The sequence below is a fragment of the Brienomyrus brachyistius genome, chromosome 1, assembly GCF_023856365.1.
Source record: "Brienomyrus brachyistius isolate T26 chromosome 1, BBRACH_0.4, whole genome shotgun sequence".
NCBI lineage: Eukaryota > Metazoa > Chordata > Actinopteri > Osteoglossiformes > Mormyridae > Brienomyrus > Brienomyrus brachyistius.
The window spans coordinates 33,739,525-33,883,703 of NC_064533.1; the positions used below are offsets into that span (position 1 = coordinate 33,739,525).

The 144,179-nt window shown below is 37.8% G+C and overlaps 6 protein-coding genes across 8 annotated transcripts; 3 read left to right on the plus strand and 3 right to left on the minus strand.

Moving 5' to 3' along the window:
- Positions 1-13,721: 13,721 nt before the first annotated feature.
- Positions 13,722-23,640, minus strand: LOC125733185 (G-protein coupled receptor 39-like). Its single transcript, XM_049006024.1, has 2 exons — positions 20,550-23,640; positions 13,722-14,553 (listed from the first exon to the last, which is right to left on the minus strand). Exons 1-2 carry the CDS (start codon positions 21,403-21,405, stop codon positions 14,090-14,092), a joined length of 1,320 nt encoding a protein of 439 aa, XP_048861981.1. The 5' UTR covers positions 21,406-23,640; the 3' UTR covers positions 13,722-14,089.
- A 153-nt stretch (positions 23,641-23,793) lies between these two features.
- Positions 23,794-41,194, minus strand: LOC125733123 (solute carrier family 35 member F5-like). 2 transcript variants are annotated; one of them, XM_049006020.1, is made up of 16 exons: positions 41,098-41,194; positions 40,882-40,970; positions 39,167-39,311; positions 38,577-38,726; positions 37,973-38,035; positions 35,573-35,654; positions 35,157-35,347; positions 34,873-34,954; positions 34,216-34,303; positions 33,431-33,495; positions 29,448-29,552; positions 28,234-28,393; positions 27,498-27,588; positions 27,270-27,424; positions 26,567-26,660; positions 23,794-24,204 (listed from the first exon to the last, which is right to left on the minus strand). In XM_049006020.1, the coding sequence occupies exons 3-15, from the start codon at positions 39,302-39,304 to the stop codon at positions 26,567-26,569; spliced, it is 1,464 nt and encodes a 487-aa protein (XP_048861977.1). In that variant the 5' UTR covers positions 39,305-39,311; positions 40,882-40,970; positions 41,098-41,194; the 3' UTR covers positions 23,794-24,204. The 2 variants fall into 2 exon arrangements, with proteins under 2 accessions (XP_048861977.1, XP_048861976.1); XM_049006019.1 differs by lacking the exon at positions 41,098-41,194 and having other exon boundaries at positions 40,882-41,089.
- A 957-nt stretch (positions 41,195-42,151) lies between these two features.
- On the plus strand, positions 42,152-53,712 carry LOC125733217 (actin-related protein 3-like). Its single transcript, XM_049006026.1, has 12 exons — positions 42,152-42,361; positions 44,144-44,199; positions 45,391-45,515; positions 46,181-46,291; positions 48,765-48,860; positions 49,078-49,185; positions 50,312-50,455; positions 50,993-51,166; positions 51,462-51,554; positions 51,906-52,031; positions 52,210-52,293; positions 52,853-53,712. The coding sequence occupies exons 1-12, from the start codon at positions 42,318-42,320 to the stop codon at positions 52,946-52,948; spliced, it is 1,257 nt and encodes a 418-aa protein (XP_048861983.1). The 5' UTR covers positions 42,152-42,317; the 3' UTR covers positions 52,949-53,712.
- Positions 53,713-58,710: 4,998 nt separating this feature from the next.
- Positions 58,711-67,502, plus strand: ddx18 (DEAD (Asp-Glu-Ala-Asp) box polypeptide 18). The gene is made up of 14 exons (XM_049006002.1): positions 58,711-58,883; positions 59,266-59,457; positions 59,777-59,956; positions 61,226-61,361; positions 61,677-61,777; positions 62,201-62,400; positions 62,591-62,705; positions 63,229-63,368; positions 63,501-63,662; positions 63,807-63,959; positions 64,884-64,997; positions 65,142-65,198; positions 65,295-65,472; positions 66,983-67,502. The coding sequence occupies exons 1-14, from the start codon at positions 58,757-58,759 to the stop codon at positions 67,126-67,128; spliced, it is 2,001 nt and encodes a 666-aa protein (XP_048861959.1). The 5' UTR covers positions 58,711-58,756; the 3' UTR covers positions 67,129-67,502.
- An 863-nt stretch (positions 67,503-68,365) lies between these two features.
- ccdc93 (coiled-coil domain containing 93) lies at positions 68,366-83,466 on the minus strand. The gene is made up of 23 exons (XM_049006003.1): positions 83,323-83,466; positions 82,821-82,934; positions 82,484-82,578; positions 82,176-82,287; positions 80,868-80,966; positions 80,714-80,770; positions 80,258-80,358; positions 78,613-78,649; positions 78,370-78,459; positions 77,185-77,235; positions 76,671-76,757; positions 76,022-76,138; positions 75,712-75,774; positions 74,009-74,082; positions 73,460-73,541; positions 73,142-73,216; positions 72,986-73,057; positions 72,074-72,182; positions 71,641-71,723; positions 71,035-71,072; positions 70,137-70,221; positions 69,682-69,795; positions 68,366-69,210 (listed from the first exon to the last, which is right to left on the minus strand). Exons 1-23 carry the CDS (start codon positions 83,404-83,406, stop codon positions 69,154-69,156), a joined length of 1,896 nt encoding a protein of 631 aa, XP_048861960.1. The 5' UTR covers positions 83,407-83,466; the 3' UTR covers positions 68,366-69,153.
- Positions 83,467-94,572: 11,106 nt separating this feature from the next.
- On the plus strand, positions 94,573-101,197 carry insig2 (insulin induced gene 2). 2 transcript variants are annotated; one of them, XM_049006031.1, is made up of 6 exons: positions 94,573-94,708; positions 95,837-96,205; positions 97,364-97,488; positions 98,684-98,850; positions 98,957-99,056; positions 99,202-101,197. In XM_049006031.1, exons 2-6 carry the CDS (start codon positions 95,947-95,949, stop codon positions 99,241-99,243), a joined length of 693 nt encoding a protein of 230 aa, XP_048861988.1. In that variant the 5' UTR covers positions 94,573-94,708; positions 95,837-95,946; the 3' UTR covers positions 99,244-101,197. The 2 variants fall into 2 exon arrangements, with proteins under 2 accessions (XP_048861988.1, XP_048861989.1); XM_049006032.1 differs by having other exon boundaries at positions 94,606-94,697.
- Positions 101,198-144,179: the final 42,982 nt, after the last annotated feature.

The following is a 144,179-nucleotide window of genomic DNA, read 5'->3' on the forward strand; positions in this document are numbered from 1 at the left end:
TTTCCCATAATTTCTTATCCAGTAAAAGCCTGGAGTCAGCCAGGCTATGCAATATAAATCTCCCAATTCACCATTCACTTGCATGTTTTTGGACTATCGGAGGAAAGTAGAGTAACTGGAGGATGACAGACAGGGGAACACCCTGGATGAGATGCCAGTATAAAAGAAAAAATCATTATACAAGATCAAAATACCTTGAAGTGTCTACTTTTTGGAAATTCGACCTTGTGTTCTCAGCTGATAAACTGAACTATGTTACTTTTCTCAAAGAGGGATATATATTAGTCATATTCCTAGAATATTTTTTGAGTATTGATTATGGCTCATCCTCTGAAAAAGGAGTCCAAAGGACACTAGCAAATATTACTCCCTCTGTCAACGATCCATAATGTATAAAGCTTTTTAAAAATGAATGCAGCCTTTAAACTGAAAAGGAAACACTAGAGGTTCTTAGAAATTTTGCTGAGCTATTCAACAACAAATGAGCCGTAAAGAAAAATATAATATAAATGCATAATGGAATATAAACATGTTTGTCTACACCTCTGGCTGAGTAAGTGTAGCATGAATTGTGAACAGAATAGAAAACTATCAATTAATATATCAATCTAACAGACAAATGCTGGATTTTGGAAACTATCAATCATTATTTTGTTCCCTTCTCTATCCTGAAAACAGCTTCATCTCAGAATAGGAAAAATTGACGCTAGATTTTTCTTTTTTTGCAGTAAAATGGGGACAAAATTAGCTGATGATGCTATGCCTCATATTTTAGTATAGCAAGTAAACACAATTCAGCAATAGAAATAGAGAAACTGCACAAAAATGCTGGAATTTGAATTATTTATATATGTTTGAGATAAACAAAGCCCTTTGGGATTGAAATTAAAGAATGGGATTTCATTCTTTCAGTTTTTTAACCTATGCAAATGTATTTCCAATAGCCTGGCATTAAAAAGGAGTTTTAAAAGCTCCAACATATGAGTGATAAAATGTATACATGCATTTCCCCTATTCCCTGTCTTCTTTGGTCTATCAGGAAATAATGCTCATTCCAAATGCACATTGCTCAGTCCAAAGTGGGAACGTGATGAAATATTAAAGACTGGTCCATCTTCAGCTTACTATTTCAGCCTCCATAAAAGCAAGCTGCAAGCTTTTTAGATTGCAGGTGTGATAAGAAAGATGAGACAGCGAGTACAGATGGTCAAGGGAAGGGGCAATTAATTTCAAGTACAACTGGAATGTCTTGTGTTACAGGATTTTACGAAGTTAAAATGATCACTTTCAGCTGGAAAAAATATAAACTAACTTAGCATTCCGGCATTGCAAGTGCAGCTAATCAGTTTGTCAAAATCTGAATGCTAAAACATATAGAAAAGATTGCTATTGAATATAATAAAAAACTGACCTTGCTGCATTGCAAAAAAAACAAAACAAAAAAAAACAGGGGAGGTAAGACAGAGAGGGCCGAATACCCAAAAGAGGGAATGTGAGCAAGTTTGGAAGTCTGAGTGCAATATGCAGGAAATTCAGTCTGGCTGATGTAGAATTTTGATAGCAAAGCAGACCCTCATATCAGACCCTTATCCAAGCAGCATTTTTTATACATGCAAAACACTAATGAACAATACTTCATAAGTTTTAAGAGATTGTTTTCTAGGAGATCATTTGCAGGATTCTTCTTCTTTTATTTAAAGGGTTTGAATGAAATATTGTAAAACTGTAATTAGATTTGTTTTTGTATATGTTATGTTGATGATACAGAGAAAAGATATGTTGTCCCACAAGCAGCTATATTATATTATATTATATTATATTATATTATATTATATTATATTATATTATATTATATTATATTATATTATGTGAAAGTGATGAAGGACCAGGAGACAGTTTCACCACCCAAAAAAAGCAGGAGATTTGTGACATTCCTTTTAAGCGGACAAGTGGTCTGCTTAAACTCGGGCAGGAGGAAAAATAAGCCTTCAAAATGAAACCACATCTGCACTGAGTATTCTGACTAAGCAACCACTACAATCTTATTGTATTGTATTATCATCCATCCATTTTTCTATACCTGCTTGTCTTATGTATGCAGCTCAGTTAATTACTGTAACTGAATTAGTTAAATAAATTGATAAGGCATTCATTAGCTAAACACGGTAGAGAGTCAACAAATACAAGGATATGTTGGATGGTCACTGCAAATACTGAGGTGACACCTGGTACGTAGGCTAGGCCTATATAATATCAGGGTTGGGGAAGGAAAACAAAGTTGCATGTTATGCCGAAAAAGGCATTCCTGCAGTATAATGCATGCGCACCACTGTCAACAAGGACATGAAAGCTTTTTTTAAACGTGTCAAAACGAGCGTTTCTGTTTATGTAAGGTCAGAAAACGCATGTAACACATCATACGACATTGTATTTTGCTAAAATACAATATAGGCTACAAACAAATGAAACAGGTCTGAAAACGATCTGTATCCGGATACCTAGGCTATCACAAGCATGTTAATATCGACTCAGAAGTTCAAAACAGACATGAACTTGACAATATAACGCTTGTTACATTATAAGTGTGTGTCAGGTGTACAGTAACACTGTTCTTTTCACGGAATAAAAAAAACGTTCTTCAATCTTTGTAAAATGTCAGGATCTCGTTATAATCTATGGCCAGCATAGAATTGCACGACGTAGCTCAGAAGACACTTGTTTGTCTTCAAATTGTATTAAAAACGTGCTTGATGTTGGAGTCAGTGCAAATACAATGGCGAAGGGAGTGCGGGGATGTTTTTTCAGTTACTTGTTGATGGGAGTTACTGAAATGCAGAATTAAATGTGATGCCTTTTTCATCACCCGGCTGCCAGAAAAAGCGTCCCCTGTTAAATCTATAGCTACACCGGTAAGACTTGCACAGGTTAGTAAAAACACTCTCACATATTTAACTTACAAAAAGTCCTTGATGTTGGGAGCTACGGAAATCCAAAATGAAAGGGGATGCCTTTTGCTGTTTTCAGCGGTCCGTGCTCCCGAGACAATCATGCGTTGTACGGCAGGGATTCCTTTTTGGCATAACTCGTGTCCTCACAAGACTGACCCACCGGGAAAATTCCCGAACTTCCAGATGGCCAGTCCGCACCAGCTGGATACTGAATAATGATGACATCGGAAACATTGACTGAAATATTTTCCCCTGAAAAATCTATCTATCTATCTATCTATCTATCTATCTATCTATCTATCTATCTATCTATCTATCTATCTATCTATCTATCTATCTATCTATCTATCTATCTAAAATATATAAATGCCAGGCATTGCTTTTCTGTAGTCTATACAGATTATTCTGTAGTCAAATTATATTCCATCCATCCATCCATCCATCCATCCATCCATCCATCCATCCATCCATTTCCCATACCCGCTTGTCCTCTACAGGGTTGTGGGCGCCCCGGGCATATCGCGGAAGCACCGGAGGCAAGGAATCGACTAACCCAGGTCGGGGCTCCAAACCATTACAGAATGTTATTTTATATAAGCCTCATATAATTATGGAATTCAGATAATTAAGATACTACTGCAGTATATTTGTTTGAGCCAACTTAACTTTTTTCAAATAATAATAATAATAATAATAATAATAATAATAATAATAATAACCAGCAGTTTATTAGCGGCTTCACATTTTTGACTCTGGTTAAAAAAATAAGAAATAGCTAACTATTATTTTTTATATTTTAGGATGAATCAGTGATGATTTCTAATAAGGTCAGACCATTTTCACGTTAGCGTTGATGTAGGCCAATTGCTACTGAGATGTTAAAGAACTTGATGCAAATGGTTGTGTGTATATGCGGTTCTGGTCACGTGGAACAACATAAAACATATCGCCAGTGTTCGCCTTTTGACGATGCCGGAAAGTCAGGGTCAAACTCTCTGGTAGCTCAGCATTTCAGAATGCATAGCCCTTCTCTAAGCCATTAAAATGGTTTTTGTCTTTATGTTTTCCCAGGTTTGACAATTTCTCTAGAAACAAGTGGAGAATGTGCTTTCTCATATACACAACTGTCTTTGGATTTTTCCTTAAAACAGGTAGGTTGCGATGGTGGTTTTTATTAACTTGGCATTTATCACTTTATTATCTACATCATAAATTAACGATCGCTTATATTATATTTTGCATGAATCTTTATAAATGTAGATGGAGCAACAATTCTACTAAAATAAGTTTAAAATAGGCCACCCTTTTGGCTTAAATTTACCAATTTATCAGTAAGACTGGTAAAACACAGGATGTTTTCAATGGTGAGCTCACAAAATTTACACAAAAACTACAATATTACATTAAATGAATACTACACGTAAATTCAAAGTTTACAGCATGTGAATTTGATTTAACGATTAAACATAAAATGTTAACATTGTTATATTGTTCTCCGACGTGCTTTAAATGGAGTGATGCTATTTCTTAAATTATGTGATATGTCTTTGAATTTGTTTTTATTATATATACCTGTAACATTTGCAAATGTGGGAATTTCATATGATATTAAGTTGAAATCTATGCTGATACTTTTACTAAAAATTCAAGTGACAAAGATTTTAAAAGGTGCGTCAATGACATTAAAAAAGTTTTTCTTTTACTCTCTTTATCTTGCTGTCTTTGTGTGTCTTTGAGGTGTAAATATTTGTTATATAGCAGGTTTTAAATTATTTAATTGTTTTCAAAGTAATTCAACATTTTTGAGTTGATATAAAAGTGGAAATTGATCTTAAACTTTCAGTGTGTTGACCGTGTTTTAACTGCTAACTAGTTGCTTAATCATGCAATTGAAATTTAAATAGAAATTGTTTAAATACAAACCATCTATTTGAACAACAAAAAAGTTTTTGGCTTTTACAATTTCTCACAGTGTTAAACAATGATAAACAATATAGCACGTAATGGTTGCATAATCTTATGAGCATTTAACATGCAGTTTATTAGTGGGTATGGTTTCCACGGAAGCTTTAATACTCTTGTCCTTAAGTTTCTTAACATACGTGCTTAAAACATACAATTCTAGTGTACATGTATGATTACTACGTTTCTAATTAAAGGCATTATATAAGCAAGTTAATTGTTAGTCTTGATTACCGCCACTTTCAGGGCTTGCTCTGCAAATCCAGTGCTACCAGTGCGATGAGGTGAAGCAGCATGACTGCTCAGCCCCAGAATTCATTGTTAACTGCACAGTTAATGTGCAGGATATGTGCCAGAAAGAAGTCCTTGTGAAGGAGAATGGTAAGAAAGCTGTTGTTTTCTACATATTACTTGTTTTTGTGCTATGTTATGATTTTTACGGAATAAATGGTTGTAGAGACAGAAAAATAGATTTTTTATCAGATCTTTTTAATTTATTATTAATTTGATTTTAAACATAGCCGATTTGAATGGTTGTAACTGATTTTTTTTACAGCTAACTATTTAGATTTGTCACGTCAAAATATAATTCAGTAGGTTCCAAGAGGCTAGCCTTATTTTCCTTGTATTGTTTTATTTACCATTGTAAAGAATTCATGATTAATAGTATCACTGCATCATGTGGGTTGCCGAAGAAATATATTGGAACATATATAGCAATTTCTATTTTAAGATGAAAAAGAAAGTTCAGAGGGAAAGTTGCTAAGTTTTAGTTTATTTCTTTATTTCAAACCTCCCTGGCTAGTTGTACATCAAGCTGAAATATTACAGATCCCTGCGACCACGATTCACTTACATGTTGCTTTGAATAAAAGAAATTTGCTGAATGTAAAATCGTCCATCCAACCATTCGAACTATTTTTATATATTATAACCTTATTTGCTTAGCAGTGTGTAGGGCAGCCTACATTTAAAAGTTGGTATTCACCCAAAGATTGTACTTATTGTAGTTATTTTATTGTACTTGGTGCTCGCTCTTTCATGGACTTCAGTAGCCCTGTTATCCCTGAGGCATCAGGCACACCGTATACTGGATAAGTGGTTGGAAAGCAGTCAAATTTTAATTTGTAGCATTTGTACATTCATACAAATATATTACAATTTATTAAATTAAAATTTGAACAGCTGCACGTATATTACATAAAGAAAATACAGATATATTCAATGTCTTTTGAAAATTCTACTTCCAGGCATTAAAAGTTTTTCCTCCATAAAAGTCACAAATATTTAGTAAATTTTATAATTACAAAAGTTAAAGGTTTTTTTTTAACCTTCACACAAATGCTTTATCTGTGGTTTGCTATGATTAAAAACATACTTTAATCAAACACTTAAAATGTATAAAATGTATAAAATGTGTGTGCGTGTGTGTGCACGCGTGTGTGTGTGTGTGTGTGTGTGTGTGTGTGTGTGTGTGTGTGTGTGTGTGTGTGTGTGGTATTTTCCTGAGAATACTGTTGTGGAAATGTAGAATCCATAGATAACCCCAAGCCTTTCAATATGGAATAGCTCTTTACTCAGATTGAGTTAGTGGGACAGTTTAACCTTGTTTGTCCAAATTTATGTTTTAATGTGAGCAAGGGCACCTTGAAACCCAAATCCAAGACCATTAATAATTAAGCCTGGAATGTAATTCATCCACATGCATACTTCAGACAGCATACTTTATCTGAAATTTGAAACTTAGTTTCTAGCATTCGTTGCTCGATTTTTGATGTCTGACTGTGACATCAGATACTGTCTATGAGAGATAAGGAAAATGCTGGCAGTAAGACAAAGCTGATCATGAAGTTTGACTCTCTGAAGGTTATTTGCCTGTAACCATTTTCACCTATCATGTTTAACCCTTGATTTTTATAATTAACTTTGACTGAAGTAATGTTTTCAAAATAAATTAATTAGTGATGAATTTTGAACAGAATTCCATTTTGGTCAATCATTGCTGTCCCCAATGTCCCGCCAGGAAAACGAAAACCAAAAGTCAATAGATTTCTTTTTGTTGTAGGTTCCAGGTAACGTAATTGCTAGATTAGCTTAATAAAGTCATGTAAAATACATAATATTTATTACATAAAACCAAATTTTCCATAAGCTTGAGGATAATATTAATAAGCAGTAATTTGCCACATCTTCAAAAATATTTAAGGTTTGAGAAGGCGGTATCTCATACTGCCACATATGTCTTGAAATCAAGCGGATGAGCTAGAATTTTATCAGCATTATATTAGCATTGATAAGATTACACCCAACTGTAAGATATGCTTCAGTCAGGACACAGATCCATGTCACGTGGGGTGGAATGGAAAATTTATTATGTTTGACAAACAATTGCTACATTAAAAACACTACCTGCTGTGAGGCTATACTAAGATCAAGATCTGTTCTGGAACTGGTCAACAATCTAGAGCTGAAGTGGCATTGACTATCATCCACCCAGGCAGACATTGACTGATAGGCAGAAAAACAGAAACCCATTGATTTGATATGAAATGATGTAGCACTGTGGGTCGCGACTCTGTGCCCGTGATCGAAAAGTCTCTGCTTCAAATCCCATGGCTGGCAGAGTGACATCACCACTGAGTGATGCCCTTAACCCCAGTTACCCCAGGGAATAGCAGTCCCAGCTCTCTCATCTGCATTTTCACATTTTTTTTTTTTTTTTGACAAAAGTGTCTGCTGAATAAGTAAATATATCAAATTATAAACTTTTTGGAAGAGTCATCTAAATGATTAGAGAGGAAAACTGAGACTAAATATGTTCCATATTTGTTTTTGTGCACAATCCCTTTTTCAAATATTACAAATAAAAGTAAGGAAATAGTGAAAAATACTAATTGTAAAAAATTGTAAAAAATTGTGTAAAAGAGTAATGAGGTATATAAGCTAATAAATGATATTTGGTGTCTTATTGTTGAATGCTACAGTACAAATCAGTTTTGAAGGCCTAGATATACTATGGAAGATTGTGATAATTTGGACATATTATAAGGCTCTTCTTGACCTTGACCTACAGTAGTGGCCAGAACTTTGGAAACACTGAATTTTTGGCATTATGCTTAAAAAATTACTACACTTATATTGTCGGTAACCCCCGCGACCCAGTAGGATAAGCGGTTTGGAAAATGGATGGATGGATGGATATTGTCGGTAATGTTTATAAACAATCGAAGAATGTTTACAAATATACAGTGGATGATTAAATAAGTCATTGGAGTAACTGAAATAATCTTCAAAATCTGGAAGTGTTTCTACAATTTTGGCCACTAGTTATACAAAAATTTTACAAAAAAATTAAGAGATAACAGATTACTGCCCTGATGGAATCTTGCTTATAGTTTTAAAAGAGATGAGGGATATTATTAGCCAACCTTTAACTTTACTATTCCAGAAATCTTTATCTGCTGGTGTGGTACCTTCTGATTGGAAGCATGGTAATATGATGCCCATATTCAAAAAAGGGGATAGTGATCCAGCAAATTATAGGCCAATTAGTTTAACTTTCATAACTGGAAAAATTAATCGAAGCTATAATCCAAGTGTGTGCCCTGCGGTGGGCTGGCCCCCCATCCTGGGTTGTTCCCTGCCTTGTGCCCATTGCTTCTGGGATAGGCTCCGGACCCCCCGCAACCCAGTAGGATAAGCGGTTTGGAAAATGGATGGATGGATGGATGGATATAATCCAAGTGAAAATGGTAGATTACCTGGATTCAAATAACATTCTGAGGGATAGTCAACATAGATTTAGGAGAGCCAGATCTTGTTTAACTAATTTACTCGAGTTCTTTGAGGAAGCTACAAGAGAAATTGATCACAAAAAAGGCCTACGATGTGATCTACTTAGATTTCCAGAAGGCCTTTGATATTGTCCCCCACAAACGGCTCCTGCTTAAGCCTCAAGGCTGCAGGGATTTTAGGAACTTGGATCGAAAACTTGTTAACAGACAGGAAGCAGCAAGTACTTATTAGAGGCATAATGTCACAATGGGCCTGCGTTCATAGTGGGGTACTGCAGGGTTAAATTTTAGATCCACTATTGTTCCTAATTTACATTAATGATATTGACACCAATACATACAGTAAACTGGTTAAACATGCAGAAGACACCAAGCAGGGGGGCGGCATGGTGGTGCAGTGGTTAGCACTGTCGCCTCACACCTCTGGGACCCGGGTTCGAGTCTCCGCCTGGGTCACATGTGTCTGGAGTTTGCATGTTCTCCCCATGTCGTCGTGGGGTTTCCTCCGGGTACTCCGGTTTCCCCCCACAGTCCAAAAACATGCTGAGGTTAACTGGAGTAACTAAAATTGCCCGTAGGTGTGCATGTGTAAGTGAATGGTGTGTGAGTGTGTCCTGTGATGGGCTGGCCCCCCATCCTGGGTTGTTCCCTGCCTCGTGCCCATTGCTTCCGGGATAGGCTCCGGACCCCCTGTGACCCAGTAGGATAAGAGGTTTGGAAAATGGATGGATGGAAGACACCAAGATGGGTGATGTAGCAGATACTGATTTAGCAGCACAGAGGCTACGACAGGATCTTGATTTAATTAGCAACTGGGCTGATACCTGGCAGATGAAATTTAACATAGATAGTAAGATAGTAAGGTACTCCATCTAGGGAGCAGAAATATAAAGTACAGAAATTTTATGGGTTCCACTGAAATTATGAGAAAGACCTCGATGTGTATGTTGATGCTTCCTTGTCCCACTCTCACCAGTGTGGAGAAGCAATAAAAAAGGCCAATAGGATGTTGGGCTACATCTCTTGGTGTGTGGAGTTTAAGACAGGGGAGGTGATGCTACGATTATATAATTCCTTGGTAAGACCCCACCTAGAATATTGTGTGCAGGTTTGGTCACTGAATCTGTTTAGTCTCGAGCAAAGGAAACTAAGGGGGGACATAATCCAGGTATATAAGATTCTAACAGGTCCGGATGCTGTTCAGCAAAATGTGTACTAGTTTAAATACTAGAACTCGTGGCCATAAGTGGAAATTAGTTGGAGAACATTTTAAAACGAATTTGAGGAAGCACTTCTTCACAGCGTGTAGTTAGAGTATGGAATAGTCTTCCTGTTAGTGTAGCACAAGCTAAAACCCTTGGTTCCTTTAAGTCAGAGCTAGATAAGATTATAACAACTCTATTAGCTATTAGTTAAGTTCTCCCCCAAACGAGCTTGATGGGCCGAATGGCCTCCTCTCATTTGTAAATTTCAAGTAGGAGAATTGGCACCTCCAAATTTCCTGTATTTGTGCATGACTTTTGACAGACTGGCATCTTATCTATGGTGTTCCCATGCCCTGTGCTTTCTGCCATAATCTCACTGTGACATTGTACTGGATAAGCAGTTGCAAGATGGCCTTCCAATACATTTACTGCTTTTTAAATAGCTTTAAGAAATCATCTTGCTTATTATCTTACCATACGATATAAATAAGACCACAAAGCAAACAGCTTGTCTGTATTGGGTTATGTTAAGATATTGTTAAATGTCCATATAGACGGTTATTTATCCCGAATTAATAAAATATAGAAAAGTAATAGTGGGGCTTTTTTTCCAAAATCCTGTATATTTCACTGGATGTTTGAAGTACTGACAATAGTATCAGCAGTAGAAATAAATTGAAACTCAAATCATTTATTCCCAAGGAGCAATTAAGGCATGTGGCGCAGCACAGCAGTCATCCACACATATACAGAATAAAAGGATATAAATGTATAAAATGCATTCATGTTATGTGTTCTAATAAAGTTCCATTAAAAGTTCCATTACTTTAATGCCAAAGCACCGATGATGAGTTGAGGAGCTGGTCAGTCCTGGGGACAAAGGTTGCCCTTCTCCTCCGTGTCCTGCAATCTCGACAGCGAAGCCTATGCCCTGAAGGGAGCCACTCAAACACTAGGATGTACAAAATCCTGCAAACCGCTCTCACTTTCTGAGAGTGACCAATAATTTTCGAGCAGATTTTGACAGTGTTCAGCAAATGTTATGACTTTCAATGAAGGAGTAGTAGAACATTGTAAGAATGTACTTGCTGACCCCAAAAGACCTCAGATTCCCGAGCAGATATGCTCACTGCTGATATTTCCTGAGGACCTCCTCTGTGTTGGAGGAGAACTTCAGTACGTTGTCAAATACTGTAACCATGTATTTATATTCCTTGACAATCTCCACAGACATCCCCTGGATGGTGGTGGTTACTGACTCAGCCAGTTGTCGCTGTTTGCTGGAGAAGGTCACTGTTATCGCCTTTTTGTAATACTGATATGATGACATTGAATTAAAAGCAGGAGCTTTCGCACCACCTCATGAATTCCTGCAGAGCTGAACTGTGACACTGTGCGGGACCAGAAAGCAGACAGGAGGACTGTGGCATCAGTGTATTTCACCATGTGGCGGATTGATTGGTTAGACCTAAATCCTTAGTGTAAAGGATGAACAAAAGGGGGAAGAGGACAGAGCCTTGTGGGGAACCAGTTGAGGCGAAGAGGATGTCAGAGGAGATGCTATTAACCAGCACTCTCTGTGACCTGTTAGTAATAAAAGTCTGTAATCCACAGGAGTTTCTTGTCAAGGTGAAAGCAGGTCATTAGTCTCTCAGCTGGAAGCTGCAGCTTCATGGTGTTAAATGCTGAGGGGAAGTCTGCAAACAGGGATCTGTCTGTGGTGTGTGGGGTTTCCTAATGCTTGTGGATGGTGTCCAGAAAAACTTTTTCAACCCCTCTTCCAGCCTGGTATGTAAATTGAAGTGGATCCTTCAGCTGCATTTAGTTGCATTAGTTACGTGCTTTTTTTATCACTCTCTCCATCACCTTCATCACCAAAGAAGTGAGAGCCAGAAGCCTGAGGTCATTTGGGACCTTTGTGGTGCCCTTCTTTGAAATTGGAATCACTGCAGAGTGTTTCCACATTTGGGAGACTGTACTTGCTGGTCAAGGAGCTCTGGAATAGGTGCTGGAATACAGCTACTCAGCACAGCGCCTGATGGTCTAACCACAGATGTTAGCTGGCTCAGGAGCTGTATTAACTTTTGTCTTTTTGATGGATCTTACCAGATCTGGTGAAGAATGAGTTCAGGTGATTAGCGAGTGATGTCTGGCTACTGCTCTCGATCTCAATGGGCTTATAGGTGATAATCCATTTAAATAAGGATGCAGTGGCAGGGGTGGCGTGATTCTTTGTGTGTATATGCATGTTAGAGGAAATGTCAGCTCAGTCCCGTCACTTCTGTGTCTCCACAGGTGTCCATTATCGCAAGTCATGTGCCTCCTCAGGCGCCTGCCTCATTGCCTCGTCAGGATACCAGCAGTTCTGCACTGGGAGGTTGCATTCTGTTTGCATAAGCTGCTGTAACACTCCACTTTGCAATGGCCCCCGGAAGAAGACGCACCTTGTTCCCTCTACAGCACCTCCAGCCTTGATCCATATCTTCATCCTAAACTTCCACTGGATTTATTTCTTATTGTTGCTTTTGGAAACATAGAGTGCTTTAAGACTATATTTGACTGCACTGGAATATTTATTTATTGAATATTTTCTTTTCTTTTTTTTTTAAAAAAGAGTACCATGTGTATTGAAAGGTACGTTACAAAAAATAGATGCATACATTTAGTAGTACAATCCATCCATCCATCCATTTTCCAAACCGCTTACCCTACTGGGTCGCGGGGGGTCCGGAGCCTATCCCGGAAGCAATGGGCACGAGGCAGGGAACAACCCAGGATGGGGGGCCAGTCCTTCGCAGGGCACACTCACACACCATTCACACACACATGCACTCCTACGGGCAATTTTAGTAACTCCAATTAGTAGTAGTTCAATAATATGAAAAAATTGATCTAATTTTGTATACTATTAACAAATAAACACAGTTTTATAAAGAATATTTTACATGTTAAGATATGGCTAAAATGATGAGGAAAATTGGGCTGAAGAGCACTATGACTCCATCATTTAAATATACTTATATGGCTTTAGCACCTGTATTATGCATTTACAAATATTATATATAAATAATATAATGATATTGTGCTGTTACTCTTGAATTATATGGCTTTTCCATGTAGCTCCACATAATTTACTTAACACTGAAGTCATCCAATATCTATGAATACTACTGTATATATCTTGTATGAAATTGGAATATTGTTTGCTGGAAAGAAGAAATGCATTTTTAAAAAACAACTAAATTTCCTGTATATTTTTTAATTAAAAAGCCCACAAAAAAGCCTTGATTAAGCAAACAACATGGGTATGAAATGTATTCTCTTCCATTTCTCTTTGTGTGGAACACAAAAATTATTTATTGTGCTCTGCCAAGACATGTTCTGTGACCCTGATATCACTAGTACTTTAATTAAAAGCTTAGAAACCAACAAAAATAGCTTTATTGCATTTTGAATTTGAATTTTGCTTGTGTATTTGCAACAGACAACATTTAGAGCAAGATCAAAGAAACCCTGGATATATGTTTTACAGTTCAGTTTTATGGGTAAACAAGCTTTTTCTTTTGGGATGTGCTTTGTGCAATTGCAGTTTGAGCTGATTAGAGCGAAAGACCATATGGTTTATGTTCCTACAAGCCCCCTTGTGAATATACTTCTTTTACAAGAATTGATTTTTAAAGATCAGTTACTCAAGTTCTTGAGTGATTTGATTATTTTTCACCAGAGATATTGAACACCACAAACACTTTACCGGTAATGACCCACTTGCAGAAGTAGCTTTGAAAGCATATTCAGAGTATTAATTACAACGATATTATCACGTTAATTTATTTGACACCAATTACATTGCTGGTACTCACTCACACAAACACATCAAGTGGCTTGACGGGTTCTCATGTTAACAATGAAATATGGGGTGTGTAGGGTATATAATGCCCCACATTTATTCCATAGAGAATGTCAATGATTGCATTTATTATTTGGTTTGTTTGATATGAGTTTTAGTATTTAACTAAAGAACGTTACATTTTTGTTTTAAAGAATTTTAGTTTGTATCAGAAGTGAAATAATATGGCTAAACAAAGTTTTTAGTTTAGTCTAAGAAAAAATAAACTAGTATCAAACTTCTGAACTACAACGTTTATGTAAAAACCACATATTAGCTCAATATAGATCAGCATCAGACTTCACTGTCTGCACACTGACTAGTAAAGTTGATGGTGCTTGAGTCTGTCTCTGATAGAATAATCGGATTCTGTGACTGGTCATCATTGGGACTTTGGAACGTGGTGAACTTGTGGGGCTTTTCACTGATGCGAGTGGAACGTCCTTGATTGAGGAGGGCATGAGAAGAGCGGGCAGAGCTGCTGTCAGGTTGCCTTACGTGCCGTTTATTCACATGCGTGATGGTCAGTTTGCAAAGCAGCACCTGGACGAACACCCGACGGAACTGCCGGGAAGACAGGTTGTAGAGGAAGGGGTTCAACACTGAGCTGATGTAGAAGAAGGTATCAGATATTGGGTGGAGGACGACATAGCTCCTGAAGTACGGCATGGACCAGTTTGCTTTGCGCTTGACTGCAGTCATGAGACGGCGGATCTGGTTAGGCATCCAGCATCCAGCAAGAGCAGCTACAATCAGTACTGATTCATAGAAAAGAGGGTGAGATAGGGCAGAAAAGAGGGTGGGGGGTAGGTAGGCAGATAACAGAAAAAACGTTAGTATTCTTTTCAGTGTAATTGCTCGATTTTTATGCGATTCTGTTTGCTGTGCAAAGTAATTGCATGTTGTTTTCTTATTTTTGAACAGCTTGCCAAATATTTAATATATTTAAAATTATAATAATGTAACCTCATCATGTAAAACTGTCTACCCATTGTAAGCCCAAATCAAGTATTTTGACGTGTCTTTTTTCTCATGTGGTTTCCCAGAAAATTGTTCCATATGCATTTGGTGAATTCAATCAATAAAACAATGATCAGCACAAAGGGGCCCAGACAAATGAATGAAATATATAATACATACACGGCCGGGTTTAGCTGTTGACAGAATAGGCAGTTTCCATGGGCCCCTGAGTTATGCTCGTTGCAGAGGACAGAGTAAAATGATGATCAGTTTTCTGGGTGGAGGGGCTTCCCAAGTAAAGCTTTGCCTAGGGTCCCTGAAAAGGTACATTCGGTCTTGCTGGGACTCTAGCCCCTATTTCACTGGGGCCCTCGATGCTGTATCCAACACGAGACTTTAGCCCTTAACTCTTCAGGGGAGAACGACTTCCTATTCTTGAAAATATATGAATAAAATAACATTATAAATGTATATATGAATATATACACTTACTGAATATTAACACTCAAATGAAATTGCATAACTATTGAGGACAAAATGTGAGATAATCATAAATAAATTAATCAATAGTAAAATAAATGTATTTAATTTTCAATTCCAAAGACTTATAGAAAAATAAATGCATTTCATTTTTTATTCCAAATATATATTTTTATGAGAGGATGAGAAGAAATGGTTGCTGGCAGTCATATTGGTAATGTCAAGTTCACACTACACGACTTTCCATCAGATCGCTATAATGTTTATATGTATGGGTTCCATTTCTGCCAAAAACATGTCAATAGGCATATGGGGTTCCCATTTGTGTATTGATGTAAAATATTTCGATAGCTCACTGTCCATGTTGATTGAACATGCAACCAAACATTTGTCTGTGTCTATTCCATTTTGAACTGTACTTCAGTTGTGACATCTATTTTGACAATAAGATTGTCTATGTTGATTGCACACCTGACCAAACAACTTTTCAACTTTAAACTGTGCTTCTTTTGTTTTAGTACTTCCTATAGTTTGACTTGTATTGCATATCAACCAAATATGTCAACATGGCGTCATGATGTGTCATTCTCCTCATCGTTTAACTGTGTCGTTCTGCATGAACCTGGGTCCCAGAGGTGTGAGGCAACAGTGCTAACTACTGCACCACCATGGCGCCCCTGTGTGTGTGTGTGTAGGCACACACACACACACACACACACACACACACCCCGGCCACTTTATTAGGTACACCTTGCTAGACCCCCCCTTTTGCCTTCAGAACTGCCTTAATCCTTCGTAGTATAGATTCAGCAAGGTACTGGAAAAACTCCTCAGAGATATTGGTCCATATTGACATGATAGCATCACGCAGTTGCTGCTGATTTGTTGGCTGCACATCCATGATGCAAATCTCCTGTTTCACCACATCCCAAAGGTGCTCTATTGGATTGAGATCTAGTGACTGTGGAGGCCATTTGAGTGCAGTGAACTCATTGTCATGTTCAAGAAACCAGTCTGAGATGATTCGAGCTTTATGACATGGTGCATTATCCTGCTTGAAGTAGCCATCAGAAGATGGGTACACTGTGGTCATAAAGGGATGGACATGGTCAGCAACAATACTCAGGTAGGCTGTGGCGTTGCAACGATGATCAATTAGTACTAAGGGGCCCATAGTGTGCCAAGAAAATGTCCCCCACACCATTACACCACCACCACCAGCCTGAACCGTTGATACAAGGCAGGATGGATCCATGCTTTCATGTTGTTGACGTCAAATTCTGATCCTACCATCCGAATGTCGCAGCAGAAATCGAGACTCATCAGACCAGGCAACATTTTTCCAATCTTCTATTGTCCAATTTCGGTGAGCCTGTGCGAATTGTAGCCTCAGTTTCCTGTTCTTTGCTGACACGAGTGGCACCTGGTGTGGTCTTCTGCTGCTGTAGCCCATCTGCCTCAAGGTTTGACGTGTTGTGCGTTCGGAGATGCTCTTCTGCATACCTTGGTTGTAACGAGTGGTTACTTGAGTTACTGTTGGCTTTCTATCAGCTCGAACCACTCTGGCCATTCTCCTCTGACCTCTGGCATCAATAAGGCATTTTTGCCCACAGAACTGCCGCTCACTGGATGTTTTCCCTTTTTCGGACCATTCTCTGTAAACCCTAGAGATGGTTGTGTGTGACAGTCCCAGAAGATCAGCAGTTTCTGCAATACTCAGACCAGCCCGTCTGGCACCAACAACCATGCCACGTTCAAAGTCACTTAAATCACCTTTCTTCCCCATTCTGAAGCTTGGTTTGAACTGCAGCAGTTCGTCTTGACCATGTCAACATACCTAAATGCATTGAGTTGCCACCATGTGATTGGCTGATCAGTAATTCAACGTTGCTGCGTCAACGAGCAGTTGGACAGGTGTGCCTAATAAAGTGGCCGGTGAGTGTGTGTGTGTGTGTGTGTGTGTGTGTGTGTGTGTGTGTGTGTGTGTGTGTGTGTGTATATATATATATATATATATATATATATATATATATATATCTTTTAACTGAAAAGAAAAAGTTGGAAGAAGTCAAATAATCAAGCATTAAATTGCATCTTTGGCTCCTCTCTCATCTAATCGTTACATTTAGAATCATCTTTCTCCTCATTTAGCTTCTATCACTCATCAAATAATGCCTTTGAATATGAAAATTCTATCTAAACAGGAACAGCCATAAAAACAATGATTGCACAGGTGTAATCGTATCCACAAAAGAGAACAGTGGTTATTAGTCAGGCTGGGCGATATATCGAGTTTTTAAGATATATTGATATATTTTCATATGTGATATAGGATGAGACAATATTGTTTATATTGATATAATTTATGTTGCTATAAAATTATACTTGTAGGGTCCCAGTTCTGACAACTTGTCCTACCTTGTTGAATGGCCCTACCATAGCACGTTTCGACAGATACAAACATGGACAAATTTGTTGGTACCCTTCCACAAAAAACAAATCAGACTTTCCTTTAGATTATTGATTCAGTTGAATATCTGAAATAATTAAACAAATGAAAATGGCACAGACAAAAAAGATGGTACCCTTAATTTAGTATTTTGTGGTACCACTTTTTGCAGCAGTCAATGCCAATAAGCAATCTCTGTACCTCAAAATGAGATGTCTGTATTTGCCAACAGGTAGTTTGGTCCACTCTTCCAAACTGCTCAAGTGGTCTCAGGTTTGAAGGGTGGTGTCTCCACACTGCAATTTTCAGATCTTTCCATAGATATTCAATATGGATTAAGATCTGGGCTCATAGAGGGCCATTTAAGAATACCATACAATGTTTTTTTCCTCAGCCATTCTTGAGTGCTTTTAGCTGCATGTTTTGGGTCATTATCCTGTTGGAGAACCTATGACCTGCGACTGAGGCCGAGCTTTCTGACACTGGGCGGTATGTTTTGCTCCAAGATGTCTTGGTAGTCTTGAAACTTCATTATGCCCTGGACGGATTCAAGGTTCCCTGTGCCAGATGCAGCAAAGCAGCCCCAAAACAAAACCGAGTCCCTTCTGTGTTTTACAGTAGGTATGGAGTTCTTTTCTTTTAAAGCTTCACTTGTCCTTTTGTAAACATAGAGCTGATGTGACTGGACAAAAAGCTCCAGTTTTGTCATCAGTCCAAAGAACATTCTCCCAGAAACTTTTGGGCTTGTTAACATGCATCTTGGCAAATTCCATTCTGGCTTTTTTATTATTTTCTGACAGTAGTTGAGCCCTTATTCTTCCATGGAGCCCATCATTGCTCAAAATATCAGAAAGTGATGCACCTTGACCTTGGAGCTCAGCTTGAATGGTTTTGGATGGTTTTCTTGGCTCTTTTTCTACCATCTGCTGAACCTGGGCTTGCATTTCCTCTTGCGTCTTTTTGATAATATTGGCAGCTGTCGTCACAGGAACATGAAGGTGCTTGGAGATGGTCTTATAGCCTTTACCTTTAACATGGTTATCGATAATCTTCTTTCTGAGTTCCTCAGACAGCTCTCTCCTTTGCTTTCTCTGGTCCATGTTCAGTGTGGTGCACACAATGATACCAAACAACATGGTAGCATGTTCTTTGAATGGCTGATGAAAAGCTTGAAGGCACCTGTGATACTAATTAAGGTTAAACACTTAGTTTGAAACATGACTATAATGTAAGGATAAATATTCTCCTTAGGGGTACCAACAAATCTGTCCATACTATTGTAGCATATCTTTGTAAAATAAACAACAAATCATTTCTTTTCACAATTTAATTGGTTTACTCTACCTAAGGGCATGCAGGCATACATTAGAAAATAGCTTTTAATTGAATCACTGTTCAGGAGAAATAAAGCATTGTTTTAATGAGCTGTACCAACAAATTTGTCCACATCTCTATATCTGTTGATTGGTGCTACCCTACCTAAAAAATGCTACTGTCATTTTTATGGGCTGAAACTGTCAGCGGATTGTCCAAAAATAAGAAATAAGTAACTAATTAAAAAAAACACGAATTAGCGTAAACAGACATTGTGACAGTCTGAAATACCTTATCAGGCTGGATCACTAGTGCTAGAACTACAGATAGCACATCTTGATAGACAGAAATACATTATCAGCGCATCCCACCTTCATAAAATACTTGGGTATCAAATTTCGATAGACTAAAATACTTTATATAGATGTGCTGTCATAAACATGTGAGCAATACTGGCATATTATATAGCCTACAGTACAGATGTCAGGTAATTAGACATACATCTGATGGTGAAGAGTGATAAATGAATTTGATAAAATATTTAAAATGTATGAACGTTGAAAAACACACAAATAAGATTAATTACACAAGACTCGGCTGTAACTCCAGCGGAAGGTAGAGTAGATCAAAAGGTAGAGAAGAGGGGCGTGATTTCCTTGTGCGCATGTGCAGTACTCAAAGGCAGGACGTTTCGATAGGTAATATATGTCCCCGTGCATCTCTACTTTGAATATTTAAATGTTAAATACAGCCAACCATTCCCCTCCAACAGTCTCCACAAACATTAAATTGAATTATTGGGAACTATTTTTAAAATCTCTTTAAAATATCTCTGTAAAGGATAGAGCCCACTCTCCTTATGAGGCTGCTAAGAGCCAGAATGTCATCCTTGATGAGTAATACTGAAGCACTAGTACTCTCGTCTAGATTACTGTGAGGATGTATTGCAATTCTGCAATTTTGCCCCAAATTCAATCAAATGGCATAAATAACAACTGCTTGTCTGGTTAGCTTATCAGTTAATGATACCTTGAGCCAGAGGTCATTCATCAAGACTTATATTATATTTTACCTTTGGATCCCCCTGAGGAATCAACGCCAGTCAGTACTGCTGAACCACTTTTCATATTCTAATTTACTAATAAACGGTCTTCTTCATGTACTTCACTCTAGCCTTAACCATAAGTAACCAAACAACCCCAGTGGCATTTTTAATTTTTCGGTTACAGTCACAGATTTTTAGTTTCAGTTTCCCTTTGGGGGGGACCAAAAAGATGGTCCCCACAATGTCAAAATAATAGGTTTTTATCACATAATACAATATATACATGATCTACCCAAACACAATTATTTATTGTGGTAACCAGTCATGTTGGAGGCCAAAGGTTGGAAATACTGTTTTTTTCATATCTACCCATGCACCACTTAATTTATTGATAGAGCGTAAAGTGCATTTTTAGTATGGAACCTCACGTGATGTAGTTACAAATGTATGATTTCATAATTTTCGAAGAGCAGAAATTCATTAAACAAAAAGAAAAATGACATTACCTAGAAAGAGGATGGTTTGCTTTCTGGCTTCCTTGACCTTTGAACTCTCATGCTTAGGTACGAATGTCCTACTGTTAGTGTCTTGCGAGGTTGACTTCTTGAGTGTGTTCTTGTTTGTGCTTGACAGCACATGGATCATTCTTTTGCACATGACTCCCACACTCAACAAAATGATGATGTAAATAATAAAAGCCACGAAGATGCTGGACCTGTAAATCCCCCACATGGAGGTGAGGTTTGTGCAGAAGGTCAAGTTCTGTATGAGCTCCCGTTCCAGTTGATATGCGGCATCTGTGAGAGAGGAGGATTTGTTCTGGCCACTCATCAGATCCCTGGGACCCTCTGTTCCAGTAGCGAACAACAGTGGAATTGCAACTAAAACAGATGTCACCCATGCAAAAATAATAAGCTTAATTGTGTGAGATGTTGAAAATGACTTGTATTTCAGAGGATGGCAGATGGCGATATACCGCTCAAAACTAAGGGTGGCCACATTCAGGATAGTGGCATAACTACATGTCTCAAAAACAAAGTTGTAGATCTTGCAGGACACATTCCCAGATGCGGATGAAAAGGGAAACCATATGGAACTATAGAGTTCCACAGGCATGCCAATCAGAAGCACCAGGAGGTCGGAGCAGGCTAAGCTTACCATGTGGTCAGTAACATTCTTTTGAAGGTATCCATTTTTTCGCAGCACCTGGGTGACCTTGATAGTTAAACTGTTCCCCACGATTCCTATTAGCAGGATGAAAATGTAGAGTACAGTCAAAAACACCTTGACTGGGGTCACCTGCTCCAAATCTTTCCAGTCTTCTAGCTTCAACTCTTCAACGATCTCGTACTCACGATCCATAACAGAAAAATGAACAGGTAGTATTTCCAACAAGTTAATTTCCTACTTTCTATTCAGTGGATATACAGAAAAGTTCTAGATTTTTGGTACTTGATCATTTTTGAAATGTAAAGCTTGTTTTCTCAATGTAAACTTGCTGTACAGAATTATAATAATATTTTCATGAACACGGTTCGCTTAACACACACAGCATGTTTCTGACTTGAATACAGGTTATATCTACCAGGAAGCAAAACCTGTGATTTATTTGTTCTGTAGTTAAACATTAATCTAAAAGCCATAAATGGAAAAGCTGTTTCATCCATTGGTTATCTTTAGTAAAGTTTTAACTTGTTGTTTTAAGAGGAGGGTCTGCTGTGTGTTGGTTGAAACCGACCAAGTACAAACAAAGGTGGAGTTTAGCAAAATACTAGAGCAATGAAGGTATTAACTAGATGTTGTCTGAACAATAATGTTAATTTTGCATTACCCGAACACCCACCTCACTCCTCCACATCCCCCAACCTCTGTCTCTACCCCCCCACACAAGGCTTGGGCGGAATGTAGTTTTTCATACCATCGATACGTTATACTATATATACCCTGGTATATGGTTTTTTCATAAGCCATGCAATTCTGGTATCTTGGGAGGTGGTTCCCAACAATACATTTTATTGAACAAAAACACTGTACTATACTGAAACAATTACCATGATACCACCCAAGTCAACCCTACCAACTCTCCCCAGCTCTCCATCACAATCTTAATTAAAACCCAACTTTGTGTGACTTGTCTCAATGTAACTAAGTTCACTGTGTGGCGTAAATTGCAACCAACAACCACAGTGCAAATTGAGGAAGATAATTTGTCCCAAAATTAAATCATTGAAAAATGTGCATGCATATAATGTTTTGTGAAGCAGTAATAAAATTAATCAAATATTCACAAGGTCAAATGTCTGCTTTAACCCTTCCCTTTGATGCCACTAAGCCGCATTGCTTCAATTATGAGGCAATTCAAAATTTAATCAGTCCCAGTTCATCACACAATTTGTCTGCGAAGTTTGAAAAAGATCCATAAAATATTTCCATTAATCACGCTAATGACAAAGTGTCTGCAGCAGCACCGGAACAGTCCCAAAACCACATTTATTCTCCATTCTGGGAATAAAACTAAGCCTTTGTTGCATGAGTTAAATAAAGCAGCTACAACAAAAAAGCATTTCACTCCACTATGTCCACTAACAGTCTTTTTTCCTCAGCTTATGACATTACTCATTGATCTTAAATGGTATACTTTACAGTGCATACTGAATTTTGTCAGAATCCTACTACTGGACTGTTAATGTCATATGTATTGTATGTATGACAGAACGGTTTCTCTCACTGTGGTCACCATCTTGCATATTACCTGACCTGGATGTTTTCCAATTGCATATCTTGAGCCCTGCGAAAGTTAAAAATTGTTAAAAACAATTTATCAATGAACAAAATACATATTCAAGTCCGCTAATGTAAGTGGGCATTGTTTTTAACTTCAAATTTGCAGATACAGCACATCCTTCACCAGAGACAAAAAATTCTGAGCAAGCGACTTTCTTCACTGGTATAGTGGCTCGTAGCATAACGACCATTGATTTCACACTTAAGAATTATGCAGAATGTAGTACGTCATCCAGCTACCATTTACTTACCGTCTCATTTGTACTGAAGATTCAGACATACTGCTCATTCGCATACTATATTTTGCCTACTACAAACTATTACAAAGAAGTGTATGATTTCGGATGCACTCAGTACTTCACTTACAATCCTCATTAGAATGTATAAAAGACAGATTGTACTCGGGGTGTTTTCAGGCATATGAGGGGTACTGGTGTGGAGGCCTACCCTGTGTCCCCTCAGGCCTGTGAGCTTTCAGAGGGATTATTGTTTAGTGGAGCTCACCTTTTACACACAGCAGTCTTTTTGGAAACAAAGGATATATGTGTGCATGTGAGGAAAGAACTCAGAGGCACAGAACTATGCTGGAAGACATTTTAATGGTAAATGAAAGGTAAAGGGTAAGTGCAGTTTTAGGAGCATCCTGTGTGTGAGAGTGCAGGAAAGGGAATAAAGCTTTGCATTTTAGTATGCAGCTTTAGTGAACATGAGGAGTTTCAGGAACACATTAGTCGCATTGTTTCCATAAATTCAGTATACTACTCAGCCCTACTTGCAAGTAAGCAGAAGAATTTTAACGTCCATCCTCCACTTAACCAGAAACCAGTGGAGAGACATTAGAATAGGTATAATTTGGTTGTATTCAGTCATTCTAGTCACAATTCCTGCTGCATATCTTAGCACTTGGTCCAAAGTACAGTAGCTTACAAATGAGAAAAGCTTGAAGTCAGAGAACAGGGTCAGATGTGACAACACAATAACCTTACTTTATTTCATAATACATTTTTACATAGTGTACATGTGTACACCATTTACAACTGAGATGAATGCAGAGATTTCAGAATATGTTGCAAATCCAAATATTTGCAAACAGCCATTCATAATTCACATCCAGTGAAAAATGCTATTCATTCACAAGGGTTGGAATATTTTTTTTGTGATTCTCTCTACTAAAAGTGGTATGTCTAGTGCTTTGATTGTTACATTGAAAAACACTGACAGGCCAGCTATCTCTGACCAATATACTAGAAACACAGTCCATATGACAAATTGTATAATTATATATATATAAAAAAATCTCTTATCTTGCCGATGAGAAGAAACAGAGATACAAAAAATTTATTCCTTTCAGGTACTCTGAAATTGTCATGTCATCAACTGCAATAAAAAAGAGGAATAGTTAATGTTGTACAATAAAGAAAATTTCAATTTTAAACTGAACGGTACAGATTGTGAATTCTAGGACAGATTGTGAATTCTTGTTATCAATTCAAAATCCACATACATAATCACAACAGTTTTTTAGACTATACTAGATATTTAACTAAAAAGACATGTAAATTAAAGTTAATATAACTTCACCTTTAAAAATGAATTAAAATAATGCATTTTCAGAAGCAGTTACAGCAAAGAGAAGTTTGTGAACCCTTTAGAATTATCTGGATTACAGCAGGATGTCATTTGGGGCCTGTATTACGAAGCTGGATTTCTTGCTTAGCTGCATAATTTAAGGCAGTTTGAGCTAAATGTAAGTGAACAGGAATATAATATTTTGAATTTCATGATATCGCAATATAATAGATACTGTTGTGGGACTGCAATGATATTACATCGGCGTTCTATTATCTTTCCTTGTCGAAAATTGCATTCTTTTTGTTTGGGCACAATCATACTAAAACGCTGATGTTCCATTGTGAATGTGACTTGTTTTGTTTATAACATAGAGCATCTGCAATTATATAAAAAGAGGGAGCGGCATGGTGGTGGTTAGCATTGTTGTCTCACATCTCTGGGACCCGGGTTCGAGTCTCCGCCTGGGTCACATGTGTGTGGAATTTGCATGTTCTCCGCATGTTGTCGTGGGGTTTCCTCCAGGTACTCAGTTTCCCCTCCACAGTCCAAGGACATGCTGAAGCTAATTGGGGTTACTAAATTGCCCATAGGAATGCATGTGTGAGTGAATGGTGTGCAAGTGTGCCCTGCGATGGGCTGGCCCCCCATCCTGGGTTGTTCCCTGCCTCGTGCCCATTGCTTCCGGGATAGGCTCCGGACTCCCCGCGACCCAGTAGGATAAGCGGTTTGGAAGATGGATGGATGGATGGATATATAAAAAGACTGCAACTGCAAATATTGTTTTTGTTTTGAAATTTTCCACACATAGTTCAGCTCTTCATTGCCAAAGGCAATTCATGCCAAATTACTTAGGTCATAGTGACTACTTTTATTTTATTTAAGAAGGAAGGCAGAAGCAAATGCTTAGCTTGCCCCGCCCCCTAATCAAACAAAAAAAATAAATAAATCAATAATACACATTGCAATTAAAAACATTCTGACCGAAAACTACCACTAATCACATTGATACACAAGTTTACAACCATTAAAAACATTATCCAGCATAAAGTCACTCAAATAAAAGTATTAATAACATTTGTTAGCAACTCAACATGGCCGTTAGGGGAAGTGTGCGCTTCCTGTTTGTTTACATGAAAACAAGACACTCTCACCACAAAGTATGATGATCTCAGCATTTGTATCCCCTTAAGGGTCCAAAGATACAGAAGGGTCCATTATAGGCCTTTACTCTAAAAACAAGCTAAAATGTTCAAAAATAGAAAAACACTACTCTTGTAAATATGGCATCCATGACACCACCAGATTTCACCCCTGAATTTCAGCACATACACTGTGCCTGCACATGAAATACAGGATTCAACGCATAACTCTTGGCCTACGTAACAAAATGACCCAGCATACGAGCCAATCCATTTCGGCTACCCTGAATGGTGAGGCTTTCCAACCAACCACCTCCTAACATGGAGACTACTGATCCTCCCTTATGACGGACCTCTTAGCCACCCAATAACCTGCCAACATCACAAAGCAGGTACAGGAAGAAACAAACATCTGCATCTCTGTCACAATAATAACACATGCATTTTATATCTTTATGCAATTTTTTTCTCCAAAAGATTTCTCCAAAATCTTATTCTGATTGGGCCATATTACACTTAGGATACTGTTGTGAAATGCAAGTAACTATGGTTTTTTTATATAGCAGGGCAGGTCAAGTCCATATTTGAAATGTACTGGAATAACAGTCTCCAATTACCCTCTTTTCAAAATGTCATTATTACTGGTTGAATGATTTGGTAAAGATTTGGTTATGTAGAATGTTGTGTGTGTTTTTATCATTAAACAGAAGACCATATCATATTTTATTAGACATTCTGAAATCCAGAAAATTCAAAAAGGCTCAAACTTTTTTTTCCTCAAAAACTGTATTTTGTTTTTTTATTTAGAATTATATCTACAAATTGACAGAATTTTAAAATGTATTTAAAGCAATGAGAGAAAAACTAGTGACAAATATTGATGCTCTTAAATTTTGAAGTTTGACGATTTAGAAGTATAACCACAACTCATGATTAAAGCTACCAACGGACATTTCCTACATTTTGAGAAAAAAGGGATTTACTGTCAAAACTGCAGGGAACAAACAGTAAAGGGACTTTTTTCCTACCTAATGACTGGCTGTCAACTCATGAGTTCTCTCATCTTTGGAGACAGAATGTAGGGGAATTAGACTCTCACACTGTTCACTGTCCTCTGGAAGCCTGCAGGAGACATCAGCTTTTAAGGTGAGTATTATTTCCTGTTTACTGTTCCTGCCTCTCTATAGTCAATCTAAGCATGTGAAACTTAGCAAAAAAGGAGGTTTAATTTGTTTGTTATACAAAAAAAGATAAATGTTAAGTGAATTAAAGACAATAAATGAATTATGTAATTAAATACAAATAATGGGTCAGCTCTAACAGTCGCAGGGCTTTTTGTGTTTGATTCCTGTCTAGCAGTGTGTGCACTTTGCATGGTTACATGAACTGATGTCTCCAAATTGTGAGCCCTGTGATGGACTGACATCCTGTCCCTCTGCCTCATGCCCTGTATCAATGGTTTTCAAAGAGGGATGAATGGCTTTGTTGATTTCTGAATTTGTGACAAAACACCACAATATCTTGCACAGCATTAAAATCTCCTCAACAAGTTCACCATTAAAAATGGTCTCAGAATTAAACAGTCAAAAAAGAACTTTTAAAAAGTGACCAAATCTAGATGTCGGTTTTTCTAAATGTACGTCATTTTCATTATACCGTTTCAACAAAACAGAAATTCTGTAATGTAATAAGTGCACCAGAACACGGATCATATAACTTTGATTTGCTTGCCTTTGTATACGGTGTTTTCGGCAGAGGAAAGCGAACACTCTACGCAGTCCAATCATAACTGGATCCCAGTTATTGTAGTTGTTTAAAAAGGTTGCAATGAAGAATGACAGAAAGACTGGGATTGCTCCGGCAAAAAACAGCCAGGAAAATTGTACCTGGGAGAAAAAAAGTAATAAATACCCAATGACATCACATACAGAGGAGTTCCATCAATTGCAAAGCACTTACCTTCTGAATACACATATCAGCTATAACTGACAATGGTATTGTAAGGCTCAGTGCAAGGGTGCCTATCAGTGATGAGGTGAGGAAACAACCCCTATGCAAAGAAAAAAGTATAGGACATTAACCATAAAAGTACCTGGTAACAGATCATTGTGGTTCATGAGCAGAACCAGTAAAGAATATCACTCTCTAATTAAAAAGCCAATGATTTTAGAGATATTCAGTAGTGTGGGTACAAATGCAACAGTAGGGCTACACTGAGCAAAAAACAGATGAATGAAAGTGTATTTAGAGGGAAAACATTAATTAAAACAATTTTAGTTTACTACTGGTTAGCATGCATTATAAAAACCGACTAATTCCTAGGGTCAAAGATTACTACTATGAGGGAAATGCAGACCCAAAGGTCTATAAAATGGAAATATTAACAAGGTGATATATACATAATTCATAACAAAAATGTCACACATACACTGATCTACCAACAGCAACCTAGAGCCAAAAGTCTGGATACAAACATGACGTCAAATTTCAGGATACAGAAAATTAAACATTTTTTGAATGGAAAGTCCATTTACTGGAATTGGTAGACTACTCTTTGTACAGTAATATTAAACTAAGTTATTTGTATTATATTCTGGTCCAATTACAGCTCCATCCCAGAATTCATCATTATTCGAGGTGCACTCCAGTGGTTGAATCACAATAACCCAATGATTTAACAATATCTCGTACATACCACAGCCATAGAAATTCAGAGAGCACTGTTCCGATCAGTCCGTTGATGATGATATACATACACACCAGCTTGCTGGGTAACTCAAAGAGCTCAAGGCCTGCGTAGTGCAGCAAAAGGAAACCCGGCCACAGCAGGAACAGGTTGAAGAGCCCCACGAAGCCTAGGTTGAGAGCCAATGCAATGTAATGTTTATATTTTCAACAAAACAAAGCGCGTTATAGGAGGGGTGCGCATCTCTTATTTTTTCAAGTTCATAGCAAAAAAAGATGTCGATCATACATTAAACTGCATTGCACCTTGATACAAGAGGCTGGTCCACGTTGTTTGTATATTACTAATTTCCATGAGATTGTGAATCTCTAAACTGAGATTCAACATGCTATAGTTACAGACACATTCCTCGCATGTATAACAAAAAATGTTTCGTCTTTGAACTTTGACAGAAAACCAGAGTACCGGGAGGAAACTCTAGGGGTGTAAATATGCATCGATGCACTGTGATAAATTGATTATTAGGGTAGCAGTTCAACACATCAATCTGAAAACAATCAATTTTGGGGGTAAAACAAAGATACTCCTACTTCTGGGTTGTATACTTTCCCATACAGAAGGTATATGTGCATAGTTACAGTGCTGGCACGCAAATGTCTGAAACGTAGGATGGCAGGGGAAGGTTCATTAATATTAATAAAGGAATCAGTACCTGAAGATCTGAACATGTTTTTCGGAAATGCCTTAAACATGTGCATTCGCGACGTGAAGTGATATACATTGCAATTTTTTGTCTTAGAACAAATATGTACTTATTTTATTATTTAGGCTGCTTCAACAAGAAATTGCTGTGCATATGGCTTTACAGCGCAAATATGTACTTGTGTGCATGTTATGTGCATCCCTAATAATGACTGTAGTTGTTACACATTCTCAAAATTTTATTTGTAGTCTACACTGGATTTATAAATGCATAACGACACAGAATAACGCTCCTTTTCATTCATGTTATTTGATGCCTTTGGACCTTAGGAGGAAATTCAAGTACACGGGGAAAAAAAAAGTTGATAAGCATGTGCCACATAGATTAACTATGTTCTCGGGCTAATATCTAAGAATAACCAATTACAGCTGCGAAATACAGTTAATCCAACCATTTAAAGGCAAAAATTTAATCGGCACTTAAGAAAGGCAAACAATTCACCTTTTCCATGTCCACTTACCAAAGAACATGGGTATGTCCAGTCTATCCTCCCGCTCAACTTTCCGTTTGATCACCACAATATAAACAGCATAGAGGATGGCTCCTGCCAGAGACCAAATAATTCCTGGAGATAATGGGAAGTCAGTAGGCCAGAGTGTTAGTGCGAGCACAAAGCAAGGAGGAATCACCTCTAACTCAAGACAAAACACGACACTGTCCAGAACCTTCAAAATGCATGACGTATGCTCCATTCTACTACTTTATCTTGGTTTCCAGGTTCATATAAGCTGTTTTTTTTATTCTGATTTGGACAACAATCACCAAACACAGAAACCATACTCTATAGGCTCTACATTCAACATTAAATCTCTTATCTAATGTAAGGAGTAAGAAAGCTCCTTTTTAATCTTGATATAATATTTCACTGTCATTTCTTACTGATGTTCCACTTTAGCAGCTAAAGCAGTGGAATGAACAATCAAGCAGCAACATCTAGACATACTGATTATTTCCTAATTTAATTATCTACAAGCACCTGTTAAATTGGGTGCACATTGGTCAAATTATAAACAGCCTTTGCAAAATAGAAAAATATATTCAAAATGCTCCTGATTTAATGTTATCCAGCTTATATCACAGAATCAGGTCTTAAAATAACAGAACATACCCATTTAACTCTAGATCAAATATTCCAAATTACATTTGTCATTATCCATCCATCCTCTTATACAGAAGCACAAGGCATTGGTAAACTCTGAAAAGGATGCCACTCCTTTGCAGGGAATACAAACACTAACACTTAGACACAAGCATATCGTATAGGTAATTTTAGAGATGCCAATTTACCTGAGGACTGTGGAAGAAACTAAACTATATGGAGGAAATCCATGCAAAACAGAATGAAAATGCAAACGGCACCCAGACAGAATAGGGGTGAAATTCACACGTCCAAAGAGTGCGACCTGCCACTGTGCCACCCATAATGGTGAATTGCAAAGAAAAACTAATGAAAAGTCAAATAAATTACTGCTATGTTCAGCAACATGACATATAATTATCATTAACTTAGTTAATTTACTGTCTGGAATAGGTTTACTGAGATCTACCCCTCGACCAGGCCCAGGGGTGGTGTTTGCTGGAGAATGCACTTGGTGGCTGCACCACCCACATAAACTGGCTCACCACCCACAACATGAAAGTTGGGGGTCAGATGCAGGACCATTTGGGCATGAGGCATAAGTGGAAAGTGGACCAGATGGGAACAAGGAATGTTACCTCTCTGGTGAGGAAGGAGCCCAAGTTAGTGTGGGAGATATAAGAGAGTCAGCTACATACAGTTGGCCTTACCTCCATGCACAGAGTGGGCTCTGGAGCCAGACCTCAGGGGCAAGGATACTCACAAGTCCTAGGGTGAGGACTATGCAGCTGGCATTTTTCCTGCTGAACAAGAGGGTTGCCTCTATGCAGTTGCTAGTTGCAGAGAGGAAAACTGCTGTGCATATGCACCAAACAAGAGTCTGGAGTACCCAACCTTCTTAAAGGAAGTGGGTGATGTGCTCAAGGGAATAGCTGCTATGGACTCCGAGGTCCTACTAAGAAATTGTAGTGCTCAGGTGCAAAATGATGGAAGTAATGATGGAGTGTGATTGGGAATGGCCTCCCAATGCATTGTTATTGGACCTCTGTGCAAAACATGGATTGTCCACAATAAACACCTGTGGCTTTTCCATAGCACTTCAGAAAAAAGTACTTTGTGTTTGTTTTCCATGCCGTAAATACAGGTACTGTATGTAAGTTTGCAATTTTAATACTTAAAATTGCTTAAGCCCGCTTAAAACCGCTACGGCCGTCTTTCTCTGTAGTTGACCAGGCAGCCGCATTTCTGCTTAGTTGACCAGGCGGCCGCACTTTCATCTCGCCCATTCAAGGGGGCTTACTTTTACTGTACTGTAGTGGGGGGGGGGGGGGGGGGGGTAGCTTCACTAAAACATTTTTACTGTCTGTTATAGAAAACAAAGCTTTGCAATTTTAATGACTGTTCCTTTTCATGATTATACTTGAGATATGTTTTAAAAATCAGTTTAAAGCTTACTATTACTGCTTTTGCATGAGCTCAGCACTTACTCTCTGAGCCAATCACACTCATTTTTTTTTTTATCCTTGCTGGTTGTCATTCTTAGACATGTACTAGAAACTAATTTTTTGCTTTACTAATTTCCCAATATCTGTTGCAACAAAATTGTATCACCATATTTGAAATTTCTCCAATGTCATGCAGCCCTAGTACTGTATATTAGCATATTTATCTTTCAATCTGATATTCCAAATAGATTGTAATTAAATGGATATCATTGTCGCTTAAAGGTGTGTAGGGGGCTTGTTTGCCATCCCAACCACTCCCCCCCCACTTCACAATCTGGTATTACGTTTCACCTTTTAACTGCCTGCTCACATAACCCTCTGCTCAGACTCCATACTTTAATCTAAAGGCTCACATAAATGTTTTACTTTTTATAGTAACCCAGGGCACGAAGGAGGCCTAGCAGTGAAATTGATTTCTCACATTTTCAGAAAGTAATATTAGTCTAGAGACGACTGGGACCTCATACACAGCAGAGCCTCTCTGAATTGTCTGCTATAATTCCCCGGAAATATATTTCGCTGAGCTCCCTACAATGAATTTTGCCAGCTGGCTATCAGACTGCTACTGATAAAATTTTCCCAGCAGGGGTGCTGGTGATGAAAAAAATAATAAAATTTATTTTACAATATTCAGAAGATCGTCACACCCAGACTGCTGTGTTCACAAGATGGCCTCAGCAATGCTCCCTATAAACTCTCCCGGGTGCAGGCTTTTAGCTGTACATTTTCATCCTTATCATGTTTTTGAAGTGGCAATAAGATCCAGCAAAACAGAGTATAATAGAGTAATAATATCAAGCGGAGTTATCCTGTTCACAAGGCCAAACATTTTATCTAAGCCCCCCTCCCCTTTGCTGTCACTGATCTTTGCTTCAGTTTTGGTATTTAATTTTCATCCATATAATGTGTCTGCAGAGTTTGGAAAAGATCTGTGAAGTTATCAACTAAATGTGATCAAGTGTCTGAAACTGTCCCATTTTTTGCTATCGCCGTGTGCAATTTAATATTTCAATTACTTCAATTTTGGGGCAATCTGTCTCAAATTTTAATGAGCTCCAAATCATAACCCATATAATGCCTTCGTGTTGCAAAAAGTCTTTCAAATACATTTTGAGTAAACGTCTTGACAAAAAAGTGTCTGAAGTAGCAGTGGAATGGTCCCAAAACCTTATTTATTCCCTATCTGGGGAGAACAATTAATGAAAATAACACTAAATAACTAATACCGAACTCATGTAGACATATAAATGTTAAGTTCAGCCTGGATTTCAAAATTTGGCTCCTCATTTAAAAGGCATTCAAATTTAACATATACAACCTTGGTCTCACTATCAGACCAGAGGCCACATTGTAATTTACAGAAAAATTCACTTACGGCAGTAAAGTCTACAGCTGTTGAGCATTATGTCTGAATAATGACATAATCACTCATCACTCCATTCAGACATCACTCATGTCTGACAGCAGAAGGTTAGCATAGCCAGGAGACTGGGCAGCCGATTACCTTTGTATGACACATATTTAATTTCTCCAGTAACTAGAACAGGATGTTTAAAATTATTTTGCTATGTCTTCATTTGGATTAGTTTTCCTTTCAGCTTTTTATTGCTGTAATATATAAATTATGTCAAAAAATGTAAATTGAATTAAACTGAACACAGGAAGTTTTCCTCAATATGGATAAAAAAAAACAATTTTAACAATTTAGAAAAGGTCTATCATTTATCTAATATAACAAATGTTTAACTACTTTTCTTAATATTTCTAACTGTAATACATTATTCAAAACTCATAATATTTACATTTATAATGAGTAATTTAGAATTATGCAATTTGCAGAGTAGTAAAGAAGCCATTTACCTAGAGCAGCATTTCCATCAGAGCTGTCAGATGTGGAGAAGCTCACCAGAGTCACACCTCCAATGCTTATAAAGGGATGACAGAAATGTAAATGCAGCCTACAGGCTAATTGCACAGCATCAAAGTATAGAAGGTATGGTACCACTTTACAATAAGCCTACCCTCCGCCACTTATAAATGGTAGTAACTCATTAATAAGAAGAAAACTGTGGTACAACTTGTTCATAACTATCTAGTAATGATTTACACAGTGTTACAAGCTAATTAATAAGCTGCTTATAAACCATTCATAATCCCTTTATAAGGGTAGCCTTATTGTAAAGTGGCACCGAACATATGATATAAATAAGTGCATTTATGAGGTCAAATAAGCCGATCCAACCCTTATGTCTTATGTCAGAAATATGGCTTCATATTGAACCATCAGTACAAATTAACTGTGTTGATCCAAATGCTGGAAAATTACCCAGGAACATTTTTTATAAAACCATCACTTTCAATAAACCTGCTATAAATAATTATTGTCGTGTTCAGAACACATACTGTGCAATTCGGGATTATTTGTAAAATAACAGTTTTTTTTGTTGTTTTGTTGTACATACCTGCGGAATAAAAGTGTTACTTTCCAAATCATGGCCTAATGAGATAAGACTCACACAGCTTAGCAAAACATCAGTCTAATTAAACGAAATGTTTTATTTATCCAAGATTAAAATTCACACAATTTCAGGTTGAATTTAACTTCATTATTAAATTTGTATTTTACCATAAATTGGTTTACTTACCTCAGTAAAACTGCTAAAAACTTTGACAATGTAAACCTGTCACTACTGTTGCTTGGAAATATGGCAGCCAAAATCAGTGTGAAAAGACCTAGTAAAAGACAACAAAAGCAGTGACGTGACTTGGTCCTTCAATGGCCTTTTTAGCTGTAATGAACCACAATCGCCATATAGACTCAGACGTCTGGCTCAAAAGAGGACTCAGCACTGATGGAAAACTAATAATTTTCACCAACACTTTGTCAGAGTTCACTAAATCTAATCTAGGTTATTAAATATCATTATGCAATTAAACAGAAAGGCAATAATGCACAAGTCCAGTGAGTATAATATGACACTGGTGCTTTATACTTGTTAAACTACTGAAAGTGTTTTATGTGCAGAAAGTCTGCTAAATGTCATGGGGTTTCGTTTAATACAGGGTACCCTGCATTACAGACAATTGACTCAACTAATGAACCATGTAAGTACATTAGTCATGCATCACTGATTGTACAGAACACTTAATATTATATCATTGTTATATAAAAGTATATGATGTTTCTCTCAGTATTTTTATTTATTTATTTTTCCAAAGTGCAGACATTACCTTAGAGGGAAAGTTTATGGTGAACAAAATTGTACATCATCAATATAAAATTTAAGCATTTTTTTTCTTACCTGAAGTTGATGATAAAATGTTCACTATGGCCACCTGTGTATCGGATAGAGCTTCTTGGTAGGATAAGTTGGCCAGGAACCACTGTACAGGGGAAGTTTAAACACATTAGTACATAGTGTGCAATATCTGATTACTCTTTCAATTTTACCATAATATGTCTGATCATTATTAAAAAAGTCGTAAAACATGTCTTTGGGTTCTGAAAAGCGCTGTACTAATCCTACTAATCCTACACATTATTTTAAATAATAATAATAATAATAATAATAATCCAGATACTTACAACAAAGAAAAATAAAAAACTAATTTTGGCAACCTCAATCACAGTAAGCTTGTCGACCGTTTTCAGCAAGGTCTCGTGATCTTTGGCAGCTGGGTAGGACATCCGAGACAGTTTTGCTTCAAGAGCTTGTGTGGAGGGCAACTGCCGAACCTCCATGATATTGCTAAATCGAACACGGTGCTTTTTAGGGGCTGTGGAAGGGTTGAAAAATTGAAGAAATTTTATATTTCTTTATTAATTAATATTTTTAAAACTGGACACCCGATTTGACTGTTTAACAATACAATAGGCAATATTAAATACAAATTTCTACAAAATTACTAATTATTTTAATACTTCACTAGCATACAATTTTTTAAAATACTTTTTAACACTTCACAAATATCTAATTAAGATTATTCTGTACACATGCTTACATCTTTCACAGTTACCACTGGAATTGCTGCTTGGTTCTGTTGAAACATCTTGAAACTTCAGAGGAACATAGAGTGGTTCACTCTGAAAGACAACAGAATTGCCACAATACAACAACCATTTAACTTACCATAATAACCATTTAACATAACTTTGATTACTGTTGCTTACTATCAATGTTTCATACACAAGCCAATGCCAACAGACAACATGGCAAAGCATACGCAATGCATGACCATGGAAAATCAAAATAAAACGTTCTTATGTTGTCCTTATGAGACAACACTGTGCAATCTCCTAAAACAAAAAGTTGTACTATGAAACCCCCAGTAAGCCTGCAGCTGTGGAGCTATCCCTCAAATAAAATATAAGGCACATCTACAAGTCAACACATTCCTATCATCAATGATAAAGTCTCCAACAATACTTATATCGTCACTGTCTGATGAAAACCATGTATGTGCACTTTTTACAATTTATACTTTTTAAACTAATAAACTAGTGGCCAAAATTATGGAAACACTTTCAAGATTGCAGAACTTTATTCAACTATTGCTCCAGTTACTAATTTAATCATCCAATGTATGATATTTGTAACATTCTTGGATTGTTTATAAACATTGTCACCAATATTCAGGTAGTAATTCTTAAAATAAAATGCCAAAAATGTTTTTTGGACTTTCGTATAGATGGAATACACCATTCTCCTCTGTCTACTGATAGAATTTGAAATCTAAATGACTAATGAAAATATGGTTTATGAAGTAATTTAGTGGCTGCCAAAACCACTTACCTCTCACCCTGTGTTTAGAAAAGTTATGAATTGCATTTTTTTTTCCACTCAGAATCAAGATTGTGATTTTCTCTAACAATTCTTGACAAATATATTTCTCTTTCTTTATTATTATTATTATTATTGTGTACTGTGAGGATGGATCCCCTCACCCGGTTGCATTTGCCAACTACTAAAACAATGGAGATGACTGCATTGAACAATCAGCCATTTTCTGTAGTGGAGGACGAGGGATTTTGTCAGATCATTATTAAATCTGCACCGTAGATCGATATTTCGTTATCCACATAATAACCTATGGCAACCCCCCCACCCCATTCCCATTAAGTAGTGCTTCCTAATGTGTTTGATATTTTCCTGTACTGTTCAGTACTTGGCCTTTTGACAAAAGTGTAAATGAATGTTCAGAGAATCCACTTTCCTTACATTCCATTAGTATTCCATTATTCCTATAGAGTGTAATTAAATTCTCATAGTAATATTTGTGATTTTTTCACAATAATTTTTTTAATTAAAATTTAGGTCAAAATAAATCAAATAATTTATTCATCGAATCATGATAGAAATTAAATATTTCCGATGTATCGAATCTTTCCCTCGATAACTGTAATTGGATCAAATTGCCTTGGGATCAACGATTTACACCCCTAGGTTAAAACTGCATCTAGGTAAATAGGCAGGACATATATGTTAAGTTACTGGACCATTCCATTTAATTTAATTTAATTTAATTTAATTTCAACAAATTTCCAAAAAAGTTTTTGAGTCACCATTTTATTAAATTTGACATGTGAATTATATATTCCAGAAGTCAGAAACCATGGGGAACAATAAATAAGACTATTCGGTGTTTTATGTGCTGTAACTTTTTTCTATTACAGCTACAAAGCTCAACTATGTATACTTTGTTTATATTTTGCCTAAATCTAAGTTTCTAAGGACCAAGTAACCGGTTAATATTTTATGTATAAGTTTTATACATATACATTTTATAATTAAAATCTGACTTGTTACTCCAATCACGTCACTGTTTTTCAATAAACAAATGTAGTAAAAAGGAAGTTAGCAAGATGAACTTTGATCCTGACAAAAGTTTAATTTTCATTCTGTAAAGAAGTTCTCTGTCTGAAATTTCCAATGAGTAATAGGAAGAAAGTAACAGCTCATAAAAAAACATGATCATTTTTTTGTTACCCATGGTGCAGAAAGGCACTACATCTCTAAGGAAAATTTAAAAAAATTATAATAAAACATTTCTGAGCTATGGAAAGTATGAGTAATGCACATGGCAATTTCACCAGAATCAAAATCAAGGTCATTTGTTTAAATTAAATGGAATTACCCCACTACTAAGAAAATATATTTGGTATAAAATGTAATCAATGCATATCAGGAGAAAATAGATTTACTTCATCTGTACAACTGAATAACGAAAAGACAACTGAAGTTCCATTCTAGTGTATTAGGTTGTTCGAAAACATTTTCTAAATGCAATCGTTTATTTTCGTAATTTTCATTACATAAGATGGTAAAATACTGTAATAGTCAGTTAAATCACGTTACAGACACACAATGGATAATATATACTTAACAAAAAAACAGTACTTACTAAAGAATTGTTCAAACTGTGGTCTGTAGGACAAGCTGTTAGATAGGCCTCTCCATCAGCAAACTGAAATATAAAATGCATTTAAACTCAGGAGATGGAATTTTAGGATGGTCTTTTTCTTTTACAACATTTGAGCTATCCACATTTGCAAAGAATTTCTTCCCCCATCAACTGCTCTATGCATGACTGCTTTGTTTCTGATGGGCAATTCGTACCGCCCAATATGGATTGCTCTTACAAAGGAGCTGGTCTGTATAGCAATACATTGTGAAACAGTAGGCTTGTATTATTCAAATCCCGAAAACCAATTATCAATTTTACCCATGAGCAAGTCTTAATCTGTATTGCTTCTGAACACAGGTATAACTAATTATAAAATCCTATGTGCGATTCTGGACAAAAGATGCTTTGATTTACAATACTATACCAATACAGCAGTTGCTTTTATCCAACACAATGTACGATTGAAAAAAGGGCCCAACAGTCAGATCAGTCTGCCAACGACAGGATTTGAACAGGCAAGCTTCTGGTCAGGAGCACACAGTCCTAACCCACTGAACCGCACACTGCAGACACTCGTGCAAAGAAGCGGTGCAGCCCTCACAAAGGCTTTCGTCCTGCCCCGGAATCTGCCAGAGCACTGCTGCCTCCAAGGCTTCCACACCAGAAATCCCAGCAGGTACAGGATGAACATGGATGTCTTGGCAAAAGTGCTGAAGAATGGTTTGTTGTACTCCTCGTGCTTGAATATGTACTGGAAAAAAAGTGCATATATAGTACTTATTATGTCTCTGTCTATCTCTGTTTCTATCCGTCTCTCTCCATCTATCAATTAATTATTATTTAGCCACTGAGTGAAAAACTATCATAAAAAATAAGAAAAGTGACCATTGGATATATGACACAAAATTGAAATGAAGACTTAAATTATTACCTAATCACAATATTGACGCACTGCTGCTAAAATAAAGTTCAATATTCCTCAGTTTTAAAAGTTAATTGGGATAAACAAATTAACATGACATTGGTAATGATTTCATACAAATACTGCAAGTTTCCTTATTAATCCTTATTAACTTCTTGAAATATATGTATCACATACATATAAACATTTCTTCAACAGACAAAATGGCTCCAGTTACATGAATGGCAGACTGCTTGACAATGGGTCAGGGTATAACTGACATGACATACCAAGGTAAGCTCCGAGGAGGCCACCCAGATAACATCGACAAGCAGTAAAACGATGATCCCCAGAGCTGTGCGCCTTCGCTGGGCCAGCACACCACTCTGGAAGCTATTAACCCGGTTCATAACAATGCCCCACACCATCAGGAGGCTGTACGGCCAAAGAAGATGCATATCAGAGCTTTAATTACTGTATTACTTACACAGGCTGTCTGAGCATTAAAGATCCATGTTTAAGTCATTAAACAGCATTTCTTTTAAACTAGTGACTAGTGATTTTCAACTGAATCGGAGACACTGCAATTAAATACACTATGCAAATACATGGATGCAAATACTAATTATTGCAAACTGCCTTATTGGATGTTCCTTGTCCTTAAGTATCGGTGTTATAATAATAATAATACAATATAATAATTTCCTTATTTAGTTTTTATGTGGTTAGGGTTATTAGAAAAATTATGTTCCAAAACTGGCATTTAGAATAATCATTCATATACCATGTAGTTGGTAGATGGATGGCACACACACGAATATTCATGCAGAGTTCCCTTTCCCCTGTAAACTAACCTGAATAAATTTATAAAAATATATTTGAATTCAAATACATTCAACAAATTCTCTCTGAAGAAATTAATCAAACTACTGATATCCATCCATCCATTTTCCAAACCGCTTATCCTACTGGGTCGTGGGGGGTCCGGAGCCTATCCCACAATCAATGGGCACGAGGCAGTGAACAACCCAGGATGGGGGGCCAGCCCATCGCAGGTCAAACTACTGATATCACTTAAATAATTCCACTCCTACAAATACATGAAGATGAAGAGGGCATTATGTAGTGTGTACTTTTAACACATGAGCACTGTAGAGATTAAATATTTATTCTTAAATAGTTATGCGAATGTCACAGACATTTCAGAACAAAACAGCTCTCGGTATAGCTCTTCTTATGAACAACAATTTAGTATCAAATCATTAAATATTCAGGCTATTGTGAAACTTGAAGTGTTTTTATTAGTATTATTATTATTATTATTATTATTATTATTATTATTATTAATAATACTACTATTATTATATGATCTACTCACCTCCACTGGGTAGGAAACGTAAAAAAAAACAGGAAAAACTGAGAGGAAAGGTAATATTACTACTGCTGATAATTTTATATTAGTGTACTAATTAACTTCCCATTGTGAAGGGCAGTCATATAATTACAATTTTAGCTAATAATTTTTGGGGGGAGGTCAGTCGTCAAACAGCCCATGATACAGCAAAACAGAAAAAAATGAATCATGGAAATGTACCAAATAGATATTTATTAACTGAACGTAGTCACGGTCCATCAAATTAATAAATGTCTATGAAGAAAAACTGTTGAAACTACAATATGCAGTTCTTCTGAACATATGACATTTGACTGAAATGCAGCCAAAGGTCGCAATACTTGTTATGCTAACTACTACTACCACTAATAATAATAATAATAATAATAATAATAATAACCAACGTTGTGCAGTGCTAATTTGAAAACTATAAACAAACTAGTGAACTTAATATGTACCTAACCACAATCTAGCAACACCGCCTAATCTTAGCCAGTTATCTTAAACTGAGTGATACTTACACTAGCTAGTGGTCGTTGAGAATTATCAGATGAAAGATTATTTAAAAATACATGTGCAGTTAAGTACTAAAGCTCGTCGAAGAATATTTACCTGAAACACTGAAAAATAGTGCCGTCCACCACTCCTGTGTTACTGTGATTTTCTCATTTTCAGTGCTAGCCAGCCACCTAGCAAGCTAGCTAGCGAAATAACAAACATATCAAAAGTCATACAGCATTCCCTGACGTTCAAATATCTTCCCTTAAATGAAAATATTTAGATGTTTGAGTTTGGCGTTGTGATTGCGGTCTAACTGCGCAGACCCACCTATTTCTATACCGTGTGACCGGTCTCGCTTAAGTCTTTTGCCGTTGACGTCGGCTTTTCGCGCAGTTACTATTGCAGCCCTGATGGTACCAGGTAGCAGTGCTATTATTTACATACGCAGAAAACGTCACTGACCAGACGGAAACGTCAACGTGTCACATGGATAAGACTTTCTGTGATTTTTTTTACGCTAACAAAATAAAATATAAGTTAATCACAATAGCTATGGGAAAATATGATTACGGGTAAAATAAGCAGGTATAATATCATGTCAAAAATCACAATTTGTCGTCAATAGTCTTGTTTTATGAAATTCATTTAAAACGTGAAGTGCCTGTGTCAGAACAGTACAATATACAATTAATTTTCAATTTCAGCACTCTTACTTTATGAAATTGTCCTAGATGAAGATCCGGCAATTATTGGGCTAATATCGTAGGCTACGTCTGCAAATATAAAAAAATAATGCCATTCAGAAAATGATTGTGTGAACTGTAAAACAAATAATGAATGGTTGAGCGTCCTTTTCACGTAAAGAACAACAACGAGACAACAAAGAGAAATGCTGTAAAATAACCTCCTTGATAACCAAGTGCATGGTCATAAATAAGACTGTAAAAGTACATGAGGCAACTGACATATTATTCAGAAAGTTCTACACTTGAGCCATACCCTAGAAATAATCTACTGTAATATCCGGTAAAAAGACTTGAAATAATTTATTTGGCATTTACACAAATAGGAATACACTAGAATTATTTAGCTTTCGCATATCCCAGCGTACTCCCCTTAGAAAACTCAGACTTTCTAGGGTCGTTTAGCGGAAAAATGCGACTAAAAGGGAAAAATAGCGCACAAATCTCCCAAAAATATCTGGGTCTTAGAATAAATCATTACAATCTTTCCAATTAGAAGTTACTTAATGGGTGTATGTCCTTCGGTATGAAGAGAAAAGGAAGGGACTTTTTTCAAAAAAATACATTCAACCGTGACTTAATTGTTGACTGCCTCCTGTCATCCATATTGCTTTTCGTTGAGCCTATGAAAATGAATGCGGAAGTAGAAACTTCACTGTGCGGGTTCAAGGTTCCGCCTTTACGTTCTCCATAGTTTGTCTACAGCAGTGAGCATAGTATATGCATATTTTTTATATATATCTATAGTTTTTTTTTAACCAGGGATCAATAAACAGGTATATTATTTTAACTGAAACGTGAGATATGGCTGGACGGTTACCTGCTTGCGTTGTCGATTGTGGCACAGGGTAAGTTAAAGTACATTTCTTTGCACACAAAGGGGCGGGTATACAGATGTTTGCTTTTCAGAGTAGGGTATATATTTTAGTAAAGTAGATTAAAATCACGCCGTGAGTTCTGTTACTTGTTTGTAGCATGCAGATTATACTAGCGAGATATCTGAAGCAATAGCAGCTTAATATAATTTGTATTTTATTGCGTTAAATGTAATGAGAACTGCATAAGAAACACTGTTATCGTTTAATGGCAAGTCACTTCCATCAACATCACGATCATCATCAAAAAAATTACCTTCCTGTCGGGATAAAGCTTTTCGTTGTAGGTATATTGTCTGAAATGAATATATGAAAGATTCTGCAAGCATTTATTTTATTATTAGCCACATTTTACACACACACACACACATATATATATATATATAATATATATATATCAAATCTGAGTGTATTTCTGGTTGATTATTTAATATTTTGATGCATATTAGTGAACACTCCTTGCGTGAGCACAAGCATATACGTCTTCCTCACTTTGAAAAAACCGCTTCCTCATTCAAACATCTATTCCATATATGGTATTTCTCGGAGTCCAGTTTTTTTAGCCATCTAATGATGTTTTAAAAATATCTTTGCATTGTAACACCGTGCAAGCGAAGCTGAAGTTGTATGGTGAATCCACATGTAAACTGTAAAATCACGTCTTTCTGTTTTTCTGTGTACCCGGAAAAGAATGAAATGGTTGCTTTTTGTGTGATTACTTGCATTTAAATCAACTAACTAAAATTGCGCCTATTATGAAGAGATCTGGCGCTCAAGTTAAAACGTAAATCGGTAATCACAAGTTCTTTAATCGGATACAGTTGTCAGCATATAATGAAATCTAGACATACCTTACACCGTGACAACGAATTCGACAGACTAGGCAAGCAAATAAATTTTACTGGGCAAGTCCGGAATTCCCCGGATCAATACTGATCTTCTATCGGAGGAAGCATGTTTGGCAGGAGTTATATCAGCATTGTTATGACCCTCATACATTACAATTGAAATTGTTTCTGTTTTTCTTTTAACATCCTTTGAAACTTATTTGAAAAAACAAACAAAACCCCTGCTACCTGTTGCTGTTCATCTTCCATTCTGCTTATCTAGTACAGAGTTTTAGCCGATTTCACATAACATAGGCCCCAAGAGAGGAGTCAGACCATAACACACACAAAGACAGATAGAAAAATCACATACACTGGGCAGTTTAGTTTACTTATTTGTTCTTGGATTGCAGAAGGGAAAGTGAGTACCTTGAGGAAACCTACCGAATTCCACAGACATAGATCTGAGGCTGATATTTGACTCCACCCCCCCCCCCCCCAACACAGACACACACACACACACACACACACACACACACACACACACACCTTCTGCCTGACATAGCAGTCTTTTTGCACCACAATTTTTATAGATGTTTACAAGCCTTACATAGCAGAATCTGGAAAAATGGTTTTAAACACTAAGAACCTTTGAGGAAGTATTGTGTGCTTGGTGTTTTGTGTTAAGTTTGTTTGGATTATAGCAGCTATACAACAATTAGCTGTTCAAAGGGGGCAGTGTCATACTCAGTGAGTTAGGATGCGGCACTTGTGATCAGAACTGGTTGCTGGGTCAAATCTCAGGCTCAGCACAATGGTTTCACTTTTGAGGCCCCTAAGCACACCCCTTAACCCCGGACTGAATTTATTTACTATTGAAATAATTATAAAGCAGTTCATGTGGAATTACACAAGATGTTTCTTTCAGATACACAAAACTTGGATATGCTGGCAACACAGAACCACAATTTATTGTTCCGTCATGTAAGTATTCCATCACAGTTGAATCTCAACAATTTTAACAGATGGATAAAGCGATTGATTTTAGATCTGCAAAAAATGTCCTTTTGAATTTTGATAGTTGATTAATCATGTGATCAGGCAACACTTGACTTTGGTCAAAACATAGGGTTTAAAGAAAAGTGCAAATGCTTTATTTAAAAAAAAAAATCAAGTTATTTTTAAAGTCATGGGTGTCATAAAAACTTTACACAGCTGAGATAATTTAGGGGTGTAACTACACAGAACTTATGGTTAGGAATACACCTCAGTTTTGGGCAGTTTCTGTACAGCAGGGAAACAGAATTTGTTTCGAAATTATTACTAAAATTGGCAACACAATTAGGATTGGTGGATTTTTTTTTTTACCATACTAATGGTACATTCTGCTAATACTAGTGCCAGGTTTTGTAACATGCATAAATATACACTGTACTACTTGCTTTTCTGTCTGCTTCCTGGACTATGCAATTCAGTGAAAAGATTATGAATAAATATGATTAAATATGAATATATAATGTAATGAAGATAAAATAACAATAGTTAACAAAGATAAAATGACTACAAAATAGTGTTTTGTTATTCATTTGAAATTTCATATATTCACTGGTTCATATATATTTCATATATTCACACTAAATAGTTTTTATTAATCACCAATCTCAGGTTCAGTTTTCCCATAGGATAATAAATTTGATGTTTTTAAACTTAACGCTTTTTAGAGTTTTGTAAAATATAATCGCTACATAACATTCCCGAATTCTTTTTCCTTTTATTTAAAAAAGATATTCTAAAGTACCAAAGTCAGTTATGGAAAATAAATAATATTATTTTACGTTCCATTGATTTGCATTGTTTCGGTATAATTCTATGTTGCATTATTATATTGATAGTAAATGGAACAACATTTGAGATTTATAATGAGACTGTGTAACATACTAATTTATATACATGAATCTATTTGTGAGTCTGTCAGGTTACTTACAATTTTCAATAAAATAAAAATATTTGGTAGGGTTAGTTTTATGGCCTAACACCAATTTTATCATGTGTGGCAATGATGAGCCTGGTTTTACCCTCAAAGAATTTTTTTCAGATTTGTAGAGATGTAGTCCTAAAAAGGTCATGTTTAAAACCCCAGTTTCTAGTGATAACATTTTCATCCATTCTTTACAGGTATCGCCATCAAAGAGTCAGCCAAGGTGGGAGACCAGGCCCAACGCAGAATGATGAAAGGAGTGGATGACTTGGACTTCTTTATTGGCGATGAGGCCATAGACAAACCAAGCTATGCAACAAAGGTAATATGTTTTTATCAACAGGTGAAGTAGGGGGAGTAGGGGTTTAAAACAGGCTTCCTATGGCATGTAAGGCCAAAGCTGCAACTGGGCTTTACCATCAAATGTTCGTCTTTATGCTACACATGAAGTGAAACTATTTATCTAAAAAATTTAAATAATTACTTGTTTGGCCGTAAGTTAAAGATCCATACGATTTTACATCTCGAACATCATAATGCTCAGTGCCTAAAAAAGATATCAAATGTTAACATGATTTGTTCACAAAACTAAAAACGAATATTGCTTTCATCCATCCATCCATTTTACAAACCGCTTATCCTATTGGGTCGCGGGGGGTCCGGAGCCTATCCCGGAAGCAATGGGCACGAGGCAGGGAACAACCCAGGATGGGGGGCCAGCCCATCGCAGTATTGCTTTCATACAAAATGTTAAATGAGCACAAGCTTCCACAACATCTCAAATTACTAGTACATTACATTTCTACTATTCAGTTTTTGATGTATCCACAGTGGAAAAAGTTTAAGATGGATTTGATACCCCTGTTGAGAAAAAGAAAATAAATGTACTGCACTGTTTTAAGCTGTAAAAGTTAATGTGACGAAATGTAGAATAAATAAACCAATTCAAATTATTACATTCTTATAATAATTATTGCCTGTCAACAGTGGCCAATTCGTCATGGCATCGTGGAAGACTGGGACCTGATGGAAAGATTCATGGAACAAGTCATTTTTAGGTACCTGAGAGCAGAACCTGAAGACCATTACTTCCTCTTGGTAAGAGCCTCGGTCAAAAACCAATACAAATCATCTTGTAAAATATCTTGAAATATACAAATTTGGATATTATTTACAAAAAGAGAGCAGTTCTTCTTTGTACACATGTCATTAGGGATGGCACAGAGAAAGGTGTATGGAGTACCGATCAAATATTTCTTTTTTTCCATACTAAATGAAATAATACTTGTTTCTGTGAAAGGATAATGTAAAACATTAAAAAGTAGTTAAAATTAAATTGAAACTGAAATTGGAGATCAGTTCCTGTTTCCTTCTTCGCTTCAGTCATTTTTTGTTAAATTTTTCACAAATGTGTGACGCTGTGAGTGAGCAAGGATGAAAATGAGTTATTGGCGCAGAAAGTGCATGTAGAGCTCATGCAGCATGGGTAAACTCCATAACAGATAAATTGCTGACTTAGAGAACTGATAAATGACAACTAAGCCATAGTTATCGTACATTTCCCAAAATTATGCATTTCAGTGTAACAAAACAAAATTAATTGCCAAGATCTACTATTGCCTGCTATGTTGAAAAAAAAATAGTAAATGCCTATATTTGGCTGACTGGTGTATATATTCTGGTTCTTTTATTTGCTGCCCATCATCCAACAACCCAGGATGGGGGGCCAGCCCATCGCAGGGCACACTCACACACCAGTCACTCACACATGCACACCTATGGGCAATTTAGTAAGTCCAATTAGTCTTAGCATGTCTTTGGACTGCGGGGGTAAACCGGAGTACCCGGAGGAAACCTCACAACGACATGGGGGTTTCAGAACATGCAAACTGTGCATACATGTGACCCAGGCGGAGACTCGAATTCGGGTCCCAGAGGTGTGATATTTATTTAATTATATATAATTATCTAAATAAATTGTTGTCCATAGCCTTAAATAGAGCACCCTGTTGTTCATCGTTTTCACTGTTGAAATTGTTTTGTAGACTATATCTTCACATCTATGCATTTTCCATAACTGCTTATCTAGTTTAGGGGTACAGTTTACCCTGACTCAGGAAGCACAGGAAACACTGTATGAAAAATCAAGAGACATCAATTGATCATTTTTTGGGGGGTTTGAAAACTGAAGTCCCTTATTCCTTGTTTTAATGTAGTAGGTACAGAACTGGAAGAGAGTACCCTTTAGACAGGGTGCTAGTATGCTGCAAGACATTACATACAATTAACTGGAATTGAAATTTGGAATCTCCAATTCATATAACTTGCATGTTGCAGATGATACACTTTATTTTCCTTTCCATATTATTTACAACAAGTTGCAGTTCTTTAGTTGATGTAGTCGATTTTATGTAGTGGTTTCAGACCACAATAATTTATTAGCATGGTGTAGAGTCTCCTTTCGTGGCCAGTACAGCATCAGTTCACCTTGGGAATGACAGATACAAGTCCTGCACAGTGGCCAGAGGGATTCTGAGCCGTTCCTCTTGCAGAACAGTGGTCACTACATGATACTGGGGGAGGAAAATGTTTCCTCACTCGCTCCTCCAAATGTGGTGAATGTGCAGACCATAGGAAATGTTCAATTCACTTTCATGTTCCTCAAACCACTCTGCAACCAGTCTTGCTGTGTGTATTGGTGCATTATTATCCTCACACCATTACTGATAAACGCTCGTCCTGTACTCCGGGTGCGCAGCAGTCTGAGTGGTAAGCCTCTTTGAGGCCTCTCCACACTCTAACTCTCCTAGAAGGCAATGCAGGTGAACCTGTCAGAGAACAATACCATATTTTGTTCGGCGTAAGTTACTAAGTTTTGGAGTCGCATTCCGCAAACCCTATTTTTCCTATTGGATGGAAATGGATCCAATGGATATGTATTTTTGTATGCAATTTTAGTGAACGCAAGGTTTTTCAGGAATGCATTAGTCGCATTGTAGTAGGCCTGACTTCCATCCATCCATCCATTTTCCAAACCGCTTATCCTATTGGGTCGCGGGGGGTCCGGAGCCTGTCCCGGAAGCAATGGGCACGAGGCAGGGAACAACCCAGGATGGGGGGCCAGCCCATTGCAGGGCACACTCGCACACCATTCACTCACACATGCACTCCTATGGGCAATTTAGTAACTCCAATTAGCCTCAGCATGTTTTTGGACTGTGGGGGGAAACTGGAGTACCCGGAGGAAACCCCACGACGACATGGGGAGAACATGCAAACTCCACACACAAGTGACCCAGGCGGAGACTCAAACCTGGGTCCCAGAGGTGTGAGGCAACAGTGCTAACCACTGCACCACCATGCTGCCCCCTAGGCCTGACTTGTATATTGAAAACTGGTACCTATTAAGCTACTTCTGTGCTTCTATTAATGTGTTGTTTTCTTAATATAGAGAAAACCCTATGACGTACAAAACTTTCGATAGCTTGATTAGTATTACGATATGATGTGCTTTCATTTAACCTACATGGCTGGTGATTAGCTTATGACGCTGTGCCCCATTCACCTACAGACGGAACCTCCTTTAAACACACCTGAAAACCGGGAGTACACAGCAGAGATAATGTTTGAGTCTTTTAATGTTCCAGGACTCTACATTGCTGTTCAGGTAATATCCTTATATGTATATATATAACCTCGTCAGAAGGTGTTGTGACATGTTCAAGTCAAATTTATACTTAATCACCATTTATTTATATACTTGGCTTTAAGTGCTACTATGCAACATACAATGATAACAAATGTAATAAATGCCATTTTGTGGGCATCCAAAGGGTACAGGAGTGTCTGCTGAAATGTATCTAACAGCACTGCTATCTCTCCAGGCTGTTCTCGCTTTGGCAGCCTCCTGGACGTCTAGACAAGTGGGGGAGAGAACACTGACTGGGACAGTCATAGACAGTGGTGATGGCGTTACCCATGTTATCCCTGTGGTGAGTATGAATGACAGCTGTCCCCCTTCTTCAAATATTAATTATAGATTTTGTGACTTATAATGATCTGTTTATGCCTTTTAGCATTCAGTGGTTTAAGGTCACTCTGACTCTGCATAATAACCCAAGAAAATCTTTTGGAGCATCATTAAGAATACCTGGAAATGAATAAATGCATATCAGTACAACTTTTATTAATAAAAGATTTAATTATACATTAAAAGAAAAGGTTATATCTGATTTTTTTCAGAAGCAAACAAATAAATTGACATGGCTTAATGCCCTCTCCCACCATTTAAAAAAGAAAAAAAAGTGAAATAAATAAAATTTCAAAAATAAGACTGCATAATAACAGTCACAATGAACTAAATTCCATGTTACCTTCTACCGAGTATGGTCACTTATCTGTAGCAATAAACACCCCTTTAGCTGTAGCTATTTTTATAGTCCAGTTTTCATGCCAAAACTACCTTGAATGGCACGGGAAGATTAACTTGAGGCATTTCTGCATTGCTCTGGTCGTACACACTAGGGTGATATCTCAAATGAGGTAGCATGTTGGATATCGGTCCTAGACGGCATCACCGCTATGTTGGTAACCCCTCAGAGGCTGGAGCAGTAGGCGACTGCTTATGTCATCTATACTGTAGTTCTCATTTGTACATGTTATTTAAGATAAGATAAGAACCTTTATTAGTCCCACGGGTGGGAAATTATTATTTACATATAATATATAAGCTTATTTACATATAATAACATATAACAACCAAATAACACCAAAGATTGGGTCACACTGTTATTAGTCAAATAAATAAGCCTTGGTCGGCCCACAAATTCGTTGGTGGTTTTTAATGTGGCCCTTGCATTGACTGAAATACCTGAAGCCTAAAATATGTGCTTTGGCCTGTTTACAGAATTTAAAAATGTGTCTATGCCAAGAGCAGTGAATTTGCTATATTTTTGTAGGTAATAAATGCCTTTTTCAGTATATTATCGTACATTTTAATTTATTCTTTTGATTTGTTTGGCGTTAACGTGTTTTAATGAGTATTTATTCATGATTGCTAAATAATTGTGATATTGCAGGTGTCCACCTGCCAGTTTAAACTTGTTCTTTCTATTTTAGGCAGAGGGGTATGTGATTGGAAGCTGTATAAAACACATACCCATTGCTGGACGTGACATCACATACTTCACCCAGCAGCTGCTAAGGGAAAGGGAGGCGGGAATTCCTCCTGAGCAGTCCTTGGAGACAGCTAAATCCGTCAAGGTGTGCTTCTTTTCCCACCCTCAGAAATCACGAGATAAGCAGTCACCAAGTGACTTTGAGAAGTCCAGATCTTAATATGGTTAATATCTGAATAATTTCATACTAATTACTGGATGCCTCAGTAAAGACAGACAGATGTGCAATTACTGTATTTTAGATGCTCGCAACACTTAATTTCTGTGATTTCAAGCATTATGAAAAGCTTTATTATTCATACTGAAGGCTGTTTGTATTCATACGCGTGTTGTTATATATTGTGTAGATTGTAAGTCAGGTACAGTCTGCATTCTGTTAGAGATGGCTGGTTGATAACCTGTGGTGGGATTTCACTAGACACAGTACTGAGCCAAAACTATTGGTGTTAAATAATTGTTTAGACCATTTTTGCCATGTGACTTTTGGATGCATCTCCACACTATTCAGATTAGATGTTCCCTACTCTAGGAAGCATCTGGTTGTTGACGGCAAATAAAGGTTTTAGTGTGAGAGTTTCACATTATTCAGACTTTCCTTATCATCTTGTTCATTTTTTTACAGGAAAGATTCAGTTATGTCTGTCCAGATTTAGTAAAGGAATTCAACAAATATGACACTGATGGGTCCAAATGGATCAAACAGTACACTGGCATCAACTCCATCACCAAGAAGGAGTTCACCATTGACGTGGGTTATGAACGCTTCTTGGGCCCAGAGATCTTCTTCCATCCAGAGGTACCTGGAGAAAAAGTAGACCTACCAATTTGTATGACTGAACACTGAAAGCATTCATCCTCTCAGCTTTTTCAAGGGTCTTACCTCTTTAGTTACTAATTGTTTAAGGAAAGTTCTAATTTTTTGTTAAGTTTCATCTCTGTTGTAGGGATGGTATATTTACATTAAACAATTTAATACATTTTTGTTGGCCTTATCAGTGCTTTCATCTGTAAAGCAAATTGGTAACAGTATGTGAAAAGTTTTCCATGTTCACCATGCTCAGGAAATTAAACCTCCCTTGCTTTTTTTACAGTTTTCTAACCCTGACTTCACCCAGCCCATTTCTGAGGTTGTGGATGAAGTAATTCAGAACTGTCCCATTGATGTCAGACGTCCTCTTTATAAAGTAAATCCCATTACCGCCTCAGTTCTCATGGGACCTCTTTCTAATTTGTGTTTGAAAATGTATTCACTCTCTGTTGTGCAATCGAACACTAATTTTATCTGGCCTCATAGCCATTTCTTTTGAATTCTGAACCTGAATATCCTTTAGATGATTAATGTAATAATTAATGTAATAACACAATGGCAGTAGACAGAAGACTGTAGATGGAGACTCAGCACTTTAAGACTATGCCATTTTAATGACTGTTGAATCAAGAAAAACAAGCATTACTGTTTCTAAATTCCTACAGTAAACTTATATTATATTCAGATGTTGCAGATGTGCATATTAAAGAGTCTTTTTCCCTTGCAGAACGTTGTCCTTTCTGGTGGCTCAACTATGTTCAGGGATTTTGGCCGTCGGCTGCAGCGGGATTTGAAGAGGACAGTCGATGCTCGATTAAAAATGAGTGAAGAGCTAAGCGGTGGGAAGTTAAAAGTAAGCATTTTTTATGGGCAACTGAAAGGAGGAATCTGGCCATAATAGAGTTGCATAAAATAAACAGTGAAACTGTGCTAATTAGGCAGTGACTCCACTAAATCTGAAAATCATCTTGAAGCATCAGAAAAAGATTGATTTGTAGCTGACTGTAACTGTGTTTATCTTTGTTTTGTAGCCAAAACCAATTGATGTGCAAGTACTAACCCATCATATGCAGAGATATGCCGTTTGGTTTGGAGGATCCATGTTAGCTTCAACTGTAAGTGTTTTTTTTCCCCACTTTCTTGAAACTGCAATTGATGTGCATAAGTTTGTTTAGAAAATTTGAATTTACAGTCAGTTCATTTGTGGATCCCGGTAGACAATATAGTTGTTTAAACCTGCACTTATATGTCAGCCCACTTCACACATTTAAAGATAGAATGGGTAGGCAGTGTTACATGGAGAAAAAGTATTAAAAAACCTGCAAAATAATGCATATATTGAAATGTTTTTATATGGCAATCCTAAATTTATTTTTACAGTATAAAATTAGTAATCATCAGGCATAGTTTCAGGATTTTCAGATATTAGGTGTTTAGATTTAAAGTGTAGGGCATCTTAATACATCCCTGAAATGTGTTGTATGTCTTAGTACATTTTTCCATTACATTAGTTTTTAACTTTGGTTTTTGTAGATTTTTCTAATAAGTTACCATCCCACTGAAACCTTCAGTTTGATTAACATATAAATTACATTTAAATTAAACATGTATATTATCTGCCGGATTTACCTGATTATCAAACATTCAACTTTTGCCTCTCTCTCCCTTTGTCAGCCGGAGTTTTATCAAGTCTGCCACACCAAAAAGGACTATGAGGAAATTGGGCCCAGTATTTGCCGCCATAATCCTGTGTTTGGAGTCATGTCTTAAGCGCTGACCTTTGCACTTGTATGCTTTGGTTGGGTGTATCTGAATGGATGACTTTTGTTTAAAAAATTAATACAATACAGCCCATATGCAATAAAGCTTTAAAATTGTACCTTTTTTAATGTTTCTAAGCAAAAAAGTGTTTTTTTTTCTTTTATATTTCCAGAGCAATGTGTGGAATAACAATTTGTTTAATAATTTGTAAACCTTTATGGTTATAGGTTTTGGATATGGTTTGGAATGTTATATGCTCAAATTTTTGTGTTGTTATCCAGATTGTTACATATGAATATATTTTGACATCTGTCTTGTTTATATCTGAATGATATTCCTATGTACAAAAAAAAATATTGTTTATATTTCTTAAGTTTCATATGTAGAGCAGGGCGATTTCAGGAATTATAATATAATGTCAACAAAGTAACACTGTTAACCTGACTTGAACATTTATTTTTCTTTTTTGACTGTGGAATAGCTGTTAGTCACCCTTTCTCTGTATTCTTGACCCTGCTTAAAGAGCTTTCCTTAAAGCCAATATCATTGATAATTTAAAATTGGTATTAGATAATAGTGACAATAATAATGATTTGAATTGTTGGACCGGTATTTTCTTAAAGGTGCAGAATAAATATTGTGCACTTAATTTCTCACAGCATTCCAAAACTGGGACACACATTTTCTACCTGTTTAAAAAATTATTGTTTTTCTCTTTCCACCACTATTGTCACTTTGGAGAAAAAATAAACTGCAACTGTATACACAGTGAATGGTGGAGATATCTTGTGTTCCTAGATTCAAGAAATTAAAGTATTTGGACTTTTCCACAGTCTCGTGTCTGAAAGGGAAATTTTTGTATTTACTTGAAAACTGCCAAAAACATATACCACTTAGCATAATAAATTGTTTGATATTGCAGAATAAATGTGATGTATGCTGTTTTTATAATAGAGAATATATAAGGGCAAAACAGACATCCACTAAACTCTTCCATCCTTTTTCCTATAATGTTGTCCAGTACAGCATCACAGTGAGCCTGAAGCTTATATACAGCACACGAGGCAGGGAACAAAAAAGGATTTTTTACCCATATCTCTTACAATTAAACTTTTCTCCTGGAAAGTAGTAAATTAAATGTCTAAATAGCAGTTTACTAAAAGTGGTTACAAACAGCAGATACGTAATAATGCATAATGTGAAATACATGCAATGAAAAACTCAATGGAAAATTTCTATTGACATGCATGACTTGCGTAACAGTGTACGTGTTTTGGAGGTGCCTGAGTACAACTTGTGACCTCTGTAATGAAATCACTTGTTCTTGCTGTCTTTGCAATCTCCACAGGCTGTATGGTAAGAACATGCAATGTGAATGTCCAGTTTCGATTTATTTCCACATACACTGCCATGCCACTCATTCACACTTACTATGAAATACTATTTACAAGTTACTTAGAACTGTTTGCGATTTGGTGTCACTGATGCACGAACTTTGGCTTTAAGAGCACACACTGTTAACAGTGCAGAATCCATTTTTCCTGTTTACGCTCAAACTTGCTGACAGATCAACTATTGCAGATAGGGGCCATGAACCAACGTCCTATAGGCTAATACAGTTAATTGACAGATGAAGGAGAATGGTGATTGGTTATTGCCTTAAAATGCTAAACAAGTTGGCATGAGTCCAGGGGGATTCTAGTAGTGGTGAATAAAGTCTGCGGAGGGCTCCCATAAACTTTGCCATAATCAGCTTGACTATGACTTAATATATCAAAAGAAAATGTTACATTTTTGCTGCACTGTGTAATATTTTCATCTATTCAGATGGTCTTATTTTTATTCTGAGGGGAAAAAATCAGTTGATGCCGTTTGGTATACCTACTTTTGGTCTGGTCGCTCTGATGGCTGCCAAACTCAGGGAGTAGCTGTTGCTATGGCGGATTGGCTCTTCTCAGTGGTGTCGGATGTCACTCCTTTCAGCGTATTATGAGGCTCAGACTAAGGTACTCTTTGGGTGTCTTGTCTGTTGTCTCAGTGTATGCTCCGACTGCAGTGAGTGATGTCATGTTGAGTGAGACTTTTACTTGCGACTTCGCTCAGTGGTTGATGGATGCCATGAGGTTATACTCCTCTGGTCATGGGTGACTTCAATGCAACCACTGGCACTGACAGGGCTGGCTATGAGGATTGTGTTGGTCCCCATGAGTCTGGAGACCAGGGTGAGATTGGCTACATGTTCCTTGACTTTGTGAAATGTCAGGGACTGTGGGTCACTGGATCCTGTTTCCAACGCCCTGAGCTGCATCGTTGGACCAAAAAGTGCTTCAGAAAGTGATCCGTGCAGTGGAACGCTGCTGCAGGTTAACCCTCCCTTCACTGCAGGTCATTTACACAAGGAGATGTAGATCCAGAGCCATAAGGATTGTAAAGACCTGTCTCATCCTGGTAACATACTATTTCAGGTTCTGCAATCAGGCAGAAGGTTTTTATAGGCCATTCGACTCCTCAATCAGGACACGCCCCCCTCTCTTTACACGATAGTATTATAGTATACTATTATAGTGCTCTTATACTATACTGGACAGCAACCTTCTCAGGGTCTCACTCTCACCATCATCATTCCACACAATGCACTTTTACTTTATAACTTATAAATGCATATCGCACATCTGTAAATCTGTTTCAAATCTGCATTATGTTGAAAGTTCTATTTTTATTATTATTATTTTTAATTATATCCTTTGTAACTGGATTCTTGCTTATTTCTTCTTAAATTATTCCAATAGTTGCACAGTCAAAAAAGTGGTTGTAGCTGTATAACTATGCATGTGACAATTAAAGCATCTTGAATCTTGGATTGGAGCCCCAATACTGGTAGTGTTGCAAAGGAGATCGATCACATCCTCATGGGCAGACAACTGGAAACTCCTGTAGAATTGCAGAGCCTACAGAAGTGCCCAGTTTGTGAATTCTGACCACAGACTTATTGCTACTCTAAAGATTCAGCTTAGGTCCAGTAGCCTACCACCTACTAGGTGAAATATCCAGCGCAAGATTATATGTAGCAGTATAACATCAGCCTAGTATATGAAATGTATCAACCAAATAACGTATATTTCCAAGACATGACAGGCAAGTCTCCAGCTGTAGGCCAATGAGTGTGGAGTGCAACGCCAACTTGTAGAAGTTGCCCCATCTATTGTTTGTAAGTAAAACAATATGTGACAACTGTTTTCTTGTAAATTTCATACAAAGGAGACCAGCTACAGCTATAATTATTAGTTTATATCTGGAATATTTAAAAGTAATTGGACACTGATATAAATGCATATATACAACACAGTAGGAATTTTTGAGAATGACTGAATCATCCACTTTCCACTCACTGAGCTCAATTATTCTCTCTGGTCTCAGTGGGATATATATATATATATATATATATATATATATATATATATATATATATATATAAGTGTAAGGATCTGGCTATAGCATATTACACTGAAATGGACTATTTTTAAATAAATAAACATTTATTTGAAGCGAAAGTTCTTTTTTGGTAATATAAAAATGGCAACAGGTATTTCCACAACAGCCTCAACACAAGCTTTAGTCTCTTCAAACTAAATTTATGAATCTCATTGCAACTTTTTGAACACAAACAGTTTAAAAGCTAATAACATTTGATTGCTGCTGTCACATTGGAGCGGGGGAAGGACAACTCAAATGCAGGCTGTTTGCAAGTGAAACCCCTTGTAGGGATGTTTATAAGAAGGAACGGGCAGGGCAAACTCATATGGACAGAGAACAATGACCGAACAGGGAGCAAAGGACTAGGAGACACTTTTGATTAACATGATTAACAGACATGATTAAGCATAATTTGAACCTGAATCCAATGAACCAATGTGTTTGTATTCCCTGTGATAATAAAAAGCCATTGAACAAATACATCCATCCATCCATCCATTTTCCAAACCGCTTATCCTATTGGGTTGCGGGGGGTCCGGAGCCTATCCCGGAATCAATGGGCACGAGGCAGGGAACAACCCAGGATGGGGGGCCAGCCCATCGCAGGGCACACTCACACACCATTCACTCACACATGCACACCTACGGGCAATTCAGCAACTCCAATTAGCCTCAGCATGTTTTTGGACTGTGGGGGGAAACCGGAGTACCCGGAGGAAACCCCACGACGACACGGGGAGAACATGCAAACTCCGCACACATGTGACCCAAGCGGAGACTCGAACCCGGGTTCCATAGGTGTGAGGCGACAGTGCTAACCACTGCACCACCATGCCGCCCCCTTGAACAAATACATATATTTGTTAATCTTTGGCTGCATTTTGCCAAAAGAGTAATCAGCTGTTAAGACCATTTATATTTTCATAATCTTTAACTGTTTATGCTTTTTATCATAGGAGGAAGCCAAACAGATGTTAAGTAATATTGTCCTATGTCTTTATGTAAAGATAATAGTGGAACACAAACCATTCAAGAATCAGTCCTACATTACCCTTCTTTCACTTCACACTCAACCCTTATGTAAGGTTCTTTATCGCCACCTACTGGCGTGCATGTATAGAACACAACTGTAATTGAGGATTTAGAAGAAACCGTCAGCGCAATACTGAGACAAACTTGTTAACAGTTCACAACAAATAATGGATGTGGATGAATACAAGTGAAAATCCACTTACATTTACCTTGAACACCAATTATTAAATGTAACTAAGTTATTTTTCTCCAATATGATATCGCAATCAAATGGTTTGTGAGTTTGCCCTGCAGTGGATTGGGAACCCAATCCTAGGTTGTTCCCTGCCTTGCACCCGTAGCCTCTAGGATAGGCTCCAGAACCCCCGTCACCCTGAATAGTATAAGTGGATAAAGAAAACGTATGGATGTTTGTGGTTAGGAGTCGATGATGCTTTTATTTTGAAATGATCACTTTTTTGGACTATATGAAATCTTGTAGGAGTACAAATGTAACGTATGTAGGCGTTACGCATGGATTTCCATGTAAATGCAAGAATGAATCATTCGCGAACGTCATACCATTAGTGAACACGCGGACATATGAAACACAGCTTCAGTGCCTACTACAGTTGCTGTTTCATTTTTGGCACACTATGTCTCATAATAAAATAAGATTTAGATCTGCATCCATATAATATGTTTGGTGAAGCAGTAATATAATCCATTAAATACTTTTTGACATCACATTCACATGTCGTCTGCATTGCGTTTTGGAACGATTTGTCTCAAAATTTATTCAGTTCCAATTCATCACCCATAAAATGCTTCTGCTAAGTTTTAAAAATAATGTAACAAGCAAATCGTCCGTAGCAGTGAATCGGTCCTAAAACCTCATATATTCCCCGTCCAGGGAAAACAGTAAATATAAGGCGTATAATGTAGGATATGTGGCTGTGACATTGTGTGGATAGCTAAACCAATAAGATATCAGTATCTTTTTGTTAAAAAATAATTCTTTGTAAGACTTTACTCTGTTCAATTGGATATATTAAAAAAAATGTCAAATTTTATAAAATTTTTGAGCAAATAAACATTTACTAACCAAATAACCCAAATTGCTCCAGGGAGTGGACAATCCTCCTTCGTAAGTTGAACGTCGCATTGGATAATGCATCGTCTAAATCAATGTAATGATGAATGCCTATATTGATGCAGATGTCCACATAATTTCTGACCGGCAATACCATGGACACCTATTCAGCGTCCTATTTCTGTTACGTAAATAGCATACGGTAGCACGTGGGTCCGTAAACGAGCACGTGTGCAAGTATGGCGGACCTGCAGATGAAACTTCTCCGGAAGAAAATTCAAAAAAGAAGTGAAAAAAATAAAAAAAGGAATTTATTAAATGTACATCTCAAAGAAACACAACTCAAAGAAGAGAATGACGACAATGGTAATTCGTTTTTGATTATTAATATGGGTTTTAAGTCCGCTAACATAATGGGTTGGATAAATGTCTGATGTCTTATGAGTATTTTTGTGATTATTGTAGTATTTAACTCTTCAGCTTTAGAAATAAGGATTTCTTGAAAACTAACTGAGGCAATTGCTTACATGTAACCTTTGCAGGAGTTTTCGCTCTTTTTATTATTATTCTTATCCAATTTTTGATGATTTTTAAAAACTGATCTAGCCTGTATTGCACGCACGCTGGTTGGTTTGATGGGATGCCACTTAATCGTCGACTTAGGATAAAAATATATTTTTTAAAAAAATATAGAATTTCCCCCTTATTGTAACGGTAAAAGTAAGATTTTTAAATTACCTCGTTTCAGAAAGTGCCGGAAATGTAACAGATGAAGCCCCTGCTGAAAACAGTCCGGAAAATGAAAATATTACAGAGAAAAGGCATATGAAGACAACGAAGAAATTAAAAAAGTGTTCATTTCCATCTCTGAATGAAAGTAAAGAAATTGATAGTTCTGTGAAGAAGAAAAGAAAACTAGCCAACAGTGCTGGTGATACAGGTATTTCGTTTTTGAATGATTTCAAAACGTTTTAAATGTGTTTAAGTGTAGCTTAATTTTTTCAGCATGTTTTGAGAATTACATGATAATGTTGTTGTACACCTTATACACAAGGGCGTAGGACAGAGTTTGATATTGGGGGGACACAACTCGATCATTTAAATGTGATTGTCTAATTCTTTTTGGAGGGCGGATGAAGCAATGTCCCATCTTCCCACCCCCCCACTTGAATGTGCCTTTTGAGATATGACTCATTTTTCAGTTATATGTTAATGTGTATTTGTGTGTGTGTCTTATGTTCATATTGCTTTTTAATAAGGTGCAAAAAAAGCCAAAACACAGGATGAAGATACTGGGCAGGAGAAGTTGGACTGCAAAGAAAGTACAGAGGGCACAGAGAAACCTGGAGAAGTGGACTGTGAAAATGAGTCTGAAGAAGAGGGAACATCAGATGAAAAGGATGAAGATAATGGACCAGACCTTCCATTGGGGCTGACAGGTATAAAGTTAAAGCAAAGAATAGAATTTGTCAGGTTCCTTGAAGTCCATTATAATGGGATTTTACTGTAAGTCTAATTCTCTTTTTTTTCAGTTACTTTGGTAATATTGTCTTTTTATTAATTTTTGATAGTAATTAAACACTTTTCAATTTTAAATATTTCCAAAGCTAGTTCTGGCAATAGTAGTCGTCATGAAAAATAACTCTGTATCATGCATTAATCACTAACTGCTATTCTACTACTGCTAACAGCATTGTAAGGAATTGTGGTTTTGATACACATTTCACATAAGTAATGACATCTCGGCAACAATTCAAAAACCAAAGACCAAATTTTCTGGAGATGTTCATGATATTATGATCTAGCTTTAGTAAAAAAAAAGATCAATTTTGAAATATATATTTTTTTTGTTATTGAATTTAGTATTTTAATCTTTATTACATAGTAATTATTCATATGGGGATGGCATATTATGTGTCCAATCTATAGAGCTTTAAATAGCTTTAAAACAATATAAGGACCACTTCTGTGCAGCTTACGTAAAGGTAAATATAGCCAGTCAAAGTCATAGCCCCCCCCCCCCCCCCCCCCCAAAAAAAAAAAAGTTAAAACTTTGTTTGCTTAAATCTTCTTCAATATTGATCCCAAAACCGCCTAATTTCAGTTTCATGGGTTACTCATGTGGCCAAATCAGCATGCCAAGTTTCATTAAAATCCGTAATGATGAGGTCCGAGAGTGTGAAGATTTGACATGGAATGACCCTTAGGGAGCTTTGGGTTTGTGTGTGTGTGAATGTTGCTGCTCACATCACTTGTAAGTGGAACTATGCTTTTAAATGACATTCTTTGCAGAATTATCTCTCTGGTCAGTGTTTTAATTTGTGGAAGCTTTTTATTAGACTAGGTCGGTTCAGTATTTTTAAATGATTAAAGGAATGCTATGGTGCAGGTTATCTTCCTAATACTGAACTAAGCAATTTTCAAGCATATCTTAAATAAGTTATGTTGGTTATGTTAGGTTCTTTTTATTTTACAATGTTTCAACCCAAGGCCTTCATCAGGTTATTTTGGTTTAACTGATGTTAACGTGCTTTAAGTCTGTACTGGTGTTTGTTTAACCAGAATAGAAAATATTAGGGCTTGGTACCAGCAAATAACAAAAAATCTTGATCAGAGCGTGTGTGGTGAATGTGTGGTTATGTGTAGCAGAGTGACTGATGCCATTGCACTGTTTATCTGTTTAATATTGTTTTTGCTGTGATGCACAGGTGCTTTTGAAGACACGTCCTTTGCGTCTTTGGATGGGTTGGTGAGTGAGAACACTCTGAAAGGGGTGAAGGACATGGGCTTCGAACATATGACAGAAATCCAGCACAAGACAATACGACCCTTGTTGGAGGGCAGGTAAGAATATATGGGTCGACTGTTGGTTATGATTTCTTTTGCTAGATATATCTTAGGTGATTTACACAATGGTTTGCTAGATATTTTTGAAATATGAAAGTGTTAAGTTCTGCACAAATGGGCTAATGATAATTATGAGACTGGAATTATGTGAACCGTACCAATACCAAAATTTAAAATGGGGGGAAAAAAAACGTTTTGCATGTTATCAGTCCGTCAGTCAGGGATTTTAACAAGCTTTGGTCATAAGTTTATATATTGGCAAGAGAATGTTGTGGCTTAATTTTATAGTTCTTTGTTGGTTTTATTATGCAGAGATGTATTGGCGGCTGCTAAAACAGGAAGTGGGAAAACTCTGGCTTTCCTGATTCCATCCATTGAACTGATCTACAAGCTTAGGTTCATGCCCAGAAATGGTGAGATTCTACTACTTTTCTAGTCCCGTTTAGACATGCCTTTGTAGTGTCACACCTACAGGGTTGTGGGATTCGTTTCTGCCATGGCACCGTCTATTTTGCCAGTTCTCCTGGAGTTCAAATAGTTTTTTTTTATAAATTTATCTAAGTTGCCACATTTGTGTACCTGCTTGCATACCCCATGATGCAGAAAGATCCAATTTGGGGTTTAGCCAACCTTGACACACAAGGATAGGCTTCAAACTCACTGCAAGACTGTGCTGGACTAGCTGTTGTGGGAACATGAATGAGTTTAATGTACTATGGATATGAAAATTGCATTGCACTCACTATTTAAATTAATGAGCAGCAGAATGTTTCTGGTATGAAGTTGAAGGTGTTTAGCTGAGACACATGAGTACATTCTGATGCGCCTACCCTCAGGTACTGGTGTCATCATCTTGTCGCCCACCCGGGAGCTGGCCATGCAGACATACGGGGTGATGAAGGAGCTGATGACCCAGCACGTGCACACGTTTGGACTGATTATGGGTGGCAGCAATCGCTCTGCTGAGGCGCAGAAACTGGCTAATGGAGTCAACATTCTGGTTGCCACCCCTGGAAGACTGCTGGACCACTTGCAGGTGCCCTGATTCTACTGCTCATTGAGTATTTCTCTGGAGTTTTTTACATTTATTTAGAAAAAGCTTTTGTCTGAATTCACATTCAAACGAGGATTACAGCATAGGGTCAGTCAGTGTCCCTAGAGTCATTGGAGTTTTTATTGAAATGTGACAAATAGTTATACATGTGTCTGAATGTGCTGTCTTTTAGAACACTCCTGGGTTTATGTACAAGAACCTTCAGTGCCTGATCATCGATGAAGCTGACCGTATTCTTGAAGTGGGATTTGAAGAAGAGCTAAAGCAGATAATTAAGCTTTTGCCAAGTATGTGGTGTTACGGAAAACTTATTAGTAAATGTTTTTCAAGTTAAGACATGCTTTGAAATCTAGGCCGTGTTACACTGGGAAATTATTGTATAAGGCTCTAAACATATTATGTATGGGGATTATTGAACAGATTAGTTAAACTAAGAAGGTTACTGTTTCCCATAAATTAGATAAATCAGTAGTGGGACTCTTGGCTTCTTTCACACCATGATTTAATTGCCAAAGACATAACTCACCTTTAAATATTGCTAGAACAGTATTAGATTTGATATGAGTGAATAAACCTGAGGAATGGTTTTTAGTGGTGTCAGATGTACTATAATTTAATGCATAGTAATGTATGCATTTTATGTTGGGGTTTAAAAAAGCCTTTATGTAGTTTGTCAGGGTTGGGGCCTTTCCTGAGGTACATTCATGGTGAATTCATTCAAGAATTGCCCCAACCCTAGTTTATAAAGTACATGATGATTCTGTAACTGTAGAAATAGAAGCTAACTCACTCCGGTTACCACCCCATCAGAGCGGAGGCAGACGATGCTTTTTTCTGCTACACAAACCCGCAAGGTGGAAGATCTAGCCAGGATTTCTCTTAAGAAACAGCCCTTATATGTGGGGGTCGATGACAACAAAGACACGGCGACAGTGGATGGACTAGAGCAGGTAAGTCTCATTGAAGCACTTGGATCCATGTTGCCACTTAAGGAGCTAATTTGGTTCTGATTGCATTCTGAATGGGTCACATTATATGCAATTGTCTTTAGATAACTAAAGCGATGGCGATTGTTGTTTCAGGGCTATGTGGTTTGTCCTTCTGAGAAGAGGTTCTTGCTGCTGTTCACCTTCCTGAAAAAGAACCGCAAGAAGAAGCTTATGGTGTTCTTCTCCTCCTGCATGTCAGTCAAGTTCCACTATGAGCTGCTTAACTACATTGATCTTCCTGTGATGGCTATTCATGTAAGTGTACATAGTACTTGTTTAAAAGATTCACAGTTCTAATGGGCATATGCTTGTTTTAAAATCATTGTGAAACTACTGCAATGTCGTTTTGTTTTGTATGTTCATTACATGAGCGCTTTATCTCATTTTGATGTTAAATAGGGCAAGCAGAAGCAGACGAAGCGCACTACCACCTTCTTCCAGTTCTGCAACGCTGACTCGGGCATCCTGCTCTGTACAGATGTTGCTGCAAGGGGCCTGGATATTCCAGAGGTGGATTGGATCATCCAGTATGATCCACCTGATGACCCAAAGGTGATCATTGATTGGTTGTGTGCCGTGTGCCATAAAAGGATGCAAAATGAGAAACTTTGATACGCTGTTCATAAAAAACATAGGTTGATGTGTGATATCAAGCAATCACAACACAGAAACCAACACAACCTTTGTACGCAGAGCAAGGTTAACTGAGTTGGCAGAGCACAGCACATGTTACTGTTGATAATGTATGTGAGTTTTGTAACAGATGAGTACTCCATCAGAGGAAATGATTCACGTTTTGGTGAATAAAGCAACAACTCAGCAGCCACATCTTTAAAAAAAAAAAAGATTTTGTGGATAAACAAGGTGAAAAGACTGTAGTGTAGCAGTGTTTTGGTCATTTTAAATCTGACATACAGCAAACTGGTGCTGTGTATTGTGATCTCTGCCAAAAACTTGCGCTAACTAAACTGAGGAAAAACTGCAAACTTATTTCACTTACAGCTTTGCCATCCAGTAGAACACACAGAATGCAAGAGCATTACAGTCACCATCAACAGGGGTTTCTGTTTTCAGTCTGAAGAAAAGCAGGACAAATGAGAAACTACCAGCCAAAACCATTCAGTTGAAGCAATGAGGCAGTCAGAGAAAACCATATTGCCAGTGTTTTGTCATTGTAGGAAGTGACAATAGAAAAGTTAATTTTTGTATTAAAAATAGATGGAAGTTTGTGGTCGTTTCAATTTGTAGTGTTTTTTTTCTTGTTCTGAATCTGTGTAAGGGGAATCCTAAGGGAATTTTATGTAAAAAATGGAGCCTTGGAGTAAAGAACTAATGACTTCAATTGTATCGTGACTGATGGATGTGAAAAAATATATTTTTTTTTTTGCCATATTGCCCAGCCCTACTTCAAGACCAGATTTTACCTCTGATCTGCTAAAGCTTAATTTTATTAAACTGAATATTTTGATCTATTAGGAATACATCCACCGTGTTGGCAGGACAGCACGTGGAATTAATGGAAGAGGTCATGCCCTTCTAATACTTCGGCCTGAAGAACTAGGTTTTCTGCGGTTCTTGAAACAAGCAAAGGTATAGTTTCATAATCATGTCTGATTGTAATAATATTGTATGAAGCCATATGCATTATCTATGAAAAAATTGCTTATGTCAGATGAACGTTTGACTATATTGTTTGTTTTTGTGGATGAGATTTTGACTGAACCTCAATTTCAGGTACCACTGAGTGAGTTTGAATTCTCATGGACTAAGATATCTGATATCCAGAACCAGGTAAATCTATTGTAATCTCAAAATGCAAATCATTTTCAGGTAAAAAAAAAAAAAAAAACTGGATTGACCTTGGCATTTCTTCTGTTTCTCCTGTAGCTGGAGAAACTTATTGAGAAGAACTACTACCTGCACAAGTCAGCCCAGGAGGCCTACAAGTCCTACGTGCGAGCCTATGACTCTCACTCCCTGAAGCAGATCTACAATGTCAACAACCTCAACCTCCCCCAGGTGGCATTGTCCTTTGGCTTCAAAGTGCCACCATATGTTGACCTCAGTATCCTTTCTATTCACCAAACCAGGGTTGTCACATTGTACTATGTAGGTATGTGTGTAGGTATGTATGTGTGTGTATGTATGTGTATGTATGTATGTATGTAGGTATGTATGTGTGTGTAGGGTATGTATGTAGGTATGTGTGTGTAGGGTATGTATGTAGGTATGTGTGTGTAGGGTATGTATGTAGGTATGTGTGTGTAGGGTATGTATGTAGGTATGTGTGTGTAGGGTATGTATGTAGGGTATGTATGTAGGGTATGTATGTAGGTATGTGTGTATGTAGGTATGTGTGTGTGTGTGTGTGTGTGTGTGCAGGTGTGTGTAGGTATGTGTGTGTGTGTGTGTAGGTATGTATGTAGGTATGTGTGTATGTAATATATATAATTTCTGAGGTTCTTGAAACAAGCACCTTACCGACCTGCCCGCATTTTGCGTATCAGGCACACATTTTTACGCCAAAGTACGCCGATACGATTTGTTGCTCTAAAGTACGCAAAAAGCAGCTGGTCACGCTGACGCTTCTTGCTGGTGCTGTTTCAGTCTGCAGCAGGAGGGGGGGGGCTGCATACACAGCTCAGGGCACCTCGAGACAGTAAAAGGAAGAGAATAGCGATAGTACACGATTGGAAGTGAGGGGAAATACGCAAATTACTCGCAACTGACACATTAGGTGCCGTCCACACAGCACGCGGCGAACTGCCCGGCGCTCGTGAAAGCCTCTGGACGTCTAACTATTATATTGAAAGTTATATTGCTGTTTTACACCAAAAAAGGCATCCCCCCTTTGTCAGATTAAAATGATACTAAAATATATACTACGGGTACAAGAGCGAACGGAACTGTAGCCCTGATCTGGGAGGGAAAAAACACATGCGCACTACACACACAGGTCCGTTTGGTATAGTATAGTTTGATTGAAGGACCATTCAGCAAATCATAGCAATTTGTATCAGTTAGTGTCTGACGAGGGAACGAGAGCTGCTCTTCGAAGTAAGTTGGCAAAGTACTGTCGTGTTGGATTTGGGAAGAACGGTTTTGAGGTACAACAAAGTGACATTTGATACTGCATCACGCTAATTTAGTAAAGCAAAATTCACAACGTTGTAACATCAGCATTTTCTACATAATGTAAGCTAGACGAGTTTAATTACCCCCCTGGTTGCAGATTGTTAAATGTGATTGTAGATTAGGAACTATGTTTGATATTTTGAGCTAGGTTGCCAGTCCACAGATAACTAAAACTAAAGTATAAATAATAGATACAGAAGCTGATAGCACACAAAAAGGTGAGAAATCCACAGGGTATAGAAACTCATCATTACATTCTCATATGGGTCTAAGAAAAATATGACCAATAATTTGTCGGATCAAATGAAATGATTGGCCGAGCATCCTGCCAGTCATCAATTTTGTGTATATTTTCCCTATTTACGTTATTGCTGCTGCCTGTCTTGGCTTTTTAAAGGCAACTTTTTGCATCTATTTCCTTAACCAGTGTTCTCAACCAGATGTGCATAGTAGCAAAGGGGTTAAGATGCAGAAGAGAGGAGGTGGTGGTGGCTTTGGCTACCAAAAATCAAAGAATGTGCAGAAATCCCGGATCTTCAAACATGTCGCCAAAGGGAAGAGCGACAAAAGGCAGTTTTCCCGCTGAAGCAAATTCAACTAGGAATATTCCTTTTGCATTTCCCCTGCCAGTTTCATGATGCTGCCTGAGCTTAATTTTAGATGTCATCATTCCTTTTTTGCCAGTAATCTGCCTGCAGAGATACTTGTGTCCCATTTTACCTCTTAGTTTGAGGATTCATTTTTCATGTTTTCCATTTTCCCTCCCTTTTCATATGTGGAATTCTACTGGAATTCATTTGTTCATGGATATAAAAATCAATTGGTGATGCTCATTACTAATGTGTTAACAAGGCTTTTTCCTGAAAACTGAATGCAGCTCTTCAGCATTTAAATCATTTACATGTACAAACAAGAAGCTCATTCATAATCGTATTCTATAATAAATCTCAGTGGAAGCTATTTCCAGTATCTTTGTTAATATTCTGGCGCCGGGCAGACCGAGGCATTGTGTGGTGAACAAAGACGAGCAGAGACTGATTCACACTCATTACATTAGTCCTAAAAAGGACCACACAAACAGGAACAATAACACAGGCAAACATGGCAGGCAAATGCGGGGAGGTTTCACACTAACGGGAAGGCTCACACACGTTAGGTCATTACACAACACTGGAGTACGTCAGGATTACGCATACAACACAGGTAACGGCACATGCAGTACTAGGGAGCGCAAGCTAACAAACGTGCAGCGGCATTATACACACGTCCCATGCAGATGACGCTGGCAGTACGATATCTTAAGAATTTAAAAATGACTAAGAAAGAAAAATAAGTACAGTTTGAAATATTAGTGCTTCATAGTCTTCTTTCATTTGAAGCTACTTAGAATGTGGTGATTTTTTATTTTTTTATCCTGTACTGACTTGTCCAGTAAGATTGGGTGAATGAAAAAGAGCAGGGCCCAGTTTCCCGAAACCTTAACACTACATTGTTTGTACGTTTTACCTTAAGTTTTCTCATCACTCCGATGTGTTTCCCAAAAGGTTCGAGTATATTTTCTGTAAGGTATTCTTTTGTAAGAATGGTCCGAGCTTCTCTTAGCTGTCTCATAGCTGTTGTTGGCTCATACTTGTTTTAAATAAGTCGACATCATTAAGGGTAGTTTCATAACCAAACATCACTTAACTAAAAAACTGATCCATATGAGAAAATCATTTTTGATACATGACTGCAATCTGTTAGGTTTCGTCCTTACGTTCTGAATGCGGAGCGAATTGGGCTCAGTAATGTACAGGTTCATAAGGAAAGATAAGAACACGGTCTTAATTATGTATTTATTTATTAACTGGGGAGGGGGGGGAGACCCAATTTCCGATGCTCCTGGAATGCATACACCTCTCTAAATGTGCCAAAGTCAAAGTATATCAAAAAAATGTGTTCTTGGAGTCCCAAGAAGCTCTGGAAAGATTGCATCAGACTTAAATCTATGTTGCAGAAGTACTGTTTGGATACTGGTAAAGATTGGGATGGAGTACCACTGATGGGTATTTTCTATATGGGAATCTAAACAAGGATCACTGGGCTTACAGTCCCTACCACCAAAAGGGAGCTACATAGATTCCTTGGGATGGCTAGTTACTACAGATGTTCCTGTAAGAACTTTTCCCAAGTAGTGTTTTTTTTTCCGCCATTCTTTTAATTGTAATTACAACTGTTGTTTGAGTGACATGTACAGAACTACACAACATAAGTTCCTGTGTCTGGGGGTACACAAGGGTTTATACAACCAAGCAAATAAATCATACACTGGAATAAGTCACCTATTATCCAACAAGTCAATCATATTAGGTGGATATAAAGCATATCTGTACAGCATGTACAGCAGCTTAATTTTAACCCAAATAATGAGAAAGTGAATTTTAATAGTATTGTGCTTTATAAATCTCAGCAAGATTACTTGTTGGCTAATCAGAAAAATATGCACAAAATACAATTTTGTACAGGAATTCACAAATGGGAATGACCTTGTAATAAACACTTCAGACAAAGGTGGGCCAGTAATGTGTAACACATGAAATAATTCCAGGGGAAGTGGAAGTCCTTAAGTATGCTACAAAGCACCCTTTGCTCGTAGCTTGGACAGCAACATCTCGTTCTTCCTGCATTCCTAAGGGTAAACAGGCAGAGATATTACTTAATCATTGGCACATTAAATAGGGTGTGAGTCTTGCTTTTAGAGTTTAATCATTCAGTTAATGTAGCCAGTTTTGTTATTTTTACAGAGTAATTCATAACCTATTAATTGGAAATTAGCAAAAACATTAAAGATGGATGCATTTGAAAATTTGTGAAAATATTGGCTTGTTTTGGCAATGAATATCTGCAGGTCCATCTGTAACAGATGAAGTGTTGCACCACCATCTGGCCAATTTGTGCAACTTTGCGGGGGAAAGGAAATTGCAATGGGTAATAGCAAATGCATCTGGCAAGTTTCATAGGTCACTAACAATGCTTTGTGTAGAAGAGCATTAATGAATATACTATACCCAAGTAATGCTAAAGACAGCTGTGTGAAAAATATACTAGATTCCTGTAATCAAAATGATTTTCAGTCTAGAAACACATAGAAAAACCCTACCTCTTTGAAGTCCTTGATTGTCTTAAAATACAGCCTCTGCTTTTCAAGAAGCTCTAAATACTCATCGTTGAGTTGGTCCCTCCTCATTTTATTCTCCTGCTTCTTCTTTTCCATCTGTAGTGAGGTGTGGGAAAGTGACAGACCAGGTCAAATCTATGAAATGAAAGGATTTAACCTGCCAACTGAAACTATGATTCTAAAGCTTTCATACAAAATGCATTGTTCTCTCAGTGGGAACACAGACTACATCTTCTTCAAATCTTTTGAATTTTAAAACCAATGAAAAAAAAAGGTAAAAGAAGGTAGAGTCATTATGATTTCAAAATGAATACAGCATTCAAAATTAAGCTTTCCATGCTTTTACACTTTGCTATGTGCTGTATATACACATTACATTCTATCATTTAAAAGATGCAAGTGGGAAACACTGAAGCTGTATGAAGAAAAATTAGCACCTTCATTCTGTTTTGCTTGATTCCCTCCACAATCTGCTCCATTTGCCGGAGGAATTGCTCTTTAGCTCCAGAAGATGCCATAGCTCTGTGTAACAAATAATTAACAAAAGGAAATCACTGGCATTATGCATAGAGCAGCAGATCCTTCCCGAATCATTAAAAACGAAACACAGATGTGTACAGAAGATGTACAAGTCATAATATTACTGCAAGGTTTGGACAATGAAACAAACCAATACAGAGTTTGAGGTTTCACATCTGTGTGAGCGCAGTCTGGTCACCATCTTCACTGACTGGACATTCCATCAGTAAGAATAAGTGGAGCAATAGCACAGCTGTACATTAAATACTGCAATTCACATAACATAATGGGAGTTCAAAAGAAGACAAAAATTGTTGGTGTGCGTCACTGCCAAGGGCTACCAAACCATTCTGGAGGACCATATTCATCCAATGGTTCAAACATTCTACTCTGAAGGTGATGCCATGTATAAGGGTGATAATGCACCACCACACACAGCAAAACTGGTGACAGAGCAGTCTGATAAATACAAAAATGAAGCTGAACATCTCCCACGGTCTGCAGGCACCAGATCTGAATATTACTGAGTCACTTTTGGGGTGTTTAGGAGGAGCGAGTGAGGAAACGTTTTCCTCCACCAGCATTACTTGGTGACCTGGCCACTGTTTTGCAAGAGCAATAGCTCAAAATCCTTCTGGCCACTGTATAGGACTTGCATCTGTCATTCACAAGATGATCTGATACTGTATTGGCTGTAAATGTGGCCCTAGACCATGCAAATAAATTATTGTGGTTTAAAACCAGGTGTTTCAGTTTAATTGAACATCCCATGCTGATACATGTATTACTTCTTGGACGGAAAAAAAATATACTCACTGTTGAAAATTGTCATGGATGGAATTTAGCAAGTTCACCTAAAGAGAGAACAGCAAAACTGTAAAATCATCCCCAGGACATCTGAACAGTATTAAATACTAATTATATTCTGTATCATATTACAACTAAATTGTGAAAAACTGGTGCTCAAGTTGAAATTTATGATTCCTAAATCAGTAACAAAAATGAGAGTGAAGCATTCAAGTTGCTGCTGAAGCGAAATCCTTCCAAACAGTCAAACCCTTCATGTTAATTTGTGCAGTTTGAGTTACAGTCATGTTCTGTCTTCTTGAAATGGTGCTGAGAGAACATAATGTTCCAGTCAAGCTTTACAATACAAGGAACCTTCTGAGAAACCACTTCTGATATTTTCTTCCATGTTATCGTTCATCCATAAATATCTGCAAATATGCCGTTGGCACTAACGACAGCTTGTAAAACGCTGCTTATCAGTACTGATGCAATTTTCTCATATCCGACAGGCTTCTGTCAAACAGGTTCCAAACAATCAATCTTCACCACCATAATGAATGAGAAGCATTTATTCACCAACAACTAAAACAGACAGGGTATGGGGAAACTTGTATATATTTTTAAAGATCTTACCTCTTTTTCCAAAAACACTTTCTTGTCATCCAGTGTGTTGTACAGGGTGAAGAACTGTTTGGTTTCCTTGTGTGTTGCTGAAACTAACGTTTTTTTTATGTCAAATATTTTTTCCTTCTGAAAAATCATATACCAATTATATACAATAACTTGGCTGTGCTTTATGATAGACTTTTAGCCAGTTTAAAAAAAAAGACTGAAAATCCACAACTCACAAGCTTTTCAGAGTCAGAAAGCTTGAAGTATTAATGATACGCTAAACCATATAGATTGATATTAAACAATGGAGATTTTTGCGTAAACAGAGTGGTTGTGCAGAAGTATTAAATGGGAAAGACATCTAAGGGTTAAATGACAGTTCTGGCAACCAACAATTTAAAAAAGGAAAACACCCAAAACAAGTACAACACAAAGCAAACAGCAGAGTACATACCCTGCCCATAAAGCTCAATAAATCTCTTCTGATACTGGGTTAGTTCCGCACGACTCGGCACTTCATCAATCTTCCTCTGCAGTATGGCAATTTCCCTGTTTCTTCGGGCCTAGACGAGACCAGACATGAGGGCAAATGGATTGTTGGCCCGGCAGTATGGTTTTTGGCAAAAAGAATGCAGGGCAACAGTATAGATAACGAAAATGATGCAGATCTGGATACGGTAATTTAAAAAAGGGTCTGTCATACAGAATGACAATAAAGGACATCTTCCTGTTTCTATGTGAATTACAGAGTAAAAACATATTTGAAAATACAGTATATCTATGCATGCAGATGCGAGTTTCCGCTGGTAGAATTCATGTTCATGACACTAAGAATATGCACACTGCATATTAATGATATACAAGCAAATGAGTTTCCAATTCTTTTTATGAATTTTCGAATCAGTCATAATAATTGAGGTTCTGCAATGGTATCGGGAAACATCTGCCCCTGAGAAATGCCAGGGATTCAGCAATTTCTTCTGTTGTATGGCTGTTTAGCTTCCATTATAAAATTAGCGACAAGGTACAATTATTCATATCCAGCTTTTTTCAGTTAATGCTCTTTCTCTCTACACACATATATATACACATACATACACACACACACATATTTTTTATTATTATTACTTTTTTCTTCCCAGTTTTCAACTATCTAGCTTAGAACACAGCATTATACAATTACACTTCTTCAATCTATCCATCCTTCCCATTATCCTACTGAGAGGTGCAGGGACGCTGAAACTTTAAAATACATAATTACATTATCAAAAGTTGGTGATTTGTGTGTTTCCAGTGCCCTAACCAGTGCTTTACTTGAAAACTGATCACTGATGCAGATCTGCACACAGCCAGAGGGACTAGTTACCAGTAACAGTCTGATCTTCTGAAGTTTCTCTCGATCTATGTCATACTGCTTTTCAATCAGCTTGTTCCTCTCCTGGATAGAACAAGAAGTAAGATTACAAGCAGTCATATCTCATGATTCCCAAAGGGCTCTTTAGTATACAAAACAGTGGATTACCTTCTCATCACTACCATCACCACCTGACTCCATTTTCAAGTTCTCGATGATCTGCTGCAAACGAACCATCTCTTCCTAAAAGGTAACAACCTTTTAGTAAAGTTCTCAAAGGAAAGTTGGGAGCTACACCTAGAAAATTCCTTACACTGTTTGAAGAACTCACCATACATGTCAACCTGATATTGCACAATTTATACCTCACTTTCTATTATTCACTGATTCAGGAGGGAGTCTGATAGCATGAGGTTCAAATGTTACCCTAATTCCAGTTGTATTTTACAGGGAGAAGAAAAACAGTTCCATCAACATAACACTTACCTTACAATGGGTTCTGAACTCCTGTTCTTGATTCTTCAGTTTCTCATTCATGGCGACAAGGGCTCTCAATTTCTCAAGGATTCTAGAAAATACCAACATACCTTAATGCTTTGTTGAGAGTAGGGTTGTTCTATAATTAGTCTTTAAATCTATAACTAAACCCCAGTGTAACATGAGAAACCAAACCATATACTGCAAAGCATGCTAAAAGTTGTTAAAAGTCACAATGAATTTACAAAACTATGTGCAGGGGGGAAGCCGATAAAGCTCATGAGACGTTTTCAGAGGCTGATGGATTACACACAGAAGTGCTGATGCACAAAACATTTAGTTTGGTGCCGATTCCCACGGTCCTCTATCAATGAACTTATTTTCTCACTCTGGCTAGTGCACTGCTCTCTAGATGAGGCAATGCATCTAATACTTCTGCTGAGTCTGTACTGGCCTACAAATTCAGACACTCTCAAGGATCACTACCAACTTATTAATGCATCAACAAACAGACAGTTAACCTATTCAACTAATTCTGTAGAAACCAGTTTTACATACCCAGAATCAGCCTGGGACTCTACTGCTTCCAGAGTGCACAGCTCTTTCTCCAACTTCTCTGTTAGTTCCATAGCCTTATTAGAGAAAAAACCCACAGAAGAAACTATTAACCATGACTGAACTATTCAGTTATGAAGAATTTGCTTCATATCTATATACTGTACCAGACAAAAGTAATCAGTTCAAAAGACCACCTTCCAATCCTAGATCCCAGTTGTTCCTTCGCTAAAACTTAACAGGCAATGTATGTTTGTGCTTTGTAAATCTGCATGCATGATCAGAGTTGTGTAATGCAACAACAAGGGCAGTTTGCGGGCCAGGAGGTTTCAACGATCAGGCTGTTAAGCAGAATCATCACCGCAGCCTGGGCATTACCATGATTGTGCTTACCGCTTTACTTTAGCCTTACATACTTATTTGTTTTACCCTTCAAGAGGTGAACATTTTAACCAACATTTTGTACATTGTACTGCAAAGATCTCTCTCACTCCTGCGTGCATTATTTTCAGGTGTATAAAATTTGGTCATAAATGGCACATTGGTTGGAAAATAAATTTTTAATTATTGTTGTATTTGAAAATAGTTGCTAAATGAGGTACAGTCAAACCTCCCTTATCCGGGCAGAATGGGACTGAGGGGTGCCCGCAAGAAAGAAATGCCCGTAACTTAGAAATACATGAACAGTACAGTACAGAGTATATGTACATGTGTACAGATACAAACTACATGACATTTATGAGGTGCAAGGCTTATAATAGGATGTTATTTCAGTCTGAGATAGCGAATCATCCTGTTTTATTCTTGCAGTGGTCATCCAGTTTTTAACCAGCATCAAGTGAGCTGGATTTTTTCTTTGCTCTTCCAAATATCACCTACCATAGTAACATCTTTGGTCTGTAACATCTCTGTGTGATTTTCCTTTTCGTATCTCTGTAATGATATCGAGCTTCTTTTGGAGGGACATGACACTACGCGTCCTTTTTGAAGCCATAGATTTTGCACAGTTTTATTACGCCACTGTAAGTTCAGCTCCGCCCACAGCCTCATCCCCTAGCTTGCCTTGAATTCAACGTTCGTTCCGCCTCCACGAGCAGACACCGCCCACAACTCTCTGTATGCAGAATTCGTCACTTCCGTCTTCTGAAGTGAAACGCTGACCACAAGGCGTCTCGGGAGGTCTGCTCACTTATTTATTATTGTTGTTGGTTTGCTTTTCTTTGATGGATATTACTGTGTATGATTTGTTTGGTTTATTGAATTTCTGATTTTCCCTGTTCTTCCCTTACTCCACGTCCCCTTTCACTCTGTTATGCCCCAACCCTAGACAGGCTCGTAACAACAGCTGCTGGTTGTGTAAAATTAATTTGCACGTGCCCAGTGGCTGCCCGGTAGAGGGAGGTGCCCATATATTGGAGTTTCACGGTAGTTGCTAAATGAGGAGTGTTTGTATAGGAAACGGTAAATATGATCATATAAAATCAATTTCTTGAGAAAAGGCAATGCTGAATATTAGCTATCTGTTGACATAAACACATAAACATCAACTCTGCTTATATGTTAACATGCTGCCAAGTACCTCCCAAACCAGCACAGTGTGTTTGCTTCTACCAATGGCCTCAGAAAGTTCTTTTGACAGCCTGAGTGCAGGGCCGGTCCTTTCTATCCCTGAGCGTCACAGTACTGGCAGTACTGACACTTCTTACCTCTGTCAGTTTGCCCTTGGCTTCTTCACATCCTGCCTGGGCCTCCAACTGTTTGGCCTGTAGCTAAAGACAAAAGGCCAGTCAACACAATAGAATACTTTTATGTTAAAAAAAAAAAACAGACACCTGAGAAAATATAATTTAACTAGGGTTAACTGACTGATCTAAAGTACTCACTTTCAGTGCAGTTAACATGCATGCTGCCTACAGGCAACATGTTTGTGACTATGTGTATAATAAGAATCGAAACATTCTAGCTTGATCATGCAACCATGACAGTAAGAGTACAAAAACGGCCTGGCAAAGATACCTCTTCCAGTTGCTTGGTCTTCTGCTGAATCTGCTTGTTAAGAGAAGCCACAAGTCTACGGTGCTGCTGAGTTGGACCATAGCCATCGGTCTGGTCTTCCATTAATCGTTCAGATTGCTGAAAAAAAAAAAAAACAACAGTTATGTCACTCTTGGGCCAGCTTTATATGTCAAATTCGATCCATCCATTGTCCAAACCGCTTTTTCCTACTGGATCGCGGGGGGTTCTGGAGCCTATCCCGGAAGCTATGGGCACGAAGCAGGGAACAACCCAGGATGGGGGGCCAGCCCATCGCAGGGCACACTCACACACCATTCACTCACACATGCACTCCTACGGGCAGTTTAGCAACTCCAATTAGCCTCAGCATGTCTTTGGACTGTGAATGGTGGGGGGGGGGGGGGGGAAACAGGAGTACCCGGAGAAAACCCCACGACGACATGGGGAGAACATGCAAACTTGACACACGTGACCCAGACGGAGACTCGAACCCGGGTCCCAGAGGTGTGAGGCAACAGTGCTGCCCCCTATATGTCAAATTCAAAAAGCAATTATATTTATTCTGTTAAATATTCTACTAACATTGATATATTTGCCCAACATGGTGAGAATGATCCTAAGATTTCTACATCCAAATTGTTACACCCACCTTGTCTGCATAGTCCAAGGCCATCTGCTTGATCTCTTCAGACTGTAGGCCCACGATGTGGCCCACAGTACTGGCTGTTAGCCTCCCCTATAAGAGGTAACATTTGAAAAATCTAAATTAAACCATTCAAACTATAGCCCTAATGAATATTCAGAGTACAACTCCTCATTTATTGACTACCTCAGTTATGAAGGTAATAAAATTAATTTTCTGACAAATACAAGCATTCATGTAAAATATTTTGTATTCCTGACAGCAGTGCACACTAGAATGAGAGACATCTTTTAAGTAGAATGTACAAAATTTTGTTAATGTCCACACCATGAAGGAAAAAAGGAATTTATTATGGAAAGCTGAAGGAAAGTAAGTGCAATTGCAGTAATGATAGGCTACCATGATTTTCATTTTGGAACAATTTCACTAAACAACCTGGTCATTGGAATCGAACTCGTTCATTAAACAAGGAGTAGTTGTCTTTTTTTTATATTCTCAATAAAAATTGTGCAAGTCTTACGTCCTCTTTTGCCATTGCAGCCATGCCAGTCATCAGAGTTTTAATACGCAACTATAATAGAAGAAAAATATAGTGTCATAAATGCATATGAACAGACATACATTCCAAGGTTGCAGTAATGGCCAAACCCACAGGCCTCCCTCCTCAGGGGTGCAAGGCGAGACTTAAGGGGCAGGTGCAGAGACTTTGAGAGGCAGATGCTTCACCAAATAGAGTGGGGGCATGAAGGGGGGGGGAAATTTAGCTTGACCGTTGATGATCGAATAAGAGCAATCAGCACCTCAAAAGGAGATCACTTTCAATATTTCGGTCAGGTGAAAGCCACCATCAGCACTCAACCTCACCCACCCCCTAGTGCACATGTGGCTGATGCAGATAAATAAAGACGGAAAAACAATGGTGAAAACATACACATCATTTGTGTTACAAATATAACTTTATAATTAAGCAATAACATACGAGAAGGAGTGCGGTCGTACTCAACATATCACAGCAAAGAAAAATAGTTCTCATAATGTCAGCGAAAGTGGGACAGGCTACTGCATCAAACCCTTCCACATACCCAGAAAATTCAGTCTGTACCCGGAATAGTTTTGTCTAATACTGCTGGTACCAGCAGTGAAACAACTAGCCAGCTTACTAGTGCAATAACTTTGCATTGTAAATTAAAACCATGCTGCAGGTCTGATAATGAAAATATTGTGGCCCTGAAGTGATGAAGAGATCAGGCAGACTGAAAAGTTCAGTTTACACTCTTACTGCGGAACTAACCGTCGTATAATATAATTTAACTCAATATATTCAAATAGCATTTGCATCTGACAAGAAGGAGGTGCAATTGCACGCCCCAGAAAAATCACCTATGGTCAAACCCAGGGTTTTTATGATATAAAAGACACCTGACTGATGCAGTATGTAAGGATTAGATCAAGGGTGGGGAACCTGTTCCATGGAAGGCCGGTGTGGGTGCAGCTTTTTGGGATGACCTCTCTCCATCAGCCAATAACAAAACAGCAGTTCTCAACCACAGTCCTGGAGACCCACTGCTATTGGCTGATTGAGGTTCCCCACCCCTGGATTAGATGCAAACTAATTGCTCATATGAATAATGTTTTATGATTCAAAGATCAAGAAAGCTTAACTGGATTCAAAATCCACAGATAAAAGCCAGAATCCAAAGCCAACCTCCTCAGCTGCCTGCAATTCCTCTTCTTCCGACACCTCTGCCCTCCCTCCAGGAACACCATGTCCCAAGGATACTTTTTTGTCATTCTCCTGTACCAAAGACAAAACTCATAATATCTTTAACCATTTCTCTACTTTTCCACATTCTAAATTAATAAAACATTTATTTGACCTGGACAGTCAAACATACATCCTATTTTTTTTTCTCCTCACATTTCAATTAATTATTCAAAACATACTAACCTTATCTTGTTTTGATGCTTTGCTAAATACATAACGCCTGTGGGGTAAATACATAGTCATCAGCAAGATTCATTACGGCCATAGTGATGCTGTCAGTAAAGTTCAAGAACATGCATAATTTGATTCACTCGCAGACAAGTGTAAAGACAATGTCAGAAATAGTTATTAAAGTGAGGAAAACTCCAACAAGCAGATTATTCACTACTGTCGAAAGAGCGTGTCGTCACCTGACACACCAGCAGTTTGAATTTACGAACACAATCCAATATGCATTAAATATGATAACGCGCGTAGTTACACTGGATGTATAGTGAGACGATACTTTCAAGCATTGTAATTCAAGAAGTTGGTGTTTTGGATTAATATGTAATTAGTTAAAATCAGACCATATATTATCACTAAACAAGCTTCAAATTATTTCTTTAAGTAGGACCAGGGTAAGGGGCTGGTCTTGCTTGAAGCACCAGATTATACAGAAACATAAAATAACACTTCAAAGACAAACAATATTCATTGCAAGAGCCAAACTAAGGGCAGCATTGATAGTCTTACAAACAGCACATTTACACAGTCACAATGTAATTTATAGCAATAATAGATACACTACTATAACCCAGTCACCATTTTTAAAGAATAAGACTACAGCAAACAAATGACATTTATTTTATTAAGGACAGGCTAAGTTAGAGTTGCCCCTCAAATCAGGCCTATCAGGCATGTGGGAAGCTTAACTAGCATCCAACAAGCCCTTTACAAATAAGCACATTAATGCTTCATTCTCCTTCAGCTAACACCAGCAGCACAAAGAGGCTGACTAATAGTTCACTTGTAAAGTATTTTCATTAAAAATTATTCATGTAATTTCATTACAAATGTATTTCTACACTGTTTCAATCCATTATACAACTGCAGACAGTTCTAATCAGCTTTAAAACAAGAGCTTCACAGGAACTGATCAGTATGAATGTCCACCTGATCATAATTAGCGCAGCAGGTTAACACTGAACAAAACCAGAGGAAAGCTTCCAGTGAGTTTTCAGTACAGACAGGAATCATCATGGTGCCCATGCAGATAGAGTCCATCCTTCTGTTTAATTTCACTTCAAGTTATTGCTTTGCAAAACATTCAAAACAACACTCCAGGTTCAGCAGTCCAACTGCACTCGGAACATACTCACGGGATAAACTCTGAAACTCTTTTGGAACAATTAAAATCAAGCAAAAAAAATTATAAATCAGTTAGGCTAAGGGCAAAAGCAAAATAGGATATGATTCTGGTGAGCTATTCCATTAATTGCTGGTCTCAGACTAATATGGACTGCAAAAAAAAATTACTTCTAATATATCCATTGAACTCTCAAATACTAATTGATTGCAGTTGCAGATGTAATCATCTACGCAGATGTGTATGCTTCATTAACAGAAATTCTGGTCTAGCAACAGTATCAAAAAAATCCAATGCAACGTCTAATCCTGAAAACAATGAAGACATGATTCACATTTCATGTCTTTAAAGCCAGATTCACATATAAACATATCCAATGTGGAGAACAAAGGCTGGGCCTTATACGAGACTCAGAGTATGCCGATCAACATAAGAATGTGCCACTTCGTTTACAATTAATGAAAACAGAACACAACTTACCGCCCATACTCCAGAAGAGTAGAGTGGACTTTAGACTCCTCGTCCACCAGGGCTGCTGCTTCCATCAGCCTTTTGTACTTCCTCTGTGGCTTATAAACTTCCTGTTAGGATGAACAAGAATAAGTATACTTTATTCATACTTGAAGTATACTTCTACAAGTATATTTTGAGTTTCAAAAGAATCATGGAGTACAATTAAGACAATTTTACATCATCAACACACTTGTTCTTCACTATAATATTCAATACGCTCGTACATAAAAGATAGCAATACCCATTGTTGCTTTATTTGTTACATAAGTGAACAGAAATGGATGGAAAAAGCTTATGATTTTCATTTTCATTTTTTCAGCATTCATGAGGAAAGACAAGTTTATGGTTTAATGTATTTTTGGAATCAAAAATATAATTCTCATTTTCAATTTTAAGGAAGAATTAACCAGAATATGTACTTACAGAAACACCCATTACTGTTTTTATTGCTTTTTCTTTCCTCTGCATGAACTCATTATCCTATGAGAACAAAGTTATGTGGGATATAACAATGAAATTGCTCAAAAACAGTGAACATTACTGCTAGCGATGATGCTACATTCTATAGCAAGTTTACCTCTGGGGTACTGTGAGTCTTCTGGAACTGTGAAACAGAATACGCCCGGATGTAGTCCCCCATCTCTTCTCTTGTTTCTATAGCACGCTTTACTAGCCACTAAAACAAGGGGCACATAAACTTCAAATTACACTACAATAATGAAAGAAGACAAAAACTAATTAAAAAAATATCTGTAAAATGGTTTTTGTAAAGACTGCAAGGACTGAGTCCATTCTGCCATCAATAGATGGCAGCAAAGTGCACAGTCATCTATATTCATTGATGGGTTTATCCTACTGACTGACTCGGTAGAGGAATGAGTAGTTCATTGCATCCATTCATCCTGGTTAGGGTTGTGCAAGGACCTAAAGCATATCCCAACAGAGGCCACAAAGCAGGGGCAAACCCTGAATGTGATGCCAGTCCATTACAGGGCACACACCTACACAATCATATGCTATGAGCAATTTACAGATGGCAGCTAGCCTAGCCAAAAATCAATGAATTGTGGATGGAAAATGAAATATCCACAGGAATCCTATGTGATACGCAGAGAACAGACAAACTCCACACATACAGAGTGGTGGCAGGACTGAAACCACCAACCCAAAAGATGTGAGACAGCAGTTCTATTCACTGAGCACCCAAGGTTTCATATAGTGCCATACAATAAAAGCTCTAGTATCTGGAGTGTAACCAGCACAATTCTGAAATATTAGTACTAAAATTCCTATATAAAAAAACAATAAGCAATAACATTATTCTAAAAAAAATTATACTATAACTAAAAATAAAGACAACAACTGCACATCACATATGTGACTGTGTGCAAGCTTACAGAGCAACACACATTAGTGGTCTTTCCACACGTTCACCTATTGTTCATCTCATGATCTCCTGTGTTATATCAAATATTCAACACTACAATCATCATTAATGTCTGTATAAAAAGATTAAGGGTCATTCCATTTTAATTCAACAAATGGCCTTTGCATCACCACCATGAAATCTGGCAGTACCTTCCAGAGTTCAGATTTTTTATTATTTTTATTTTCCCTTTGAGATATAGTGCCCTTTCTACACTCCAGAAAGCAAAAAAAAAAAAAAGATAATTAAAACTAACTAACTTTTACAGATGGATGGCTAGATATAGCTTGCTGGAAAGCTCAAAATGAGAGGTTCAGCTTATATAGCTGTAAAAGCTGTAGTCTGCACTGGAAAAAACAAACATTCAAAGACATCAACTTCAAACAATGTCAAGTAACAGGGAATAATTAGTTTTATGCTGCAAACTTGTAGTCATGATTTGCACTTTTGACACATTACCTGCACAACAGGGAAGATGTGGATAAAATCCAGCCCTTGAATCTGGTGAGGTTCCAAGCGATGGGGACATTTCATTTTGGGAAGGACTGACACGATTTTCTCAGTGAGGGCTCTGAAACAAAATGAGACAAAGGCATTATAACGAATAGCTGTTTTTTTTTGTTTGAAAACAGACTTCGGATTTGGTTGTTTCTAAACAAGTTTTTATACAATTTCAATATAGATGTATGATACAGTTTGTAAAAATACACGTTTTTTATTATTAAACACAATATATTTTTCCGAGGAAAAACAACTGAGGGACTTACATTTTCTGACCAATGGTTGAGTTCTCTTGAAAAAGAAGATCGACATCAATGTCAAAATTACAGGTTGTTATGCACCAGGTCATTCCTCCGACGACCTGTTATAAAATGTTTTGGATTAATATATTTAAATTAGTTTAAAGCATATTGCTAAGTGTTGCACTTGATGAAAAGTTATTGTCGTTTATTACTGCACAATAGTAATGCGATGCAGTACTTTAAGTACACGTAAATATTTTCAAACAAGCTTTTTCTTACGTTGTGGTTCAAACGTACGTTAAGTTATAAATGCAAAACGTAAGATATTCACTATTTTCACTTGAAGTTAGCGTCTCACAACCTTGTCGAAAGGTAACAAGCCCTTAATCCGAGCTCGAAAGTATCCGGCGGCCAAAAAGAGCTCCAGGATCTCAGACAGCTTATTGCTCTGTTCTTCATCTTCACGCGTCTCAACCTGCAAAACGAACCAGGAACTATTTATGTCTATTTGTAGAAAGACAAAAAATCCTGTGAACATTTAATACATTATTAGAAATATAACATAGCATGTAAAACACATAAGCTCACTACTGACAACAAATTAGCAACTTAAAAATGAACAAACGTAGAAATCAATGTCTTCTTAATTGAATATATTAGCACATAAGACGCAAAACCATTCAAACATTTAGAAAACAAAAGAATTTATACTGTTTTTTTTAAACTATACAGGTAGCTAAGATTCCGCTAACTCGCTACATAGTATAAGCGAGTCAAAATATGGCATTTTCTACACAACAAAATACAATCTTAGTAACTTAAGGTGTTCATTTGTAGATACCAACATAAAATCATGTTGTCACCTGGATAAGATTGCCATCTTGGTCATATTGAACTCCGATTTTCGATCCTGCTCGTACCCTATGGAACACAGACACCGCCGCCATGTTGAGCTACAGCGAAATCACGTGAACAGCACATGTCACCAGGGTTGCCAGGTTCGCAGTTTTCACTTGCAATTGGGCTGTTTAGGTAGAAGGTACCGGGCGGCAGCTTTTGAACGCGCTATTCTAAAAATGGACCTCGGACTAACAATGAGATTTTTTTAATTAGAATGCACATACACATAGGAAATATGTCAAAAAAGAAGTTTTTACGCCAGAAATTTCTTATGGGCAGTCCAGAAAATACTTAAAAGGGCTCACCCTTTCGCATTCACAGCTATCTAGTACCATCCCATAACCCAGAAAACTTAATTTTCCGTATGAATAACATAAAAAAATTTTAATTACTTTGGTGCAGGACAACAACTTTGGACAATTACAACATATAGACGTAATTAACATTATATATTAATATAATATGTCAACACATTTTGCCCTGGTTTCAGGCTATGGTATGTAGAATTTTGGGAAGTATTTGCCAGGACTTGGCAACCCTCCAAGTCACTCTACCCTTTTGGCACGATCGTTGCGAAGTATGTTGAGAATGTTATGTAGTTGTGTAATCTACGGTTGTTAAAGCAGAATAAAAAACATTCAAAACAAGAACATCCGCTACCAGGTGTATAACTACAAATTAGTATCATTTGTATCATAATTTACTTTGTTGGAGTTCTTTCAAAATGAAAGTTGTTTCACAAGGTAAGTGTTGACAACAAACCCTTTAGCCAGTAGCAAAGAGATGAGCCTGGTGCCAGAAATGTATCTGCGCAGGATACTCTGCCACCTTAGACATATATATATAAAATATTATTCTAAAAAAACATTTGTCATTGCAGGCATTTTAAAATGGGATAAAAATAAAGAATAATCCCTCAAAATGTCATAGCACTTAAGGTAAGAATAGCTGGCTAAGTCTATAAGCGCATCCAGAAATCAAATAATTAGTTATAATGTGTGGTGTTATTAGTCACATTCTATTGAAGTCTGAAATGCACTACATTACAAGCATAAATGTTACTAAATCGGCAGTCCTGACTCAAAGGTGACAGGACTTAGAGCTACTTACTGACTTCCATTACTTTGACAGAAGTGAATGGACAGAATGACAGGAAACAGGGGACAGAGTATTAAAATGTAGGTTGAAGAATGTGATATAGTAAGTCTTATTTGGGATGACATTTAGTGTTGTCATGTCACATTTAAAGAGATATGCATCTTGATACGAGGTTTACTTGTACCACATGTATGAATATGTACATTGTGTTTCCACCATCCATTTCATGTTTTATTTTTGCTTAAAAACTTGAAACAGTACAGTATATCATTATCATTTCTGCTGTCAGGGGCAGTAAAAATCGAAGTGTACAGAGGTTTAAACAGGTTTCCGTATAATTTCAGGTGCTTGACAAATATATGGTTACATGGTTGAGGGGTCTGTATTAAAGAAGATAGACATTCTATTAAAATGGAAGATAGTATAATAGACTACAGATAATAGAGTTCCCTGGTGAGTGACTGACAGTAGTGAATTCCATTAGGGCTTTTTGTTTTTAAATCAGTCATTTTCTTGCTCCACTACTGAGCTACTTTTCTTTCCACTTGGTCAGACACAATTATCACAGCTTAATACTGAAACACGTGACTCCTTATTGTGTTCTAACTGATCAATTGGTAAAGTGAGCTTAACAGCCAAACCATGGTCATAAGAAAATCCAGTTCACTAAATTATCTAAACCAGTTTTAATAGCTTACTGTGCTCTATCCTACTGCTGCAAATTAGTAATAAGCTTGTCTAAATAATGCTTAATATGAAACAAATATTGTCATATCTTTGAAACAATGAACTCTGACAGTGTTTTTTTGTAATACATTCTGTTCTGTAGCGACAATTTTGCTAAACAACAATGCAACAAACAACTAAATATGAATATTATTTTCCAGAATTTAGATAATGTTGTTTACATTATTGAGTTGTTGCCGATATTATTAACTGTTATAAGAACCATTATAAGAAAAAATGAACAGCCTCTGAATCCTCCTTACAACCAGCTTAACTTATCTCAACGATTTATAATGCAGCCATAAAATTTATACTTGTGTTTCTAGTGCTGCTTTTTAATGAGAGGATAAACTAGAAATGTTATATCGTTTGAATAATCCATAATTTCAGGATGGATAAAATATTTGATCAGTGTTTGTTTCATTGGCTTTCATTTGGACGGGAAGGACACACCCCTTTTGAAATTTAGAATTTGTTACTTGATTTCCTTTTTAAGGACAGTTGGGTTTTTTTATCTATTAATTTTTACTTGCAATAACTAATACAATTCAGAAGAGTCAGCATTTGATTAGATCAGGTTTCTGTTTGCAAAATACCGAATAAAAAGATTCTAAACTATTAAATTGTAATAAAGAGTTTATGCCTCAGAATAATACCTGATACACCTTTCACATTCACCTAGCTGACAGCAGGTTTCAGAAAACAATTGTGTGCTACAAAGAAGCCATTTCTATAACCTCACTACTAGGGCTTCACCGCTGGCCATGATGACAGGTGTAAGATTAACTTTGTTAGGCGCTGGCCTATTCATGCACACCAAATTAAATTAATGGAACAAATTTCCCCCCTTAATTAAGATAAAAATTCATGTCAGCTGTAACCTTGCTTGCACACTAATTATGTACAAATGATTTATCATCGGTTGCACCCAGAATATTAATCTTCACTCATTGATACCAGCAGCCACTGTTAAGAGATGGGACTTGATTAACACTGACAGTCTGTGCAGTCGAAGTGTAGCATACTGCCAGCCACTGTCAGCTGCCAATTCCATGTAGTGTAATACCCTATATTCTCAATAATTATGCTGCATTGAAAGTGAAAATAACTGTGAAAGAGCTAAAGAATTGTTTTCTTAGTCAGTAAGACATTTTTGACATGATTTTCTAGGCCTAGCCTGCTTCATATTTTCTACATTCTGAATTACATTTACATTTTATTTATATAAATAATATAAACCATGTTTGGGAAGTCAGGTGTGGCATAATGCAGGTCTCTTTTCGTAACATCATAGACTTATGACACAAAGAATTTTCACCTTTGTCATTATTTTTTCTACTCACAATACTGTTTGAAATCAAAATAGAAATGGCTCAAGTAATTAGTATTCAATACTTTTTGACTAAATACAATCATTGATCATGATATTCAGCTAATTTAAGCTTTCTACTGGTCATTTTTTCATTTTTTGGTGCTAATACAATAGTATTTTGTACTATTGTTATATTTATTTTTATTTTCATAACATATATGGTCGCAAGTGGTATTTATAAAATTTGAGCTAGTAGATTCAAGAATCTGATTCTGCATAAGGAAGAATGAATGAATTCATTCTGGTTGTTACCTGTTATTTTTATAGCCTGCATTAACACTTGGTCACTAGGTGGTGCATGTACAACAGAAAGCAACAGGAATATCATTTTCTATAATAAGGAGAGAACCATGCATCCATCTTCCAACCTCTTATCTGTGGATTGTACTTGTTAAACAAAGACAATTTCTTTGACAAATTTGATATTTATAGCTTTCATTAAGTCAGAACAAAACATTTGGAGAACTGGCATCTCTAAATTGTCCATGGTGTGTCATTACGTGTGCCTTGTGATGGACTAACATACTATACAAGTTGGTCCCTTACCTTTTATCTTCTCTTTCCTGGGATAGGTTCTATGCTCACCACAAACCAGTACTGGCTTAGTGGTTGGGAAATGTATTCATAAATTTAAGGGATTAAGCAATTTCAATAGAGAAAAATAGACTATCTATATAAGACAGGGGTGGGCAATCTTATTCAGAATGGGCTGTTGGGTGTGTGGGTTTTCGCTGTAATTCCCTAATTAGGTTACTAATTAGAGGACTGATTGGCTGAAAAATCCTCACACCTAGGTTTGAGAAGCTGACATAAAGGTTATCCCAAAAACCTATATACACACTGCCCTTTTCCAGCTAATATTGCCCACTCATGATATAAGCGGTGGCATGTTGCTGAATAAATTAGGGATCTATGCCTCTGTCCAGAAGGTTGCAGGTTTGAATCCTCTGACTGGGAGAGTAATCATATCACCATTGGGCTTTTGACCCTTTAACGGTTCCACTGCATGGTGGCTGACCATGCACTCTGACCCTAAAACTTGCTCTTTTATAGAGAGTGAGACTGGATAACAAATTACCAATAAAGTAAAGTACATCATACATACTATATTGACCAATCCTGTTCAATAGGGATTTTTTGTTTTTATTTGATCATTTTTATAATCCAGAATCATTTGTTATGTGTAAGCAGACCACAGATGTTTACAGTAATGTTTAATGCCTTTATAGATCTCAAATATTCACAAAAGAACACATAGGAGGTTTTCACTCATTCAGCAGATTTGTTTAAATGATTATATGGTGTGTTTGTTGATGTTGTTACATGGCCATCATTAATTCCCTAGTTAGATATGGCATACAATTTTAAGCATTATCAATATAATTTCTCTTCTTTTATTGGTACTCATAACTGTTGTTTCTTTTGATTTGTTCTAGCATCTGCTTGATTCTTTGCATTCAGTTGTATAAACTGTATCATAATTCTGTTATAAAAACAAAATAGAAAGTAATTGTGATTTGTTAACTTTTTATACAGTAACATAGATTATTAGAAAGAATTCATTAGTACTATTTTGATGTTTTTCTGATTTGGATGTACATTGTGTATTTCTTATACACTGAGGTGTTTATCTTCCAGATGCTACTAGTGAAGGGTGTTGTTATAATTACTCATTTGTGCTGAGATGGCTTGTCAGTAATCATTATTAACACTAATGATAAAAAAGAAACCTTTCTCTGAAAGCCTGGTAAATGTATGCGCCAAAGACAAGACTTGTCACAATGACTTATAATAACATCTAGTTATGTACTAACCACTGAGGGACATTGTCCTTTTGAGATTTGAGGATAGGGAAAACAGGCTTAGGAAGCCTGTAGCATTCTGTTCTCATACATCCTGGCTTTGATTCCTGTCCCTGGCTGTGTGTATGTGTATGGAGTGTTTATGTTCTTGTTTGACGATCTATGTTTCTGAAATTACATTGTGTGTTAGTGTGTGTCCTCTGAGGGACTGGTATCATGTTCAGGGTGTCTCCTGCCTTTTGCTTTGTGTATCCTGGGACAGGATCCAGATTCACTGTGACCCTGTATTGAATAAGTATTTCTGGATGGATATCTATTCAGATTTGGAAAGAGGGTGCTCTGTGGATAATTGTATATACTGTAATATAGGCACACACCATATTTTTATAGTATTAGTAAAATGCTGCACACTTATTTTTGTAATTATTCCTGTAGGAACTACTTAAATGTCACAAGCCCCCAGTCTCCATTAGGGAATTGGGGATGAAAGGTTAATGGGAAAAATAGAGACCCTGCGCAGAATGAGTAAGGGAGGTGAGTAGCCTAATGGGCCAGAATGAAAGTCTTCAATACAAGATTTATACCAGGGGTGTGACACTGGTACAAATAGTACTAACAACAAAACAGCCTTCAAATATTAGGTCATGCGGAATGACGAATTAGGTGTCTGGCCATATTCACTGCATAGATCCTCCCTGACACTAAACTCTTTCTCTTCCTTTCAGTTCCCTTATGCTCTCTTAGTTTGTCTATCTCCCTATAGCTCGTTCAAACTCAAGGTTTCTAAGAACTAAAAGTACCAGAGAATTATAGAAAAATCAGATTGACTTCAATGGTGTAATCGCTAACCACTTTAAATAAATATTTAGACCATGTCAATAGAGGGGAAATGGTTCTTAGCACAGCCAGTTGATGTCATTCTCATTGCATTTATGAGGAGTATGTTCAACCTGTGCATGATTATTTTACATCCATATTAGTTATACTTCTTAGTTTGTGCTGTTTTGTGGTTAATGAAATATGCTATTATCCTTGTGTTTGAAATGAATAAATAATGAGCATTTTAAAATCATCGGCATTGTATTCACATGGTTGATATGCTTGTCCTTTTCTTCTTAGATTTGATCAAAGGTAATTGTCTTTGTCTAAAATTAACCACCATTACTGTTCCATTTAGTTGTATTATGTGTTCACTCAACAAATTTGTTCCAGTGGGTGGTTATATTATGGAAATAAGTTAAGTATGGAAACCCCCTGTTTTCTATTCTATTCAGCAGGTTTAACATTTGAAGAAACCTCTTCAGAAGAAACTGATATATTTCATATAACTGATCATTATTGTATGGCATGCAATAGTTTTGGTTTGAAAATCAAAAAAACGTCTTTACTAAAATTCTTGATGGCATATATTACAACATAATCTAATTTGAAAGAATTGTTTACTAATCAGGAATTACAGTTTATGCAAATTTGCTTGCTACAGGCATTGATTTAGGATTAGCTTTCTGTTTGAATTAATAAGTTTCCAGTTATTAATTTTCAAGGAGGCTCATTTGGTAGCACTGTTGCTTCACACTTCCTGTGATGGAAGTTAAAATCCCACCTTGGTATGTGGAGTTTGCATGTTTTCCCTGCATCATGTGGGTTGTCTCTGAGTACTTGTTTCCACCCGTAGTCCCTAGACATTCAGTGATGCTAACTAGAATCTCAAGATTTGCCATAGTGTATCATCATGCATGTATGTGCCCTGTGATGGACTGGAATCCCATTAAGGGTGTACCCATTCCTTTTGCCTAAATGCCATCACATATTACATCATAGTTTTTGGTACATGCATCCATTGATGCAGATTTTGACCACATATGTAGTCTACATATAATTATGAAACTGTTCAGCAGCCTGATTTATACAAAGCAATTGAAACTGAAAACTGCAAACAAGTATTTTATATACCATTGATTCTTAGCCAGTAATCTTTCTTCAGTTTGTACATGAAAGTGTTATTTGCTCCTGGAATTGATCTTGAATGACATCAAAGCAGCACAGCTTCATATTTAATGCAAAGTAGTTACATGATACCAGTACATACACCGAGAAAGACAAACTTCTGACATCCTGATCTTCAAAGGTCTAACCCCCCACTTAAACAAGTAAACATACACAAAGTGGCATGGCAAAATATTACTTTGCTAATTACTCTAGTACTTCATACTTTTCAGTAATAATTGACAAATATCATTTGTCATAGACTTTTATGAAATCTGTGTTGTCTATTGTATTCAACAAGTTCCTCCTTTCCTGGAATGTGCATATTGATCTTCAACTGAACTCTATCATCTGGCAATTCCTACTGGGTTAGGACAATTCCAGAGTAGTACTTTCCTAGAATAAGAATCTTAATAAAACTCTCCTACTCCTACTTCTAAATGTAGGATCAAAATCAGGCCACTTAGGACCCTTTTCCTAATCTGAGACACTTTTTTAATACAGACACAGGTTATCTTCTACTTACTTAACTGTTCACAGAAACAGTAGTTTTGACTGGAATGCCTAAACATTTTCAAGAAGAAAATCCTCCAGTTGTTTGAGGGATAGAGGACATATAAGTTGCATTTTAAGTTCACTGATGTTTGAATCTAAAAGTTTATTGATATCTCAATCAGGGAAGGTGTTTAACTTCATACTCCTGTTCATGAAACCACTCTTTGTTTAGCGGTATGTAACGGGGCACTATGGAGTATTGGAACAGTGCTTCTACTTTAGGATGCACCTACCGGAATTCCTGTAAAAACGACCTCATTCTTTGGTCATTTTTTGCAGCTTTTTTATGACCAATGTACAGTTATGTCCATATATATTTGGTCACTGATACAAGTTTTACTATTTTACCTGCTTACTGAAATATATTCCAATTGAAGTTATACAATGGGCATGGACATAAAGTGCAGACTCTCAGATTTCATTTTAGAGTATCCACATTCAAACTGGATGAAGGGTTTGAGAGTTTCAGCTCGTTAACATGTGCCACCCTCTTTTTAAAGGGGCCAAAAGTAATTGGACAATTCACTTAAAGCTATTTCATGGACAGGTGTGGGCAATTCCTTCATTCTTTCATTATCAATTAATGAGATAAAAGGCCTGGAGTTGATTTGAGGTGTCTTGTTTGCATTTGGAAGATTGAGGCGTGAACCTACAACATGCGGTCAAAGGAACTCAGTATGCAGGTGAAAAAGGCCATTCGTAGGCTTCGAAAACAGAAAACAACTATACGAGAAAATGCCACAACATTAGGAATGGCAAAATCCACAATTTGGTTCATCCTGAGAAATAAAGATAGCATTGGTGAACTCGGCAACGCAAAAAGGCCTGGACGTCCACGGACGACAACAGTGGTGGATGATCGCAGAATCATTTCCATGGTGAAGAGAAACCCCTTCATAACAGCCAACCAAGTGGACAACACTATCCAGGAGGTAGGCAGATCAATATCCAAGTCCACCATAAAGAGAAGACTGCATGAAAGCAGATAGAGAGGGTTCACTGCAGGATGCAAGCCACTCATAAGCCTTAAGAATAGAAAGGCTAAATTGGACTGCGAAAAAACATCTAAAAAAGTTACACAGTTCTAGAACAGTATTCTATGTACAGATGAAACCAAGATCAACCTGTATGACAATGATGGAAAGAAAAAAGTATGAAGAAGGGCTGGAACAGCTTATGATCCAAAGAATACCACATCACCTGTAAAACATGGTGGAGGCAGTGTGATGGCTTGGGCGTGCATGGCTGCCAGTGGCATTGGGTCTTTAGTGTTTCTTGATGATGTGACATAGGATGGAAGCAGACGAATAAATGCTGAGGTGTTCAGAGACATCATGTCTGGTCAAATCCAGCCAAATTGAATGGGCGGCGGTTCATAATACAGATGGACAATGACCCAAAACACACAACAAAAGCAACCCAGGGCTTTATTAAAGCAAAGAAGTGGAATATTCTCAAATGGCCAAGTCAGTCACCTGATCTCAATCCCATTGAGCATGTATTTCACTTGCTAAAGACTAAACTACAGACAGAAAGACCCTCAAACAAACAGCAACTGAAAGCTGCTGCAGTAAAGGCCTGGCAGAGCATTAAAAAGGAGGAAACCCAGCGTTTGGTCATGTCCATGAGTTCAAGACTTCAGGCAATCATTGCCTGCAAAGGGTTTTCAACTAAGTATTAGAATTGGACATTTTATTTGCAGTCATATTAATTTGTCCAATTACTTATGAGCCCCTGAAAGGAGAAAAATTACTTTAGTTCCCCACATTTTTATACAATGTTTTTGTTCTACCCACTGAATTAAAGCTGAAAGTCTGCACTTCAACTGTATCTGACTTGTTTCTTTTAAAATTTATTGTAGTAATGTACAGAACCTAAAAACTGAAAAACTTTGTCTCTGTCCAAATATTTATGGTCATGACTGTACCTGTAAGTTGGGTACTAACTGTTTCTCCTCTTTGTGACTGTATTAGTTGCCTTGTGTGCAGTCAATCTGCTGATTGTCACAGTTGTCAGGTTCAGGTACTACATCAGCTCTGCACTGCTATCCTCCCACTATAAAGTGATGTACAATTACTTATTTCTTGCCAGGTGATTTGCTTTAACTTTTCTGTCTAGTGACTGAGGACATTCCAGACCGGAGACAGTGAGCCCTCTTGGTGTGTTTATTGTGCACTTTAATTACAGGGTGTGAGGAATTGCAGAATGAGGCAGTATGTGTGTGTGTATGTGTGTGTGTGTGTGGGGGGGGGGGCTTTAGGATGAGTATGGGCACTGTGAATTCTTGGAGAAAAAGCCAGAGGTCCCTTTGGCCAAATCTGAACAGTGGCTGACTGGGGTCAGCAGGGAGATGTGCAGGGTAGGGCTCAGGACCAAAGCTTCTCCTCATTTCTTAAATCACATTTTTCTGAGTCTGGGATACCATGCTGATCAGCCTGAGTCAGCCTCCTGCATCTCCTCTGAGCCCGGCCTCTGTTACTCTGGGAGTGGCAGAGAGAGGCAGACAAGCTCCCTCTCATGTCTCACTCATGATTCTCACATGTTTAATTAGTTAAATGAGCACGAATGGCTGGTAAGCACCATGTCATGGTTAGGGTATGAAACACCCTAAGGATGAAAGATGAGGCTGTTCCCAATCTAGTTTTTTTTTTCTTTTCACATGTCTTGCAAGCATTTAAAATTTTGAGCATATAACATTAAGTTGAAGGGGTCCTCCTGTCATCTGAAGTTTTCACTAATTCAATACAATAGCAGGATGTTCGTGCAATGCAAATGACTTCTTATCGTGGTAATAAAAATTCTACCTAAAAATATTTTAGGCAGTGTACTTTATTTTGTTGTAGGCACTAATTTTGACTGTCTGCAAGTTATGAGAAGCTCAATTTTAATTTAGTTTTGTAAAAGTTAGAACAAAGCCCATGTGATTCAGTTCTGTCGAGTAAGTAATTAAATAATAGTGAATAATCAATATCATAATTTTATTCAGTCTTCTGTCATTTTTAAATTGATACTATGAGATGTTAGGCCTATTGTCTTTATGCCTATTTTGTACTATCGCAATTTAAAATATATTTATGTGCACACAAAGTAATTATGCAACATTTTCAGGTGAAATCCAACTATCAAATCCAAACCTGTTTTTGTTGAAGTTATGACGTCATCGAAGGCAGTGCAGGAGAAAACAAGGCAATCTGCGGAAATATTCGGACTGGGTAATGCCATTACTGAAGATGACGCAGTAGTAAAGGGGACATGTTTAACAATTTATGGACCGGTTTTGAGGTGCTTAACCAAACAGAGAAGCTCAGATAAATAAGTCCAGATGGGAAGCAGGTATGCAGGCATGTTGTGCTGGTGCATATTAGACACCTGATTGTCCAGAGAGGCCATACCAGAAGCTCAAGCTCCAGAGGCAGTCCTTGGAAAGCTTCACTGGATAATTTCACATTGTGGAGGAAGGCACCAGGGGTGAAGCTTGCCTGTTCGGGTGATGGTGCTGGGGATTTGTTCAGAAAACGAAGCAAAAATACTTCAAGTGAATTTTATTACATGATTTAGTAACAATTTTATTAAACATAGGAACCAAACCCAGCCGGAAAATACCCAAAGGGTCCACATGGAATCGATTAACTGACAATGATTTCCACCTCCTTGTAAACACGGTTCATGACCTAAGAGTTCACTGCGCCTGCGGATACATCCAAGGAGGAAGCGACGTCACATGGCTAGAATCTCATTGGAAGTTCAGTTCAGGCTTGTGTGTTTGATGCGTGAAAGAGAAGTGATATGATCGTTCAAAGTAAGCTATAGGTAACTCTACCTTACATGTTCCGTTTTTAAGGTGTGAATAATGCGCTGTTTTCCACAAAATTAATCTCTTTTTACTGTTGATGTAAATGTAAAGACATTTAATATTTTGGTTAAATATCAAGGGTTTTCGTGTCGCACCCGGAACAGACGTGAACAGCGAACGATGATAAAGTATTTAGCTAGTTATGTTTTATATGCTGCAGTGTGTGTGATATATGGGATTAACATACAACTATGCCGTTTGAAAGAAGAAATTGTCACGAAAAGGCCAGTTTACAGACTTGCCTTTACGCTCGTTTGACAGAAAACAAGGTTGCATGGCAGTTTGCTTGATGTTCTTGTTCACTATAGTATTAGAAATTATTTAAAATTATACACAAATAGTAATTCAAACGTTTAAATTAAGATTCGTTATTTAAATTAAAAAAACGCTTAATTTTTTTGCTAGGAGCGTTTGGATCGGGGAACCACAGCTAGCTATATATTGTGCCTGCTATATGTATTTGTTGTGGTCATTCTCGATTTCTTCACCATTTTTATTCAACCGTAAATTTGTAGAATCTGCTGGTGCTGTAGGCAAATAATTTTCACTGGATTTCGAAAGAAATCAAAAGCGAATCAGTGGACTTGTGACATAATGGAGTCAAGCTAATCTTAGAAGAGGGAAACCATTTTGACCGTAACTTTATTATTCAAATTGCTGGCCAAAATGTACAAGTACCTTGACAGCTTATTAAAAAGAAAATGTTTTATATGGCAAAATTCACCTTCTGTCATCATTGCTCTTATCTTTTGTGGTGTGGTTCTCTTGGTTTAAAATTATTGTATGTCTTCATATAATTGGTTAGAGCTAAATACCTCACCAAGAATTTGTTTATTAAATTTACTCGTTTTAACATAATTTAATTCAATGCAACAATTGTCATATACAACCACCACTTTAAGCTGTTTAATTATATATAACTTTTGTTTCTGGTATTCGCTACTTTTGTTGGATTCATGTTTGGTACATGATGGTTTTATGAAGATGATTATGGGTTGAAAATGGGAATTAGTGCACACTGCCAATTAAAATGGGGAATGTTGAGTTTACATGTACCCATAGTATATCTAAAAACTTTGTTTCAGACCCACTGCAGTGTCCAAACCCAATGGGAACAAATGAAGGCCTGAAGTTGTCACCATGAAGACCCTCATATGAATCCTATATTTATGCATAACTTGAAGAAGAGGCAACTATGGTGGATACCTCGGACGTGAAAGCCCACCAGCTGGAGTCAGGGCCAGCTGTCTGTGGGCCATATATTGCGGTTATTACCAACAAAACTGCAAACCTGGTCATCCGTGGTGTTATGCTGTTTTCCGTTGGGGTCTTCCTTTCTCTGGTGCTCAACCTACTCCAGGTCCAAAGGAACATTACCCTCTTCCCCCCTGATGTAATTACCAGTGTTTTTTCCTCTGCCTGGTGGGTGCCTCCCTGCTGTGGTACAGTCTCCGGTAGGTGTACGTTTGTGAAAATCTTTCTAATGTTTATTATTTCCAATATTTAAACATTTTTGGATATTCATTTTTCTGGTTTGTTATATTTATATATTTTAGCTTGAAAGTCAATTTGAGTAGCATTTTTTAAAGTGTTGATTCAAGATTGATTCCCCTGTGAGGTCTGGTTGTGTGTGTGTGTGTGTGTGTGTGTGTGTGTGTGTGTGTGTGTGTGTGTGTGTGTGTTGGGGGGGGGGGGGGGAGTAGTTGTGGTTGCATGATGTTCTATGTTTGTGTGAGTTTCCCTTGAGTACTTAGATTTCCTTCTGCAGTCCAATGACATGTTATTTAGGTTAAACAGTTTATTTATACTGGATGTGAATATGTGCTTTGAGGAATGAAGCAGGAAGGGATGCTAGACCTTGACAGAACATACACTGAGACTCGGCATTATAAGTGCTTATTGAGAATTGATGGATGGATTGGTGGCATTTCATGTCCATGTGTTATTACCTACTGGGGAGGCAGGAGATATTGAAAGACGAAGGCTAACCAGCATATCTAAATTTCCCATTTTATGTGAATATGTGCGTCTGTGCCTGCCTAGCACCTATGCATATATTTTATGATTATGTGCATGTTTATGCATGCATGTGCCCTGTAATAAACTGACATCCTGTCCATGCTATATCCCTGCCCTGTGTCCTGTGCCCACTGTAACAGGCATTCCTGGCCAAACCCATCAGCCTCTCATATATTGTAAAGAAGAACAGGAATATTTCAGTAGCTGATAGCTGAACGATTGATCGTCAAGCTGATGTGCTGACAGTATACTTGTTATTTGTCACTTTGTGTGCATCTGGTTCTTTAAGTTCCTTGGACAAGACTGTTTGTAAAAAGAAATACAACCAAATTCATATGTCCTCACATTCCTTTGCTTATGAAATATTGAAGCGTTACTGGAATTGGTATATATTTCAGTGTCAGTGTGGTTATAGAATTTAATGTTTTATAATGATTGCTCTTCAAAGGACAGAGCTTGAAGACTATACATGCTGATAACACTGAGTTTAGTGTTTAGCTTCATATTTCTGTAAAAATGATTCATGATCCAAATGAAAATATTATACTGCTTGATGAACTTGGTTGTCTGTTTTCCCTTTTATGTGATAATAGTGATGATTGGTCTACTTTACCCCTGCATTGATCATTGCCTGGGTAAGCCGCACAAGTTCAAGCGTGAATGGTCCAGCGTGATGCGCTGCATTGCTGTCTTCGTGGGAATTAATCATGCCAGTGCAGTATCCTTTTCCTCTCGGTTTCTATAAATGGTTAACAGCCATTAACAAATGTATGCACATGCATTCATTGACTGCTTTATTAGGTATAACTAGCTAGCGCCGTGTAATGCAGTTTTGCTCCCAGAATCATATCCAGGGTAGACATTTTGTACAAGGGTAGACGATTCAGAGAAGCCATTCTGCACTATTGTACTGAAGTTATTTTGGACTTAATACTATCCTGTTGGCTTTAACCAGTCTGGTAATTTTCTTGCAGCTCCCATTAAGGTGTTTTCAGCCACAATAATACCAATTGATTATAAACTCTAGACACTGTACAGATCCTCCTTGCTTTACAATGATTCAACTTGTATTTTGACTTCATGATGGCTCACTAGTGATGCACATTCAGTGGTTGATTTTAAATTTTCGTCTGCTGCCATGCTAGCAATGTGTCGTACAATACTTTCTACTGATGCTTGGGGATGGCAGCAGCCATACTTGCAGTCTCTCTAGTGATTAAGAGTGTATACATATCATACAGGGTTAACCACCTTTTTTGCTGTGTTTAACCAAATAAACTTCATTCATTTACTTTTCAATTACTGGTATTTAGTTACAGTGCTTTACAGCACAGTATATTTTTTACTTAAGTGACAGTAGTTATAGTTTTCATATTCAGCTGATATTTTCCAGTTATAATTGGTTCATCGGAAAGTAACCCCACTAAGTTGAGGAGCCCCTGTAGTTTATGAAAATCCCAGTAGGATGGCTGTTTCTGAGATACTGGAATCATTAGGCATGGTACCAGCAATCACACTACATTCAGAATTGCTTAGATCAGGCATCTTGGCCATTGTAATTCTTAGTTGAAAAGTAAGCGAATCTCTTTATACTCTCTGTGTGCTGTGTATATTCAGTTGCAGTCACATTTAGCATTAGCGAGCAGGTATACCTAATATATGGCCTACTGAGTGTATATATAGAGATATAAGGGTAGTGTATTGTTCTTTAAGTTGATATCAGTTTTAAAAATACCTGTAACAAATCTGCTTTAACTACTTCTGCAACCTCCAGGTTTTTTTAAATTGCCTTTTAAAATCCAAGCAACGAAAGAAGATTTTAAGATCTGGCTAAAAATTAAGCTAGAGATAATATACTCCCCAATTCCATTCGATACACTTACTGATCAGTGTTTCTTAAAATGGATTCTCAGAAGGTGGACTTTGAAAACAATGTGCAGCTGTCTTTGACTTTGGCTGCCTTGTCCATTGGACTGTGGTGGACCTTTGACAGGTCCCGCAATGGATTTGGTCTGGGTGTCAGCATTGCCTTCTTGGCTACTCTTACCACCCAGCTGCTTGTCTACAATGAGGTTTTCCAGTAAGTTATTCAATTTAATATAATCTCTCCTTTGCTGTTTAGATTCACACTTTGCTTTTGGTATGCTGTTTCACTTTTCTAAAAAAATATATTGTTCCTTCCCTAGGTATACTTCTCCTGATTTTCTCTATATACGTTCCTGGTTACCATGCATTTTTTTTGCTGGTGTAATAACTATGGGAAATATAGGACGGCAGCTAGCTACGGTAAGATTTTGTATTCAAAAACATGTTTTCGCTGTGTATACGATTATCCACTTTAGTGAAGAAAAACATGTTTTACAGAATTTTTTTCAGTAGCTTATATAAATTTTCATTTTACTTCTCATTTTGGCGTTTTTCTTATTTCCAGTATGAGTGCAATGTTGTTCAAGAGAAGAAGCATCAAGATTAGGAGTTGATGAATAGACATGCCCAAAACTCTTCCCCAAGGAGGCGTCCAGGAGGCATCCTAGATAGATGCCTGAACCACGTCAAGTGGTGCCTTTCAATTTGGAGGAACAACTCCTGAACGTCAGAACTCCTCACCCTATCTCTCTAAGGCTGAGCCCAGACACCCTGCGAAGGAAACTAGTTTTTGCTGTTTGTATCCATGATCTCAATCTTTTGGTTACTACCCAAAGCTCAAAGATGAGTATAGGAGCATACAGCTGCAGAAAAAATTAAGAGACTGCAGCACAATTTTTTTTTGTTTCACTCTTTTTCAGTTTATGTGTTTGTTTGTGAACAATTAATTTTGCAAACTGCAGCCTGGTTCTTGTCTCATTAATGGAGGACTCCTTCCTTGCTTTATGGGACTTCAGTTCTGCTTCTAGGAGCCTGATATGAACTGTCCTAGCAGAGCACATCACACCTGCACTTAATGTTTCACATTGCCTTTGAAGGTCACTTGGTGTCATCCTCTGATTCATGAGAATTTCTTGGATAAGTTTGTCATCTCTGACATTAGAATGTCACTTCCACACTTTACCTGGCTGGGTTCTGGTCATTCTGGTCTGCCCTGGTGGAGTCCAACATCTACTGGGAATATGTCTGACTTACTGCTGGTGATGCAAACCAGACTTTATACAGGGGCATGATGATCCACAAGAACAGACTCGAAACTCGTGAAACACCCCTCACAGGATCCCCCGAGGGGCATGAATCTATGCTTTTTCCAGGTCCACAAAATACATGTAGGCTGGTTGGGCAAACTCTCTTGTATCCAGTATCAGTGTGCAGGTGAAGAGTTGGTCTGGTCTGCGGCCAGGATGGAATCCGCATTGTTCCTCCTGTATCTGGTTTTGGCAAAGTGGTGAACCCTCTTATTCAGTAACCCAGCATAGACCTTCACAGGGAGGCTGAGGGGTATGATCCCCCAGTAGTCTACAATGCAGTGTATTTCAGGACAAAATTTCCTGGAAAAAAAAAATGTAGATTTAATACTTGATTGCATTGCATCAAATTGTGTTATAAATAAAATAGCATATACTTTTTAAAATTGCAATACTTAGAAATACATTTTTGTAGATTGGCTGTATTTGTGCCTTATTTAATTATTGTCAAAGATTGCTTACTACAATAATAAATATCATTTTAATTCTCAACAGGGATAAAGGACATTAGGACAAAAGCGTATAAAAGGTATAATTGTAGGCTTGTGATACAGCCTTAAAGCAGCACGTTTGTTTTACATGTGCATGGCTACACAAAGAAACACTATTTTCTTTTGGTTTCCCATTTATTCTCATTTTGTTTACTTAAGTGACATTTTTTAAATGTTTCATTTGGAATTTCCATTTACTGTTCAATGACAGTCCAACGGAAAAAACATTATTAGAATTTCATTTTTCTTTACATTTTGCTTGAGCAGTATTTGATTTTTCATACCATCAAGACACTGACATCTGCATTACTGTGGTGTTTTCATGCATTTTTCAACAGCAGTTGTATTCTAATATGAAATCTTGCTGATAGAATTTGCTGAGCATGGATGGAAATACCATGGCATGCTACCCAAGCCTACTTTATATAGGCATGGAGTGGTTGAGATGGAAATAATTTCTATGTAGAAACAGCCATTTACGTTAAAGCTGAGAAATAAGTTGAATCACAAGTGAGGAGTGGAAAAAGAAAATGTAATTCAAAGTACCCAGTCATGAAGATTCATCTTTATTGTACGATGTAAGTTCCTAAACATTTGTATCCATGCTTAAGTTCTTCACCCCCCCCCTAAAGAATTTTCATCATCTGTGCATTATTGAGATAAGATGAATTGCAGCAGCTGTATTTTATAGTAAGTGAATCTGTTTTCAGTATATTATCTCTTGTTGCGTCATGTGGAATGTAATAAATCACGTTTGTACAAATTTTTGATTGCTTTCATTTCTTTTTCCATGATGGATAAAATGACAAATCTGGTCACCATTTGTATGTATTGTATGTACCTAACTTAGGTTTCTTTAATGAAACTTGTAGCTTGGTTCTTTTAGATTCATTCATTCAACAGTGGTGTCCTCCTAGGTCATGATGATATAACTTTTCTTGGATTAGTGACCTACCATATTCATATAGAAAAATTGAAGACGACTTATCTCGCTTCTTAATCTAATACTTAGTAATGTTTACTTATAAATGAACATCAACTTACATGGCCCATGTTTTACTGGAAACTGCTTTTTATTAAAATCTAGACATTTTGTTTTACAATAAAACAATAAGCATTACATTTTTGCTTTAATTTAAAATTCATAAATTTGAAATAAAATGTAAATGGTTAAAACATTACCAATGCATTTCTTTGTATAGGGACCATTGATGGAGCAGAATCATATGTTTGCAACTGATTTGTGCCAGGGACTCATTCAAGTAAGTATCTATTGCCTGTGCAAAAGTGGTGATCTAGGTCAGTGTTTCCCAACCTTTTTTGAATTGTGTACCCCCTGAGAGATTTTCTCATACCACAAGTACCCCCTTTGTCAAATGTGTTGATGATTCAATAGTTTATGTCTTTTTTTGCTCTTTTCATTGATAAAAGCTGGGTTTGTTATTCATTAAGCAACACATCCCAGATAGATTTTCTTTCTATACCAGGGCACAGCTAATGGAATGGCTGATAATATTTACCCATCATCAGGGAAATTAAATATAAAATTTTTTTCCACGTACCCCCTGTAATGTGCTCGCGTACCACTAGGGGTACGCGTACCCCCGGTTGGGAATCACTGATCTAGGTGATGAGAGTGTTGTCACTTTGAACAGCAAAATGCTGACACTGACTTTTGCTGTTGTAAGGTATTGAGGGCTCTGGAGATTGCCATTTCCATGAGCCATGATACCAAGAGTATTTTTCAGCAATGTAGAGTCACTATAAAGTGATCAGTAGTAGTTATATGACAGTAAATTCCATACTTATCCTTATTGTGGTTGTGTGGTGCTTGGTTAAAAACTGTTGACTTGTTTGCGAGTGGTGAGGGCCAAGGACCACATTGTTTTCCACATAAATGATGTCTCCAGGAATCCCCCACCAAGTGAAAGGACAGCAACAGCAGGAAATAGCTGGGGGTGGAAATTAATCCGAAAGCCACGTGTCAGAAGATTTCTGCATGAGAGGGAAACGCTATGAGGTCACAGGTGCTGTGATGCTATAGCACCTGAACAAATGCCAAGCACATTAACCACCATGCACCATTTCAAATGAGTTTAAAAGTTCCTGGTGATGCTGTGGTATCTGTTAATGGCTGGTGTTACAAAGTGCTAAGACAAGTACTATGAGGTGGAAACAATGAGGATAGGTACCCGAGTGGTGTTATAGATAGCGAGAGTGCATAAGAATTAGTTATTATGTAGCTATGGGATCCAGCATGTCTGTCTACTGGTTGGCATAACCACATGATAGAATTTAAAATGATGCTTTGGATCCTGTATCTATCAAGCAGACTCATTGTGGACTCTATTTAATAACTGTTAAGACAGCATGGCTCAGACAGACAGTTTAAAAAGTGTTTAAGTTTGTGAAATTTCCAAGATGCTAAGCCCTGTGTTGAGCAGGTTTCCTTGGATTGTGGCCTATGGGCGTCGCATTATGTGGCTGCTGCATTACTGCATGCAGTTTGTTTAAGCCGATCACTTGTTAACCATGCTTGCCAGGTGCTAGTGGCATTGCGGGGAAAGACGATTCAGCAGCACAGTTAATGAAAGGTTGAACCTGAAATTTCAGGTGCAAGACGATTAGTGAAAAATCGTCCCATTCAAATGAAAACCTTGTGTACCTGTTTGTGAATAAGAACAGCATTTACCAAAAAAGATTCTCCCCCCTCCCAATATGTACATTGTTTTTCTTGCTAGAATGGTTCTAAATAGCTTTATTTGCTTTAGGCAAACCTAAAATGAACTTGACGGTGGTATACTGAACTGGCCCTGTAACAAGAGGGAAAGAAGCTTGGTATCCTGTATTGGGCAAATGATCTGATCTGAATGAGGAAGCATGCAGCCAGGTGCTCACTCCATCAGACCGCAGTGCAAGAACAGTAATATGTAGGTTCAGTACACAGTCAAATCACTAGATATCACCTTGGTTGCTCTGCATGGACAAGTGAGAAAGGGGAGTTGTGATTCAGCATAAACTGCACAGCAGGGCATCTGCTGTCCTAATGTAGATTAATGTTACCTGCCTCTTCTTCGCTGCGCTAAAAGCGGCAAGTAATTAAGATTCATAATATGGATTTAGAGCTTCTTTGTTTGTTGGATTCTATGGCCCTTCTTTAAAAAGCAGTTTAGGAGGGCAAGATTCAAGAACAATGCCTTTGGTTCCTTGTTCTATTATTATGAATTTTGATTTGCTGTCTTGTCTGGATAAAATAATGAATCTTGCCTGCTTTATATTCAGGTTGCAAAGTTCCAAGCTCTTCACTCATAATGAGTTAATCTCTCTATTCATTCCTGGCATGTAATTGTTTCCCGGGTAATAAGGGTCATAGCCCATAATGTAAGCATACATGGAATTGTTTATTGAACTACTCTGCATCACCACATAACCAACAGTAAATGTTACCCAATTATTCATGTGGAATCCTTATTTACGGCTATTTAAGGTCATAAGCGATTCTTGCATTTATTCTAACAGCGTACATGGGCCATTATCTTCTTAGAACCAGAAATATCATGAAGAAACAGTGTTTGCTGTATAACATGCACCCGCCTCTGTAATGGCATTTCTTGGCCATAAATAACTGATGGACCGAATGATTTCTACAAAATGGCTGCCCATACCAACAGATAATGTGGGTTGTCCTTTGACATTCTCTAAACATAAACCCATCTGGTTGTAAGAAAAAGAGATGAAAGATTCCTCAGTAGTCCACACTACTTTTTTCTTTGCTCAGGCATCCAGATTTTGTGCTTTACATATCAGGTACTTTAATCATAAATACATACATATCCTGTGCTGGGCATTTCAGTCCAGAACCTTAAAATCCAGCCCAAGATTTTGCTTATAACAACCAGCTAAGATTAAAGAATCATAGTACCTGTGTGAGTACCATAGATGAGAAACGAAATCTTGGTCTGGATTTGTAGCTTTTGGACTGAAATAGCCAAACTGTACATATCAGGCCTAATTGTGAAGCTTTTGAGAGTTTTTTTGTTGAGATAGGGTCATCAATGTGCTCCTTCAGTCCTGTGATATTTTTGAGGCTGTAATTTTCTGGTCTTTAGCAGCTATCCTTCTCCATCTCTCCCTGTCTGTGTGTTTTGATTTGCGACCATTGTTCCTCTATGCTGAAACAATGTTTGTCATATACTCTCGATTGGCATTTACCCTAACATGTCTCCTCTTTGTAGCTGTGTTTGTAATTGTGATTTAACTATTTCAATAACCACCCTTTATTTACAGTACATAGCTCCTATAAAATTGTCATAAAATTCTGCGTTAACAATATTTAAAAATCTATCCAAAGACGTCACCCCTACCTCTGTATGGGTAGGGTTTGCACATTCTCCTTGTGTTTGTGTCACTTTCCTGTTTTCCTCCTGCATTCTAAAAACATGTCCTTACGTCAAGTCTCTAAATTGCTCTTATTATGTGATTGTGTCTTCTGCAGTGGACTGAAATCTCTGTTTAGGGTTTCTCCTTTTCCTGTGCTTCCTAGGATAGGCTCCAGGCTTGTCATGCCCCGGTACTGGATAAAGATTTACATACAGATACTGATATAAGAAATGGAATGAGGAATAAATAGAAAGCATTGTGATTATATAGCAGATCAACATTTAGGAAGAAAGTGAAGCAATGGCTACACATCTGCCTTTGCACATCCTGATGAAGAAAACAAGGAAAAAACCTTTTAGTGCACTGGAGGCCTTGCAGCCTTGATGACATTATCATAGATGAGCTACGACACAGTGGGTACACAGGGAAATAAAGCACATCGCAAATATGTTTTCTGGCTGAATTATAATGGTTTTCACTGACTGAGCATGAGTCTCCAATAAGAACCATCACACTACTGGTTGCTATTTGTGCATGACAAGCTCCACATGTCCTTTTTCTTTAATAAAAGATGTATCTAGTGATTCTGAATGGCAGATGAGGGCTATTGTTTGGAGCAGAGTTTGAAGAGGACTAGAGGTTCCAGCAGCTGTTTATTACATTTGTGCCAAGACAGCCTGAACAGACACAGTATGTGTTCAGGATCATGTCCAACACAGGAATCAGTCATGAAGGTTGGTTGGGGAAATTCAACCAGCACAGGTTGTCCTTGAAAAAAAAAGAGGAAGCAATAAAATATTTGCAGTTCAGACCAAGAAATTGCATCCCATGCCCCCATCCCCCTCTGCCACCACCACCCTTGTCCCCAAACCCCTCCCCTCGTGCTGATCCTCATTTTGTACAATCACTCCCACTTTGTGTCTAAGATGGCAAGGTATTTTTCAAAATAGCATGACAGACCATCCATTTATCCTGGAAATTGTCCCTGCACTGCTACTTGTTCTTTTATTGCAAGATTATTTACAAAGTTGACTTTAGCCAGTACACTGAATCAGTTGCTCCATTGGTCTGAATTTTTATAAACTCAGCTCTTTTTCAGGAAATATAAAGATAACAGAAAAAAAACAAATAAGACTGCTGCACACAGAATTTTGTGAAAAATATATATCAGGCAAATCTATTTAAATGGGTTGCTTCACACTCTGTGCATATGTCAAGCGGTGAGTAGCTTCAAAAGTATGTTTGTCCTACCTCTAAGGGATTTTCACACTCCATAGGACACAAAATCTCTATAAAGTGGCTTACTGAAACAGGGAAAATTGGAAGCAGTGGTTTCCTCTTGGCTCTTCTTATTCTCCCATTCGGCCTCTTCTGAAGTGTGAAGAATGATCTTCTAAATGAAATCAGGGGAGGACTCGACAGAATCCTGGTTAATGGTGTGACAAAATGAATCACAACTACTCAAGGCATCCATCATGGCTAGAAGGTGACCACAAATGATCTGTGAACCACTATATATTGATTACTCATGTACTACAAGTGTCGGATTTAATGTTTGAGAAGCCTAAAAAGCTGATGGAGACAGCTGGAGCTCTAACTCTTCTTTGATAGATTTTAATGGTGAAATATTGATTTCTGTCTGGCCAAGGTCTGCCAGTAGGGGCCAAAGTCATTTGCTGGGTAATGCTGGACACTGCATTTGCTGGTCACAATCAATCATTTTGGCATTGTATGCTGGAAAAAGGTGGGTTGTATGAGAACATAGTTCGACTGCATTTCTAGTATGATAACCACATAAAAGACTCATAATAAAAACAAAATTTCTGAGATGTATATATTAGGTAGAGCCTTTGCAAAATAGCAAATGAAATGAAGTAGTCTGAATTCCTTGCAGAGAAAATGAGCCTCTTCGCTAACGGGTCTATATTTTGCGTAAATGTCTGATGGGAGAGTGGGGGCCCATGTAATCTGTTGTGTTACAACTCAGTGCTTTCTTCCTATCCAGAGGGATAACAGAGAAGCTAATGGGAACACATCAATCACAATCATTTTCCAATTCCTTAGGTGTCTTCCCACTTCCCCGCTACTGTTTAAGCTCCATAATAATGGTGATAACATAGTTCTATAGCTCTGCTAGTGCTACACAGGAACACTTCATTATAAGTGTAGCTGCTGCTAAGTCAGCAAATCTTTTTTATGCTTATTGTTTTTAGTATTGGGAAAACGCGACAAGTTGTCGTCACCATCAATAAAAATATTTTAAAAGCTTATCGCCAGCGCTCAGAGTACAAAGAAGCACCACGGACAGCGGCTGATTTGGTCCTGATTATCTAGCTTACTTAATGATTTTTGCTCCAGCGCCCTGCTCGATATGGTTATAAGAGAAAAGCGCCTTGTGTTATCCAAGAGCCCTCTCTTTCCAGGCAGTGTGAGCTTCCTAATCCAACAGAGATCTAGAGGGTGAAATCGATTTAATGTGGCTTACTCGGCGGTACGTAATTAAAACGCTACATTTTAATACACCCCTGGTGATATATAATTAGAATCATACACCTTTCAGTGGATGGCAAATATTTCTGTGCCAACAAGAAAACAATAATAGAATATAAGACATCATGAGCTATTCAGGGCAATTAACATTTAGTCACTGAGCATTTTGTCATAAACACTATCTTAACAGTTTTTAAACAGAGGTCCTTAACAAAAAGCACCAACATCTAAAATACAGGTATTTTGGGCACATATTAGCACACTGCTAATAAGTTTACATTTATAATTTTTTTCGATTTACGTTCACTTTTTTGTTTGTTTTATTTCTGAGTCACCAGAAGGTGGCACAAAGCCACTGAATTATGAAGTGTCAAATAACTCGTAGCAATGATACATCCTCAACTTTGATACCATCGCAACAAGAGAGAAAAGGTTAAGAATGCCTCCGCAACAAACAGGACACTGTGAGGATATCTGAGGCAGGGTTTGCGGTTTGTAATTCATGGCTTTTGCTGTTTTCTGCGGCAAAAATATATAAGACAATATGCTCTTTCTTCTTCTTCTTCTTCTTCTTCTTCTTCTTCTTCTTCTTCTTCTTATTATTATTATTATTATTATTATTATTATTATTATTATCATATAAACAAGCTGTACTGCTAATTAGGATAAGGTTTACCTTATTGAAACTTCATCATATTTAATTTATCACAACTACATTTAACATACGTCGTAATAAGCATACATTGGAAACAACTTTATTGAAAAATGTAATTTATTATTTGACCCCCAGTTATATGAATTACTATGTTATAATACATGTATGTAGCAAATGACTGTATACAATAATAATAATAACAACAACAACAATAATAATATTAACAATAATAATAATAATGCAAACAAGTTATTGTAAATATTTAAGTTAACATAATCAACCATTTCATATGGTTCATTAGAACTGTGCTTGTGTTGTATGTCTAGCATATATATACTGCATTTTGAGGAGGATACACTAAAAGATAAAGAGCTGAATTTGGTCAAAAACACCTGTTTTTTCCTTCACTTTGTTATGTGTTCTACAAAAAGAGAAAACGTGCCAAATTACTCTGCTTTCATAGAGAAAGTACAAAGCATCTGAGCTTTACTCCTGTGGGGTCTTAATAGGATTGACATAGGTCATTATTCTGCAAAGGCAGCAGAGCAGCACTGTGGAAACAAGCAAAGCCTCAAATTAAATATCACATGCAAAACATGACATGATGCAAAATGGTCTTAACAACAAAACAGTTGTTAAGATGAGGGTATAATTTATAGTGTGATGATAAACTATATAAAAAACTGTGGGCCACATTCCTTGCATTGGGATTTCACAGCAGCTGAGAATAAGGAGATATTTTGTTGAATTTTACACAAGCGGAGGTGTCCTGACTGCAGGCAAGGCACATCAAAGTGAAGACTTTGTTTTGGAAGAACAATGGTAGCAGTCACACTCCAAGGGTTGTGTATCATTGCATGCTTCCCTTGCAAGTCCCAGCAGACAACAAATCTCCAGATTATCAAACCAGCAGATGTTTAAGCTGCAGTAGAGCACACAATGCTTCCCAACGCTAACAATAATCAGAGAAATGCTGCCTGTGAAATACTTGACCAGTGAACATACAAGAGTTTTTTTTTCTCTCTTTTAACAGGTTTATCATGCCAAAGAATATTATTGCCTTGTATACATAACTGCATTTTTGAGTTAAATGTATTGTGCCTGCACTGTGTTTTGACTTCTAACTTTCTGTTTTTTAACTTCTGTTTCGCTGTTGTTTCTTCAAGTGACATATAATACAAAATCAGTGTCTGTGGCCAATAGATAAAACATGCAAACTGGAACTAAATGTAACTATAAACATTCTAGCTTGACTGTCTGAGTGTCTGTTTGAGAAAAAGCACATATGGAATTGTCATTATGAAGTGATTTGTAGGCTTGACATTCTCATAACCTCTGTCATGTTACAGTTATGTAGGTTTAATGTGTGGGCCTTCTCTAAGGAAATCGAAAAATACCACTTACAAAAATGATTCAAAGCATAAATGCACTCAACATCAGCAATGTTCTACAGCAACCTTAAACAAAACAAGCACTGTCTCCAGGATTATTTCTCAAAATGACATTATTGAAATACTTGGATATCAAAGATGTTGTAGATTGCTTTATAATCAATTATAAATAAATAAATAATAATGAATCAAGACGTTATACATACATACATACATGCAAACACATATAAATTTAAATGTCATGTCTTTAACTGTAAAATTTGAAATGCAGAGCATTAATTGAGTTTGTATATAAAACTATGTAGATGAGTGTGGCTGATGGCAGGCACAGTACCTCAATAGGGAGCCCTGCTGACTCACATCTCTTGAGTCTATGGGTCCCATGTGTGTGTGTGTGTGTGTGTGTGTGTGTGTGGATTATGTTTATATTACATTGTGGGGAACAAATGTTCCCCACAATGTAATAAAAAACCTGTTATTTCGACATTGAGGGGATCATTTTTCAGCTCCCCACAAAGATCTGTGAATGCAATCAAAAAACAAAAAATGCTTATGGTTACGGTTAAGGTTAGGGCTGGGTAGGGGTTAAGGTCATCATGTTGGGATTAAAGTTTTCCCCATAGAAATGAATGGAGAGTCCCCACAAAGATATAATTACAAACCTGTGTATGTGTGTGTAGTTCTTATGTTCCCCATGTGTTCCCCAAGTTTTGTTTCTCAGTCCAAAGATGTATAATTAGGGCAGTTTGTGACCATTTACTATATGGTTTTTGTGTGTATAGGTGACCTGAGATGGACTGGCATATTTTTCAGGGATTACTGTAGCCTGTGCTGCCTGGGTTAGGCTCAAGGTCCCATGTCGACCCTGGCCAGGATGAAAGGTTAGAGATTGATGGATAACATCAAATTTAACATGTAATTTGCTTGTACTAATTTATTTAAGCTGAACCATAGTAGTGCAAATATGCCAGGGTTGTGTATTTCAGTTTAACCCATGTCAATTCAGTACATGAGTGTGCTGGTTTTGCTGTAGAATTCACAATAAGCTTAAGTGCTGTGCAGTAAGCCGCTACCCTGCCCTGTATGCAACATGGGACTGCTGTAATCTTGACTGGATCAAAAGTTATTTGCAGAGGATTTCTTATTAATAGAAAGAATATGTCATCAAACGTAATAAAATTTCCTTTGTATCCATTTATATTTCATTTTTTGATATTCAAACTACGGTTTGACGGTAAGTTCTCATTGATATAGAGCAATTGATGTATGTAAAATCTCTTTTTAATACCCACTATTAGTATATATTAAACATAATATATTGGTGCTATTCAACACATTCTTAAAACAGTACTTGGTATGACTATGAAAGTTATACAAATTCATAACTCAGGCTTTAACGTGATCAGTGAATTCAAGCAATAAATATGGATGGAAAAGTTCTTCTTATATGGGTGAAATCAGTCCTTTGGGACAAAATCAAAAGCACACATTAAATACATATGGCCATGGGTTTTTTGCATTTCCTTTGAATCCTGATTCATCAATGTCTACCAAGGTCCCATGATGAGGGAGAAAACTGGGGGTGGGCTGAGATGATCTCCATCCATCTGTAATCTGCTCTTGGCTGCCTCAAAGAGGCAAGAGGTTCACTTTCAAATGCTTTCAAAATTGCAGGTGGTCTTGAGTAGGCTGTCCGTTACCCATATGGCTGGTATTTATAGCCAACATTAAAGACCATTCTGATTTTCATACAGCATATTTCTGTACCATTTCATTATACTTGCAGAGGTTCATCTTTTAAACAGATGTGGGTGTGATTTTTGTCTACTGTTCAATGGAAAATTATTTCTAATAGCAAGCTACATTTTATGAAGACCTATAAATATAGTATAACAGTCAGCAGAGACAGTGCAATATTAAACAAATGTATTCTAAACAGACCAAAAGAATGATTTATTATTTTAAAAATCTGGCATATTTCTAGAATTACTCTTGCCATAATTCATCAAGGTTACTTGGTCTATATTTTTCAATATTTCCATGTACTTGAATGGAAGGTCAATTTGAAGATGTATAATTTGTAAGACAAGTATTTTTATTCTTCTGTGAATCTAAACAGTTGTTGCAGACATTTATCATTTATCATTGTACTTGAGGTATTATGAATGAGTGTGAGCCTTGATAAATTTCTTTTGTTATTGGACTGGACATAAAAGATCAGCTTCAAAATTAATCTTTAATGTTGTAGATGAATGAATGTTTTGCATATACATTTGTCAGCCCAATAATAATTGCATACTGAGCTCATTTACACTGGTGCTTTCTCATTTCTTTAGCATCCTTGCCACAAACTTAGACTTACATATGCATATTCAAATTGAGAAGGCAGGATTAGCTATTAGCGGTTAAGGGCTTTGTTCAGGGGCCCAATGGTAAAATCATCCTGCCTAACCTGGGATTTGAACCGGTGACCATCTAACCACAGGCACAGCAGCCTAACCCACTCAGTCCCACACCATCTCCCTGTCAGGTGAATCTTTGATTTCTGATATATATATATATAACCAATAGCACAAAATTCCTCAGTTTTTTTCTCGGCCCACTGATTTACTAAAGTGAAGTTATCTGAGTGAAAGTCGAAAGCACTTATATGTTTACTGAACTTGTAAGCTGGCTTCTGGAGATGTAAAACGTGGATTGATCACTTACTCTAAATCTTTCCATAACACCTTCCATTGCTGGCACTGTAACTCCTCTGAATGTAAATACCATCGATTAGAGGCCTTGTTAATGTGGCTCATTATTGAACTAATGAAGCCCAAGTTGGTTGACATGAGAGAAAAATCCGGAAGTTCATTTACCATTTTTCTGCTGAATGGTAATTTAATACAAAGTTCTAAGTCATATAATCCTGTTTTTAGTCATTTATATGTGCATGTTTGTGCATACTCTATATGTATGGCAGAGTTTCTTAGATATGTCTATGAATGCTTAGAAGTCAACATCACGAGTCTGTTAATATAAAATTATACAAACATAATCATTGTGAAGATTCAACGTTAGCTGATATTCTGTCTACCATTTTGAAGTATTAATTCACATGTATTTGTGCTGTGGGTAGCATGGCTCCAATATGGGGTAATAATCCAGTTCTGGAGGACTGCCAATGATAGCGTCTAGGATTTATCTCTTAGGGTGGTGTTAGTGCTAAAACACCATAAGGTTAACAGCCCACACATCTATGCTCCACGCCTTTTAAGGTAGACTGGATACTCCTTATATTTAAATCAATTTATCTTAAAGTCTTATAATGATAATATTAATCATTTGATATTCATACTTGTCAGACAGCAGGTTACACTCTGGGCTCACATCTCTAGGATTGTGGGTTTGATTCTATCACGATTTCCTGATTTTCAAGTTTTTTAATTGTCACATGCAATCATACTTGTACACCATAGAGTGAAATGCTTATTCTGGCAGACCGTGCCACATAAAATTAGAGACATTATAATCTAACACTAAACAGACTATAATAAAATATGTTAAATATAAAACTATAAAAATATCAAGGAAACCGCAAGAATAAAGTACAAACACACAACTTTGTCTGGCAGTGGGTGCAGATATGCAAGTGAGGTGAAAAAGGAGTGGGATAGATTAGAGGAGCGAGACTGAGTGTATATGTGTGTGCAGTTACTGGTTGTCCATTTAATGTGGATAGAAATTTCTCCCGAAGCATTCAGTCCGGGCCTTGAGACTGCTATATATCTGAGGTATACTTGGGCTTATATAGGGTATACCTGAGATGGGTTCCAGTCTCACCATGGCCCTGCACTGAATAAGTAGATAGAAAACGGTCTGATACAATTTAACTGTATTAAAAACCAAAACACAAATTAACATACATTATCATTCAAATAATGATCACAAAAATATCGCACACAGCATAATTCCATTATAGTGGACTCGCGTATAATGGAATATCGTCTACAATGGTCCGCTGGTCCCGGCCATGCACCTTTATGAACTTGCAGAAAAAGCATCGTACATGTATAACCACTTATAGGCCATATATACTTCCAACAGTCAGGTAAAGTTGGATTACTACATGTACAATATAATAATCTATACCACAAGTGTGTCTGCTGGGGTGTGGCATGAGTAAATGGCGTCCTGTAGTTGTGTTCTGGGCATACAGCAACTCTGGATATAACGGACTTTGGATATAATGGACTGTTTTGCCGGATCCCTTAAAATACATTATAACGGGATTGTACTATATATGATTCCTATACTGTAGCTGAAAATTTTTACAGCCAGTCATATTTTCTAAGAATATACAAAATGTTACATAAATAAATGAATATACAGTACTGTGTAAATCACCTAATGTTTAAATGATTGCCAAGTAGGTGTAAAACACTGATAGTATGTAAGTCAGTGTGTGACAGCTTAGTCATAGCAGGACATCTCTTAACCTCAGTATCTGCACTAAAATTCTAAACACCCATGTGTTTACTGTAAAAATTCAACCACTACCATTCTGTGTTTGGCTAATCAATACCTCATCAAGTTACTTACTAAATTAAGCTAATTAGTTAAGTGTGGTGACTGAAACTTTTAACCAATATGTGGAATGGCTGCGGTGCCCTCAAGCAAAGGTGTGGAAACTGAAGTGGTGTTCTTCTTACCATCCGAAAATATATGAGTAACTTTTTAATGAAAAAAATTAATAGTTGTTTGTTTTTATTACATTATTTGTCACGCCACAGAACACTCGAGGAGACACAAAGCTCTGAAACTGCGAACAGAAACTTAATTGGTGAGCTTAATTGTGGTTGAGGTCACGGGCGAAGGGTCAAGGAAGCCAGGTCCGACAAACACACCACGGAGAATTATACATGGCGGGGATCCGGGGAGTTGGGACAGGTACAAGAGCACAACAGGTAGGCTAGGTAAGGGCTGCACAGAAGACAAAGAAGAATTACTCAGTATGTCGCATGGTATCAACAATACCTTGCACTGGAGGGACATGGGGCAAGCTCGTGTAGCTGGCGAGCTTACATGGAGGATGTGACAGGACCCCCTCCCCGACAGGGCCGAGAAAGAGAACAATGGGGGCGACCCTGGGTCTAGGATCCTGGTTTGTCAGGGTGCTCAAGATAGAACTCCACCACCATCTTCGGGTCCGGGATGTCCACAGTGGAGTCCCAGGCATGCTCCTCCAATCCATGGCCCTCCCAATCGATGAGGTACTGCAAGCAGCCTTGTCGGTGTCATGAGCTCTGGAGGTCATGTACAGCGTAGGTCTCCCCACCATCCAATGGCAGGGAGGCTGGTGGTTCCACATTTCCACGTTTTCCCCTGGCGGATGGGCTAGACTGTAACGGACTGGTTTGAGGAGGGAAATGCGGAACACTGGCAAGACACGGGGGAGTTGCAGATGGTAAGGACATGGAATGGCCCAATATAGCAAGGCACCAACCTACGGCACTCAGGGAGACAGAAGTTCTTCGTGGAGAGCTAGATCCACTGGCCCAGCCGCAGTGTAGGGCCTGGAGGTCGACATCAGTCCATCTGATGCTTCCGTTCATGTGTCCTGGAGGAGTGACTGGTATCCGCCTGGGGTTGAGAGTTCCTTGCATACTTTACCCAGGGTAGGCAGCGGGCCCACTGTGTTGGTCTGTCGACACACAGCAGCCACAGGGTCTTGGACACCTCCTAGTTTGTGCACTCTGTGGATCCGTTGGTCTGCGGGTAATAGCTGGAAGAGAGGCAGCTAACTTAGGTTGGAGGACGTCCACAGCCAAGGGAGGTGTGCACCCATTGCATAACGGCCTGCCAGTGCGGAGCTCGCACATACAGCCTGTTCAGTGGACAGTTGGCAGGTACTGGTTGATCATGGTGGAGGGCATGTAGAGTGGCCTCCAGATCGAACAAGACAGGGTTCAGGAAGCAGGAGGATGGCAGGATCGGGACAGGTTCTTCACTCGAATTGGTGAGATATGGCATTGACCTTAGCGTACTTTTTCTCTGAGATACAAGACACTTTGAAATTAAACCGAGTAAAGAAAAGGGCCCACCTGGCTTGGCAATGGTTGAGGAGTTTCTCTGTCCTCAGATATTCCAGATTACGATGATCGATAAGGACTTGTAATGAGTGGACAGTCTCCTCTAGTCAGTGCCATTCCTCCGGGGCTTTCCTGATGGTCAGCAACTCATAATTTCCAATGTCATAATTATGTTCCGCTGGAGACAGCTTCCAGGAGAAGAAGGCACAGGGGTGCAATCTCCTGTCCGTGGCATGCTGGGAGAGTACCACACCCACCCCTACCTCAGAGGCATCCACCTCCACCACAAAGGGTTTTGAAGGGTCTGGTTGCAGGAGGACGGATGCAGTGGTGAATAGGGCCTTTAGTGTCTCCAGAGCTGCCTTGGCCATTGGAGTCCATTGGGGGTGGGTCCCCAGTCAGGGTAAGCGGGTAAGCGAATACCCCGCCCTCTTAAAGGGGCCACGCCCGTATCGCCCGCAGCCCTTGCCGACAGGTACTTCACCCTCCAGGGACTGTACTGGAGGGTGATGGGGGAACCGGCCCCACAGGGCCCCCGGGAGGGGGAAAGGCTCGCTGCGCAACTGGGGCAGGATTTCGCCTCCTTCTCTCCAGACTCCCCGTATTCGGATCTGGAGAGGATGGCTGAGGACCTCCGGAGGCTGATCAAGCTCCGGAGAGCTCCAGAGGCGCCCCCTCTGCCTGCAGCAGCTCCAGAGGCGCTCCCTCCGCCTGCAGCAGCTCCAGAGGCGCTCCCTCCTCCTGCAGCAGCTCCAGAGGCGCCCCCTCCGCCTGCAGCAGCTTCAGAGGCGCCCCCTTCGCCTGCGGCAGCTCCAGAGGCGCCCCCTCCGCCTGCAGCAGCTCCAGAGGCGCCCCCTCCGCCTGCAGCAGCTCCAGAGGCGCCCCCTCCGCCTGCTGCCCCAGTTCCTTTCACCCTAGTCCCCGAGGTGGTCCCGGATGACTCCATCTTGGCTCCTCCCTCTTCGGAGGTGGAGGAGCTGGAATGGGACCCCTCGGGGGCAGCACTTGTGACTCCTTGTCCCTCGCCCCGGCGACGTCGACCCCGACCTGGGGTCGGCCTGTCTGTGTCCCGCAGGGGGAGGGGGCACAGACGCAGGGCTGGGGTCCCGCCTGCCCTGCCCCCTGGCTCGCCCTGCCTCGTCTGCGCTGGGGCTCGGTTGGCGCCCGCGGGTCCTGGCCCTCCGGATCGACTGTCGCCTGCGGGTCCCACTCCGGTGCCTCGGCGCCCTGCCTCGCTCCCCCCTCCGGGTCCTGGTCGGTCGCCTGGGGACTCCCCGACGGCGGCTCCTCGGTCGCCTGCGGGGCCCTTACCTTCGGCCCGTCGGAGGACGTCGCCGCCTGCAGCGGCTCCCCCCCTCGCCTTGCCTTCGCCCTGGCCCCTTCCAGCTCCCTTGTCCCCTTCCCCGGTGCTCCCTCCTGCTCCCTCCCTGGCCCCTCCGCGGGTCCCTCGCCCTGCCTCCTCGGCCCGTCCGGGGTCCCCTCTGGCTCCGGCCTCCTGGCCGCCTGCGGCCCCTCCGGCTGCCTCCCGTCGCCCGCTGGGGCTCCCTCGGGCTCCCCTTAGTTCCCCCTCCTTCTCTCCCTTTCCTGCCCCGGTCCCGCCAGTGTTTGTCCCTCCTCCTGCCTCTGTCCCGCTGTCCTCTGTTCTTGGTCCCTTTGTTCTGCCCCGCTCCGCTCCTGGTTTCCCGTCGTTCCCTCCCGTCACTCCCGCTCCTTTTGTTCCTCCTGTTCCCTCTGTTTCTCCCTTCCTGATCTGTCTCTCTGCCTTCCCGTCCCTTTGTCAACTTCTGTCTTACGTCTTGTCCCTCGCTGTGTTCTGTGCCTCTGTCTTGTTCCCAGTCCCGCGTTGTTTTGCCTCGTCCCGTCCGTCGCCCCCTTCCTTGGCGCGCCCGGGGAAGCGCGCCTTTGGGGGGGGGGTTCTGTCATGCCCGGCTCGTCCGCTCCTTGTGTGTAATCAGGTAATCAGGGGTCGTGGCACACACAAGGATCGGACGAGCCGGGCATGACATCAGGGCTGTGGCTACAGTATTGAAACTGCAAATGAACCGGTGGTGGAAATCAGCGAATCCTAAGAATTCTTTCGCCGTACAGGGTTTGGGCACTCCTACACATTTTTTACCTTCTCCTCATCTATCCCCACACCTCCGGGTTGGATCCGGTACCCCTAGAATTTGATTGCAGGGAGATGAAACTCATACTTCTCACTTTTCACATGGAGGTGGTTCTCTCGAAGGTGTTGTAGCACCTGTCGGGAGGTATTCTGTCACACCACAGAACACTCGAAGAAGCACAAAGCGCTGAAATTGCAAGGTTTATTGAGAGGAGGGCAAACAGAAACTGAATTGCCGAGCTTAATCGTGGTCGGGGTCATGGGTGAAAGGTTGAGGAAGCCAGGTGGATCAGTCCAACAAAGTAGGTGTCATGACCAGGCTCGTCGGCTCCTCGTGTGTGCCACGCCCCCTGATTACCCACGTGTGCTTCCCTGATCGTCTCCAGCTTTGTCCATTTACTTTGATTGGTCCTGTCTTATTTAAGTCCTGGTCTTACCTGTTTCCCTGGTCTGTCATTGATGTTACCTGATGTAAGTCGATGTTCGTGCCCTCGTCTCAAGATTAAACCCCTTGTTTGCCCTGATTCTCGGCTTCCAGCCTGTTTCTTATCTGCCTGCCCGCACGATCGCCGTTCCGCTAGCCACGATCGTGACAGTAGGCACACGATGGGGAATTATACAAGGCGGGGAGCCGGGGAGTTGAGACAGGGACAGTAGCACGACAGGTTGGCTGGGTCAGGGCTGCACCGAGGGCAAAGAAGAATTGCTCAGTACGTCGCATAATATCAACAATACCTCGCACTAGAGCAGCGTCATCCCCAGGTTCAACCAATCTCTGCTGATCTGCTGGCGAGCTTACAGGGGGGGGGGGGTCGTGACATTATTTTTGATTTGCATACTATTTATAAGGAAATATACAATTACAACTCATCAAAAGCTGAGATATCAGTAACTTTTTGTAGAACAGAAGAAATTAATGTTTTTTTGTTGCCATTACTGTTCATTTGCATATATTGTAAAGCAATTTTTTTTCTGAGCAAACCCATTCACTCACACACGCACTCCTATGGGCAATTTAGCAACTCCAATTAGCCTCAGCATGTTTTTGGACTGTGGGGGGAAACTGGAGTACCTGGAGGAAACCCCACGACGACATGTGGAGAACATGCAAACTCCACACACATGTAACCCAGGCGGAGACTCAAACCCAGGTCCCAGAGGTGTGAGGCAACAGTGATAACCACTGCACCATCATGCCGCCCCCAAACATGTAATGAACTTTTAAAATGTAAAAGCCAATACATTTACGACATTTTTGCTTGAGTTATGCTGATTTACTTTAATTTTTCACCCACAATTTAGACATTAATTGAGCAGGAGTCCTTTCAATTACGAAAAAGTTCCCCATCCCCACCACCTGGGTTAGTAATGAAAATAAGCATGAAAGATGCAGAAAGTTTGTAGGTTAAACATCATACATAATTTCATATGACACTACATTGCCACACCAAAATAGTGGAGAACAAAAAATGTAATTGTCAGTTATTTGATCACTATTGAAGGATCAATTGCCATCAAAACGGGAGACAGCCTGTTATTTATATTTAAGTATATCACCCGTGCCATGTTCATGATTCTTATTAAATTTGGCCAGAATCCTTTGTTTTCCACAGAATAAAAAATCGTGTAATGTTATCCTGCTAATAAGCGCCTGCAAGTTTCACCGCCGGCACCGGTGTTACTAGATAAAAGTTTTGTAGCACCAGGCAGACCGAGGCATTGCGAGAGCAGCGAAGGACGAGGAGACTTGCTTGCCAGGACAGAACATGCCTTTTATCATAGTCCGTAACAGGACTGTAAACGACAGCCAACAAGAATCAAACCCACATATAACAGTGAAACACAAGATGGTCAGATACCGAACTGTAAGGTGCACACATGGTGGGACATTTATACAAGCTAAGAGCATGCAAGGATTGGACAGGGTACACCCAAGACACAGGCAAACACACACACACACACAACAATAGGGAACTATAACTATAAGACTACTTCAACAACAATACACACAGGGTCTATATACATGTGCTGGCAAGGCATGCCAGGATGCGCAAATCTCACCGGTGCTACAGTATATTGGTTAGTGATCAAATTTTCCAATGCAGAAATATGCAGATGCAAGCAAAATATGTATTAATTGATCTGTTAAATGTAATTGGGGTACAGAAATAATTCCGTCTGCTCAATTCTTGCTCCGGTACATCTCTTCTGCACTTCCGCGTAACTTTCATGTTAGCACCAGTGCTTGTGCTCAACCAATCCATAAGCTATGGTGGTGTGAAAGCACCTATTTCTGCAGACTGTGGTCTTGTGAACTCCAAAAAGATGCCAGTCGACCATCTGATAAGTCCCCGTAGCATAAAAATGCAAAGCCACTAAGAGCTGTACAGCAGAGTTCCTCTCACTTCCATGCATGATAGATGGCCCAACCTTCCCAATGACGTATATGACACTCTTTTGTAAATCAGAACCACTGGGAAATCTCACTGATGCTTTAAAAATTCAGCTGGGTTTAACCTGTCTTGAATTTTCCTACATGGGGCTCTTTCGTCTGATCCCCCAAGAAATGTAGCGATGTTGTCAATAAAATTGGAACAGACCTAACATAAACCTCCTAAAGGGGGTGGTTTAAATATGACTGCTAATCCAGCTTTATACTTGGTTTAAATTCATCACTCGAATTTAATCTAGGTTCGAGTGGAATTTAAACTAAGATTACCAAAGTTTTAGATTTAAGCATTATTAATTATAACCTAAATTTTAACTAGGTTTAAAGTTTGATACATCGGGATTCAAAGGTGGATCTTGTTTTAATCCAGTTTTAAAGTTAAATCATATTGGTGCAACCCATCTTTAGACAATTTGATCTGAATCATGGTATTGTTAATATGAAAGACAAACTTCTGACATACAAAAATGCATGAAGAATGAAAATATATTTTAAAAAGTGACCAAAATATGTAATTAGCAGTTAACAATTTAAGTAATACTAAATAGCATTATCTTTCACATGAGCTGGAAGATACAGTTCTATATAGGGGTGTTTCCCCTGTTAGTTTGCTTAATTTTATTATGTATACTTGACCTTGGCGGTGACCTTTAAAACTGTGAACCGTTTCATGGTGATGAAGGTCAGACATGTTTAGAGAGCAAGGAGATCTGCCAAAAAGTGTCAGATTTTCTTTTTGTGAGCAACTTTTTATTGATTTGTCCCCTGAAAGCTCCACCACATAATCCAGCCAACTATGTACTGATAACTGGAGTTACAATACATGATTAAGCAACAACAAATGATTTAAAGAAATATGTCACAGTAGATCAATTTACAAGAAGCCACTTAAACCTCAGCAACTACTGTTCACTATAGCCTCACTGTTTATTTTCTCTCCCATTCATTTTTCTTCATTCTTAATTTTCTTGTTCAGTTTTCTTTAACACATACACATCAATCAAGGGCAGTCTGAAACTGCACACAGTGGATCTGTTGCTATGATGGGAAAGCCGCAATCCAGCCAAATGAAACAAATTAATACTCTTGTTCAATGAATTTCCTCACATCCGAATCTCAAAAATTAACATTTTGCAGAGAGAATTACTTTAAAAGCCTCTAGTATGTTGCAGTTGCTTGCAACAGACATATCAGTGCATTATTAAGTCTGAATCAATTTCTGAGAACTGCTGGCATCAGGATCTCATTAAGCTTTGCAGTGGTGAGATAGGCAGTCTATTGTCTTGGGTAAAAGGGGCTCTGCCAGAACTTGCAGGGATGTGTGTCTGGCCCAGGGAGGAAGAGGCCGGATCCAAATGAACATATTCATAAATAAATTTCGTCCTGTTGTGTTTCCAGGTCTTATCTAATGCAGATGGCTCTGCAGTAATGAGAATGAAAGGGCCTATATCATGACCACTGGCTTGTAAGATCATGGTCTCCCTGGTAGAAATGATTAGAAGGCAAGAGGGTATTATTGGGAAGCCTCTCCCATTGTGTCTTGTGTAATGAATATTAAGGTATTTGGGGCACTTTAAGGATTTAACACCATACTAATCCCTTAATCCTTAGAAAAACCAATTTTGTACACATGAAAGGGGGTCATTTAACTTCTCCTCATTAATTTTCTGCTTTGAAAATGTGTTGATGGAAGAGATTAGACTCATTAAAGGGTTTTATTGTTTGCACAGGGCAGGCTGCGTTATGGATACCAGGCAAATACATTGGGGCCTGCTGCCCTTCTGCTATTCAGGTTAAATCTTTGGGTCGACTCCTCAAAACCTCACACAACCCCCTGCAGCTCCAGTCAACACAATTTACAGCCACTTAACCCTTAATAAGTGCAACCCCAGTGTTCTCTCTCCAGCCCCACATAAAGAATGGCACCCTGTAAGAGCTGGTTGCATTCAGACTTGTGTTCAGCTTCTATAATGTGCATCAACAGCCATATGTCATCATAAGCATTTTTTGTGCTGAACACGTAAATTTAAGTAGATAAATGTATACATATACATATCCCCACTGCAAAGCATTAGATCCTTATATATAAAATATATTTTATAACATATATATATATATATATATATATATATATATATATATATATATATATATATATATTATAGATATATATAGTTCTGATACACATATATGCAGATGAACAATTATGCAATCATTTTTTTTCTTTAAAAAGTTACTAATATCTTTTGGAAGGCTAGAAGAATGTTTCAGTTCACAAATCCCTTAAAAGCCGTACATGTATTGGTTAAATTTCACTGTCAGCTTAGTTAATTAATTAACTAATTAAATGAATTTAATTAGCTAACTAACTGAGTGAGGTATTGATTAGCCAAACAATGTATGCTAGTGGCTGAGTAAAAAATACATTGGTATACTGGTTACTACAAATACAGGTGTTAAAATGTCTAAGCTGAAACACTTTGACAGCCGTAATATTATTGTTTTACAACAACATGAAGGTAATTTAAGTGGCATTTTCTTTGACTGCTTAATACTTTTACACAGTACAGTACAGTGTGTATATATGCAAAAAATATTACAGTGCAATATTACAGTGTACTGTACTGCCATGATTAAGTCTGAAGTTTCACATTTTACTTGGCTTTAATTAACAAAATATTTCTTGGTGAAAAAATATTTATTATGAATTAAGTTTGTGCATCCACTTTAAAGGGTAAACTGCTCCATTCAAACAGCTTGTTGCATTCATCCATCCATCCATCCATTTTCCAAACCGCTTATCCTACTGGGTCGCGGGGGGTCCGGAGCCTATCCCGGAAGCAATGGGCACGAGGCAGGGAACAACGCAGGATGGGGGGCCAGCCCATCACAGGGCACACTCACACACCATGCACTCACACATGCACACCTACTGGCAATTTTAGTAACTCCAATCAGCCTCAGCATGTTTTTGGACTGTGGGGGGAAACCGGAGTACCCGGAGGAAACCCCACGACGACATGGAGAGAACATGCAAACTCCACACACATGTGACCCAGGCGGAGATTCGAACCCGGGTCCCAGAGGTGTGAGGCAACAGTGCTAACCACTGCACCACCATGCCGCCCCCTTGTTGCATTCATACTTTTCTTTTTTGGAATATATCCTTGCTGAGACAGAATTTTACACCACCACACTCATCAAAGCAGACTTCCTTTGGTATATCCCCAGATGCCTCATTAACCTTACAATGGAAGACAGCTAGAGCTGCAGCCAGAGAGGTCTGACCTCTGCCTGCTGCTCAAGTAATAAAAAGCAAGAACTGGAACAAGAAAATCACCTGAAAAATGGACCATACAAAAGAAGAGCTTGTTCCTGTTGCGTGCATTTAAATAATTAAAAATCTCAAGGTTGATTATGCATGTTCGCAAAAAATGATAATATAATATACCTGTCACTTGACAAAATCCACACGTCATATTCATATTTTGAAGCATTACACACAAGTTAATACAGGTAGTTCTCACTTTCCGAGCTCCCAGTTTATGAGTCTATATCTTTATGAGAGTTTTCTGCCACAAAAATATAATTTTTCATAATGTTTAAAAAATTTGCATGCACGCTGCCCAAAAACGCCATCCGTGGCCTAATAAAGTTTTCAGATAACTTTATTTTGTAAAATAACCAATTCTGCATGTCTAATTTCCATCTTGCACATCTGCGCATGCACAGCATTACACTTTATGCCATATTTTACAAAGTACCACTTCCATTGATGGCCCAATCTGATCCAACCTGATAATATAGCAGGTTCATTGTACTTATCCACCATCTCAGATTGGAATATATGAAGGAAAAATACCACCCCATTTGCTGAAAATCAAAGCGACCAACATTGACAGTGAATGTTATAATTTTAGCAATTTTAGTTTTTTTCTGTTTTTCTCCAAGAATTTTTTTTGTTTAAATGTGCGTATATTTTGAGTAAATGTTAGTTCTAATAATATGTTTGTGTTTCCTTTGTTTATTTGGCAAAATAGATACTGATGCATATGATAAAATAATACATGACTATACAATCTTTGTTAGGTTTTGAACTTGCGCTCTGAATGTGTAGCAAATTCTGTGATGGGCTGGACCCCCGTCCTGGGTTGTTCCCTGCCTCATGCCCATAGCTTCCGGGATAGGCTCCGGACCCCCTGCGACCCAGAAGGATAAGTGGTTTGGAAAATGGATGGATGTGTAGCAAATTGGCCTCAGTATTGCACTGATTCATAATGAAAGATAAGGAAAGCGCTGTTGATTATGTATTTATTTATTGACTGGGGAGGAAGGGGGTTCCCCCTACTTTCAATGCCCCTGGAAAGCACACACCTCTCTAAACGGGACAAAGTCACAGTAGATCAAAACTTCAGTTCATGAGACTGATGTTGACACAGGTTCATTTACATATCCCCCCCGCAGAAAAGCACCATAGAATAGTTAGTAGTCAATACTGAAGCATATTCAACATTGCCTTATGCTTTTCTTTCAGCTATCGGGCCATTGCTCATCTCTGTATCAAAGACATGCACACATATTGATGCACACAGGTGTTTTATAGAACAAACAACAATATACTGGTGATACTACAATCTGGGGAGGCAGAAATCATACTTATGGTTAGATGATTCAATTTTGAATTTTGTGTTTTATTTGTAGCTTCTCTCCAGTTCTGATTAATGCAGTTTTTTGAAGGATTACTGAAGTGTTATATTTATAAAGAACACCACCTTCTCTCATGTGGCAGTCAAGCAGTGGCTACATGGAGGGAATAAGCAATTCTCGAGCCATCATTGCTAATCAATCTGGTGTTCCGGTGCCTATTACAATCGCACTTAAGAAGCTTTCCGTCTCTTTTCGAGAAACAGATTTAGGAAAAGAAGTACCTTTCATAAGATATATCTTTAGAGTTGCTATAAAACAGTAAGAGTCACCTTTAACCCCTGTGCTTTGACATCTTTTAAACCTGCTTTAAATATTATTTTGTTAAATCATATATTATGGCCCTACATAAGCAGGTTACAAACATTAATTTAAGACAAGACTGAAGAAATGTGGCTGGCTATTCTTAGCTAGGCTATTGTTAAATGAACAAATATTTGCAAGCACATGGTGTGTGGTATACAATCAAAATCATTCCTATTCAGACAAATGTTTTAAAAACCCATTGCATACATGAATTCTCCTCATTGTTGTTTTCTAAAAGTGAATTTAACTTTGGTTAAATCCTCAGACTCCAGAGAATAAAACTATCAGTCTGAAATCAATCCCTTTCCCAGCAGTGTTATCTGGAACTATAAGAAGAGTGTGTACATAAAAAAATAATTACCCATGTGGAAGGGGAATTATGCAGAAGTATTAAATTAGAGCCATTCTAAACAGGTATATCAAAAATAAATAAATTGATTAAAACCAGGAAACCAAAAACAGAAAGGACACAGTTCTGTTCCAAGCTCCCACACTGAGAATAAGTAGGTGGACATGGCAAAACCCAAAACTGAGCAAGGAGATGTTGATTAGAGTGAGCCTAAACAAGTTAATAGATTGCTGGATAAACTGCAGGTGTGAATGATTCTGGAGGGGGACCATCTGGAGGTGGGTGTGGCCTTCAGACACGCCTTCAGCACATAATCTGTGAAGAGGGATTGGAACTATATGTGATAATACCGCACACTGACACTGTTTTGTTAAATTAAAATCAATCAAGGAATCCCATCAATTCACAAAGTACCCAGTTCCTGCCATATACTGCATAGACATTCACCTCATTGTATCACAGAGATTTATATAATATTGTTGAACTGATACAAACACATAAATTTAAGCCATGACTGTTATTGTTATTATTATTGAAGTACTGGAATACAGTGGGTGTACTGTGTGTCTTTCATTGTCTCTCTTATACATTGTTTATTTCTGTTAAACCGTAGGATTTTTTTGTTATCTTTCTATGTACAGTATATATACTACTTTTATAGTTTCACCCTGGACTTTATAGGACTGTTCTTGGAAAGTTCTGGTGAAGTATTTTTGAATGTAGAAAATACATGGTTCGTTGAATCTAAAAAACAAGTTTCAGCATTACTGAAATGTCCAAAACCAATAGCAATACTGGAGGCTAGAGTTTGTCAGCCCTATATTTATATGTGACTTGAGGAGGAGCTTTGACAGCTATGGTTGATACCTTGGCTATAGTAGATCTTGGATGCAAAAGTTCAAAAGTTGGGCTCAGTTATGCGTGGGTATATTTCTGTCATTACTAACAAAACTGCAAACCTGGGCACCTGTAGTGTCATACTGAAGTCGTCCAGATTCTAATGTTCAAGGTACTGCAGATCATGTTGAAGATTATGATAAGCAGTTTTTTTTAATCCTGGGGGGCCCCAGTTTTTTATTCACATCAGCAATGGAAATATATACATTTTAAATGTTAAGTCAAACCCAGCTTATGTAGCGTATTATGTAAATAATAATTATATATATATATATATATATATATATATATATATATATATATATATATAATTGAAATTAAGGGACACAGCAAGTCGGCATTGTGTCCTCACATCTTCTGGATTGGGGGTTCAAGTCCTCCCTGCAGTTCGGTGTGTGTGATTTTGCATATTTTCCCAATGTTTATGCATGTTTCATCTGTGAACTCTGCTTTTCATATTTCATATTTCACGAAGTGAAGATGCACTGGCATCTTTAAATTGGCCACGGAGTATGTTTGAGCGTATCCTGCAATGGGCTGTCGTACTGTCCGGGGTGTTTCCATCGCTTGTGTCTTATACTGTACTGTGTAATGGATAAGTGGTTATGGACAATGTTACAATGATTCTTATTATTGTTGCATTCCATGCCTCATACTCAACCACTGCTGAAAATATTAAGACAATATAAAGAACAACTTATGGAGGATTCCAAGTTTAAGCATTTGACTACAGAACATGGATGAGAGAACAAGCTTGAAAAATGACAAGTGGGGGTGTCTGCATTCATAGGACGAACTCATACAATAAATCACCGCCAAATTCCTGTCAGCATTACATGGGGAGGAAAATGATGTTGTGACATCAAAACCTTTGTGGTGCTAGACTGAGGGAGATTGGGTTACTGTGGTACTTTTATTGTGCATTTATGGATGCAAATCTAATTTGCTTGCCAAATGCTATAATTTTCAAATAGATGTTGGTCTCATGAGCTTTCAATGGGAAACACATAAAAAGTTTTACTAAAAAACAATTCCGTCAAAATCACATTTAACCAGCAGAGTACATCCATCCATTTTCCAAACTGCTTTTCCTACTGGGTCGCGGGGGGTCCGGAGCCTATCCCGGAAGCAATGGGCACAAGGCAGGGAATGACCCAGGATGGGGGGCCAGCCCATCACTGGGCACACTCACACACCATTCACTCACACCTATGGACAATTTAGCAACTCCAATTAGCCTCAGCATGTTTTTGGACTGTGGGGGGGGAAACCGGAGTACCCGGAGGAAACCCCACGACGACATGGGGAGAACATGCAAACTCCACACACATGTAACCCAGGTCCCAGAGGTGTGAGGAAACAGTGCTAACCACTGCACCACCATGCCGCCCAGCAGAGTACAGCTATTTGAAAAATCCCGATAGTTCATAGAATTTTTTCATCTTTTGTCGGAAAGTGTTTTTTAAGTAAAGAATACAAGGATTGTGGATGGGCAAATAATCTAGGCTGCAAGAAGAAGAGGAGGCCCTTTCAGGAAGAATGGAATGGTGACTGGAGCTCTTGAACAAAGCAGAGACAAGGTTTGGGGCCGAGAGGCCACGTAATTAAAAAGATAAACTGACTGAACATAGGAGAGGATGAGATCATGAGAAGAAGCAAAAAAATTGGGGCATTACAATGGCACACATAACTCTATGGCCCTATTGGTTACTGCTGAATATCAAACATGCCACCCCCCTGCACCCCACCCTCACATCCTGCATAGCCTACTGGAGAGATGCTTTTATTCACCTTATTGGGACCAACCTCCTTGTGCTCAGAGGCATCCATTTTTATCTGGGCCACTAGAGGATATGCCAAGTGAAATTTTATTCCATGTTCCCTGACACTAGTAAGTGACAGTTATAATAGGTTTGTTATTAGTGATTATTCATTGTTGATAATGAAATTCATTCTAATTTTAATAAAAAATGTTTGTCAGACAATTCACAGAACCAAAACAAAAGCATAAACATAAACTACTTGACTGATCAACACTTTCTTTGCCTAGTCTTTCTTTGCTGGAGGTTGTGCATTAATTACACAGTGTTATTAAGGTATTTTTTTCATGAAATTAAGTTGTGCACTCGGATTCTTAAAAATCATATATAAATGGGAAACAGCTGGAAATCCTAGCAAATCAAACAAACCAAAACAATGGGAAACTCTGAAAGACAGTCTTTAAAAAATAGAAACGTTTATATGTAAACTTTTCATGATCTGATTAATGATGGTTGATTTAATCGATGTTACAAGAACGTTATAAGAACATTATTGTTTTTTTATATTAGCTAAATTATGCCTAAATTTGCTAATTTGTCTCTGTCAAGATTATTAAACTCTATTAAAATAGGTTCCAGGATGGTGACTCTCTGAAGTATTACAAGAAAACTATTTCAGTATTGAATGTGGCCTGAAAGGAGTGCATGTTTGATTGAGGATAGTAATCCATTTTGTGGGAATATTACAGTTGCTTTGGATTAATTTACAAAAGCATTCGCCATTGAAAATAGGTCAGCACAAAAACATTTCAGATTTGATTCACCTTATAAACACAATTTCCTAAAAGACATATTTCTGAGATATGACCTGTGTGAGCTGACTTCAAGGAAAGAGACTGAACGTATTCCGACTGCTGCATCAGCACTGTCCTGGGCTCATAGAGGTCCATGTCACTTGGTCCAGTGAGTTTCTAAAGCCTTAAGACAGAATATTACAGTGTGCAATGGAGGGCAAGGGCGCACATCTTTTCGAACATTCACACACCAACACAGGAGGTGCTGAATTAACAAAGAATCTCTTTGAGAGCTGGGGTCTATGGCCCAACCTAATGTTAGCCATGGAGGCTGAGGGTGCTTCATCAATGGCAGACTTAGTAGGAGCAAAAAAAGTTTTTATCTTCTCAACTAAAGACACAAAAACCACAGTGCATGAGAAATTGGGCATCTCAGCTTTCAGTTAGTGGGTTACAGGTTCTAATTGTGTGCTGCTTTGTTATTATTGGAATGTTATAAACCTGCTTTGTTATTATTGGAATATATATGAATCTGCTTTGTTATTATGAACCAGGATCCTTTCAACCCTGTAAACATAACTTTATTTAAAGTAATCAACACTGAATTTCAATACTTTGTACACATAGAATTCAGTATTTGCTAATAATTAATTTATTGGATTCCACCTGTGATGCAGTTATACAATGAACAAAGTATTATCTGATTATAGTTTACACAGTTTGCACTTTTTCTGATAACTTGTCTAGAACTGCTTGGTTTAACGATGAGAAATCGAGAATGTCAAATTGACTCTGCTATGGAACTTTATTTTCTCCCAAGTTTTGGGAACAATTACTTTATCATTTTTACTTTCCTAAACCGATGTTACTGTGAAATATGCAAAACAAACACGGAAACACACAGGAACAAAATAAACTTTTTTTTTCAAGATTTCTAAGCTGCTTGATCTCATTAGATATTATTGTTCTTGGTAAATAATTTATTACCTATTCCATCATATTATGGCAATCATTTAAAGAATAAAAAAGCAATTGACATTTAGCACAATTGTTTGCCCACCAAAGCTGTTTGTGTTCCTCCCCTGAGGTGGTGTTGGATGTTCGCTTGGAACAGAATGGGTCCCCTTCCAGTCTCCTTAATTCAGATGGAAACAAGTACCTCTGTTATTGTATTATCTGATTTTACCATAGAAGCCAATCCAGTTTTGTCTGTATGAATATGCCACTTGTGGTGCCCTGAACACAACAGAGAAGTATATAAATTATTCTAATTAAAATGCAAATTCTCTACTGAGAAAACAATGACATAAAAGTGTGAGAATCTGGCGCAACATGATGTATTGGGATCTCCTGCCATAAAACTTCAAGCTTAGGCCTAATAAGTGATGCTCTCTTTATTACAGTATTGATAAATTAGAATCAAACTGCCATTGTCAAAATAAGAATGAAAAAGAAAAGATGATGACCTACATTATTTCTGAATGGACTTATTTTTTTGTTGTCAGGAAATGAACAGGGGGTTATCAAAGTATCAAAGAGAATTTCCTATCTCACTGCCAAGATGTTCATACTTATATGATTTGCTCCGTATAACACAGGAAATGAATTTTTGTGTGCAATATTATTATTTCACACATCGCAACCTCCTGTACTATTTAGAAATCCCTCACCTTCAATGAAAAAATCCCGATCTGGGCCAGAGTTTATCTATGTATCTTCTTTGGGATTATTGTGACATCATTTTCCTTGTGTGGGTAAAATTATATATGATAGCGTTAATTATAAGGCACACTTTGTGCATCCCCATGGATATGGTGCACATAGGCCAGTGGTTGTGACATTTTAATTAATAAATAAAATGCACAGTCTACTCTGGGTTTCCTTACATTATGTTGTGCCTTTACTGTAATTTCTCCTTTAGATAGATATATTTATGCAGAACTGTTAATGCATCAGTGCCCTAAAGCAATTTCAGCTCGATTGTGATTGGCGCCGTAAAGTAGTAAAATTGGCTTCGGTTTGATTCGCGAAGTAATTATTAGAATGTGTTGATTTTTTTATGCTTCAAAATCAGTTTGCCATACATTATTTCAAACTGATTTGCCATTATGTTGCACTCAGTTATAGAAAGGGTGCAACAGAAGAAGATATAACTCAAACCAGTATTTCCTAAGGAACCATACTGTATAATGTATCATCATGCTATCAGCTGCCCACTAATGACCATTGTCCATCGTCTGTTTATATGAGTAGCATTCACATATGGGACTATAAGCAAAGAATTTAATTGTTAGTCTGTAAGCTATTGAGAAATTATGGATTTCAACATTTTACATTAATGACATAATTATTAAAAATATGCAGAAGCATAAAAGGTGGACATTTTGTTAAGTCAGTATAATCTCCACATCTCCGAAAACAAAAAATGAAAATCCGATCTCTAGTGATGTTAATTAATATATGCACCTATGATGTATATTATTTGCCATAATTTAAGGTTCATTTAGAGTAACCTTTAGTACACCGTTGGTACACTAGCAGACACCTTGTTCATGCCTTAGGGCCTACTTAGTTACCCCAGTAAGCTCTTGCCCAAAGATGCAAATTAGGATTGACACCTACCTCTCTGTGTCAGCTTTTAGGTTCCTTTATGGCTTTGTAAAGAAACATTTCACATATGAAATAGGCTAATGTTTCCACATTTCAGCGAGACAATACCCATAGTCACAAAATACCAAAACAAAAGAATTTACATGAGGGATGGAAATTTTACTCGCATTTTAATAACAGAAAAAATATGAAAGACTCTAATGGTTGTTCCATTACTTTCATGCAGACAGGCTCTGGTGGAGAGTCATCACGTTTGAAATTTGCATGTACAGTCCTGTTCAAAGGTTAAAGAAAATGTTTAGAGCCATTTATCTGGGTAGTAAGTGTATATGTGCTCAGAAAAAAAACACAATTTAACATTACAATATATGCAAATGAACAGTAATGCAATGAAAATCAACAAGAATTTCTTATGTTCTTCAAAAAGATAAATGTTCGGGTGCCTGGAAGAACGCCACCCCCTTCCTAAACGCTCCTCAGGGAAACCCCAGCCATTCAATTATTCATTAAATTTCACTACCTCGCTTAATTCATTAATTTAGTATAATAACTTCATGAAGTATTGATTAGCCGAACACGGTATGCTAGCAGTTGAGTCTACAAAAACGTGGGCATATTGGATGGTTACTGCCGATACTATGATGATTTTGGGGGAGGTGAAACATTCCATATCACTTACGAAAAACGTAGTACGAAAAGATGCTAATAAACCGTTTGCAGACGTACGATGATATTGATGTCTAGATGTAGCTATGCTTATATAGCCTATGTGTAATATGTGTTTTTAACCTAATTAAATAGCTCATCATAATTGATATTCAAGTTAATAGGAAACAATAACTTTCATTCACTTATTTTCGCTGCTGGCACAACGTATTATGTGTATGGGTGAAACCACGGTAGGAAATTTAGGTTTGGTATAGATCTTTGTTAAATCGAATTGAATCGAATACTAAAAATCTTAATTTGTAGCTGTTTTAAAATATATAAAGCATAGTTCAATAACCATATTAAAAATGTAAATATAATATTTCTCCGGAATGTTCTAAGTTTCGATCTTACTTAGAATTATGCTGCTGGCTTGATAACGGTTGTGTTTGCTCATCAGCAATCTGAAAAACCCAGTCTGAACAAAAAAAGAAATTCATGCAATTAACGCATCAGTTCCTAATTAAAAAAAATGTTTTTAGGCACACATTCATTTGACGTTATAGTTTTATCTTAAGTGTTTTTATTTAACTGAAAATACATATTCCGTGAATTGCGTGAAAGCACCACGTGTCGCAGTGCCTTAGAAGTCTATAAAATCACAGCACGTAATGAAGTTAGTGCTACTGAAAATAATCCATAGCTCAACGGAATTAATAAGTTTTTGTGTTAATTATTGGTTACCATCATATAAGACTAAAGGTCAGTTAACAATGCCAATCAAAGAAAGAGCTGCACTCCAGAATATACAGAAATTTTACAGAAAACTGTTTTAGCTCATTCTGCATATGCGAAATAGTACTCAGACATCGAGGTACACTAGTTCTCTAGTGCTCTGACAATATTTTTTGTTTGTAAGTATATATATATAAATCTATACATCAAGTATATATATATATATATATATATATATATATATATATATATATATATACACACTTTTTTTTACATTTAAGAAATTAAGAAATTGCAGATTTATAACCTATTTGAAAAATGTTTGTAAAATTTGTAAAGTTTTCTTTAATGTTCAGATTTTAAAATTATGTTTTAATTATTTGTATTAATTATATTTAAATGATTTATAATTATTTGCTATTTTAAAATGGAAATTCAATAACTTTATTTGTGCTCTACAAAGATATATAGTCTAATGTTGTCTTGGCATTGCCAGTGTAACCAGATCAAACTCTCTCTCCATAACCCATCCGTGTTGATTCTTAAAGATGACAAAACTGAGAAGAAACAACTAAAATTTTAAATTTATAAAGTAAAATAAATAATGAATGTATTATAAAAGTACTACATACATTAAACATATTCTGTAATGTTCTAATAAATGTTCCTGATAAGCCGTTTAATTAAATTATTATTAAAATTCTTTAATTATCTGAGTAATATGAATTTTGAAAATTTGTATCTATATAGAATAAATCTATTTTTCATTGTAAGTATACCTTGTATAATATTATTCCATATACTTTTATATTCAAAGATTGAAATGTACGAACACTGACAACATGGAAAAACAAAACAAAACAGGAACAAAAGCATTAATAATAATAATAATAATTATTATTATTATTATTATTATTATTATTTAAAAAACCATAACCCACTACAAGCCTGAGAAAAAAACTCAAAACATATCTCAATGAATCAGAGTTTTTACAGTGTTTAAATGTACTTCAAATAAGTTGTTTGGAGAATGGCAAAGGAATGAAAGCATCTGCTGGTGGTCATGGTTAATTCCAGCTGACCAGATGCCCAGGCTCAACCTCCCGTCCAGCTCTCCTAGAAACACACAGGCGTAAGGCGCAGCAGTCTGCCTCTTCTCTCTTGAATTTCAAATGTTACATTTATTCTATATTTCTGTCTCAGCTATTCCATTCCTTTTGCCGTTTTACACAAGTTCTTATGGATCTTAAATTCTGGTTAATAAGAACCAAATAAAAATTTGAGGGGCATAGGGTGGCCTTGAAAAGAGTTTTAGATGCCCCTGGGAACAGTGGGAGAAACTGCTCCCCCTTCCCCCAGTGTTAGGGGAGATTCTCAGCTCAGCTCGGCCCTCGGCAAAGAGAATCACTGGCTTCTACCAGGATCCATGTTCGCATCTTTTCACTGGTTCCAGTATTTTATATAATTTTATTTTTGTGCAGTCGGGACACAAAACGGGTTTTACCTGATTGTTTTATTTAAGATAGTAAAGAAAATCAAAGATGGTAGAATTTATAAATGCAGAACTGGAACTGGAGGTCAAGATTTTTGAATTATCTGTGAGGATTTCTTGTTTGCAAGCACTTAACCCTAACTCTAACCCAAAATTTATAACACTAATACCACTTATTTGAATAGTGAATCACTGTTAATTTATTAAGGTACTGACTAACCGGGACCATTTTTTGTTGTTATTTTAAAGAACTAGTTAAAGCTTGACAGCTTCTATGTACCTGAAACATAATCCGCTGAAGGCCACCCCATGTAGTGTTCTGCCCTTTTTCACTGGGTTCTATGGTTTCTTACAACAGTGTAAAACATTGACTGAAACTGACCATAGTGTGTGATTGTATGTATAAGGACATGGCCTGTGATGCCTGGCATCTTATCCAGGCTCTCTTCTGCCATGTGGGGATAGTCCTGGCAAAATAAATCATGCCATACTGCTGAATAACATTTGGTATTTATCGATTGAACTAGTACAGCCTACGGTGGCATCATAGCTTCGATTCCTGACTTCACTCTTCCCCCCTGCGTTGCATGAGATGCATCCAGTTAAGCTGGGGTGCGTCTCCCAAATGCATAGTTGCCCCCTGTGTTAGCAACTTACATAGATGGAACTATGCAATTGCAATGCATGAGTTTACCTTAAACTATAGTTCGAACTATGGAAGTAACTATTGGTAACTGACATAGTACGTACCCTTAAAGGACAGAGGAGTTTCCCAAAACCATAGTTCGAATGATCATTCGCAAATACTGTTGCTGAGTCGTGTAGTTGAAACTACAACTCTGAGCTGTGATTAGGCACTTAGTTCCTGGTGACTATGTCACTGATGGTGGAAAATGCAGTCAAAGGAGGGTAGTCACCATGTAAGTAAGGTGATATATTAAATAATATTGCTGTACAAACATCTATTATGTCAAGTGTAAGTACTTTTTATGAAGCTCTCTTTTAATGAGTATGATATGACTGGAGAGGATCTTATTTACCCATTTTGTGCTATTCATCACATACATAAATATACATTTATGGCTGCACGTTTATCACATCACAATATCACTTTGAGTAATGTTGCGAGATTTATAAAGCCAAAAAGGAGGTACAATTACCCAAATAACCTACAGGCAAATACAATTTATCTACCAATTCAGTTTGTCAAGTAAGTTGCTGTGAGTTGTGTCAACAGACACAAAGCAGTGTTGGTAAATGCAATATGATTATTATGAACACGCACATCGCGATGATGATGCTGAAGTGATTAAAAAAAAAAAAAACAGGCAAATTAATGACTAAAAACAATGAATCAATTATTAATCACTGAGTGCTTTTGTTGCAATATGAAAAACATTAAAAAAAACATCACTGCTTGGCTATGAATCCATTGCTGGGTAGGCAAGACATTTCTAATACCATGGTAGTGTGTTTCCAGTTTCACCCGGCAATTCCACTGAGACACTAATATGCTGTACAAACAGTGATGCATCTGGAATTTATAAGTGTTTATAGTGTGATTAAAATAAAATGAAACAAAATAAACATAATTACAGAGTCTATTTCATTCAATACATTATACTACCTAATAGTTCTTTTATTTCCTCATATCAGATCGTTATTATGATGCTACTGCTATTTTTGGATTTTTAATATTATTATTGTTTTTATATGACTAAAACAATAAATTAATAATGTAAACTCTTCAGAACTATTATATTTAGGAATAATATCACAAAGTGTTTACACTCTTCCTGCTGTGAAAGTAAGACCAAACATCCCTGGGACCACTGTAGTTTGAACTGTGGTGGTTCAAACAAACAATGTTTCAAACTACTGTAGTACTAACAAAATATAACAGTTTGGGAAACTTCAGACGTTAGTTTAACGATGCATTGTACCCTGTTAGTTCAAAACTAACTTCCATCATTGTATGGGAAAGGCACCCCTGGTTTCCGCCCGCAGTCCAAAGACATGCAGCTAGTCTGTGGTCTTTCCAAATTGCCCATAGAGGGCCGTAATGAGTGTGTGTGCATGTATGTTCCCTGTGATGGACTGGCATCCCATCCACGGAGTACCCCAGCCTTGAGCCCTATGCCGCCTGGGACAGGCTCCAGGCCCGCTGTGACCCCGACCAGGATAAGCAATTAGCAAATGGATGGTACAGTCATAAATGGGATGAGAAAATGACACCTTTGTAGTTCCAAATTGGAGGGCAAGCTCGGTATTTGGTTTTATTTTATTATGTCCAGCTTTAGTTCATGTGTAGCTGTGCCTTTGAAGAGAGAATATGAAATGCAGAGACAAAAACATTTCTTGTCATGAAAATAACATTTCAAGTTAAGAAACTGGAGATGAAAGTCTTCCTTCAGCAGGGACTGTGTTGGCCTGGGAATGTGAGCAGGCTTACGTGCCAGCAAGGGACGATATATCGAGCTGTAATTTAATCTTATATTTTGCACTTTGTCTGTTGCTTTTTGAAATATCCACTTAGGCTTCTGCTGAAGTGCGATGGGCAATAATCTTTACTCACAAATTCTTTCTTACCTCTTGTACATGCATTATGTTGTTTTTGTTTTGAACTCTTACAGTATGTAATCACTTAAAAAATATATTAGGTGAATTATTCTAACATAATTGTCTAATTTAGATTTAAAATGCATAAGTAATATTATTCTGCTTTTCCACGATGTTTTAAATATATGAAATATATTTTCTTTGCCGTTATGTGTCAGTAGTACAATGTTTTTTTTTTTTAATGACATGTAACATGTATATATGTATATATAGAGATATATATTCATACAGTATGTCATACAGACACATGTATGCATACTGTATGTTGTGAGAACTACAAATACACTGAAATTAAATGCATTAAGCAAAATAATTTAACATTCACAAAGCCTAACATTTGAAGAAGTATATTTCCCAGACCCCTCAACTTGTACATTGTACAAACTACGCCTACAGCATTGTTGTATCAGCCTTCGGTATTCCGACAATTGAATCAATGCTGTCCTTTCAAGCTGCTCCTTCAGAAAGTTGAATAACGCTTCCCATTTGCTCCATGTATATCATGTTTCACCAGTTTTGTTTTTCATGTCATTTTTTAAAAATTAAACCGGATTCATATTGTGTGACCTGTTGTTGTTGCACTGGCACCTTGGGACCTGGCTTGTTATGGTATGCCTGACTGAGGGTGGCAGATGGTTGCCAGGGAGGCAGCTCTGCCTCATGGTGTTGGCACTCTGCCGGAAAATGCCTGGTCGGAGTTGACTTGCGGCACCAAGTTGTGCCGCAATAATGTGATTGCTGCTGAGGGTTGTGACCTGGAAGCAGGAACAACTGAGAGAACAGCTTGGCGGGCTGGCGGTGGCGCACAGCAGGCCCCGAATGTAACCACCACCATTCACACTGCAGCCCATAAATCTCACTGCGTATTTCTCTTTGGAAAATACAAAATGTGTCATGATTCATACTGCCCACCAGTCTTTACAAAATAATGGAGTTCTGGCTCATTATGACAGGAAGATTTTTTTTCTTGTGTGAAGTAAAATCATATTAGACAAACAATAGTTAAATATTTTGATTAGTGAGGAGAAGCTGTCAAATCATTAATATGATCATGTAGTAGTATTCACAGAAAACATATCTGTTACGGGATGTATTTACAATCTGCTGGAGAGAATATTAACATAATATTTCCTTTAACATTTGTGCTGTTTTTGATGGAGTTTTGTTTATTTTCACTGTTCAGACATGAGTAACAAATTAACAAATTTGATCAAATAATCAGAATACCTTATTTTAAATCACTTGGGATATTGTGTCTGTTTAAGATTTTATAAAACTATGTAGTTTACAGGTAGGATCTACAGGAGTTCTGCTGCTGATTAATCTTCTCTGTTTTCTCTTGTTCGTTTCTAGTTATTTAATGATATGTAGTATAAATACTACAGTGTGACAAATGTTTCTTTTTTAAGTTATGTAGTAGTGTGTCAAGTAGTGTATCAAGTAGTGTATCAAGGGCAGGGAATTGTGTCTAAAGCTAGAAATATAATTTTTAAGAGATTGTACATGTTAAAAACCTTGCTCAAGATATGTTCTGGGAATTAATTTAGTGCTTTTATTAAAAGTACTATACTTAGATCTAGAACGTATATTAAGGCATACAGATACTCAACGTTATGTTTGCATGAATTTAACTTCATTTATGTGGTATGTGGAAGGATAGGTGTCATTCATTTAGCAGAATATACCGGATAAGCCAGCTGGTTTGGGAGACTTCTTCCCAAGTCATTCAGCCTATGACTGATAGCCTCTACTAAGCCTCCTCCTGTGGCACCTAACACCAGAAAACAAAAACATTCTAATTGCCCAATGAGATGGGACCTTGTCAGGCCAAGTAGCTTCACCGGCTCGTTCATGGTGGGAGGAGCAGCAAATAAAAGGGGGTATGCCACATTCATGACAGATGGGGGACACCAGTGGTGCAGAGTGGACACATAGTTCAAATTGATTTGTTTCTATTGTCTGGGATTTTTGGGAAGGTCAGTTCCTGCTGTCTAACATGTAAGCTAATCAATATCAAAATATTTTATTAGCATACATGCACATAGATTTGTGTATCTCTCTAAGTTTTGAGATTACCTTCTTTATTAAGTAAAAGCAATGCTATCCATACTTATATTAATATTAATATTTATGTAAATATCCATATTTATATTATCGGAATAGAGCTGAAATTTTGTGCAACATACCTATTTTTGCTAAGTGGTTTTAAACAATGCATTGTGTGAATGGTTTAATAGACACAAATCCTAAATATATTAATGTTGAGGAATCAGTGCTTTACCGTGGGTAGTAGAAGTGAAGTTTACAAATAGCAAGAATAGGTGCATGTTATTGCTTTGCTCATTGTAGGGCAAAGCCACATGTGAATTTCAGCCTAACACACCGTAACCACTGGCCACTTGACAGCTTTCTTAAGATAAAAGGATAGGTCTATTAAAGTATGAATATTGATTTTCATTTTGTGATATAACACGTGTCATGCATATATGCTTGTCTGACATAGGAGTGTATTCAAGTAGGTACAAGGCAGGGTAATGTAGAAGTTGTAAAATAATCATCATTCATTTTAAACATTAAGATGCTCCTTTGGTGGAGCATAAGCTAAGAAGTAAACTAGGGGTGGAAATTCTTAACATTTGAATAAGGTAAATACTCCACTGAAAATGAAACAGAAAGAGTTTTGAAGACAAAAGCTTGCTGCAGTTTTCCTCCCAGCCACTAGAATGTGCTATTCCATAGATTTTCTCATTATAGGGGAAGAATACTGTTGTACTTAAAATTTTAAATGAAAGGGAAAGAATGCAATTCATAATTGTGAAAGGAAAATGAGGTGGGGGTTGGGGAAAGGAGTGAATGACTGGAGTTTTTTTTTAATTCCAATACAATGGCAAAGCAAACTTACACTTTACACTGAGCATAAGTGCAGATGTAAAATGAATGATCATTTAAGGGGTTCTGATTGGGGGTGGTGTATGACTCTGTGGGTTGGGATCCCTGTGTGTCCATGATCGGAAGGTCGCCAATTCAAATTCTGTGGCCAGCAGAATGATCTCACTGTTGGGCCCTTGAGTAAAGCCCTTAACCCCAATTGCCCCAAAGACACTATCTGACCCTGCTCTCTAATCCTCTCTTCTGTGCCACTTTGGATAAAAGCATCTGCTAAACAAATAAATGTAAAAAGGTCAAAGAGAACATGGCAGTACCTCATCCCTTCTCAAATGGCTGTAGAAAATGCTGTTGTACACAGAACTCCATGCTGAAGCCCAGGCAGACTGCAGGTAGTGACACGCAAGGTAACTATGACTTATATGCAGCACCTATGAATTTCAGGAAGGAGGATGGTTTAGTTTATCTGAGTAATAGACAAGAGGAAGGACTTGCACCTAGGGGGTATAGTCATGAGAGAGAAGCGTTATCCATAAATGTCATTTAGAAAGAAACAAACCTCTGCTTAGGTCTTAAGTTATTTCGTACTGAAACCATTTATTGTAAATGGTCTCTTTTATGAAACATTCAAACAGCAGAGATTAAGGAAGCTTCTCCAGTGTGGATCTAAGTTACTTGGTTCGTTTGTCTTCTGCTTCAGTCCTTGGAAACACTTTAGAAATGTGCTATCACCTATTAAAGGTCAATTTTAGAAATAAATGCTTCAGATTTGCCTTTTACAAATAGTAAAATACAAGTCTCTAAGGAACACATAAGTCAGTTTGCATTCAACATGATAAATGACCTCTGATACTCTCTTTTTCCTTTATATTAGCAGCTTATAAATATGGCAAAATGGAAAACTTTTGGTTACAGGTACAGATGAAGGTAAAAATTAAGAAAAGGCCACATCAGACTAATCTAATGGCTGCACTCCCAGCCTGTCATCAGCTATACTACCTCAGGACAGTCAATATTATTCAAGCCTGATATTGACCACAACATCATTTTTTAATAGACCAGGCACACAATTAACCTCTAAATCTGTATCTGTAAAAATCTGTATCACAGGTATGACATACATCTGCTATAGTCTAAACAGCGCAGAATCAACTACTATTTGCATATATTTAAAAAAGATTAATGTACTAATTTGAAATGGTGCTTAGACGGTTCCTTCAGCATTCTCAATAGCGATGTAGAATCTGCTAATTTCCTACAGTCATCTCTTCTCGTGGTTAGTTCCAGTCGGATGCAGTAGCTTACCTCCAAGTCTGCAGCCCATTGGGGAATTTAAAAGGGCTGCAGTGGTCACTCATCAACTGGACTCCCAATGGACTCCACATACCCACCCATGACCCCTTACTCCTCCCCATCAGCTCACTGGGGATCACCCCTAATTTCATCAGCCGAGTCATTCAAAGCTGATAATTAATTTGAATGGATTGCTCATTTTACACAGGACAAAAGGCACCTGAAACATTTGGCACTTAGATTCCCCTCATTAGTATTTTTGAATTGCATGCACCATCTACCATGGCCTTTAATGACAGTGCAGTCCAATATTTATATTTATTGCTGCTTGGGGAGACATCCTCTTGTTGCCCGTACTGACAACATCAAGAAAGGCAAAGAGCAATGGAAACTATTCTTTCAGATTATTTTTGCTTTACATTTACACAGCACATGTTCAACAATTAGTAATTCACTAAAAGCACAATTAGCAATTAAATTAATTATATAAATTATAGTAGTTACAGGGCAAAATGCTTTCGACATCAAAAATTTCCATGATTTTTTCCAAATGAAATTAATGTATATATTGGCCAGGTTAGGTAGTGTGACAAAAGGAAGGTGGGGATCTAATGATGAACATAACCTACAAGTCCTATATCAAGTCCTGCCTAGGGTATTCTCTGCCTCGTGTCCTGTGCTTCCCAGGTTAGGCATCAGACTCACAAAATCTCTGAACTGGATAAGCAGAGATGGAAAAAGAAATCCAATAGACTAGGAAAACAGTTAAGGCAGTTACTGAAAAATGAAAGGTAATCCCCACAACATAACTTACTGTTCTTCTGTCCACTAAACTACTGTCTAAAATTCAAACACTTGAATTTTAATTCAGGCTCAAACCAGTATCATAAAGACTTAAAAAATAACAGATAGAATTTTTTTCATGATTTCTGCACTCCATTCATTTGTTTTGTTTGATATAATCCTGAGAGGTTCATAATAAAATCACATAACTGTTCCCAACAATGTTACAATTATATTGATTTCTCAATCATAAATTATTACACCACTTGAAGTGCTAATAGATTTAAAAGAGAGCCAGCAGGCAATTAAGATACATTCTCACTCATAATATAATTTACTGACACCGGGAGGTAGAGAACAGTTAAAATTATGCAGCACATCAATGATTTATTTTTTATATCCATCACAGCAGTCCAGAGGTCATGACAGTGGCATGAAATACCAACCCCTTAGATTTTATCACATTGCTGTTTTATTCATATTTATCAGCTCTACTGCTATTTAAATAGTACATGTGATTACTGAAAGTTTCAATGAGTAGAAAAAAATTAAATTGTTTACTGATAATGGATGTTGCTAATACTGCAATTCCGTCATGCTGCCTACTATTTGTCCATCCATCTTGCTTCCATAACCAGATGTTATATCAGGTCATATACTACATATACAGGGTCATGGGGGGTCTGGAGCCTATTCCAGAGGCTATGGGTACAAGGCAGGGAACAACCCAAGATGGGGTGCCAACCCTTTGTGTACTCACAAACCCTTCACTGTTTTTTTGACTGGGGGGGGGGGGGGGGGGGGGGAGGGAACCGGAGTACCCAGAGAAAACCCCACAATGGCTCGGGGAGAACATGCAAACTCCACACACATGGAACCCTGGCAGAGACTCAAACCCAGGTTACAAAGGTGTGAGGTGACAGTACTAACCTCTGCACCACCATGCCACCCATACACGAATATCTTTATAAATAATTGTATACAGTTGCTTCACTAATGGTTTTGTCCACGGTAACTGTGTTCTAATGAAACATTATAGCAGAAGACCATGCTCTAAATATACTTTCACTTTACTTTGCCATGGTACAAGTATGAATAGGAATTTACCTGCAACCTTCACATCAGCAATGTAGTCTAACCCACACACGGCCCTGTAAAGCAAGACCAGGGATGCCCTCCTAGGATGGAGACGAGGGTTTATCCCGGAAAATAAATGTATCAGTAAAAACGAGCAATTTATAAACAAGCTGTTCCAGTTTTATTCATCATTCTGTGAGCAGAGAACCCAATAAATAACTTGTTACAAGAATGCAGTGATAAAAGGTGGAGCTTCCTACCTGATTTTCACAAGCATGTTTCAATGGGAAATTAGATAAAGAGAACTGAGGTATAAAGAGCAGCCTATTATGTAATAGTCCATGCACTCATTCATCTCATTCATATCTCAGTCTTCATTGCAATACAATATATAAATCTAAGGCTATATTGAAGATGGAAAGGAATTACCACATATTTTGAAAGATTTTCATTCAACAAGCAGTAAGAAAATTAAGGGGCAGTATATTTAGTTTAGAATACAGAGTAATAAAAAAAAACATTTAATTGCTCATGAGAAAGTGTACCAATGTACTATTGTAATAAAAATAGTTCATTTTTATGGAGTCTAGCAAAATTTAAAATATGAAAATGTGTTTGTCATATATGTTTTTCAATGCAGCAAATGTTTTGGATTTGGAATAAGGCAACACAACAGTGATACAAAAATTGTGGGATATGGGAATATCTTTATTTATTGAAGTCCTATGTTAAATAAACCACATTTTGCTGTACCCCCATTATGACTAAGTGAAGGCTAGAGTAGGTCTAACAAGGACAAGCAGACAGGAAAACTCGAATACAGCATATCAGTTTAGGTCTTATGTATTTTTGATGTTCCCTAATTGCTTAGAGAGCAGTATTCTATATTTTATATTCAGCATCTATCAACTAAAAGTTTTTTTTAAATTCTTAATAATGGTGGTTGTGTTACTTTAAAGAGAAGCTCACAGTATTAGCTGGATTTTTATCACAATATTCTTCATTACAGGACATTTTGCAAATAAAACTTATTATCATAATGCTAATTCTTCCTTACTGCAGTGCCTGCAGTAAGCATCCCCACATTTCGGAACCACTGAACGGAAACAAAGAGTACATAGATATGTAAATGAACCTGGCCTTAAATATTTACTCAGCTTTCATTTAGTTTCGACTGAAAGCAATTAAATGGATCCTTGGAAAATCTATTCACCAAACACTGCTCAGGCTTGGTTAATTTCAGTCT

What these genes read in the sequence shown, in the direction of transcription:
- LOC125733185 (XM_049006024.1), bottom strand. Translation starts at nt 21,405, where the DNA reads ATGGATCGTGAGTACGAGATCGTTGAAGAGTTGAAGCTAGAAGACTGG. An exon ending in GCAAACCATCCTCTTTCTAG is followed by an intron (nt 14,554 to 20,549) that starts GTAATGTCATTT and finishes TCTATGAATCAG; the next exon opens with TACTGATTGTAGCTGCTCTT.
- LOC125733123 (XM_049006020.1), bottom strand. Translation starts at nt 39,304, where the DNA reads ATGGTGTGGGGCATTGTTATGAACCGGGTTAATAGCTTCCAGAGTGGT. An exon ending in CCTCCTCGGAGCTTACCTTG is followed by an intron (nt 38,727 to 39,166) that starts GTATGTCATGTC and finishes CTTTTTTTCCAG; the next exon opens with TACATATTCAAGCACGAGGA. An exon ending in GTTTTTTATTTTTCTTTGTT is followed by an intron (nt 34,955 to 35,156) that starts GTAAGTATCTGG and finishes TCCCCTGTACAG; the next exon opens with TGGTTCCTGGCCAACTTATC.
- LOC125733217 (XM_049006026.1), top strand. Translation starts at nt 42,318, where the DNA reads ATGGCTGGACGGTTACCTGCTTGCGTTGTCGATTGTGGCACAGG. An exon ending in TTACCCATGTTATCCCTGTG is followed by an intron (nt 49,186 to 50,311) that starts GTGAGTATGAAT and finishes TTTCTATTTTAG; the next exon opens with GCAGAGGGGTATGTGATTGG. An exon ending in GATCCATGTTAGCTTCAACT is followed by an intron (nt 52,294 to 52,852) that starts GTAAGTGTTTTT and finishes TCCCTTTGTCAG; the next exon opens with CCGGAGTTTTATCAAGTCTG.
- ddx18 (XM_049006002.1), top strand. Translation starts at nt 58,757, where the DNA reads ATGGCGGACCTGCAGATGAAACTTCTCCGGAAGAAAATTCAAAAAAGA. An exon ending in CGACCCTTGTTGGAGGGCAG is followed by an intron (nt 61,362 to 61,676) that starts GTAAGAATATAT and finishes TTTATTATGCAG; the next exon opens with AGATGTATTGGCGGCTGCTA. An exon ending in GATAATTAAGCTTTTGCCAA is followed by an intron (nt 62,706 to 63,228) that starts GTATGTGGTGTT and finishes CCACCCCATCAG; the next exon opens with AGCGGAGGCAGACGATGCTT.
- ccdc93 (XM_049006003.1), bottom strand. Translation starts at nt 83,406, where the DNA reads ATGGCGGCGGTGTCTGTGTTCCATAGGGTACGAGCAGGATCGAAAATC. An exon ending in AAACAGTAATGGGTGTTTCT is followed by an intron (nt 80,359 to 80,713) that starts GTAAGTACATAT and finishes TCATCCTAACAG; the next exon opens with GAAGTTTATAAGCCACAGAG. An exon ending in AGACCAAGCAACTGGAAGAG is followed by an intron (nt 75,775 to 76,021) that starts GTATCTTTGCCA and finishes TTTTGTCTTTAG; the next exon opens with CTACAGGCCAAACAGTTGGA.
- insig2 (XM_049006031.1), top strand. Translation starts at nt 95,947, where the DNA reads ATGGTGGATACCTCGGACGTGAAAGCCCACCAGCTGGAGTCAGGGCCA. An exon ending in CTGCTGTGGTACAGTCTCCG is followed by an intron (nt 96,206 to 97,363) that starts GTAGGTGTACGT and finishes ATGTGATAATAG; the next exon opens with TGATGATTGGTCTACTTTAC. An exon ending in GAATTAATCATGCCAGTGCA is followed by an intron (nt 97,489 to 98,683) that starts GTATCCTTTTCC and finishes ATGGATTCTCAG; the next exon opens with AAGGTGGACTTTGAAAACAA.